This window comes from Hibiscus syriacus, unplaced genomic scaffold, assembly GCF_006381635.1.
Source record: "Hibiscus syriacus cultivar Baekdansim isolate YM2019G1 unplaced genomic scaffold, ASM638163v2 tig00116962_pilon, whole genome shotgun sequence".
In the NCBI taxonomy this organism is placed as follows: domain Eukaryota; kingdom Viridiplantae; phylum Streptophyta; class Magnoliopsida; order Malvales; family Malvaceae; genus Hibiscus; species Hibiscus syriacus.
The window spans coordinates 166,614-310,792 of record NW_024063488.1 but is presented as its reverse complement, the minus strand read 5'-3'; the positions used below and the strand labels follow the sequence as shown (position 1 = coordinate 310,792).

Below are 144,179 nucleotides of genomic sequence, written 5' to 3'. Positions count from 1 at the left end.
AATTGGTGAGGTTAAAATCAAGCGAGCTATGTGCGATCTAGGTGCCTCTATCAATGTAATGCCTCTCTCCGTCTATAATTTAATTTCCACAAAGCCTTTAAAGGAGACGAGAGTTACACTTCAGCTAGCCGACAAATCAATAATTTATCCTGAAGGACTCATAGAAAATGTTCTAGTGGAGGTAGAAAACTTAATTTTTCCTGCTGATTTTTATGTGATTGATATGGAAAATGATCATAGCAACATTGGTTCTGAAATCCTCCTCGGTCGTCCTTTTCTGAGCACAGCAAATGCAAAGATTGATGTTCGAAGCAGTATTCTTACTATGGAGTTCGACGGTGAGATCTTAAAATTTGATGTCTATAAAGCAATGAGATATCCGTATAACGTTCATAGTATTAATTTTGTTGGCATTTTTGAACTTGTTGATGATGAATCTAACTTTGTTGACGATTTATGCAAGGAATCAGATGATAAAAAAGACGACATAAGGGAGTTGAAAAATATTTCAGTTGTTGATTCAAATTTGATCTCAACTCCTTTAAAAACTAAAGATTTACCTTCCTTTTTGCAGGCACAAAAAATTAAGTCGAAATCATCAAGGAGCCGTTTGAAGAAATCATTTTTTTGGTAAAAAAGATGTTTTGACGGCCATTCTTCTGGACAAGTTTTTAAAATTGGGAAATATCCGAAGAAATCTTTGTGAGAATTTTTAAATTTCTCATAAGGAATTTCTTAGTTGGAGAAAGCGAATGAAGCGGAAGTGTTTGTCACAAAACCTGTAGTCTGAACCAGGTCGTCAAGCTAATGACGTTAAATAAAGCGCTTCATGGGAGGCAACCCATTGTTTTCAATTCCGTTATATTTTTATTTTTTCTTTTATTTTTTTTCCCGATTAAGCATATTTTATTTAATTTTGCAGGAATTTCAAACTTATACAACGAAGAATTGAGAGATTATCGTCCGAACAATGCCAAATTCTACCCCTAGGAACATGTAACGGTGCACGTTAGCACACTTCTAAGGAGACCGGTCGACAGTAAATCCGGGGAGTACTCTGTTCCTTCTCTTGCACTTTAATTTTTTTTTCGTTTTGAGGCAAAACGCTTTAAGTGAGGGGGAGTAGAGTGTAGGATTGAATTTCATTTCGCTTATCTTTATGCTTTGAATCTAGTATGTGTTGGTTGAATTGGTCAGAAATTTCATTAATTATCTTTGTCTTGTTGAAATTTTTTGGAATGCTATGCTTGCTTGGGAACACATAATTGTTTAGGTTAGGATATTCTTGATAGCGAATAGCATGAATTGTGATAAGTTGGTATTTTTGTGATATTCCATGACTTTGTTGGTTGAAATGTGATTAGCTCAATGCATGAAACAATTTGGTGAGATTTGAGCCTTTAAGAGCATATCATTTTCGCTCTCATTTTGTTTGATTGAGTGTGTCGAATTTTGCATTGGTATTCTAGAACCTGCATGTTAAATACTGTCGAGATTACACATGAACATGATACTTAAAAATGATTTGGGCACCTTAGGATTAACCATTCTGTTTCCCCACTAAATAGCCTACCCATGCATATTTTCCCTTAGTTAAACACTTTTGAGCCTATTCCCGCTTCTTTGTTTTCACCATATTCATAAACCCGAGCCTTTTTATTTTATCCCTCTTTTCTATCTTTTTTAGGGCAAGTGAATAATTTTTACCATTGTATTCTCCATCGAAAAAATGCTGAATGAAAAAAAAACAAAAAGCAGCTGTTCGAAAAAAGATAGACTGTTCGAAAGAAAAAAGAACACAAAAAAAGACATGAAAAAAATGCAAGACAAAACAACAAAATTGTGAAAAATGCATTTCGATAAGAAATTTGTTGTTTGATATTTTGTTTTTTTTATCTTGTTGTGCTTAATGTTTTGATGGAGTTGAGATTATTATTTGTTAGTTCATTGCCTTGAACATTTAGCCTTATGTTTAGCCTTTTCCCCACCTTTACCTAAGCCCCATTACAACCAATAAAAGACCCTTTAATTTATGCATCTTGTTCTTATTAGTAGTGGAGATTTGATTTACTTACAGGCTTATGGTAATAGTGTGTAAATTCTGACATTGAGCGTTTCTTTACCCCAAACACATGGAGTGATTTGAGTGAATCCCGGTAAGGTATTGAGTTATGAGCATTGAAATTAATGAATGAATGGATATTACAATTGCACTTGACTTGTTCTAATTGGTGATGTTCAATTGATTGATTTCTTGACTTGAATAGTTATTGTGGTCTCTACCTTGCTTCCCTAAATGTGAAACTTGAGAAAGAACGTTTAATGAAGTTTTTGACTGATTTGGTTAATCATACTTGAGGACAAGCATGAGATAAGTGAGGGGAAATCTGATGAGTGTTCAGAATAGTTAATATTTGCTCGTTATTTCTTCGGTTTTGTGGATTTATTGCTGTTGATTTGGCCGTGTTGTGCTTGTTTTCGTACAGGTCATTATTTTCCAGAATTTGTGACAAAACGGGCGAATTCTGTATTTTTTTTTATTTGGTCACGGCTGGAGACATGGGCACGACTCTAGGCACGACGCGGTATGACGTGGCAGTTTCTAGAAGGTCCAGTTAGCGGCGGTTTCTAGAAGACTTCTTCCGCACGCCTTCTGGAAGATTGACGAGTAGAGTTGCATTAGGAGACTAGTTTAAGTTTGAATTTAAATTTAAAAACAATTATCTTTTGTATTATTTTATTATTTTCTTTGCTTATCCTTTAGGCTTTGAGAGGCTATAAATACCCACTTGGGGTAAGCCTAAAATCATCATTCAGAATACATTCTTCTTTCTCTCTAGTTTTATAAAAGTTTTCTCTTTTCCTTTTCAAGTTCTTTTTATTTTTCTTTATTTTCAAGTTTTATTTTTATGCTAAGTATGACTTTTGTCATGCTTAGCTAAACTTTTCATAAGCCGAGAGCTGTCGCGATGATTCAATTCCAACAGGAGAATTGAAACGGTCCCTTAATATCTTCGGAATCTCTCTCTCAATCTCTGCACTTATTTTTCAAAATCAAAACAGTTTTCAAAATCGAAGATTGACTTTGGTCAAGAAGTTGTTGCGATTAAACGTGTGGGAGGAAGATTCGGCTTATAGAAAGCAATTCGACTTCCTGGGAACACACTTGGCGAGATAGCTTCGCCAAGAGGGAATTGAGATCGGAATTGACGTTTATAGAAACAACAATCCGAGTCGGTCGCCATGAACTTAAACGGTATTTGATCTACGACAATAGATGTTGTTAGAATCAACTACCGAAGCCGGAATCAAAGATTACCTTGGGTATTCGGTATACAAGATAGAGTCACAAGGATAGCCCTTGTAGACAAAGTAACCGACGTGAATCCCGAAGAGAAAATCTTATTCGATGATCTAAAGGAAATTGAATCAAAGCGAAGCTTGAGGCTACTTTTACCGTATTTATTCACAATCTTCATCTTCTTATTTTTTCTTTAATTACTTTTATTTAATCACTTTATTATCTTTTACTAAAATCCCCCCATTTTTACTGTTTCACGCCTGGCATAAATAATTCAGACATAAATTTATAATTTTCTAAGTCCCTGTGGATTCGACCCTACTTCTCTACGCTACGCATTTTCCTTTAATTATTATCCGAGAAGAAGGAATTTATTTTGACATCAAAACGACAGTTGTCAGAGAGACATGTTCCGCTTACTCTGAAGGGAATATCATATATGGGGGAGTTAATCCATTGAATCGAAGTAGACTTATTCCACTTACTCTGAAGGGAATATCAAATCTTAGAAAAAAGAGACATGTTCCGCTTACTCTGAAGGGAATATCATGTCTGGGGGAGTTGATCCATTGAATCAGGATAGACTTGTTCCACTTACTCTGAAGGGAATATCAAATCTTAGAAAAAAGAGACATGTTCCGCTTACTCTGAAGGGAATATCATATCTGGGGGAGTTAATCCATTGAATCAGGGTAGACTTGTTCCACTTACTCTGAAGGGAATATCAAATCTTGGATAAGAGAGACATGTTCCGCTTACTCTGAAAGGAATATCAAATCTTGGATAAGAGAGACATGTTCTTCTTACTCTGAAGGGAATATCAGATCAGGAGGAATTGATCCATTAAATCGGGATCGAACCTGAAAAGTAAACATTAACCTTTATTAGTATATGTTTGAGGATTCAAAAACATCATACCTAAAAGACATGGGATGATAATTTTTGAAAGAGATTTCTCTTGCGGAAGCTTGTCTTGCCACGACCAAACATGGAAATCCAGATTGGGTATTTCTATGTTAGGTCTTTATATCTCTGTCCTTTCTTTTAAGAGAACCTGCAAGCACTCATTATTATGCATTTTATGTCATGATCCTATTTATGCCTAAAATGTGTGCAATGATACATTTATTTTGAGGGTATTTTCTTTTTGAACCCATATGCTTCTCATGACTCGATATTTGATCGGTGATAAAACCTCTTGGGTTATCCCATATTGTTGAGCATTCGTATGTATCTAAAGGCTTTAACTTCTTGTGGCCTGACATTGTGTAAGCCTTATGCTAAAACCATTTTCAGCTTCATAATATCTGTATTTTCCAAAACGTTTTGTACAATAATGCACAATGATCTCATGTTTCCCGAGCTATTCTACATGTTTTTATTTTTAATCAGGATGTTTGCAACGTGGCTAAAAACATCTTTTTATTTATAAATAAAGAGTTTTTGGATGAATATATGAAAAACTTTTAACTGGAATAATCAAAAGAAAACACAGTAGGCGTCATCAGACATCAATAGTACGAATGCTTTTGAACTGGCACGCTGTAAGAGGACTCGAGTGTAGCTTCTGTCAAGGGGATATTGAGGACTATGGTAATGTGTAAGGGTGTGGAGTTCCCCCTGTACTGCCAAATTCCCGACTATCGAACTACATAGGCCAGTGTTTGAATCTCATTTACTTTCTGGTTACCCAACTAATTCAACTCCACCATGCACAAATTCTAAATTTACACAATTCTCAAGCCGCCCTTTACGGGTTTTCAACCTGAGACCTTTTTTGGTTTCAATACGCCTTTTACGGGTTTTTATCTTGAACCCTCCTTTTATTTTTTCTTTTATTTTTTCTCATTTTTTTTCTTTCCTTTTTCTTTCATTTTTCATTTTTGTCTTTTTCATTTTTTTCAGGCGAAATATTTCTTGACTACATCAGCATTCACAGGGTTAGGTAACTCTGGTCCATCCATCTCGGTGAGGATCAAAGCTCCTCCAGAAAAGGTCTTCTTTACCACATAAGGTCCTTCCCAATTTGGCATCCATTTTCCTCGAAAGTCTTTCTGAATTGACAAAATCTTTCTTAGCACCAAGTCTCCTTCTTGAAACACTCGTGGACGAACATTTTTATTATGTGCCCTTATCATACGTTTCTGGTACATTTGCCCATGACAGATAGCTTTTAATCTTTTTTCCTCAATCAGGTTCAATTGATCATACCTAGCTTGCACCCATTCTGCTTCATCTAACTTAACCTCTGACAGCACTCGTAGTGACGGAATCTCAACCTCGATGGGTAACACAGCCTCTATCCCTTAGACTAAAGAAAATGGAGTTGCCCCAGTAGACGTCATCACTGAAGTTCGATAGGCAAACAGAGCGAATGGTAGCTTCTCATGCCAGTCTCTATAAGTCTCAGTCATTTTCTGTATGAGCCTCTTGATGTTCTTATTGGCTGCCTCTACCGCTCCATTCATCTTTGGGTGATAAGTGGTGGAATTATGATGTTTAATCTGGAACTGTTTACATACTGACTCCATCATCTTGTTATTTAAATTCAAGGCATTGTCAGTGACAATCCTTTCTGGTAGCCCATACCGATAAATAATTTCTCTCTTCAAGAACTTGCAAACTGTTGACTGAGTGACATTTGTATAGGAGGCCGCTTCTACCCACTTAGTGAAATAGTCTATTGCTACAACTATAAAACGATGGCCATTAGAAGCTTTGGGTAAAATTTGCCCAATGACATCCGTGTCCCACATAGAGAATGGCCACGGAGTAGTCATTACATGTAATGGATGAGAAGGGGTGTGGAGTTTATCTCCATAAATATGGCATTTGTGACATTTTTTTGGAGAAATTGATACAATAAGTTTCTAGAGTTGACCAATAATATCCAAATCTCATTATTTGTTTAGGCATTGAGTGTCCATTAGCATGAGTACCACATACTCCTTCATGCACTTCTTCAATAATCGTTATGGCTTATTTGGCATCCACACATCGCAACAAGACTTGATCATGACTTTTCTTATACAAGACCTCACCATCAAGCACATATCCTGCCGTCATTCTTCGAATAATTCTTTTTTCATTCTCAATGACATGCTTAGGGTAGCTTTGATATTTAATATATTGCAATATGTCGTAATACCAGGGATTTCCATCCTCTTCCTCTTCTATGCTATAGCAATGGGGCGGATACCCGTAAGCTTCCATCGTAATAGGCATCATGCTTGAATATTCATTGACTTTGAAAGCTGCTGCCAAAGTGGCCAAAGCATCCGCCATTTGATTATCTTCTCTGGGGAGATAATGGAATGTCACCCTCTCAAATTCTTTAATGAGCTCTAGAACCAACTTACGGTATTCCACCAACTTTGTATCCTTTGTTTCCCATTCACCTCTAAGTTGATAAATTACCAGGGCTAAATCTCCGTATACTTCGAGTATTTTCACTTTATGCTCAATAGCAGCTTTAAGACCCATAATACATGTTTCATACTCTGCCATGTTATTTGTGCAATCAAAATTCAATCGGCTGGTGAAATGATAGTGTTTTCCACAAGGTGAGACGAGAATTGCCCCAATCCCGTACCCTAAAGCATTAGAGGCACCATCGAAATTCATCTTTCACTGTTTATTAGTAAAGGAAATTGCCTTCTCTGTTGAAATAACCATTAAATCTTCGTCTAGAAAATCGAAGTTCAGTGGTTCATACTCTTCAAAAACCCTACTTGCAATGAAATCGGCCACAACACTTCCTTTAACTGCTTTTTGGCTTACATATTGGATATCAAATTCCGACAATAAGATTTGCCAACGAGCCAATCTTCCAGATAAAGCAGGTACACTCAATAGATATTTCAGAGGATCAAGTTTAGATATGAGCGAAGTAGAGTGATACAACATATATTGTCTGAGCCTTCGAGTAGTCCAAACTAAAACACAACACAACTTTTCTATTGGTGAGCACCTTGTCTCGCAATCAGTAAACTTTTTGCTGAGGTAGTAGATTGCTCTTTCTCTTTTCACAGTTTGATCATGCTGCCCTAATACGCACCCCATTGAATTCTCAAAGATTGATAAGTAGAGGATTAATGGTTTGTCGGATATTGGTGGCATTAATACTGGAGCATTCGACAAATATCCTTTTATTGCTTCAAAAGCTCCCTGACAATCATCATTCCATACCCTTGGGTTATTTTTACGAAGAAGGCGAAAAATGGGATCGCACTTCTCAGTTAATTGCGAAATAAATCGGGCAATGTAGTTTAATCTTCCCAGAAATCCTTGAACTTCTTTTTGTGTTTGTGGGGGTGGTAAATCCTGAATAGCTTTGACCTTGTCAAGATCTACTTCAATCCCTTTTTTTCTTACTACAAACCCCAAGAGTTTTCCCGATGTTACCTCGAAGGTACACTTGCTTGAATTGAGTTTTAACTGGCAGCTCCTTAATCTTTGGAAGAGTTTCCTCAGATTCTCGATGTGTTCTTCCTCTGTTTTAGCTTTAACAATCATATTATTGACATAGGCCTCTATTTCCTTGTGCATCATGCCGTGAATAGTGTTACCATGACCCTTTGATAGGTTGCCCCTGCATTCTTTAGTTCGAACGGCATCACCTTGTAACAGAACGTACCCCACATAGTGACAAACGTAGTTTTTTCCATATCATCTGGATGCATCTTTATTTGATTGTAACCTAAAAACCCATCCATAAATGAAAATAGAAAGTTTCCAGCTGTATTGTCCACCAGGGTATCTATGTGTGGCAGAGGGAAATTATCTTTTGGACTGGCCCGATTAAGATCTCTGTAGTCGACGCACATGCGAACTTTCCCATCTTTCTTTGGTACTGGAACGACATTTGCTACCCATTCCGGATACTTGACTACTTTCAGGAACTCAGCATCAAAATATTTCTTTACTTCTTCTTTAATTTTAAGTAGCATTTCGGGCCGCATCCTTCTGAGCTTTTGTTGTACCGGTTTACATTCAGGCTTTATTGGCAATTTATGTACCACTAATTCAGTATCTAACCCTGGCATATCCTCATACGACCAAGCGAACACATCTCTGTACTCTTGACGCAGCTGAATCAGACTTTGTCGTCCCTCAGCAGATATGATGGTGCCAATCTTTATCTCCTTTTTATTGTCCTCTGATCCTAGATTCAAGATCTCAATGGGCTCTTCATGAGGTAGAATTTGTTTATCTTCTCTTTCTACCATTTTTAGCAGTTCAGAAGGTAAGTGGCTTCCCTCATCACTATCATAACCTTCAATTTCCCCTTGACATATGGGGAACTCGAAATCTATCTTCAGGTCAGACTCATCAACATTCATACTATTGATATCGGAGGTCCTGAAAGAATAACGAACGAGAGGATATATACATATACAAATACAGGAGAATCTATCCCATATCAAAATAGAATGAAATAATAATATATAAAAAAGAAAGAAAGAAATAAATAAATAAAAGAATGGAAGGGATGATGTTTTCCATTTCGTGAATTAACAGGAATTCATCATTTATTAAATTAAAAAACATATAGATTAACCCCTTACAAGAGATCACCTATTGCCTCAGGGTTTAGACAATAGGGAAAGTTTTTGTGCATTACTCTGAAATAGTTTTGTAAACTACAGGTAATTCTTCTGCAGTCTAATTGTTTAGCACAAAGCCTGGTGGTGCAGGATAGATGCCCATAGCCCTTCCGTCTTTGATTCCTTCCTCTGATATCACATTTATGCCCAAATCCTTCAGGGTATTTTCAATAACAGACTCTTTTGATGATTGACTCCCCTGAAACATATGGCCCCCAGATATGAAGGTGTCACGCAACAATGGGAAATTCATGGGTTCCCACTTAATATCTTCCCCGACTAACCTGGCTTTCCTCCTTTCCTGGCTCTTTTGAACATTTTTTAACTTTTCCCTTAAGGTCGGGCGATATCCCAGATCAAAACGATCTCGCTTAATACCAGGGAAAATTGGACTAATATTTCCCTATAGGCGGCTTCCCAGCCCTCTTCCAACCTTGGCTCCTCTTCCCATAGTCATTTTCAGCTCTATTTTGGTACAATTAGATAACCTAGGCTTTGGAATTTTCTTTCTTTCGGCAACAAAGGTGGAATTAATGAATTCCAAGGCTCTGAAAGAGCACTCGACCGCATCTTCATCTATTTTGACATATGGAGCGGTAGTAGATATGGAAACAATGATATCTTCCTCAGCATTAAGGCATACCAGTCTCCTCTCAATTACAAATTTGAGTTTCTGATGCAAAGTAGATGGTACAACTCCTGCCTGATGGATCCAAGGCCTTCCTAACAAGCAGTTATAGGAAGGCATTATATCCATTACAAGGAATTCGACTTCATAGGTTGATGGGCCTATGGTTAAAGGAATATCGATCTTCCCCAACACCTCCTTCTTTGTTCCGACAAAAGCTCGAACGATGCTTTGGCAATTTCTCATGTATGTACTATCAACCGACAATTTTTTCAATGTCACTAATGGCATCACATTCAGGGCAGAGCCATTATCGATTAGTACTCGCGATAACACATGTCCCTTGCACCTCATCCACCTCTTTCTCAGCATCTTCTGAACTCTCAACATTCTCTATTTGGCATCCATACCTCCAAGGGACCTGCTTGTTGTCTTTATAAGGAAAGGACAACGGAGGCGTGATCATCACTTTTGGGATTAGCCTTTCTATAGTCTGAGCTTTTGGTGTGATGACTAAAGGGTAGTTAGTATTGTAAACTCCCTTGGATGTGTCTTCAGAAGCGCAAATCTCAATCTCTTTCTCTTTCGTAGCCTCATGGTAAAATTCCATGTCTTTACTATCCATCAACCTTTGAACCAAGGCCTTGAACTCGTCACAGTTTTGAATGGCATGATCCTCGCAACGGTGATAGGGGCAAGCATACTTATTATCGTTAGCATTAAAGGTTAACCAGCCTACTTTGACCATTTGCCCCTATACCCAATACATGGGTGACTTCACTTCATTGACTTTGGTTATGACTTCATTCCCTTTTTCTTCAATAACAACATTAACCCCTGTTCCTGCATGGTTCGGTAGTGGGTTCTGAGCCACATTAGGCTGCTCACTATCACCGAAGTTGATAACATTTCTTTGTCTTAATCTCTGCAGTAACTTTTTAAAGGCCAGTCAGTTTTCAATTGAATGCCCCGATGCCCTCGCATGATACTCACATTGAGCATTGATGTCAAACCATTTTGGGTAAGGAGGTTATATTGGAGAAGTGTGGTAAGGTGACACCACATGTTTGTCATACAGGATCTGGAATAATTCTTTATAGGTTATGGGGATAGGGTCAAATTGAACTCTTTCCCTTTCCTTTCTTGGTTCTTTCACTCCTTGCTGGACAGGATTTAATGCTGACGACGCAGTGGCCGGTGGTCGAGATACTGTAATGTTATTAGAATCATATTTCTTCACATTACTGACCTCATTATCTTTTCTTCTCACTGGAGGCTTTCGACTAGATTCTCCCCCGTCTAGCTTCCCGCTTTTGATCGCCATCTCGATCATTTCTCCTGCATTAACTATGTCAGCAAAATTCTTGGACGAATTTCCAATGAGATGTCCAAAGAACGGGGCCCTCAGAGTATTTATAAAAAACATATTGGTTTCTTCCTCCTCTAATGGTGGATGAACTTGCACAGCCACATCTCTGCACATTTGGACATATTGCCTGAAGCTCTCGTTAGATCTTTTTTCCATACTCTGTAATAAAATTCGGTTCGGCCTCACATCTTTTACATGCTTATATTGCTCTAGAAAAGCCTTAGCCAAATCCTTCCAAGATTTAATTTGAGCCTGACTTAGCTGATTGTACCAACGGATTGCTGATCCTGCTAAACTTTCTTGAAAATAATGAATTAATAGCTGATCGTTTCCCACATAGCATGTCATTTTTCTGCAAAACATGGTAATGTGTGCAGAAGGACAACTGGTGCCATCAAATTTCTCAAAGTTTGGAACTTTAAACTTCGGTGACAGCACTAAATCGGGGACCAGACTTAGTTCTATGGCGTCAATTCTATATAGGCTAGCATCTTCTTTCATAGCTCGGAATTCATATTTCATTTGTTCCCATTCTTTCTTAATCTCCTTATCCTGTTCTTTTTTGTCTTCCTCATCCAAATCAGGGACATATTCAATTGGTTGTGGGTTTGTCGAAGAGCTAGGTAAGTTCACTTGTATTTTTTTCGGTTGGATGGTCGTGGCTTGTTGTGTGTGGATATACGGTGGTGTGAAGCCAGGGGGATATAAAGGTTCCTCAACAGCAGGACCGATAACTGGAGCCTCTCCTTGGACCGCACTATTTCCCTGTAGCAAACTAACCAACTTTGCCATCATGTCGTCTTGAGCCTTCATTATCTGTTCACGCGTTTCCTCTTGCGCTTTCTTTAAATTCTTGCATTTCAGCTTGAACCTTCTCTATATTGACAATTCTATCATCCATTGCCTTTTTTCGCGTGTTGTATGGATGCTTATAAGTGTCCAGTATTCTGCCACAATATTTTTTATTAATCATGGTGTTTTATTAATGAGGTGTGAAAAATTTGATTAGAATGTTATTCATAAAAGGAAATGCAATGTAGATGCAATATGAATGCAATACAAGGTGTTGATTCTGGGACGATTCCTTAGAACAACTTTTTATATAGGAAACGAAGCTCAATTACAAGGATTAAACAGATCACAGATAAAATAGAGCTATCTCTCCTAATTGTTGGATATGTCCCAGTAATTCCACTATCTTCTGGTTTTCTTCTGCCTCTGGATCCAGTTCTTCGATCACATTATCAGCTTCCTATGACAGATCAACTAAGTGCTGAGCCACTCCTTGAGCTTGCTGTAGGTATCTTGCAATGAGATCCTCCCTTTGCTTAACTCTCCACTGAGCCTGCTCCCAACGATAGCGCCATTGCATAACTCCTTCATAAGGGACCAATGTAAGTTCATTTTCTGACCCTATTCTTTAATTTCTCATTCTGGGTCTGATTCTCTTGCAATTGTTGTTCAAGGGCATATATGTCTCTCGAGAGTAATTTGGCCTGATGTCTACTCCGTTTGAGTTCTTCAGTGCTTTCCCCAACTTCTCTTTTCAGTCCTGCCACTTCTTGCCTCCATTCAGTAGAAGACTTACTAGAGCTAGCAGATGCATGATCTTTGATCATTCGCTGGTGTGATAAATGAAGGTCATTGAAATCCAATCTAAGTTGTTTCTCCACTTTTTCAATCCGATCAGCCCGACTCTTTTGGATGTCAATCTCCAGCCCTTTCTGATACACTTCATCTTCTAGCTTTTGCAAAGTTACTCTCCATTGTTTCCTTTCTGCCTCAAAATCAAGCCTGGCTTGCTCGAGCAGAGACGGGATCACCCTGAGGTGTTCTTCCATAGATTGGATATTCTCTTGATTGCCTATTGGAATATTATCATTGACTTGGTTGCTTCTCCACTCCTCGTATCCTCGAGATAGCCTTGACTCAAAAGTAAAGAGATTTACCCGATGGGTGTGTCTCCAAGCATCAGTGATCCCTTTAACTTTATTCTTATACAGTTCTCCCCTGAATGCGAACTCAGACTTAGATAACTCCTTTGTTCCCGGAATAAATTGTCTCGACCCAAATTATCGGGAAACCAGTAATGGGGCATACCCTACAGATCCCCAAATACCAGGTAATGGAACCCAATCTCTGTCTCCACATCGATACAATATGTCGGATGAGACATTCCATGAGGTACGCCATAGAATGTTACTGTCTCGGATACTTTTGAAAATGACCATCCACTTTTCCTCAGTAAAACCCCCAGGCCAATGTCGAGAAATGAAATCCTTCAACGGTAAAAACCATCTAAGAAGACCCGATCAGGTGCTCTCTCGAAGTGTTTGAAATGACTAAGGATCCATGCTAGCAATAATGGTGCACAACCTATGAATCATCATTCCCCTTCTCTTCGGCAAGAGCTCAGGGAACGAAATGTTTCTGCCAGAATAGCTGGAACAGGATCCACATGTCTATCAAGTCTTTCAAACATGTCAACCACTAATACATCAATATGTCCGAGAACTCTCGGGAAAATGACCAATCCATAGATACCTAGAGCAAAGAAGTCAATCTTTTTTCTTCGATCAGGATGACAGTCAATCAAATCTCTCAGAAGGGTCCAAGTAACGCATTCGCGGTCTTCTTTCTTTTTTATGCCTCTCATAACCCATTCTTCACTCATGCCAGTCATCAAAATAAGTTTCTTCTTAAAGGAAGGAGTATTCGGGGGTTTGGTGTACACTTTGTCTATCTGGAACCTCGAACAACGAATCAAGGCACGATACTCCTCTATAGTAGGCGTCATATCTACTCGGCCAAATGTAAAACAGCTATAAGCGGGATTCCAAAACTGAGCTAGAGCTCTAAACAAATTCCGATCAATCGGGATATCAAGGAGATATGAAATGTCACCATGGAGTTGATAAAACAACTGTTTATCAGATGGTTCCCATCTTCCCCAAATCTCTTTCAGTTCGTTCAGATCATTCTGACAAACGTTGATATGAGTATACCCTCTCAGCTCTGATATATACCCTGGTGATAGACTGTCTCCATTTGTTAGTTGAGACTGCTCGGACCATATCAAGACATCTGCATTGTCCTCTACTTTTTGAATCATTCGTTCCATAATACTAGTATTCTATATGGACATCAGTCATGGATCAACACCAATGAAATGAATAGTGCAATGTAAGATGAGGATAAAGTAAACAAAAAGAAAGAAAATCGGTCAGTAATCATAAATGAATTGACTAAACATAATTCAATTTATCGATAAAACCTACCCTACATGTTAGCTACCCAATCATGCTTTAGTAGATCCTACCCAGTCATGATTTCTACCCATATGCTTTTGTTATTCACAAAAATCCTAACCGCATGATATCTAATTCACATGTTTGTTCAAGAAAATAATCCTAACCGCATGATTTCTAGTTCGCATACATTTATTCAAAAAGCGAAAATAAATGACTCCGAAACTTTTCCTTGTGTACCCTTCTCACGAGACTCCTAAGTTTCGGGTCAGGCTCGACCTAAATTTGGGCTCTATGTTCACTATATATTGGGTTCGGTTCTAAAGTAAGGGGTCATCGAATTATCCTTTGTCGGTGCCCCTTGGGCTACCGAACCCTCAATCCTGGCCCATCACAGGCTTTCGAATCAGGTTCAATTTGAGGGGACACACTTCCTTATGTCATTGCGGAGGTGAAAACCTCACGAGGATCATAAGGCGTGAGCCCAAGGAGCATTTCACTATCCCGCACGGAGGTGAAAACCACACGAGGGAGTAGTTACTTACTCCTACTTAAATAGGACGGAGCGGGGTTTTAGCTCATGTTATGCAAATGCAGTTGTGCAGTGTGTGAGGAAAAGCGAAAACAAAGAAAACAACACTAAACATAAAACTCGAGACCCTAAACAATTATTTAATTTGAAAACATTAGCAAACAGATCAGTACAACTATTTAGTGGTTAAGCAAATTAAGAGTCAAAATGCAAACAAAACTTATTTAAAACATAACAAGGGATCAAAAACCAAATTAGAACGAACTTGTATTTTTTATTTGCAAAGACAATTAATTAATCAAATATTGGCCTGACTCTCTAAAATTTATGTCCCCAGCGGAGTCGCCAAGCTGTCGAAACGGTTTTTTTCTTAAGGAAGCGAGATTTTGAAAACCACACAAATTTTTAATTATTCTCTTAAGATTAAATTTAAATTAAAAATGAATGTGATTAAAAAAAACTCTCGTTTCAAAAATTTGGAAATTCCTTTATGATAAAAAAAAGGTTCGAGGAGTCGCCACCAATCTTTGATTAGGGTGTGATTGGGCACCCAAAAACGTTTTGTCATTTTAAATAAAAAATAATTTTAATTAAAACAAAAAATTTAGGTCCGCATTACCAGAAAATGAGTTCGGGAGTCTGTTACACGTGGGGAAGGATTAGCACCCCCACAACGCCCTAAATCGGTACCTAGTCGATTAATTAATTGTCTTTGCAATAAAATGTACAAGTTCGAAATTAATTTGATTTATGATCCCCTAAAATAACATTTTTCAAAATTTTAGATGAAAAATGATAATATTTAATTATTTCCTATCGAGAAGAAATGATATATCATATCTTGAAGCAATCGATTCTTACTCCAATCGAAATAAAAAATATTAAAATTTCATTATAAATTTCAAAATAGTAACACCCAAAATAATTTTTAGAGATAAAATAATAATATTTAATTATTTATGATCGAACATTATTATTTTGAAAACCCCTTAAAAACCACATGGAAAAGTAAAAAAAAAACTATCAAGCAATTGATTAATTATTTATTTACCAATTTTTAATGAGAATAAGGATATTCAATTAATTAAATATCAAGAGACGAGACAATAGATTCGATCTAACTGTCTTTTCTCACTGAATTTAATTAAAAGAATATGATATTTTCCTCAATCCCAAAATTTTATAAAATGGATTTGATTTAATTGGTGTCACTTGGCGGGATAAACTTTCATTTTAAAATTATCGAAAGTAACTTTCTTATCCGTTAAGACAATCACTTTACAACAATATTAAAATGCTCGAATATTACCCTTAATTTATTTATTTTGAATCGAGTCGAGTGATGCTGATGAGGGTATCATACAAATTGTACAAAAGGGATGTCATGCCAAAATTAATTAAACAAGTATTTATTAAAATTATCATATAATGTGACATTTTAATACAAAAATTATACACATATTTTAATTATACTATAAATTATAAACTATATATATTAATATGTAATGAATAAATGTGACTTAAACATACCAAATAAAAACATAACATCTCAAATTACAAATCTTAGAAAATAATTGTACTTATTAAAATAAGGACTAAATACCACTTTACTAACTTGAATGTAAACAAAATAATAATTTTTAAAAAAATAATATTATACTATAAATAATAATGGAACTTAAACAAAACAAAATACCATTCTAAGGGACTAACATCAAAATAAACCTTAAATATGTAGGACTAAAAAAAAACATGCAGAAAATTAAAAGTTAAACGTCTAAAACAACCATAATTAAATATAACGATACACGAGACTAAAATTGAATACGGGTAAAATATGGAGACATAATAGGAACACAAAAACAATGATTTAAGGAACAAAACGCGTGAAACTAAAAATTTGGATGGCCCCTAAAATAGATAACCCATAAGTGAATAATCAAACTCCCCTAGACTAAGCACTACTGTTTTGATGTACTAACTAAAGCCTAATATTTAACTTAAAAAACAAAACCACGTTAATCCTAAACTTTTCTCTCCTCTATGCGCCGCTTATCCTCTTCCAAACAGCATCTCATCTTATTTTCTTCTTTGGTGGTACACGAAACCAGATTCCAACAGAACCAAAGCCGGCTATCGAGCTATGGCACCTCTCGTCATCACTCACCAGCACATATCGAAGGCTCCCCTTTTCAAACTTCAATCGGTGTTAAACTCCCAACTAAAACACCCTATAAATTTCTAGTCAAGGAATCCAAACGACAACCCCGAATAAACCGAAACCTCCTCAACCGATTCCCCTAAAAGCTACCCAAAATCCTGGTTCAAAACCTTAAAGGAGGAAAATAATTACCCTCGGTGACCTATGACATCTGACTACCGAGAAACACCCCGACAACAACCCCGACGCCCGATCAAGGTAAGTTATCTTTCTCTCTCACTCTTACTAATTTTAATTCAAAAAAAATTTCATTTACTAATATTAACATCAGATTTTTTTTTGGTGACTAGACTGGAACAGTTATAACATGGAGTTACCAACTGGAATTTGAACGACTTAGATAAACCCATCCCAGATCATCTTTGTTTTATTATAATTTTTATATCGACCTAATTATTTTGCTTATGATGGAACATGCATTGATTTCTTTGGGTTAGTTACTGGAATATGAAAATGATTATAAACATAGAGAACATATTGTTCTACTGCTGATTTGGGTTTAAAAAAATAAATAAAGAACATGTATTGGAAATTAAAAACCAAACTAGGATTACCTCCAAAATGATTTTATTGCTTTTGAATTGAAAGATGGAATATTTTCCCTGTTTTCAGTTGTTTTCTTAAAGAAAAATAAACACCTCTCCTTTTTTTTCCGAATGGGATTCCCCTCTATTTTATCTCCATTTTCTTCACCAAATTCCTTTGTCGTTGCATGTTGATTTTCTTCATTTTGGTGAGACTTTGATTGGAGCAGGTAAAGTGAAATCCCGAAATTTTCGGGATTAAATTGCTTTCTTTTTCTTCTGACTTTGGTTGATGTTGATGATATTTTGATTTCTTGTTTGCTATTGGGTGCAGATTTGGTGGGGAGAATGGCGTGCGTTACTGGCTTCACGTGGGAGGCATGAGTGGTGGCAACCTTCTCTCATTTTCTTCTATTCCCCTTTTTTTTTAATCTCCTCATTTTCAATCTTGCGTGTAGTTGGAGTTGTGAATTGGGATAGATGAAATGTTGACAGGACATGGGTCTACTCAATTAGTAGTGCTTCACATGGGGTGCTGCAAAATATGTAATAATAATAAGTAATAATAATAATAATATTTATATTTAGGACGGAAAAAACGAGTGTCAACACCGACAAATCACTCGTGACTGCATAATTATATCTCTAAATATCAAAAGAGTAAAGAAAGCCGAATTAATCCTAAACCTTTTTTTATTATGCTTAATCTCAACGTATTAAGAATTTGAGGTAATCTCTTTTAAAGATAGTTAAGTAATCTATCAATCATACACCTTTAACCAAATAATAAGAATAAAAATGTTATTTTTATTATTATTAATTTGAAGTGATTTAAGATTATATATGTTCGAAAGAATTTTAGCTATTTGACAATGAATATTCAACCATCCTTCTATAGAACATACTCGAATTCAGAACTTCAAGAGATAATAATTTTCATTTTAATTATTGCATTGAAATCGTTTAATTCATATACAAGAATAAAAATATTATATATGCAACTGGCTGGTTAGAATTTTTTACGTGTATAGTTAATCAGCTTGAAATAAATCGAAATAGACGAAAAATGAATTGGACCGCAGTCGAGCCCGACGCATGGAATGTTATAGTGACAGTCAGAGGGAGATGCGAGTGAAGTAAACACTACCAGTTCTGTTTATTACCAAAAGTATATCGCTATACGAATTTTAGACATTAGAAGGCTTCAGAGGTAATGAAACTGAAATGAAAATGCTTAATATTAATGCATATTCCCATTTAATATTTATATGGTCCAGTCGGCCCTACTCATCGATATTCAATAAAGATGATGCTTAAAATTTTCATCTACCATTGTTAGAACAACCTAAGACCAAACATTCAATACTTTAGTTATCTACACTTGTACTCATGAATATTGTATAATCCTTAACATTTTTAAAAGATTAATATATATCCAATATCAAACACATTCAACATATATTTAAAATAATTCATTTAAAGTCTGATAAAGTAATTTTTTAATAGTCTGGAGTGATTATTAGGTAATATATATTAAGATTCTTAGTCATTGATAATGGACATACCTCATGTATCTATTTGAACTCGAATCCTTTAAAGAGAACAACATTCCCTTTTACTACTAAGATCACTCAACGAGTTTAAATCTGATAAAATAATTAATCATCAACAGTAGCATATCCATAAAATATTTGAGGGTTTCTAAAATAACCAGGCTTTCCGTTGCATAATGCAGTAATTACACCTCTCAAATAGAGTAACAAAGTGTCATAATTTCACTATAAAACGGGTCGGAATCGAAGAAGATTTCCCATGAGACGAGAGGTAATATGAAGAAGAAAATGGGTAAGGCAACAACATTGCTTGTGTTGTTTCTCATGGCCATTACCCTGAGTGAAGGAGCAAGGGATACCCCAGTGAAAGACGAAATTTACAGCCCCCAAGGTCTCCTTGGTCCTTGGGGCCTTCCTTTGTTTGGCTTGCCACTTCCCTTCCTTAAGCCACCATGGCTTGGACTGCTGCGGAGGTCTGTTTGCATTCCTTGGGACACCTAAAGCTGGGGCATCCCTTTATAAGGTCGCCAAAGCTGATGGAAATGCCATTGACCCTTCACCGTGACCCTCCGGTGAGAGTTTGTAGTCGCCATGGTGTTCACAGCCGCCGGTTTCGATGTAGCCATCAATAAAAAGTGCCGAAATCCTGGAATTGACACCTTATGGTTTAATGGAATGGTACCACCTAGTTTGAGTAGGAGCTATGTTTTGTGCTTATAGTACTTAATCAATGGAAAGTTCACAAGCTTCTAGCGTTCTTTCCCTTATGATATCATCTGTCAACAAATAATTCAGAGAGATCTCTAAATATGTGATAGATTCCAAACAAATGATCCCATCACACCTCATGTTCATCCAAAGAAAAAATTCATATTCATGTCTAAAATTATAGTTTGTCCTCTAAAAAATACTTTTTAACGGTAACATTAAACATTTAAATCTTAAACTAAATAATCCTGAGGTGCTATGCAAAAGCACATTTCAAAAATAATAGTAATAAGTAGGGTCGTAAACAAGCCAAGTCGAGTTCGAGTATTGCTGAGATCGACTTGAAAAGCTCGTAAGCTTAAATTGTCAAGTTCGATTCAAAATCGAAACTAAAAATTGAAGCTCGAGCTCAAAAAACTTGGATTTGAAACATTCTCAGACTTAACTCGATTGAAGCTCGAACTCTAGCTTGAATCTGAACCTTAAGTGCATGAAACCATTATCTTGCATTTTTCAAAAAATAACAACATATAAATATCAATATTATTAACAATTTAATTTTAAAAATTAAAAATTTAATATATTATTTTTCAAATTGCTCGCAAGCTTTTCAAGCAAAGTATAGAACTTGCATCATTCACAAACGTCAGGTTTTAAACTCTTGAACTTGCTTAAGAGATCTAGTGTCTCATCCCATTAGACCAACTGATTATTAGTATTTGTTTCGTCTCATTTACAACCTAAGAAGTATAGAAACAAAAGCAGCCTAAAATCATCGATTTAATTTCCTTTACTGTACATAAATATTTGACCGAAATTAATTTGATACCACTATTGATATATATGGATGTTTTACAATCTTGAATATAATCTCTGTTTGAAAAAAATGATTATAAAATATAGTTGATAATTTTATTCTTTTATAAAGGAAACGTTTTAAATACATTTAATTAAAATCCAATATTTTAAAGGGCTTATTGCCTAAAAAAGCCAAATATTATCCCTTATCAATTTGTGTATATTTTAATATTAAATCATATTTTTATGGTACAATTCTTGTATGTAAAAAAGTGATTTTTGTAACCATGTTTAAGTGTGACCCTGGAACTGAATCAAAGAAATATTTCACTAGCTTTAAGCTACCATTCTCTAACCTTTGGAGCTTTTGGGTGTGTTTTCCGATGGAGAAATCAGCAGATGTTGTAAGGGAACAAGGACAGACGTATGACTTTACTGAAAAATTATTAAACATATTTTAAAATAATAATAAATATTATTACGATGGTTTTTTACTTTTTTTTATCTAATATCTAAAATAATAAACTAAAAAGCTCATTAAAAGGTATGAACAAGAATATATATATATATATATATATATATATATATACTTTCACTCCAATTTCATTTGTTAATTATTTTTTCATAATCATTTCCTTTAATTATTTTCTTTCACTAACATATAAAATCTATAGGACAATATTGGATTTAGAGTACATGGTTGTCTTGAGATTAAAAAATACTATTCAGATTTGGAAATGTTGTTTGACGGGTGGGAATTTTGGTTAGCAACAAGACAACAGTTTGATGAACTGAGCTGAGGCAAATTTGTGACATTAAAGTAAGAGAGAAAGCTAATGAGAGTTGGGGATTACAACTTTATATCATAGACCACAAATTTATCTTGCTCCTATAGGGGGAAGCAAAAAACACTTGCATTCCTTCCTCCCTTGTCTCATCATAACCATTGCATAGGGCTTTGCCTCACTCAATCTCCCAACATGCATCCAAAAGCTTGCATTCCTTCCTCCCTTGTCTCATCATAACCATTGCATAGGGCTTTGCCTCACTCAATATCCCAACATGCATCCAAAAGCAATTACTTGATTAACAAAATGCACCACATAACATTAACCCCTTAAAGGGAAAAAGGGATCCTACTTACTTGCAACCTAACGTTTCTCCATCCTTTGATTTCAACAAGATCATGAAGCCATTTTTTTTCAATAAAGCTGAACCCCGGGGGGGGGGGTACCAAGAAGAACCGTTACATGCATGGCCTTATAAGCCCAATCACAGTCCAGCTAATCTAGTAGGAATGTCCAGACCAGCAACAACCATTTGCTAGAACTCTGAACGTCAGCCTCTTGATTCCAATGCCAGAATTATCTTCTTTATTGGGCCCTGGAAGTAAACCACAAAACCTTCCTGAAAACCAAGTACAGGGATAGAAGAGAAAACAAGTAGGAGAATGGGAAAATATAGTACTTCCTACACATGCATGTAACACAAAAAGGGAGAGAGAAAATATGGGTTGCAGAGTGAAGGAAGTAGCATATATTTTCAAATTAACTTTGACACAAATCAAAGATTTTCTAGGACTCTTATACATACCAAAAGTTCCAATTTACACATTTAAAAACAAATAATATATTAAATCCAACAATAGCGTCAAATCAGGAAGAAAGCAAGCAAAAATAGGGCTTTTCCTTGGTCATTAAAAATAATAATATTTTCATAGGTTAAGCACGGCATGCCTTTACTTTTGCAACAAAGCAAATTGGAAAACTGGAGAAAACAAGAGGTAAAGTCAAATCCCTCAGCAACCAAGACAAGCATTAAGTACGGCTTAGTTGTATAGCAAATTGAATATATAAGAATTGTGGATTCACATATTAAAGTTTCGCTTGAATTTACCATTGGTATGCCTAATGCTTTCAGATCATCATCAGTCATGTGTACAAGAGCTGTCATATCAACCTGCAGAAGGAGACTTGTGTCTTATAGATATAGCGGAGGCAGAAATTACTTTAATTTAGGCAGTGATTAAAAATATGAAAAGAAGCAAGTGAGAGAGAATACAAAAGAAAGCATAAAACTACATACTTCCTGAACTTGAAAAGTAATCGCATATTTTTCAAGACCCAAAGACTGGAGGAAGTCCTCCACTGATGCATCAGCCTGCTTAAGAAATTACACTGCTTAGACACTAAAATATAACCATCACGTGTTAGCAAGAAAACATGATTGTGTGTGTTTGTGTGTTGTGAGTGCGGGGGGTAGCTCTTAAGTTGCAGCTAAAACGGCTAACATATGAAGGTAAATCTAGTGCACTTCATCATGAGTTGCAAACCGATATACGAGTCCTAAAAATGTGCAAAACACCTCTGACAGGAGGAAAACAGGGGAGACAAAACAAAGTTTTGCTTCAAATTTATCATGCTCATCAGTTAACAAATAACAAACACAGAATGGATTTTCAAGGTATAACAATATCATGTCTCATATCATGCTATACTGAAACAAAAACCAGCCATTTCTTGCATTGTGGTTGTGGAGAACTTAGGGATGGGCGGGAAAGGGTGAAAGTATTTGGATGGACCCTATATTGACTGGTTTAAATTAGTACCTCTACTATTAAATGAGTCAATTTAACCCCTGTACTAGTAAAAAAAATCAAACAAGGCCAATTTTTTACAGAGTTACAATTTACTGTTTAAATTTTTTCAATCATTGTTTAAAAGAGTTAATATTTTGAAAGCTCTTATCGTTCTACAAATGAAATCCTTTTTTTTTCGGAGTTGAAATGCAAAGGGCGAAAAATAATTTTTCTGTCAGTTTTAAACAGAAATGTTAACTCTGTTAAAATTTAGCCTTATTTGATTCTTTTTACTAGTACATGGATTAAGTTGATCCATTTAATAATAGAGGGACTAACTTGAACCAGTCCCTATAATAAAGGGACCTGACATGTACTTTCACAGGATTAAAAGGAGGGGGAGGGGTGAGGTGGGTTGGGTTGGGTTGGTGATGTCCCTAAGAGGTAAAAGATGGTAAGAGAAGATAATAATAAGTGAGGAAGTTCTATACCTTTTGCTGAGCCTTCTTCTTTGTCGTTGTAGTTGCAGCCTTTTTGGGCTCTAGTTCAGAGGTTTCAACCGCTACAGTTCTCTTGGCTGGTTTGGCAGCATCTGATGTTAATTTTGGTGGATCAGCATTTACTGGCCTCGGATTCATTGTTCCAGATAATTTGTCACGAAGATCACGCACACCTGAGAGAGCACCCCTTCCACTTTGAGAAACCTGTTGGAGACTTTTCCTTTGGAGCTTCAATCGAAGATCTCGAACATCGACTTTGCTATCTTCACTAACCATTAACACAGAGTCAAAAAAAATACAACATAATTTAGTTGCATACGACTATAGCAGCCATATTTTAGTTGCATGTGATTGTGTCAGGCAATCCATACTTGAAACTTGAGGTACATAATCTGTTATGATTTAGGATAGAATGATAGAAGAAATTTTTAGGGATTTAAGAAAATAGAGAGAATAGGTTACAGAAAACGTGCATTCATTTCATAAGATAATTCCTAAGGAAATTGGTACAAATTATATATAAACAGGTATCAGCTGTCAGAACAGAAAATCTATCAAAATAACTGCCTATATGCTGACTCATCACCAATTCTCTACCCTGATATTATTCTAACAGATTATAGCCCAAATGTTTAGGTCCACCTGTATACTTAATTGAGCTAAGTCCATTAGGCCCAACTATTCCTCCACCCGTATATACCCCAGCCTTGCTCTCCTAACCCATCTCCTGTCTCATTTCACTCCCAATCCCCTCAGATAATATATCAATCCCTAGCCTCCTTTTAATCCCTAATTCCGTTCGATCCTCCCCCAAATTCTTCTGCTATAACCCTAATTCCTCTCTTCGATTTTCCCCCAAATCAATTCCTTCAAACCCTAACTCACCCTCCATCGTGACATAATCTTGGTAAAGATCATATTCCCACTTCTCATCCTGCCTCTGCCTGCATAAGATATAGAGGTGTAAATGAGCCAAGTCGAACTCGAGTATTGTTAAACTCGACACGACTCGAAAACTCTGAAATTGAGCTCGACTCGACTCGAAAATTTGCGAGCTTAAAATTTTTAAGCTCAACTCGAACTCAAAATCCTGAACTGAAGCTCGTGAGCAGCTCGAAATGAAAAAAAAATTCTTAAACTTAACTCGATTGAAGCCTCAAACTCAAACTCGAAATTGAACTTTAAATGCATGAAAATCTTAATGTATTCTCTTTAAAAAAATCAATACATAAATATTAATATATATATTTTTAAAAATATAATCTTATATATTATATTTTCGAGTTGCTCACGAGTTTTTAGAGTAGAGTATCAAGTAATTCGTTTCAGCTCGTTAATAATTCGAGTCGAGCTCGAGTCCATTCAATCCGAGTATTTATCGAGCCTTGATCGAGTCAATAGCAAATAACTTACGATCTGTCTCATCTCATTTACAGCCTAATAAGATATGACATGAAAGATGTTCACAGATTAGGAAATAAAGGTTAAAGGGTTAAATAAGTCAAATTCGACTTCTTTCTTTGGGTAAAAAAGTGACAACCAAATTCAACTAATGGCAGAGCAACAAACATTTTTTGAAAGCTAAAATTTGAAGAAGAACAAGAAGAAGGGTAAAAAAATGCCTTCCGGCTCCGAATTACCCACAACCCTCTGCCCCCAACCGCTTTCTCAATGCATCGTACTTAATTTTAAAGATCCAGAAAAGGAACAAGACAAATTAGCTCCTGAACTTAATGAATTCAAATAATAACCGTGGTTTTTTTTATTATTATAGCTAAAATGATCTTACATCCGATGCAATTGTGAAGACTATCTCAAATTCTTCAAAGAAAATTATGCTCAAACAAATCCAGCAGCAAAATTTATTCAACATCCAAAGTTTCAACGCAGAGGGGAACAGTTATCAAGGTAAAGCAAATAAATGAAAGGAAAATTCCCATAAGTCCTTCATTCCCAATCATCCCTGAAGAAACAAACAGAAAAAGAAGAGAAACCCCAACCTCTTGCCAGTGATTTGACGATGGGGAATATAGTTAACGAAGGAGTTGCCATTAAGTCTCTCCTTTACCGACCTTTTTCCAGCACCCTTCACTTGATCACCATACATCTCTATCCACTATATAAATAAAGAAGAGGGGGGAAACCAAACCCTAAACTTTATAAAAGAAAACAATGGACGAAAAGAGATGGTTTTCCAAAATTGAAATCCTAGCAATCGTGAGGAAGACAAAAGAGAAGAAGAAAACAAACCCTTATTTTTGTAGAAGTGAATCAACTAAAGGCATTTTTGAATCTATTTGTCACCAATTTCAAGGTTTTCTGCTTAATCTATTTTTGGGCTTCCGAATTTTGAAGCAACGCCGCCAAGGGACCATCCGGGAAATTTTAGTATGCTCCTTCACAATTACATCAGCCATTGCAGTAGCAGTAAAACGCCGCCGTTTTAGTCTCGGCCCATGAGCCCAAAATCCAAAGTTGGGTGGGTGTGAGGTAGGGCATTTTCTCCGATTTTATGTACTTTATATTTTTTATTCACCATTTAGATTTTCCCCACTTTCCCCACTCTCAAATCGAAAGATATTAAACGATTAAAATTTCTATTTCAGTTTGGTTCGATCCAATGACTAGCTTTAATGAATTGTGGCAAATCCGGTCCAAACTCTAGCTTAGTTCATCTAACTCTTCATTTTCCTTCTTGTATCCATTTTCAATGTATATTATTTTTTCTAAATAATCTAAGACGATTATAACTCGGTATTTGTTCATAATTTTCTTTAACCATTGACAATGCAAACATACTTTGCAGATTCAAACCCAATATCTTAAGGAATAACATCAATCCCTTTAATCACTGAGACCACCCGATAGGTTTCATTTCCAACGTATATTAACACATTGGTATAAGTGTACATGTGTATGGTTCTCCAAATAAACAACTTGTATATTACATATCCATATCCAGTACTTATCTCGAATCAATACAAACATCGGCTTATCATGTTTTAGCAGTATGAGTTACTGAATCAAGAAACAATCATGGCAAAACATGCCAGATTCGAAAACCTTATCAATTTTCTTTATCCAGCCCTATATATAATTGCTCAAGCCCTTACATTCAACTAGATGAAAATGCGCATAATTTTGCAGAACAAAGTTTAGTTCACATTTTCAGGAAAGATGTGTATGACTGAAAGTTTCAAAACTAAAACAAAATAATCAATAGCTCAAAATGATACAAAATCCTTCTCCACTAAATCTGCGGTACACTATTCTTTCATTTTGCTCATATTGTACACTGAAACTTCTATATCTTCATGAAATATAGTATTGCCAGCATACGGCGAGTCCAGCTACAAGTACGACCTTGAGTACTAATTTAGAGTTAACAAGGGATGATGAACCTGGGGGCGGATGAGGAGGTTCCGGACGCCTACCTCTAAGCTTGGCTGACAACTTTGATAGCAGCAGAGGTATCCGACCAGTTTTCTTGGCAGCTGCAAGCCAAAATATGAAAGGCAAACATCAGAAAGAGGAAGATGAGATAGCTGAACAAAAGCTGCAATCACGACATTAATACTGGTTTACCAAACCATAAAAAAATTGGTTTACAGCGGCTGCTTCTGATCTTCTTTTTAATTACCTTTCAAACCAAAATTCTTCAGATATGGATGCTTAGCAGGTATTGGACCATTCAAACCAAAGCAACAGCATGCAGTGTAGAGATTAACTCGGCTACGACAATAAAAGAAATTGTTGTTTTCTTTCTCTCTTTTTCCCCTTTCTTTTTCATTTTGAAGTTTATCATTTCATGTTTTTATTTAGTTTGATCCTTGGACACCACCATGCATGCAATCTTTCAGGCCTTTTACAACTATAGATCATACACGAGAGGTGCAATCTCCAAAGAAATTGAAGTTCTAAAAACATGTCAAAGAATAATCAGAGAGAAACAGCATTCCAATTTCCCAAAAAGAAACATAGATACACAAATCAGAATAAGAAAGAAGCCATTATTATTCTGTTGTCAAACGACTGGAAAGGACCATAAAATTTAAGAATGATTGCGACACCTTTCATCTCAGGTCCATCTCCAAATCTACTCATCTGACCATTTGACTAAGTATTTAAATAAATGGATATACATGACCTTTACAATTTACAAGATGCTACCAAAGTTTGCATAGACCTTTCCAAATTGGACTTTTGTGGTATTGACCAACTACACATAAGGGGCTATTGCCATGATATTGTAGGATATTAATGTTATGATTTAACAATAATTACGAAAACCACATTGTCAGAGCACGTATATGACCTATTCCATGAGGTAAACTTACCTTTTTCTTTAAGAAATCTCTCCTCCTCGGCAACACGCCTTCGTAGTGCATTGAGCAACGATCCAAAATACAATGCAAACACTGTGCATGTGATTGTGATAACGTTGTAAGGCATGCTAAAATCAGGAGTTGTCAAAGGTACCAGTAATACTTCTGTGTAAGACATGACAGGACTCTTTTCCTGCATGACAGATCAAGCAAATGCCAAATGAGAAGAATACAAATAGATTAGGTTTAAGACCAGAAATCTCGAGAGGTAATACCTGAAACTTTGACAGCAAGGGTGACTTGTTCAAATAGTCATTTTCAAGGAAAACCATGCTTGCATGGAAGTTGGGAAAGCTTACAATAGCTGATGGTATGTCAAATCCTTGATTAGCATCAGGGGGGTACTCATCAATATGTAAAAAACCCTATTCATACAAATCAATAAAGAGGATCAACTAATCAACAACAAAACAAGATGCAGAAATAAAATATAGTTTGTTCCATCATGCAAGAAGCAAACTATTCTTCTTTCAATTTGAAATTGTTAACTTCATAAAAATTAGATGGTCATCATCCAAAAACAGAGAATGTTTTAGGCTGATAGTGGTATATAAGGTCTGCAGCTACTGGTCAAATTTCTACTGAAGCATCAGCTTCTGCAATAAAAGGTTTTCTAACATTGCAATGAAATATATATTATAAGACAAAATATTATTTGAGGATGATGGGTGCAACCTACGGTAATTTATCCCTTTTTTGACATAAAGATGATCCAATTTTAAGGCATTGATAAGTTTCACCATACGCATCCAGCTCAAAGAATAGGCAGTGGGTTGAGAATATAGAGATGGGGCTAGGTCTGTGTTCAAAAATATCTATTGCTAATATTAGGTATACTCACAACATTCAAATTTCCAACTTATATGGATGCTCTATCAGAAATACGTTTTACAAAAACAGATTTTCCATCTTAAGCTAAAATATTGAACTCCAATACAGCATCAGAAATACTCACCATACTCGGTGCTGATATCACCTAGTTTAACATATTACCTTTATGTAGCACTACCACATTTGAAGTTTTAACAGTCCTTAACGAATGCACTTCTTAGGTAAAAACAATAACTTGTATTTGACTAGATCAACTACTAGCTAGATAAGGATAACGAAAAGCACACCTTATCAAACTCTATTGTTAACGCAGCTGAGCTCACGTTGCAAGGAAGTTTCAGAGCCAACTCCATCACACCAGGAGACACTTTGTCTTTGGAAGGCGAAACATGTATCGTCCCAATAATATCTGAAACGGCCTTAGGTTGTTGATCAACAAACACTTGCAGAGAATGGAAATATACCTTAACATACCAAGGCACAACTTGAAAAACATCAACTCGCAATTCACACCTTTCACCATCAAAATTAGCACCCATGGAGCCCTCACTCGGTTGTGTAGATATTAGGGAGATAGCAATGGCACCCCTCTCATTTCCACTTCCCATCAAGAACCTGCTAGCATGTAATGGTGCTTGTTGACACATCCAACCTACAGGAATCTTCCAAGTAAGGCCAAGATCAAATGGCTTGAATTCACTGTATTTCTCAATTTCAAACTTGTACAAAATGGAAGAATTCTTGCTAAGCAAACTGCTTTCTTCTATAAATATCCTGTCTGGTTTAGCAGACAACTCAAAGTTGGAATTGGTCCAAAAGTTCTCAGATGTCAAAACAATTTCTGCTGACTTCTCATTTTCTTTATGTAGTTGTTTTAGTTCAGCAACTAAGCTCCTGTCAAGTAGAAGGTACACATTACTAGTCTCTGCAAGAACACATTTTCCATTAACTTCTTTCCCAAAAATTGAACTAAGAGACCAGCTTGGTTGAATATGTTTTTCACTAGTACGAGCCAGACTTGCCCTTTGAATATTAGGCTGGAGGACAACTGTAAGTGTTTGTTCTAATATGATACCTAGGTCCATCCCCTCGGAACTAAATCCAGTTGAGGTAAGATGCAACCTCTGAGAATGGTAAAATCCTCTGTAAATTGATGGCCTATCAAGTAACATGGAAATCCCAGCTTTGTCCCGACAAGGAAGCAGTTTCATCCACGGAGTTAGATTCTCTGTGCAAACGGCTTCACGGGGCAATGTACCATATCTCAGATTGCCCAAAGCAGGTGGAAAACTCCACTCGGGGGCAGAATAAGATGTGCTAGACTCTAGGAAATTGATTGAGGCACAGAAAAGACCAGAAAGAGTGTGTGTTAAATTCTTCCACAAAGCATCAATCAGATGTTGTGGGACATCAAAGACAGCCCATAGCTCAACCCCAGGGGGCTTTGCATTGCTGCTTGGAATGGAATCAAATCCACCCCAGCTCTCATAATTCCAGCGCCCTTGTGTGAAAGACAGCTCCATTTCCTTAACTCGAAATTTCTGAACCTGTTCAAAGATGTTCATAATTATCCATTGTTTTCAAATACTGCAAAGACTTAACTTTTTGTTGTAAGGGAAGGACAGTGGGCCTATAAAAAAACTAGAGTAATACTTTAAATTAAATTATCTGCAACAAAGCTACTTATCTTAATTGCTAATTACTTAAATTTTCAACAAAAAAACTATTTATCAAAACTATTGGCTTTTACTAACACAGAGAAATAAGAATTACAGGAACATATATACAATCGGTGCATAATAATTTTCAGGTAAACTTGTAGCCAAGTTTATACTTCATGTTAGACATAACATTGCAGAAAACATCGTGTGTAAGAACATTTCATCCTCGTGATTTATGAATCCTGAGAACAATGAAATAACATCTTGCTTCGGAAAATAGCAGAGACAGGTTTAATGAAATTTTTAACAGTACAAGTAAATATGAAGGTCTTAAAGGAAACACAAAGAGCCCTTATGAATTTTCTAGACTACGCCAAGCTGAATGCCCCTGAGATAATGATTAGATTTAACCCCAAAATGCATTGCATCCATTTTTCATCATCGAACAAAAGCTAATAAATCCAACTTTTAAATCCTGGTTTGTCTTGCAACTTGATGTAGTCCAGTAACTATAAATTGTCTCAGCCTGAACTGACAACTCCATAGCACTTCCTTCACCTGATCTAGAACCTTAAATATAAATTCAAGATCCAGGTAAAAGCAGAGCAAAAGCAAGCAAACCCCAAAGCATACAGCACGCAGTGGTTCAATATTCAATTCTTAGGGTTTTCCCCTTTTTTTAACTAACAATAGATTCAGAAACTAAAGAAATCCACTTAACTAAGCTAAGCTAACTTCTCTAACACCATTCAAACAAAAGCAACAAGAAAAAAAAACAATAAACAAAAATTTATACTTCCTAAACAACAAGATTTCATAGTGACCCAAAAAAAACGAAATAATGAACAAAACGGAAAGTACCAACTGAGAAATGGCTTTTGGAAATAAGTGGTGATGACGGCCATTCGAAGTAGAAGGAGGGGCAGAGCTTTGAAAATGGAAATGGGTTAACACTTTTCGATCTGGCAATGGCTTCAAGAGCAGCTCCTCATAGAATTCTTCTTGTTTTTGGCCTTCTTCATTGACCGATCCGGAAGCAATCCATAATTGCAAGAATTGATGAGTTACTAAAAGGAGCAGGAGGAGTGGTCTTCGAAGAAAGGCCATTACTGGGTTTTACTTAACAAACTGGAACTACGCTAGGAGGTATAAACAATCCGCCATTGAAGCATCCAGTCCACGGAGCTTTAAAAAATTTACCTGACGAGCGAAGAGCTTTTTCATTTCTTTTTTTCCCTTTCCCTGGCCAATCGTAGAAGATGCTCTTGGATATTGAATTGGGCTCTCTAAGCCCATTTGAATTTATTAGTTGAAAAAAAAATAAGAAATCATTTTAGATAAAAAAAATTCAGAAAGGCCTTTTTTTTAATAGAATAATTACAATGTAATATATCAAAATATTTCTTAACTATTAACAACATACATATACCTACAGATACAGCTACTCGAATTCAAGATTTCTAAGAAAAATAATATCCCCTCGATCACTGAAGTTATTTGATAGGTTCAAAGAATAAAAAATTAGAATAAAACAAAATAAAAGACCCTTGTATATTTGCAAAATCATTTATCTATCTATATTAGTAATAAAGTCCGTGACTAATTTGATACTTATGGATCAACTTGATACACATTAACTTAGTTTAAAATTAATAAAATATTTTTTATATTATAATTGACATTAAAATGAAAATTCTTTTACTTTTTATAATGTTTAAAAATAATAATTAAAAATTACATAATCAAAGATTGAATGTGTACCATGTTTAGTAAGATTAAGTAAAATACCAAAATGTTAATCTACTTTTAGGATACTTTCATTTTGATCACCAAAAACAATCCTCTCATTCAATCGATCATCTCACTTTTTTTTTTTTTTGAAAGAATCGATCATCTCACTTGTAAAACCTTTTGATTGTAAAATTTTTTCTAATAGTTTATTTTAAAATTTAGGATAAATTATCTATTTGGTCACCCACCTATTGCTTAATTTCTGTTTTGTTCACTCAATTATTTTTATTTTCAAAATCATACATAATCCTGTCCATCATAATGCATACAAATATAAATTCAGATGCCTGATTCGGTGCAGCTTAACTGTAAAAAAAATGATGGGATATATTCAAACATCAAACTTACGAGATACCATCTCTTAAAGATAATTGAAATTGCATGAACCAAATGGATTAAACATTCAAAATCAATTGACATTTTTTGGTTTTATCTAAGAAGGTATACATCACTAAATGACATGTAAAATGGGATGAAAGTTTATCGAGAACAAAAGTTCGAGTTCCTTGTAATCCTTTGCACGAGGAATCAAGCCGGCAACTGGAGCTTTCTGTTATTCTTCCAGCTGCAACCATCATAATGCATACAAATATAAATGAGACACTTTCAGACTGATAAAAACAACTTACATTTGTGTATAAAGTATTTAAGACTTTTCACCTGTCAAAGTAGTAGTAGAAAAAGTCTGCATAAAGGAGTGTCTGGACAATCCCGGAAATCCAAGCTGGAAGAACCATGAAAGAATCGATTAAAAAGAAATGATCGTAAGCACAAGAGAAAGCCAAATAATGTAGGCAGATGACCACGAATGTCACACCATGTGCTCTAGGGGGAGTATGCAAGATGCTTCAATCTCTTGTCAGAAAAGAAGAAAAGGTTTGCAAACCCAACAAGCCAGTTTTGCAGGGAGAGCCAGAGAGAGTAATAGGCTTGTAACAAGTGGTATCCAACCCTTGACTGCCTGACCCCATGCCAAGTGCCCCAATAGCGGATAGGCAGGGCCTCAGGGTAGACCAGACAAACAGCCATGACAAGCCACATAGCTCCTTATGGGGGGTAGGAGGGGTGAGCAAGCTTCTTATGGGGGCTTCACAAGTCTTGGTGGGGGTAAATGTCAAACCAAGTGCTCCAAGGATAAGCCGGGCACTTCCATCTCACATTGGAAAAGGGAAAGGTCTTTGGGCATATACCCAATAAGCCAATTTTGTGGGTAAGAGGTCATTGTAATATGCTCAAAAGAGTTAAATTTTCTAGAATTAGCTTCATGCAGTATGATAAAATTGGTCATCAATTTGAACCATTCATAAAACCAATGAGTAACTTAAGAGCTGCAAACAAATCTACAAGCCAGAAGATTCTTTCTGGAAGTCATTACACCACCCTCTTAAGATTTTCAAAGCTACTGCCTACCAGTATTAATGAAATAAGCTCTGTTGCTTGTAACCAATCAAACATCACCATGAGGATGCTAAAGATTTTTACCAAGGTGACTCCACAATCACATCTGTCTAGTTGTGAAAGGCAGGGATAAAATACCAAGTCCAGAACCAACTGAAACAATTAATAACTATGCAACCTAATTGCCTTTTTAATTACTTTTACAGTTACTTTTGGAACTAGATACCAAGTGCAAATCTCAGTATTTTACAACAACAGGGCGACCATATCAACATATGTATGTTGCAGACATGAAATCATATTGTAGCAACTTAGTTTTAATTTTTTTAATGATTTAAAAACCACTACTGGCAGACAAATAGGTCCTAGATGTCACATTGATATGGTCGCCCTGTTTGTCTATGCTTCAACTGGATGTGAAGGTACATGGCTCTAAAACATCTACAAAGAGATGAAAAAGCTTAAAGGGAGAAAAAGGAAAGAGAATAAAGACACTCGTTGCAACCTTTACAACGCAAAAGCTTAAAAGTTGAATCATAAACTACTTTATAAGTTTGAGAAATATAGAACATTCAAAGAATACAAGCTCAGAAAGACACAAAGAAAGAGAGAAAGACTTACGTATCCAGTGGACATAGTGTGGTTCAGTGAAGTACCGATAAACCCAGTTAAGAATGTATAATCCTCGATATGCACTGAAATATAAGAAAAAGACAGATAAGCAGATCTGTCCATCACACACTAATCCTGATTTGCTTAACAGAGGGAAAACTTGGTCCTTTACTCATCTAGGAAGACATCATCAAATAATATTTTAAATAAATACCTCATTTTTTAATTCAAAACTACATAGTATGGTCACAGAGCATTTTTTTTCCGGCAACCATACTGCCTAGAATACTTCCAGGGCATTTTGAATCATATGCAGACAACAGTCTAAAATTTATATTTTTAGTGTGCCAAAAATACTTTTTTCTAGCTAGATAGCAGCCTAAAGTATAATGTTTATATTTTGGAATCATCCGCCTATTATTCTTTTCTCTTTTGGTCCTACCAAAAAACGGATATCTAAACATAAAGAAGAGCAACATTATCATATTGTCGCTTGAAACTTCAACATAAACCTTCACGGTTGGGAAATTTCGAACTCACAAAAATAACAAACTTCATCAAGTCCTAAACAATGGTCTCAAATGTAACACAAAGGAAAGCACAAAGTTTTGATAAGGAGACTGAACTGAAAAGTCTCTGGTTCAAACTACAGATTGTTAACTGATAAGTAATAAGGTTTAATAAATCATTAAAAGTTAAAACATAAGGCAGAACCAATTCAAACAACAACTATACCAACCTAAAATGAGGCAAACAAAGCAAAGTATCTAAGATATAGTCAACAAATTAAACATACATTAGTTTAGGAATATTGGATTAAAATGTTAAAAAAAACATTGGATTAAAGTATATACCCAAGGAGAAACACATATTGGCCAGTCAAATTGTCAATGTTTCTAGTCCTTTGAAGGAGTACAAGCTGAGGAAGTATGGCAACAGCTTCTAGATACAACGAAAAGGTCCACATAACCTGGAACCCCATTTTCCAAAAGTCAAATAATAAAAAAGAAGCATATTTTTTATAAAAAAATACAAATAAATAAAAAGTAGAGACCTCCTTGAAGGTGAATTTCTCATGAACGAGAAGGGCCAAGAGCAAGCACGGCAATAGCAGAAAATAATGGCGGAAAGTGTCTTGGGATTTATCGTAAGACTTTCTAACAACGCTGTGGCTACGGATGTACCAAACAATCGAAAAGGAGCTTCCCAAAAATACCAACTTCATCAAAGTGTTGTAAAGGGAGATAAAATGGGTAAAAATGTCCAGGTAACGGCTGGCGAAAACGATGGCGTAAAGTTCTTGCGTCTTCAAAGAGATGCCTGATCCAGTTCAGAAGAAACAAAAATTGAAACCCAAAACCTAAGAAATCCAATATGAGGAGAAAAGAGAAATGGTTACCGGCGCAAGATTTGATGGTGTGGATCTTGAGAAGCAGGACGAGAACGCTGGCCAGGTGAGTCATATCACCTGCTAATCTGAATAAATTCATTTTTCGCTAGTTCAGATCCAAAACCCTAAATTACTTTGAACTCGTAAATTAAAAGAATGCGGAAATGTTCTCAACGGCCTCTTTTTCAGAGTGGTTTGTGTTTTAGATCTTGTAGTTTCCAAGTTTTCCCCATTTATGTTTTTTTTTTTCAGTTTTATTTAATAAAAAAAGAAAAAGAAAAAAATGGAACATCTTAACGGTGGAACTGCCCATATAATAAAATGAGCATAGACTATTGACGCCAAGTCTTTCCAAAATTATGGAGAGTCAATTTCAGGTCGGTAATCAAATGTGGTTTATTGCTTCTTCTTTTTTTCTTTTTTTTTTCTTTGGGACAAAAATTATGGATACATTTAGAGATGGTAATTAGGCAGTTCAAATCGAATTTAATTCAAATTAATTTGAATTTAGATTGTATTCATTTAAATTTAATTTGAGTCAGATCGATATTATTCTTTTGATATCGATATCATGATATTTTAATTCAATTTTAAAACTAAAGTTGATATTGGTACTCAATGAGAATATCAATACTACTCGTGTAGAAGTTACTATAAGAATTTAATTGGATTCCGAACATAATTTTAACATTGATACTCAAAAAGAATATCAATACTCAAAATTTGATATTGATACTCATATATAGTTACTGATATCATTAGTAATACTTAGTTAATGGGCTTTAATGATCAAATATAACTTAAGAGTGAAGAATCTAATGATAACTTGAAATTGAATGATATATTTTAAAATGATAACTCAATAGAATGTGATTGATATGCATAAGAAAGATTATGATGTGAGATTCTATAAAATTTATACTTTTGTTTGATACTCGAGAAATGACGATGACACTTAAATTATTGTGTTCGATGATCAACTATCTTATTTGATAGATTATCCGGATTTTTCTAGAGTTGTACTCTAACACAATATGTATGTTAGACAGATGCATACAATGATATATGACCTATACTTATCTTAATACTCAAGAGGAGTAGGCTAACTTTGTGTACATTCATGTTACTACTTATCTTAATACTCAAGAGGAGTAGGCTAACTTGCTGTGCATTCATGTTACTATGTTGACCCCTATCTCGTTCAAGATATTTGGTATTATAGGTTATAGATGTATTTTTTTATTCTAGAATGATCCGAGTCTCATCCAAAGTATCAACATTAGTAGTCTAAAGGCATGATAGCTTCTGAGGCTATGTGAAACTGAATTACATCATGATGCTTGCACGTGAATTTTGAATCGTATTGTATTAATTATGTTACTTTTTTTACTAGACTTGTTGACATGTTTATGTTTATGAATACATGTAATAAAGTAGTAGAATTATTTGTGTTACATTGAGTTTCTTATCTCATCATTAGAAATTTGTTTTCAATTGTAGGTTGTAACACCCCTAACTCGTACCTGACCCGGATATGAGTCCGAGATGTCACATTGACTTTTTAAAATAATATTATTACAAAATAATAGAATATTTGGACTTATATTAAGAAAATACGATAATATATTGTTGAATTATGTTCGTTATAACAAATTTAAGACAAAAACTGTTTTTATAAATAGTACTTTACTGTATAAATAATATTGATACTATTTAAATAGTACCGTGAACAGTAATGAACAGTGTATCGATACACTGATATAGTGTACTGATGCACAAAAAACATCGAATTTAAAATGTGTATCGATATACTATTACAGTGTATCGATGCACTGCTACAGTAATTTCAACCAAACATATATAAAACTCATAAAAATTTAAACTTTCATCACTATAAAGATATCATTTACATAAATACGTTTAAAACATTACAAAACTCGATCAGAGCATTCATACTTAATTTAACGACTTTGTTTACTTGCCAACCTATTTATCACACAACAAGACATACCATGTAATTTACTTATGATCTTATCTTCAAGTGGAGATATATTATTCTGCTGAACTTATATTGGATCCTTCTGCTTTTCGGTACCTACGTGTAAAACGCTTACACGCTAAGTCATAGACTTAGTGAGATATAAACTTATAATAATGCATTTCTTATGATTATGAACATGCAACATAATATTCAGAATTCCATCTCATTTCATATGATTCATTGTAATCAATATTAATAATATAACATATAATGAAATATACACTTTTCACATTATTTATAGGCCCATGTATATATTGAGAACTTAAGGTATTTGAGTACATAGAGGTTGTGCACATCTGTTGTCACCACAGCTCGTATAATTCCCACTGAGTGACATATGAAATTTGTCCCGAAGGACTTGTGAATATGTCCCGAAGGACCTATGAAACCCTCGACTCTTGGCATATCAATTATACCTAGAGCTCTCATATTACATAACATGGGCATTAATATTATTTTTCATATAAACATGTACTTATGTCATTTCCTTTTTGATCATATATGTCTTTTCTGCAATTACATTCACATGTGAATATAACCCTCCATCTTACATCATATAACATGAGTCATATAACATGTATCAAATCATATGTAAACATATATGACTTATGCATATATAATAAAGACTATAATGTATGTATGTTCATAACTATTATACTATGAAATTGACCTAGGAAATAGACTCATCGCAAGTCTTATTTCCATTAGATTATCCCTATATTATGCACTCACCCGGGCCTTGCTTGCGTTGATTCAATCCTAATTCTTCGATTGTTCTGGAATGAGATTACTTTCTATATCTACATAATAATACATTGATACATATCAATATTCTAATTAGTATACGCTAACCTTTCATTCTTTAAACTAAACGAAAGGATATTTTTATTCTTATTTAAGGTAGGTATCGGTACACTCTGTAGTGTATCGATACATTTCTTAATGTGTGTATCGATACACTACCTATGTATCGGTACACAAATTACATTCGAAGTTTTCATTTTAAGGGGTGTATCGATACATTTCCTGTGTATCAGTACACTTTGAATATTTTATGGAAATTTACCCTTGATGTATCGGTATACGTTGAATATGTATCGATACACACCAGCCCATAATTCATATTTTATACATGAAAATTACTCAACTTAGCTCAAAAACTTCATATTTCATCCCCTTACATATTCCTAACTCACATCCATGTACTTATATCCATTACTACTCATTTATCACATCTTAAACCTCAAAATCCTATCATTCATATAAAATTCAAGAATTACACCAACTTTGCAACATGTTCTAATTCCAGTTCTAACACTTCATATCTCTTAATTAGGTTAATGACAAGTCAAATTTAGTTTCGAATTCAATTTATCAACTCTTTTCCAGAAATTCATTTAAACACCCATTCTCTTTAATCTCTTATAACTTTTTCATATTTTGATTATAAGACAACTTAAGCTTTCCTTAAGCTTAAATATCACCTAAGGATTAAAACCCACTTTTTAAATCAACAAATAATCAGCTAACAAAGAAACTCACCTTTGCCTTTGGCTTTTTTCCTTATCTTATACAAGGAAATAAAAATCTTTCATGTCAAATGACCATTTTGCCCTTTACTTCATATAATAATTACTATCAATAATTATAAAATATCTTCAAATAAATTCTTGAACTATTCAACTATTTTATTTTAATCACCAAATTCTGAAGTTTTACAATTTAGTCACTAACCCGTAGTTTGGGATGTTACAAATCTCCCCCTTAAGAAAAATTCGTCCTCAAATTTTCAGTGTACAAAGAGATGGGGGTATTGAATCCTCATGTACTCTTCCCGTTCCCACGTTGCTTCCTCTATCTTGTGATTTCTCCATAACACTTTGATCAATGGAACAGTCTTATTCCTTAATTGTTTCACTTCATGAGCTAGTATTTGTATTGGCTCTTCTTCATAAGTCAGGTCAGGTTGAACCTTAATCTTTTCTGGCGTTACGATATGAGAGGGATCGAATCTATATCTTCGAAGCATTGAAACGTGAAATACATCATGTATCTTTTTCATCTCAGATGGCAAAACTAGTTGATATGCCACTAGTTCTACTCTTTTAATAATCTCATATGGTCCAATAAACCGAGGACTCAACTTTCCTTTCCGTCTAAAACTTAACACCTTCTTCTATGGAGACACCTTTAAAAATACTTTATCCCTAACTTGGAATTCAATTTCCTTTCTCTTTAGATCTGCATACAATTTTTGTCTATCATTTGCCGCTTTCAAATTATTCTGGATCACATGAACTTTTTCTTCCACTTTCTGAATCAACCCGGGACCGATGACTTCTTTATCTTTGAGCTCATACCAGTTCAAAGGTGTACGACACTTCCTTTCGTATAAAGCCTCATAAGGAGCCATTTTGATACTTGACTGGTAACTATTATTGTAGGCAAATTCAGCAAGTGGCAAATATGTTTCCCACGATCCTTTGAACTCAATCGCACAAGCTCTTAACATGTCCTATAGGATTTGGATAGTCCGCTCAGATTTTCCATCAGTCTAAGGATAAAATGTTGTGCTAAAATTCAATCGAGTCTCCAATGCTCCCTGTAAATACTTCCAAAACCTCGAAGTAAATCTAGGATCTCTATCCAAAACAATTGAAATTGGTACCCCATGTAATCTGATAATTTCTCTGATATACAATTCGACAAATTTATCCATGGAGAAATCAGATTGTATCTGAATAAAATGGGCTAACTTAGTTAATCTATCTACGATCACCTAAATTGAATCTCTTTTGTTCGGAGTCAAAGGCAACCCCGATACAAAATCCATCGTTACATTCTCCCATTTTCAATGAGAAATCGACATTGGTTGCAATAATCCTAACGGAACCTGATGTTCATCTTTGACTTGCTGACAAATCAAACATTTGGACACAAATTCTGTAATATTTCTTTTTATTCCTGGCCACCAATAACGACTCTTGAGATCCATATACATTTTGTTTCCTCCCGGGTGCATCGTCAAAGGACTATAGTGAGCTTCCGTTAATAAATCATTCTTCAACTCATCATTATCTAGAATTACTAATCTCCATCGATAGTATAAATTCCCATAATCTTTTATCTCATAATCATTGAGCTCTCCGTTTTGTACTCGTCGTAACCTTTTTGTGCACTTTTCATCTCTAGCTTGAAATTCCTTTACTTTGTCTATCCATGATGGCCGAAGGGATAATTTCGTACATAAAGAACCATCATCATTCCATGATAACCTAGCATCCAGGCTCGTAAGGTTGCAAACATCTTCCAACTTAAAGCATCTGCTACTACATTTGCTTTTCCAGGATGGAAGTCAATTACTACATCATTGTCTTTTAGAAATTCCACCCATCTTCTTTGCCTTAAATTAAACTCATTCTGAGTCATCAAGTAATTTAAACTCTTGTGATCGGTATATAAGTAGCAACATTCACCATACAAGTTGTGACGCCAAATCTTAAGAGCGAACACTACTGCAGCCATCTCCAAATCGTGTGTCAGATAATTCTTCTCATGCGTTTTTAATTGACTTGAAGCATAAGCCACCACCTTATCTTCTTGCATCAATACAAATCCCAAGCCATTATGGGACGCATCGCTATAAACCATATAGTTCTTTCTAGATTCAGGTTGAACCAATACTGGAGCTTCTGTCTTCTTCAACATTTCAAAACTTTCTTGGCACTTCAGAGTCCTAGCAAATTTTACATCTTTCCTCAATAACTTAGTCAAAGGTAAAGCTATCATCGAAAAGTTCTTAACAAACCTTCGATAGTAACTCGCCAATCCCAGAAAACTTTGAACTTCAGATACATTCTTTGGAACCTCCCATTCTAGAATGACTTTTATTTTCTAAGGATTTACTCGAATTCTTTCTGCAGAAATCACATTTCCAAGGAATGCCACCTCATTTAACTAGAACTCACATTTTGATAGTTTGTCATATAGCTGCTTATCTTTTAAAATCTGTAAAACTATCCTCAAATGTGCACTATGTTCTTCATTTGATTTAGAATACACCAATATGTCATCGATGAAAACCACTATGAATTGGTCTAGATAAGGTTGAAATATTCTATTCATTAGATCCATTAAGGCAACCAGTGCATTTGTAACTCCAAAAGGCATCACAATAAATTCATAGTGGCCATACCTTGTTCTAAATATGGTCTTTAGATTATATTTCTCCTGAACTTTCAACTGATGATATCCAGATCGTAAATCAATCTTAGAGAAAACAAAAGCTCCTCTCAACTGGTCAAATAAATCATCAATTCTAGGGAGAGGATACTTATTCTTAATGGTTACTTTATTGAGTTGCCTGTAGTCGATACATAGATGCATTGACCCATCATTCTTTTTCACGAACAATACTGGAACTCCCCATGGTGAAACACTTTGTCTTATGAATCAATTTTCCAATAACTCCTGTAACTGTATCTTCAACTCTTGTAACTCTTTTGGAGTCATTCTGTATGGTGCCATGACAATAGGTGCAGTTCCAGGCATTATTTCAATCTGGAATTCCACTTCTCTATCCGAAGGTAACCTCGGTAATTATGTTGGAAAAACATCAGGAAACTCTTTGACTACTCATTGGTTCTAGTATCCAATACATTAGCCATGAAACCCTGATATCTTTATAACAATAGCTTATTTACTTACATCACCGAGATAACGTTTGTCAATGGATTCCATCTTTAGTTGAATATCACCACATCCAATCCATCTGAACTGATTAACGTTACCCTTTTCAATCTACAATCGATATTTGCATAATAACGGTATAACCAGTCCATTCCCAATATCACTTCAAATTCTTCAAAGGGTAATTCCATCAGATTAGCAGGGAATTCAATTCTCTGAATCTGTATGGGACATCCTCGACATATCAAATTCACACGAGCACTATACCCTAATAGATTTGTCACTATCACTTCATTGTTAGTAGCTTCTAGCGAAATGTTCAGTTCTCTCACTAACTTACTACTAATGTATGAATACGTAGACCCTGGATCAATCAATACCATAACACGTTTATCAAACAGTAAAAAGATACATGTTATTATCTCTGGATCATCTTGGTCTTCATTGGTTTTGAGATTATACACCCGAGTAGTGGAGCGAACTTCCTACTGAGTAGAGGATTTAGGTTGAGTTCTACCCCTTCCTCTACCTCGTCCCCTCTGGGACATTGAAGCAGATCTCTCCGGTAGAACATACTCTTCGGCCCTCAAGGGACAGTCTCTCATGAAATGTCATGTTTCCCCACATCAGAAACAAGCTTATGTTTTAACTCAACATATTCCACTATAGTTTCTTCCACAGATCTGACACTGCCCAACTTGACTCTGTTGTGCTCGCCCATCACCAGTCCCTACAGATTGAATTCGTCTAGTTCTTGCCTAATTTGATCCTCTAGCAAAGGATGCCACTAATTCAGATCTTGCTTGATATCGAAATCCAGAATCTCTACCTCTCTTAGGTAGTGCAGAGCTTGATGAAGCTCCAGTTCTTTTGGATGGTTGAACTCTCTGCTCCCGAAACCGTTCACTTTGAGCTCTCTCTAGAGCTTTGGCATGATTTACTACTTCTTGGAATGAGGACAGATTCAGTACAATCAATATTTCCTTCAACCTGGGGCGTAAACCTTCCACAAACCATTCACATGCATCATTCTCTGTAGGCACCAATTCAGTCACAAAATGACTCAATTTGTTAAACTCACACTCATACACCGTGCGATTAATTTGCTTCAAATTCAAAAATTCTGGCTTCATTTGTTTTATAAATTGGTCTCTTATATACTTATGCCTAAACTCTTCAAGGAACAGATACCATGTCACCTGATCACTGGTCATTCTCAAAGTCACATTTATCCACTAAATTCTCGTTTGCCCACGAAGCAAGGAAAACACTCCGTCTAGCTTCTCCACATCATAACAGTGGAGTCCCTCTAACATGATCTTCACATCATTTAGCCAAAGCTCTGAAGCAACATGACCTTCCTCAGCTTCACATTTGAACTCAGGAGCTCCTAATCCCTTAAGTTTCTTTGTAACATTCATCCTCTATGTTGAGGAGGCTGAAGATTGGAAACGTGTTAAGATTGCATCCAACGTCCTGAAAAAGACATCTTGGTTTTGTACAGGCACTCGAGAAGGTATTTGTTCTTCACCTTACCTGGCCAGGACAGGTGAATTACTACTTTCAGCTAGCCACTCATATCCCGCTTCACTTCGGGAGCTATCTTGTCTGGACATCTAATAAGAGTAAACATATCGTTCTATCAACATACTCCTTACTATACCATATCAAAAGTTATTACTACTATGTTGGCATGTACACTTTTTAAGACACTATGGACTTCGATTTATGCCGAGAATCGACTAAACCGTAGCTATGATACCATTAAATATAACACCCCCAACCCGTACCCGACCCGAATACGAGTCTGAGATGCCACATTGACTTTTTAAAATAATATTCTCACAAAATAAGAGAACATTTGGACTTATATTAAGAAAATACGATAATATATTGTTGAATTTTGTTCGTTATAACAAATTTAAGACAAGATAATTTATGAATAGTACTTTACTGTATAAATAGTATCGATATTGTTTAAATAGTACCATGAACAGTAATGAACAATGTATCGATACACTGCTACAATGTACCGATGCATAAAAACATCAAATTTAAAATGTGTATCGATACACTACTATAGTGTATTGATGCATTGCTACAGTAATTTCGGCCAAACATATATAAAACTCATAAAAATTTAAACTTTTGTCACTATAAAGTTACCATTTACGTAAATACATTTAAAACATTACAAAACTCGATCAGAGGATTCATACTTAATTTAATGACTTTATTTACATGTCAACCTATTTATCACACAACAAGGCATACTGTGTTGAAAACATTTTGATGTTTCGATATAACAAATTAAATGTTATTGGATTTCAAGATTTTTTAATCTTTTTCAAATATATATTAGATCAAACTATTTGAATATCAAAATATTACTCCAAGTTTTTCAATTGTCAAAGTCAATCCTTACTAAAGTGTAAAAGTATGTTTAAATCTTTTAAACAATTTTACAAAGTATTTCAAGCCTTAATCGAGCCAAAAGTATTTTCTTAATAAATCTTAAACCAAAATAACATACTGATCGGAGGGTACCGATACCCCCCCAAGAGGGTACCGATACCCCCATGTAAGATTTGTCTCAGAGAAATAACAGATTGCTCAGAGGGTACAAATACCCCCATGAGGTACCGATAGCCCCATCTTATAATGGTCGAAATATTTGAATTTTACACAGTAGTATACCGATACCCTATGCAGGGGTACCGATACCCCTCAACGCTCCAAGCTGTTTTATTAATTGTTTTCACACACTAACGCCTCTATTAACTCCACTAATGATCCTCAACATTTATAAATGATCCAAGGAGTATTTAAACAAGCTTAGAAGCCATTAATCAACAACAATTATCAAGAATCAAGAGAGAATCAAAGAGAAAGCATCAAACCTCAAGTTTGAGCATTTTCAAGCCTATTTCATTCAATATTCATTTTTGCTTTCAATGACACTTATTGTGATCAATTGTATTATTATTGAGTGTTCTTTATTTGTTCTAAAATTGTGCAAACATCTTTCCTTGTGAGGATTTCTTGTAAGTTTGCAAAATTTGTATTGTTCTCTTTGGGAGAGAGTATTCTCAAGAATTTGGGGTATAATTCTTGAGGGATTTGTAAGGTTACTATTTGTCCTCAAAAGAAAGACAAATTAGTGAATTTTTGGAAAATCCTTAGTGTGGATAGCTAAGGTAGTGGACGTAGACTTTGGTTGAGAAAGTCGAACTACTCTAAATCGCTGTGCAAATATTTTCAAATTTCTGCAAAAGCTTTCTCCGAAATTTTTATTGCCAATTCACCCCCTCTTGGCATATTCCGTCGATCGATTAACTCAACAATTGGTATCATAGCCTCACTCATTTGAAGGTTTAATCGCCTCTTGAGTTGATTCGGGAAGATTTACATCGATAATCAAGTCATCAATGACCTCCACTTCAAACCACGACTTCGATCTTGATTTGTTACCCGTCAACAAGCCTCATTTCTTCAATGGAGCTAATTATGCTTATTAGAAGAATAGAATAATGTATTTCATTCAAGCAAGTGACATGGGAGCATGAAATATCATAGAAGATGGATATATCAAACCTTCCACTCATCCAAGATTGTGGAGTGAATGAGAGACAAGAATGTTCCAGTTCAACTCCAAAGCTATCCATATTTTTTTTCTCTTGGACTAGATGAATACGGGAGAGTTTCATCTTGTACAATCGCCAAAGAGATATGGGATAAACTACAAGTCACTCATGAAGGCACAAATGAGGTAAAAGAATCTAAAATTAGTCTTCTAACTCATAACTATGAAAATTTCATGATGAAACCGGATGAAGATATCAAAGCTATGACTGATAGATTTTCCATGATTGTTAATGGTCTCAAATCATTTGGAGAGATCATTCTAAATGAGAAGCTTGTAAGAAAGTTAGTTTACTCTCTTCCAAAATCTTGGCAATCAAAGAAGACAGTGATCATCGAGGCTAAGAACTTAAAATCCTTAACTCTCGATGAGCTAATTGGTTTTCTCCTCGCTCTTGAAATGATGCTTCAAGATGAGGTAGATCTTGAAAAGACGGACGAGATAAAGAAAGAGACGAAGAAGAAGAAGAACGTGGGAGTTGTTCTCAAATCCATAAAAGATGAGAGTGATTCGGATGACGATGACGAGGAGATGACATTGTTTGCCAAACGGTTCAGAAAATTGATGAGGCCCAACTGATGAAGAAAATTCAAACGCAATGAAGGCTTCAAAAATGAACCGAATGAGAAAGACTCTATCATTTGCTATGAGTACAAAAAGACGGGGCATGTCAAATAGGATTGCCCTCTATTTAAGAAAAAGGGTTAATCAAAGAAGAAGCACAAGGCTAATGTGGCTACATGGAGCGACGAAGAAGGTTCCAATGAAGAGGAACTAGAAGTGGCAAACTTGTGCTTGATGACCATTGGGGAAAACTCTCAGGGAAATGGGCATTACTACAAGGCACGAGAAACAAATCCAAACTCATGGTACCTTGATAGTGGATGCTCAAGACACATGACCGGAGACAAGAGCCAGTTCATAGAGTTTAACGCTAAAAATGGATGAGATGTGACTTTTGGAGATAATTAAAATGGCCCCATTGAAGGTATAGGTACTATAGGTAATACCTCTTCCATACAATTCAAAAATGTTTTATATGTGAATGGATTAAAGCATAATCTATTGAGTATTAGTCAATTATGCGATAAAGAATTCAATGTCATGTTTAAAACTAATAGTTATAAATTCATTGACATTGCATCTAATCGGATTATGCTTGTTGGTCATAGAATAGGAAACATATACATGGTGCATTTAGATTCTATAGATATGACTAATTTATGCCTAGTTGCTAAGGATGAGCATGATAGTTGGTTATGGTATAGGAGACTAGGACATGCTAGTATGAGTGTTTTGCAACGGTTAATTCAAGGAGATTTAGTTCGAGGGTTGCCTAAACTAAAATTTGATAATGATAAAATATGTGATGCTTGTGCTAAAGGAAAATAAAAGTGAATTTCTTTTAAATCCATTAATGATGTATCCATTAGTAGAGTATTACAATTGATCCATATAGATCTTTTTGGGCCATATAGGACTACTAGATTGGGTGGAAAACTATATGCATTTGTATTGGTAGATGACTATTCTAGATATACTTGGGTTCTATTCTTAAGTACTAAAGATGAAGCATTAGAAAAATTCATCACGTTTTCAAAAGTAATCCAAAATGAAAAAGGTTACTCTATAACTAGTGTTAGGAGTGATCATAGAACTGAATTTGAAATCTTGGATTCCCTGAGTTTTGTAATTCTAATAGTATTTGCCATAATTTTTATGCACCTAGAACCCCTCAACAAAATGGAGTTGTTGAGAGGAAAAATCAAACTTTAGAAGAAATGGCTAGAACCATGCTTTGTGAAAACAATTTGCCAAAATATTTTTAGACGGAAGCCACAAATACCACTTGTTATGTTATTAATCGAGTAATGATTAGGTCTATTTTGAAGAAAACTCCGTATGAACTTTTCAAAAATAAAAAGTCTAATATTAGCTATTTTCATCCTTTTGGATGTAAGTGTTTTGTTTTAAACAAAGATAAAGAAAATCTTGGCAAATTTGATGCTAAAAGTGATGAAGGAAATTTTATGGGTTATTCCTTAAATTCTAAAGCTTATCTAGTATTTAATAAAAGAACTTTAGTTGTAGAAGAGTCTATACATATTGTTTTCGATGATAATCCCCTGTCGAGGAATGATTCTTGTGTAAAGGATGATGTAGGTATTATAAACACAAATAACGTTAGACGTGACGTTGAAGAACCATCATCAAAGGAAGAAACGAACGATGAGGAAACTTAAGATCCTCTCAAGAATCCAACCATTGAAGAAAGGGAAGTCTCTTACCCAAGAGACTACAATTATGTCAAGGATGGTGAGATAATAGGTGATCCATCCAAAGGGGTAACAACTCAATCTTCTCTTAGAAATATTTGTAATTATGTTGCATTTATCTCATGCATAGAGCCTAAGAATATTAAAGAAGCATTAAATGATGAACATTGGATTATGGCTATGCAAGAAGAGTTAAATTAATTTGAGAGGAGTAGAGTATGAACATTAGTTGAAAGGCCTAGTAATAAATCTATTATAGGTACTAGATGGGTATTTAGGAATAAGCTTGATGAAAGTGGTAATATAGTGAGAAACAAGGCTAGACTTGTTGCTTGTTCGCTCTTTGTGGGTACTATAAATGAGTGTGAATGTGTGTGCAAGTATACACAATCGAACAAGTAATAAAGTGATAAGTAGAGTATCGTCTCCACAGGGAATTGGGGAAATCAAATAGGTTTGTCAAGGCACTTTACTTTGTCACCTAAGTAAAGTTAGTGATGGTATGTACAAATGATCATGTTGTGGCAAAATGAGATGGATGTTGTGGAAATGGAATAGTGGCATGGTAATAAATGGATATGTTACGGCAATTGAAATTATAATATGTGCAAGCAAAATGGAAATGCCAATGCAAAATAAGAATGCAAATACTGGATTTAATTTATAGGACTTTAGCTTTCTCACACAACTAGCAGCAATGGGACTGAGCGATGGGAGTCACTAGGAAAACCTAAGTCTATTTCTCTGAATGGTATTTCCTCTATGCTTAACCTGCTCGACAGAGTCTACTAAAGTTCCCTAAGCTATCTCTAGTAAGGGACTCGATAGATTAAAGATGCCCTGGCAAATCCGATTGGCGTAAACCCCTGCAGTGATCCTATTGGTTCAGATAACAAAATATGTCTCGGTAATACCTTTTTGCGGCATCATTAACATCTAACCTATCGGTTATGCTCTACTCCTTTTAGTCGAATGAAATCCTATTCTTATCTCTAAGGTGGATTAGGTCTAGTTACTTTTTAGAACCCCTTTGTTTATGTAGTTCATCCCTAGCTTCTCTCGAAGACTAAAGATATTTTGCCTAGGCATTCTCTCGAACTCTAAACACTTTTTAAGAAAAGGCTACTCTCGTAGCTCTTACAACCTCAAAGCATTAAGTTTTATAAACAAAACAGATTAAAACATAATAAAACAACCATTCATTGAAAATAAAACTTAGACATCCAAGTAAACTCCCACCAAATAGGATTAGTTCATGGTGGGGTTCGAAATAAACAAGTTCAAGACAAATTTCATTCGTTCCTTACAACCCAACAGCAAAATATGAAAGCAAAGAACTAAGAGGATGAGAGAAAGTCTTCGACGTTCACTGCCCAATGCTCTTCTCGGTCACCAAGAACTGTTCCCAGCGGACTGGCTCCTCTCGAACGCTCAGAACGCCACTCTCTTATGCTAGTCAAGGAGAAATGCCACGACAAGACGGCTCGACTGAGAGAAGTAAGACCTTCTCTCTCTAACTTTTTAAGCTCAAAACCGGGTGGAACTAAAGTCCTCAACAATGTGGCTTTATTCTCTATTTATAGGGGAAAATTAACCCTTGAACTAAGAGTTGACTTCCCCAAACCATGGTTAACTTTGCTTGGGAGTAGGGCAGGACAGGTGATGATACAACCTAGGCAGCTGGCTGAGTGACCGGCATAATCCCGTGATAGAAGCCCAAGGACAGGTGATCAGTGAAAGTTTTATGCCAAGACATTTAAAGAATTCTCTTATAAAAAAATTTATAAGTTTCTCAAGCATGTAAAACATACAATCGTGTAATCAAGGGTTTCAAAGAAGCAAGTCCTAGAGTTGGTTCTATCATCCTCAACCAGTCATGTATATTATATCCTAGCCATCAAATTCATCATCATCGAGCATCCTTAACTAATTCTAGAAAATTATTCAGGTAATTACTAATGTCATGGCATATGTATTCTACTACTACTATCCTGCAATGATGCGAGAACCCTACTTCCCCCAAACTTGAGAGAAGTATTGTCCTCAATGCTTACTAAAACTAAGGAAAGTTGAACTATATGCTATGAATGCAATGAAAATGCAAGGTACCTTGGCTTTAGCCGGGTGGTGGTGCAGCGGTTGCGCAGCGAGTGCACTTTCTTAGCTTGGCGGGGCTAGAGTGCTCCGAGTCAGATGCAGGTGTGGCTGGAGGAGTGTTGGGTCCTTTTGGAAGCGGGGGCTCCTGATGCTGAGATGCCTTCCTAAGGCGACGTCGGCTCCTACGCAAAGGAGCTTGCCGTAGCATCTCGAATTGTGACTCCTCGGTTGACTCAGTGGGCTGTGGTACTTCAGGGTGTTCTGCCACCAAAGGTTCAACAAGTTGTGCTGGCTCCGAGATATTAGCGAGTTGGAGGTTGGCTTCTTGATCTATATCGGGTGCTATAACAAGGACGGGGTCAGGGTTATCAGTCTCTTCAGCGTCAGCAGGCTCTTCAGGTTCAGCAGGCTGGGGACTCTCTGCACCATGCGATTGAGGAGCATATGTGTGGGCAGAACGAGGTGCTTCTGCAGATGCCTCAGCATCCTCATTCGGTGGCATAGGTGAAGTTCGTGTATGGGAGAAATTCCATCAAGTCACTGGTTAGAAAATTATCTCGACGTTTGGCATAGGCGAAATATATCATCAGTTTGTCAGACAGCTGCCCGACATGATCTTGAGTGCGCTGGACTGCCTGCTCCAGGGCATCTGAATTTGCCTTGGCATGTGGATATGGTGAAACACGAGATGTGGATGCCTCTTTTTCCTTCCCCTTTGCTTCCTTCAATCCCAACAACAAAGGGATTTTCGATTTGGTGATCCCAGCAATACCCGGTAGAATCTCATCAAATATTTTTTCAAGAACCTTCTTCTTTCGGCATAAGGCGGTGATGAGGTTCGAAAATACTAAGGCACTGGCAGGTCGCTTCAGACACAGATGAACTTGTTCCACTATAATTTTCCCCACATCGATGGTTCGCCCGAAAATGATTGAATGCAGCTAGAGCATTCGCTCGCATGACACTGTAATGTTGTGGGACGTGGGTAAAAGTTTGTGCTTCATGAAATGATTCCACAACTTTACCTGTGGGAGCAGCCGCTCCCGGTCCACGGTCTTACGACTTATTTGCTGCTCATGCCATTGCGTATTCAGAAGACAAAGGTCTTCCAGGATGCCTTGGTAAGTTTCATTGTCAGCTTCTTGCGCAAAAGATGTATGATGATCTACAGTACCATTCAGTTTAAAGTAGCGGTTAATGGCAGTAGGAGTAAAACGAATAGAAATGTTGTGAACCATCACGACATGCTGGTTTGGCTTGGATATGTTGGAGTAAAACTCATTCACTAAAGTGGCGTTGACGTCAGCGGGATGCTTGGCAAATTTTTTCCATTTATGCTTGGTAACAACGTCGAGAACCTCACTCCCTAAGGTATCGTTCTCCTCCTTGGAGAAGACAAACCCTAACTTAAAAAAGACTCACTTGTTCTTGATTTTTTGGAACCGTTCGCGGGTGGAATCATCCACAAACCGTGGTGGCGAATGTGGCATAGGGGGCGGGAACAAACCATTATTACAAGAGAAAATGAGAAAAGAAAGAAAAAACTTGAGGTTTTGGATGGTTATGGTGGTTTCAGTCAAAGAGAGAAGAAGAAGATGAAATTGAAAAAGTTAAGGGAAAAGTGAAAAGGAAATAAAGATAAAAACAAGAAATGAGATTATGTGGTGGATAAAAGAAGAAACGGTGGGGTCTAAATGGGAAGAAAACAACAATTAAAAGTTAAAAAATTTTAATCCTAAGTAAAAGTGAAAAAGTTCCCTCCTTTTACTATTCACTTTTGCAACCCAACTTTCACAAGCTTCCTCCATACTCTTCACGTGATGATCATGTGTGAAGTCTCTTACTCAAAAATAAAATAAACATAATTAATTAAAAATGAAAAAGACTAAAATAATGATAGAGTAAAAATTATTTATGCACAGTAGTAAATTTAAAATGTCATGGCATCCTTAAGGTGATGGACCCGTGTCGACATCGTGCAAAAACAGCGCCGACTTATCACGCGCATGTGGGATTCCTTGGTAAGCCTTCAGGCGCTGGCCATTGACTTTAAAAATGGATCCATCGTCCATGTTCTTGATACAATAGTGCCATATGGATAAACATGGTGGACTTCAAACGGTCCCAACCAACGTGACTTTAGTTTTCCAGGAAAGAGTTTGAGCCTTGAGTTGAACAACAATACTTTCTGGCCTTCATGAAAATGCCATGGCAAAATATTTTTTTCATGCCACTTCTTAGTCTTTTCCTTGTAGAGCTTGGCATTTTCACATGCTTGTGCTCGAAACTCCTCCATTTCATTCAAATCGAGCAATCATTTCTCCCCAGCAAGTTGTGTGTCAAAGTTTAGCTTCTTGATTGCCCAGTATGCCTTGTGTTCTAACTCAACTGGGAGTTGGCAGACTTTTCCATAAACCATCTTAAAAGGTGACATTCCCAGAGGTGTTTTGAATGCCATACGATAGGCCCATAATGCTTCATCGAGCTTGGGAGACCAATCTTTCCTTCGAGGGTTCACCACCTTCTCAAGGATTTGCTTGACTTCACGATTGGACACTTCATCTTGCCCATTTGTCTGTGGGTGGTATGCCGTGGCAATCTTATGTCGCACTCCATATTTCTGCAATGCCTTGGCAATTAATCTATTATCGAAGTGGGTGCCCTCATTGCTAATGATGGCTCTCGGTACTCCAAATCGCGTGAATATGTTCTTGTGAAGGAACTTGAGCACCGTCTTCGAGTCGTTCCTCGGTGTAGCAATTGCTTCAACCCACTTCGAGATATAATCCACCGCAAGCAAAATGTATAAATCCCCAAAAGAAGATGGGAATGGTCTCATAAAATCAATGCCCCAAACATCAAAAAGTTCTATCTCCAGAATATTTTGCAGCAACATTTCATGTCGTCTGAAAAGGTTTCTAGTGCGATGGCATCTGTCGCACACTTTGCAAAATTCGTGGGCATCTTTAAATAACGATGGCCAATAGAAGCCCGATTGGAGGACCTTTTCTGCAGTCCTCGAACCACTAAAATGCCCTCCACAGGTTGTTGTGTGGCAATGGTATAAGATATTGTGTTGCTCCTCTTCGGAGACACACCGCCTAATCATTTGCTCAGCACATTGCTTGAACAAGTACGACTCATCCTAAAAGTAGAACTTGGCATCATGTATAAACTTCTTCTTGCCCTGGCTATTTAGTTCATAAGGAAAAACACCGCTAACAAGAAAATTAACGAGGTCAGCTTACCACTGAATTGTCGTGGAATATAAAATTTTCTCGTCAGGGAATTCTTCTTTAATATCAAAAATGTCATGGCATTCTGAAATGTTCTCTAGCATAGATAGGTGATCTACAACCTGATTTTCAGTACCTTTCCTATCAACTACCTATAAGTCGAATTCTTGCAATAGTAATATCCATCTAATCAGTCTAGGCTTGGCATCTTTCTTGTTCACTAAATATTTTATAGCGGAATGATCGGTGTGAACTATGACATTTGTGCCTATCAAGTACGACCTAAACTTGTCAAATACAAATACCACGACAAGTAATTCTTTTTCAGTAGTAGTGTAATTCAATTGTGCATCATTTAAGGTACGGCTAGCATAATAAATCACATGAAAAATTTTGCCTTCACGTTGTCCGAGCACAGCTCCCACGGCAAAATCACTTGCATCGTACATTAATTCGAACGGTGCCGTCCAATCTGGGGGAACTACGTTCGGCGCAAAGATAAGTCTTTGCTTCAGCTCTTTGAATGCGCCATGGCATTTCTGATCGAACACAAATGGTTAGTTCTGTTGTAGCAGGGTGCACAAGGGCTTGGATATTACGGAGAAGTCTTTGATAAATCTTCGATAAAATCCAGCATGTCCAAGGAAACTCTGAATACCCTTGACAGAGTTTGGTGGGGGGAGTTTCTCGATCACCTCGATCTTGGCCTTGTCTACCTCAATGCCCTTTCCAGAAATCTTGTAGCCTAGAATAATGCCTTCAGTCACCATGAAGTGGCATTTCTCCCAATTTAGTACGAGATCAGCCTCTTCGCACCACTTCAGTACCTTTGCCAAATTACCGAGGCATTTTTTAAAGTCGTCACCAGAAACAAAAAAATCATCCATAAAAAATTCAAGATAATCCTCAACCATGTCAGAGAATATGGCTTGCATGCAACGCTCAAAAGTTATATGGGCATTACAGAGTCCAAAAGGCATTATGCGAAAAGCATAAGTGCCATAGGGGCACGTGAACGTGGTCTTCTCTTGGTCCCCTGGTGCGATGGTGACAACTGTCGTTTCAGTGTCAAAATAAATTCCTTATTCTCAATCAATAAATAAAGGAAATACGTAGTAAAGAGAAGTAAGGGTCGATTCCACACGGACTTAGAAAATTATAAATTTCTGTCTGATTTATTTATGCCAGGCGTGAAATAGTAAAAATAGGGGGAGAATTTTGGTAAAAAGATATTAAAATAATAAAAGCGATTAAATAAATAAAAGTAATTAAAGTAAAAATAAGAATATGAAGATTGTGAATAAATTCGGTAAAAGTAGCCTCAAGTTTCGCTTTGATTCAATTTCCTTTAGATAATCGAATAAGATTTTCTCATCGGGATTCACGTCGGTTACTTTGTCTACAAGGGCTATTCCCGTGACTCTATCTTGTATATTGAACACCCAAGGTAATCTTTGATTCCGGCTTCGATAATTGATTCTAACGACATCAATTGTCGTAGATCAATTACCGTTTAAGTTCGTAGCGTTCGACTCGGATTGTTTCTTCTATAACCGTTAATTCCGATCTCAATTCCTTCTTGGCGAAACTATCTCGCCAAGTGTGTTCCCAGGAAGTCGAATTGCTTTCTATAAGCCGAATATTCCTCCCACACATTTAATCGCAACAACCTTTTGACCAAAGCCAATCTTTGATTTTGAAAATTGTTTTCATTTTGAAAACTAAGCGCAGAGATTGAGAGAGATATTCCGAAGATATTAAGGGACCGTTTCAATTCTCCCGTTGGAATTGAATCATCGTGACAGCTCTCGGCTTTTGAAAAGTTTAGCTAAGCATGACAAAAGTCATACTTAGCATTTTGAAAACAAAACTTGAAAATAAAAGAAAAAAGGGAAAAACTTGAAAAGTAAAAAGAGAAAACTTTAATAAAACTAGAGAGAAAAGAAGAATATAATTTGAGTGATGAGTTTAGGCTTACCCCAAGTGGGTATTTATAGCCTCTCAAAGCCTAAAGGATAAACAAAAAAAATAATAAAATAATACAAAAGATAATTTTTTTTTAAATTTAAATTCAAACTTAAACTAGTCTCCTAATGCAACTCTACTCGTCAATCTTCCATAAGACGTGTGAATGAAGTCTTCTAGAAACCGTTGCTGACTAGACCTTCTAGAAACTACCACGTCAGACCGCGTCATGCCCAGAGTCGTGCCCATGTCTCAAGCCGTGACCAAATAATAAAAAAAATGTAGAATTCGCCCGTTTTATCACTAATTCTGGAAAGTAAGGACCTGCACGAAAATAGGCATAACACAACCAAATCAATAGCAATAACTCCACAAAATCGAAGAAATAACGAGCAAAGATTAACTATTCTGAACACTCATCAAATTCCCCCTCACTTATCTCATGCTTTTCCTCAAGTATGATTAACTAAATCAGTCAAAAACTTCATTAAACGTTCTTTTGTCAAGTTTCACATTCAAGAAAGCAAGGTAGAGACCACAATAACTATTCAAGTCAAGAAATCAATCAATTGAACATCACCAATTGGAGCAAGTCAAGTGCAATTGTAATATCCATTCATTCATTAATCTCAATGCTCATAACTCAACACCTTACCGGGATTTACTCAAATCACTTGATATGTTTGGGGTAAAGAAACTCTCAATGTCAGAATTGACACGGTATTACCATAAGCCTGCAAGTAAATCAAATATCCACTACTAATAAGAACAAACTGCATAAATCAAAGGGTCTTTTATTGGTTGTAACGGGGTTTAGGTAAAGGTGGGGAAAAGACTAAAAATATGGCTAAAAATTCAAGGCAAGGAACTAACAAATAAAAATCTCAACTCCATCAAAACATTAAGCACAACAAGATAAAAAGACAACATATCAAACAACAAATTTCTTGTCGAAATGCATTTTTTTTCTTTTTCACACTTTTGTTGTTTTGTTTTCCATTTTCTTCTTTCATGTCTTTTTTTTCTCTCTTTTTCTTTCGAACAGCTTTTTTTTAGTTGCTGTTTTTTTTTCTTCTTTCTTTCATTCAACATTTTTCTTTCGATGGAGAATACAACAGTAAAATTATTCACTTGCCCTGAAAAAGGTAGAAAAGAGGGATAAAATAAAAAGGCCCGGGTTTATGAATATGGTGAAGACAAAGAAACGGAATAGGCTCAAAAGTGGTTAGCTAAAGGGAAATACATAGGTAGGCTTTTTAGTGGAGAAACGGAATGGTTAATCCTAAGGTGTCCAAATCATCTTTAAGCATTATGGTCATGTGTAATCTCGACAGTATTTAACATGCATGTTCTAGAATACCAATGCCAAATTCGACACACTCAATTAAACAAAATGAGAGCGAAAATGATATGCTCATTAAGGCTCAAATCTCACCAAATTGTTTCATGCATTGAGCTAATCACATTTCAACCAACGAAGTCATGGAATATCACAAAAAATCCAACTTATCACAATTCATTTTATTCGTTATCAAGAACATCCTAACTTAAATAATCATGTGTTCCCAAACAAGAATAGCATTCCAAAAATTTTCAACAAGACAAAGACAATCAATGAAATTTTTGACAAATCTAACCAATACATATTAGCATCGAAACATAAAGATAATCAAAGGGAAATTCAATCCTACACTCTACTCCCCCTCACTTAAAGCGTTTTGCATCAAAACGAAAATTAAAGTGCAAGAGAAAAAATTAGAGTACTCCCCGGATTTCATGTCGATTTTGCGTGCGCACCGTCGTGGAGTAGAGAGGAGCGGGTGGCGTGGAAACTCGTTAGCAAAGGCGTAGGGGTTCAATGATGTCGTCGGCGGTGAGAAGAAGAAGGGGAGATGGTTTTGCGTTTGTTTGGGGATGGCTATCGAGTTGATGGGTTTAAGTTTGGTTTCTGTCATGGGGTGTCTGAATTGGAAGTAAATGGGGTTTTTGTTTTTTTGTGTGGATAAAGGGGAGTTTAAAAATTAAAAGGTGATAGAGATAGGGATGGTGGGTCCATGGTAAAAGAAAATTGAAAGAGAAGAGAGAATTGAGAAATGGTGGGCGGCAGAAAGATAACAAAAATGGGAAAGAATTTTTCATATGGGTTTTGCTAACATGCGCTGACCTTCAAAGGGTTGTGCTAATGTGCGCCGTTTAATGAAACAGTGTGCATGAGTCTTTCCTTGTTCCACTATTCTGCGTTTTTTTACCACTGTTCCTGGGGTTTCGAAATTATCAATATTCGACTGAAAGTTCTGCAATTGTTCGTCGTTTAAGTTTGAATAAAATTATTCGATTCCTGCAAAAATAAAAATTAAATTAAATTAAACATGCTTGAATGAATAAAAATAAAATGAAACAAAAAGTAAAGATAAAAATAAAAATATTACGGAATTGAAAACAATGGGTTGCCTCTCATGAAGCGCTTTTATTTAACGTCGTTAGCTCGACGACCTGATTCAGACTACAGGTTTCGTGACAGACACTTCCACTTCATTCGCTTTTTCCAACTAAGTAGTTCTTTATGAGAAATTCGAAAATTCTCATAAAGATTTCTTCAGATTTTTCCCAAATTAAAATTCTTGTCGAAAAGAATGTCTGTCAAAACATCTTTTCTAGCAAAAATTGATTTCTTCAAACGATTCCTCGATGGTTTCGACATAATTTTTGGTGCATGCAAAAGGGAAAGTGAATCTTTAGTGTTTAAAGGAGTTAAGATCAAATTCGAATCAACAAATGAAATATTTTTCAACTCCCTTATGTCGTCTTTTTTATCATTCAATTCCTTGCATAAATAATAAACAAAGTTAGATTCATCATCAACAGGTTTAATTATGCCAACAAAATTAATATTATGCACGTTATCCAGATATCTCTTTGCTTTATAAACATCAAACTTTATGATCTCACCGTCGAATTCTATAGTAAGAATACCACTTCGAACGCCAATTTTTACATTTGTCGTGCTTAAAAAAGGACGACCGAGGAGGATTTCAGAATCAATGTTGCTACGATCATTTTTCATATCAATCACATAAAAATCAGCAGGAAAAATTAAGTTTTCTACCTCTACTAGAACATTTTCTATGAGTCCTTCAGGATAAATAATTGATTTGTCGGCTAGCTAAAGTGTAACTCTCGTCTCCTTCAAAGGCTTGGTGGAAATTAAATTATAGACGGAGAGATGCATTACATTGATAGAGGCACCTAGATAGCACATAGCTCGCTTGATTTTAATCTCACCAATTTTACAAGGTATTGAAAACATACCTTGGTCTTTATACTTCAGTGGAAGCGGTCGTTGGAAAACTGCTGAGACGTTCGCACCTAAATCCACTTTCTCGACCCGGTAAGTTTCCTTTTAGTCGTAAAAAGATCCTTCAAAAACCAAAAATACCTTGGAACTTTCCGAATAACCTCAAGGAGAGGTATGTTAACTTCCATCTTCCGAAGTACATCTAATATTTCATTTTCCTTGGCTTTTTTATCCTTTTTGACTAACCTCGATGGAAAAGGTGGTGGCACGTCATAGGGAGATGGCATCGGATCGTCCATTTGTTCTTCATCATTCTCTTTTTGGGATCATGTGTCGGGAGTCTTCTTCTCTTTTTGGACTGCTTGGTTTGATGGAATAGGTGATGTCACTATTGTACCACTCTGAAGAGTGGTGGCACTGATGTTATCCCTCGGGTTTACTTCAGTTTGAGACGAAAGCTTACCTTGTGATTCCATGCGACTTATGGTTTGAGCCAGTTGGCTCATCTGCTTGTCTAACTCTTGTAAGTGGGCTTTGGTGCGATTCTGAAACTTTTCCTGTGAAAGCGCTAACCTCTCGATAATATATTCTAGTGATGTCTTCTGTGGTTGTTGTTGTGGTGGAGGTGGTCTCGATTGATAGCTTTGATTTGGTCTTGGGTTCTGAGCATAGTTGAAATTCGGATGATCCCTCCATCCTGGGTTGTATGTATTGTCGTAGGGATTATAAGCTCTTTTGGGAGGTCCTGGGAAATTCCCGACTGTATTGACTTGAGCTGTTACGTCATCTTGAATCAGTGGATAACCGTCTGTCGGATGATCAGGCAATGCACATATTCCACATACTCGGTTTTGCCCTATCTTTCCTGAAACAAGAGAGTTTACAACTTCAGTTAGCTTATCGATTTTATTTTCTAAGGAAGATGAACTTATCTCATTAACCCTTCGAGAAGGTTCATTATTTGTGCGAAATTGTTGGGAATTAGTAGCCATTGTCGATATTAAGTCCCTAGCCTCAGTAGGAGTCATATTCACTAAGGCTCCACCGCTGGCAGCATCGATCATCTTCATTTCCAGGGGAGATAATCCTTCATAAAAGTATTGAAGGAGTGTTTGTTCAGTTAACCCATGTGTTGGGCAACTAGAACATAACTTCTTAAACCGCTCTCAGTAGTCGTATAGTAACTCTCCATTAAGCTGCTTGATTCCAAGTATTCTCCTCCGTAATTCATTTACTTTTGCCGCAGGGAAAAACCTGTCAAGAAAAAGACGAGTCATTTGAGCCCATGTAGTAACAAAATTAGGAGGAAGATAAAATAACCAATCTTTAGCCGAATCGGCTAAGGAAAAAGGAAAAGCTCTAAGTTTTATTTGGTCCTCAGTTACTCCATGTGGCGTCATGCTGGAGCAAACCATGTGGAATTCCTTGAGATGTTTATGTGGATCCTCGTTTGGCAATCCGCGGAATGTAGGGAAGAGATAAATAAGGCCAGTCTTCAACTGGTATGGAGTTTCGCCTTGGGGAAAATCAATGCTCAAAGGCACTTGTTCAGTAGGTGCCGCAGCTAACTCCCGAATAGTAAGTTCGGCCATTGGATTTGTATTACCTAAATTTGATTCTTCTTCTGGATTTGTTTGTTATCTTTTTCTTTCCCGAAGTATCTGTGCGTGGAGTCTCCTAGCTTTAGCTTCGATCTCTGGGTCGTACTCCACTAATGTGCCCGGATTAGTCCTGGTCATAAATCAAAAGCAAACAAAAATTAGTAACTTTGGCGAAGTCCCCGGCAACGGCGCCAATTTGACAACTTCCATTTCGGTGTCAAAATAAATTCCTTATTTTCAATCAATAAATAAAGGAAATACGTAGTAAAGAGAAGTAAGGGTCGATTCCACAAGGTCTTAGAAAATTATATATTTATGTCTGATTTATTAAAATAATAAAAGCGATTAAATAAATTAAAGTAATTAAAGTAAAAATAAGAATATGAAGATTGTGAATAAATTCGGCAAAAGTAGCCTCAAGCTTCGCTTTGATTCAATTTCCTTTAGATCATCGAATAAGATTTTCTCTTCGAGATTCACGTCGGTTACTTTGTCTACAAAGGCTATCCCCGTGACTCTATCTTGTATACCGAACACCCAAGGCAATCTTTGATTCCGGCTTCGATAATTGATTCTAACGACATCAATTGTCGTAGATCAATTACCGTTTAAGTTTGTAGCGTCTGACTCGAATTGTTACTTCTATAACCGTCAATTCTGATCTCAATTCCCTTTTGGCGAAACTATCTCACCAAGTGTATTCCCAGGAAGTCGAATTGCTTTCTATAAGCCGAATCTTCCTCTCACACATTTAATCGCAACAACCTCTTGACCAAAGTCAATCTTTGATTTTGAAAACTGTTTTGATTTTGAAAAATAAGCGCAGATATTTAGAGAGATATTAAGGGACCGTTTCAATTTTACCGTTGGAATTGAATCATCACGACATCTCTCAGCTTTTGAAAAGTTTAGCTAAGCATGACAAAAGTCATACTTAGCATTTTGAAAACAAAGCTTGAAAATAAAAGAAAAAAGAGAAAAACTTGAAAATTAAAAAGAGAAAACGTTAATAAAACTAGAGAGAAAAGAAGAATGTAATTTGAGTGATGAGTTTAGGCTTACCCCAAGTGGGTATTTATAGCCTTTCAAAGCCTAAAGGATAAGTAAAGAAAATAATAAAATAATACAAAAGATAATTATTTTTAAATTTAAATTTAAACTTAAACTAGTCTCCTAATGCAACTCTACTTGTCAATCTTCCAGAAGGCGTGTGGATGAAGTCTTCTAGAAACCGCCGCTGACTGGACCTTCTAGAAACTGCCACGTCAGACCGCGTTGCGCCCAAAGTCGTGCCCATGTCTCTAGTCGTGACCAAATAATAAAAAAATGCAGAATTCGCCCGTTTTATCACTAATTCTGGAAATTAAGGACATGCACGAAAATAGGCATAACACAACCAAATCAACAGCAATAACTCCACAAAATCGAAGAAATAACGAGCAAAGATTAACTATTCTGAACACTCATCAGATGGCAATTTGGTTATACCCCGAGTAACCATCCAAGAAACAGTAAAATGCCTTGCCAGCAAGTCGATTCAGCATTTGATCGATGAACAGCAAAGGGAATTGATCCTTTTTGGTGGCCTTGTTAAGCTTACGGTAGTCCATGCAGATTCGCCATCCGGTGACCGTACGAGTAGGTATCAATTCATTGTCTTCACTTGTCACCACGGTCATGCCTCCCTTCTTGGGCACAAATTGAACGGGACTTACCCACGAACTATCTGAAATGGGGTAAATTACTCCAACATCAAGCCCTTTTAGAATCTCCTTCATCACAACTTGCTTCATGATTGGGTTCAATCTTCGCTGTGGCTCTATTGATTTGCCATGGTATTCTTCCAGAAGGATTTTATGCATGCAGATTGTTGGATTTATTCCCTTGAGATCTGCCATCGTCCATCCTAACGCTTTCTTATGCTGTGACAAAACACTTAACAAACTTGATTCTAGGTTAGGAGTAAGGGCAGAGGAAATAATCACAGGCAAAGTTTCATTACTACCCAGATAAGCATATTTAAGATGCAGTGGAAAATTCTTAAGTTCTAGGTTAGGAGCATGCTGTAATGAGGGCTTGGGAGGAACAAACTCTTCGAAATTAAGCGGTTCAAAGCGCATACCTGGGCTAGCCTTGAGAAAGTTAGCCTGTTGTTCCTCGGATGAAAAATCATTAGGCTCTCTGACTTTTAAGTCTTCCAGCAACCTCTCATTATCATTCAGCTGAATGAAATTGTCATGGCAAAATTTATCTGCTTCTTTTGCAATTAATGTATCTACTTTAAAAATGATCTGGTATTCTTCAGAATCATCCATGTACTTAAGTGATCGGAAGACATTTACAGTGACATGTTGATCGGCTACTCGCATAGTCAACTCGCCCCTATCACAGTCGATGAGAATACGACCGGTGGCTAGGAAGGGTCTCACCAAGATGATGGGTACTGTGGCGTCGACCTCACAGTCCAGAATCAAAAAAATCAATAGGAAAAACGAACTTGTCGACCCGTACGATGACATCTTCAATTCGCCCCTCTGGACGAACATGTGAACGATAAGCTAATTTCAAGATGACCGAGGTGGGTCTCACATTTCCTATCCCAAGCTTGACGAATATTGACTTAGGCATCAAGTTCATACTTGAGCCAAGGTCACATAATGCCTTCTCAACAAATTTATCTCCTATTGAATGTGGGATGATGAAGCTACCTGGATCATGTCTCTTTGGTGGCAGCTTACTTAAGGAAGAGCAAAATTCTTTTGCCATGGCAATTGTATCGTACTGCTCAACCTTTCTCCTCTTGGTAACAATCTCATTGAGAAATTTAGCATAGGTGGTCATTTGTTCCATAGCCTCTAAAAAAGGAACATTGATTTGCAGTTGACTCAGAATGTCATCGAACTTTTTAAACTTAATATCTTTGTTATGCTTCTTCAGCCTTTGCAGAAAATGAGGTGGGGGTCTGGCTTCCTGTACGGACGGGGTATGAACAGAAGTTGCATGGCATTTTTGTTTGCCCCCTCAGTTTCTTTATTTGACGATTCCTCAGCCTTTTCCTCTTCCACTGGTGCTTCTTCTTGCACTTCTTGAGTAGCTTGCTTGGTTAAAGGGGGTGACTCATAATTCGGTCTTCCCCCAAACTTGTCTTCAACATTAATTTGTGTACCACTTCGGAGAGTTAGCACACTGTAGCTCTCATTTCCATGAGGTTTGGTGACCTCGGTGTCACTTGGTAACTGTCATGGTTTGCGTTCTTGTAATGCCACGGTAATTTGACCAACTTGACTCTCCAGCGCCCTCAACGATGAACTATGGCTCTGAAGCAGGGCCCCTTGGTTTTTGATGGAGGTTTCATGGTCTTGCAGCATTGTTTTTGTTGTAGAAATAAACTCTTGCATTGTGGCTTCCAAAGAACTTATGTTTGATGAAGATGGTCCTTCCTTATTAGAATTATGCCATGGCATATTTGATTGATAACCCTGGGAGTCGTTGAAATTCTGCTGCCGAGCTGGGTGATGGGCATTGTTGGATCCTTGATTTCCCCACGAAAAGTTTGGATGCTGGCGCCATCCAGGATTATACGTGTTAGAATAGGGGTTATTATTGCCTCGATTAAAATTGCCCACGAAGTTGATGGATTCTTGATTAGTCGGACAGTCACTTTCATTGTGATTTCCATGGCATAATAAACAAGCTGAATGGGTCGCCTTGACTTCTTTCACCTCACTTGGCCTTTGCAAATTTTTCAGCATGTTAGTGATAGCAGCAAGTTGGGCAGACACATTATATTTAGAATCTAGCTCGAAAGCTCCATGAGATTTTCGTCCAACACCAAGCCTAGTGGATGGAAACTGATAATCATTAGTGGCAATCTTATCCAGGATGTCAAATGCCTCTGCTGGTGATTTGTCAAGTAACGTCCCATTTGCCGAGGCATCTAGCATCATCCTCGTGGGTGCGTTTACTCTATTATAGAACATCACCACCTAGGTCCAATTTTGAAAACCATGATTTGAGCACTTGCGAAGCAATACCTTGTATTGATCCCAGCATTCATACATCGACTTGTCATCAGCTTGACGGAAAGAAGCAATGTTGTTCCTCAGTTGGGTGTTCATATTCGGAGGATTATACCACAACAAATTTTTTTTCACATATCAGTCCATGACTCTATTGAACCCGCTGGAACGCTACTCAACCACGCCCTTGCTTGGTCACATAGGAGTAAGGAAACAACCTTAATTTCAGAACATCTTCGTGCACCCCTTGTTGGCGGAAAGAATCACACACCTCCAAGAAGTTGTGAATATGCTGCCTGGCATCTTCATTTGGCATGCCCCCAAACTATCCTATAGAGCTCAACATATTGAACATGACGGGTTTAAGCTCGAAATGGGCTGCCTGAATATCTGGGCCCACAATTTCAGGATTTAAATCTTCTAATATTGGGTTTAAGTGATCACGAATAGCACGAGGTCTGGTTGTATTCCCGGCATTTAAATTTGCCCCGGCATTCTGATCCTTCTCATAGCCAATGCCTTGATTTCCGATTTGGTACATGTTTACACGTTGAGTGCGTCTTCTGTGTCTAAAAAGCCTCTCGATTTCAGGATCAATAGGTTCTAATGGCTCTTCAGGATTACTTCGGGTCATGTACCTAGAAAAATAAATGAAGAAAAATTAAGGAAAGTAAAAAAAAAAAGAAAAAAATATAAAGCTAACTAAAAAGAAAATATGAACAAGTGAAATACAAATGCTATGACAAATCAATTTAACTTCTAGTTGCCAAGTTCCCTGGTAACGGCGCCAAAAACTTGTCCGATCTTTGGGGGTACTATAAATGAGTGCGGATGTGTGTGCAAGTATACACAATCGAACAAGTAATAAAGTGATAAGTAGAGTATCGTCTCCACAGGGAATTAGGGAAATCAAATAGGTTTGTCAAGGCACTTTACTTTGTCACCTAAGTAAAGTTAGTGATGGTATGTACAAATGATCATGCTGTGGCAAAATGAGATGGATGTTGTGAAATGGAATAGTGGTATGGTAATAAATGGATATGTTACGGCAATTGAAATTGTAATATGTGCAAGCAAAATGGAAATGCCAAGGAAAAATAAGAATGTAAATACTGGATTTAATTTATAGGACTTTAGCTTTCTCACACAACTAGCAGCAATGGGACTGAGCGATGGGAGTCACTAGGAAAACCTAAGTCTATTTCTCTGAATGGTATTTTCTCTATGCTTAACCTACCTGACAGAGTCTACTAAAGTTCCCTAAGCTATCTCTAGTAAGGGACTCGACATATCAAAGATGCCCTGGCAAATCCGATTGGTGTAAACCCCTGCAGTGATCCTATTGGTTCAGATAACAGAATATGTCTCGGCAATACCTTTTTGCGGCAGCATTAACATCTAACCTATCGGTTATGCTCTACTCCTTTTAGTCGAATGAAATCCTATTCTTATCTCTAAGGTGGATTAGGTCTAGTTACTTTCTAGAACCCCTTTGTTTATGTAGTTCCTCCCTAACTTCTCTCGAAGACTAAAGATATTTTGCCTAGGTATTCTCTCAAACCATAAACACCTTCTAAGGAAAGGCTACTCTCGTAGCTCTTACAACCTCAAAGCATTAAGTTTCATAAACAAAACATATTAAAACATAATAAAGAAACCATTCATTGAAAATAAAACTTAGACATCCAAGCGAACTCCCACCAAATAGGATTAGTTCATGGTGGGGTTCAAAATAAACAAGTTCAAGACAAGTTCCATTCGTTCCTTACAACCCAATAATAAAATATGAAAGCAAAGAACTAAGGGGAGGAGAGAAATCCTTCGTCGTTCACTGTCCAATGCTCCTCTCGGTCACCAAGAACTGTTCCCAGCGGACTGGCTCCTCTCGATCGCTCAGAACGCCACTCTCTTCTGCTAGTCAAGGAGAAATGCCACGACAAGACGGCTCGAATGAGAGAGGTGAGGCCTTCTCTCTCTAACTTTTTAAGCTCAAAACCGGGTGGAACTAAAGTCCTCAACAATGTGGCTTTATCATCTATTTATAGGGAAAATTAATACTTGAACTAAGAGTTGACTTCTCCAAACCATGGTTAACATTGCTTGGGAGTCGGGTAGGACAAGTGATGATACAGCCTAGGCAGCTGGCTGAGTGTCCGGCATAATCCCGTGACAGAAGCCCAATGACAGGTAAGATCTGCAGGGTCAGGCGGCGTCATCAGCAGAACTGGTGGGCAGAGCGTCGATCCCTCCAGGCGGATCTTCGAGGTGGATTTCTCGGGCAGAGTTCTCGGATAGTTGGATACAACTGACTTCAAAAATATCTTCTCGCACTTACAGCACTTTCGAAATGTCGGTTTACCTCGACAAATTCATTTTGCTCAGCAATCTCCTTATGTCACGGCATTTTATTTCCTCTTCTCATTGCTCTCAATACCTGCACATCATCTGACAAGTACCTTTCCCATAAAGTAGCACCGCTGTAAAAATAAAATGCCACGGCAAACTGAAATCTACCACATGCAACCAAATGCTTCTAAATGCATCTATATGGTCATAAATGAGCATTTAGACATTCAATAACTTAAGTTAAAGGGCCCCAAAATGTAGCCTTTTACGGAGTTATCATTGCTCAATGGCATACTCAAGAAGAAGGCATAAATTACGATGAAACATATGCTCCTGTAGCTAGGATGGAAGCAATTAGAATGTTATTAGCATTTGCATGTTTTAATGAATTTAAACTGTATCAAATAGATGTTAAAAGTGAATTTTTAAATGGTTTTATAAAAGAAGAAGTGTATGTGGAACAACCTCCTGGTTTTGAAGATTCAAAATTTCCAAATCATGTTTTTAAATTGACAAAAACACTTTATGGTTTAAAACAAGCTCCTAGAGCTTGGTATGAAAGACTGACAAATTTTTTAATTGAAAAAGGTTTTTCAAAAGGGAAGGTTGACACTACATTGTTTTTAAAGCATAAAGATAAAGATTTATTAGTAGTTCAAATTTATGTTGATGATATAATATTTGGTTCTATTAATGATGTTCTTTGCCAAGAATTTTCTAAGCTAATGCAAAGTGAATTCTAGATAAGCATGATGGGAGAGCTCTCATTTTTCTTGGGACTCCAAATCAAGCAAAGAAAAGATGACATATTCATCAATCAAGTTAAATACATCAAGGATATGCTCAAAAAGTTTGGACTGGAAAATGGGAAACCTCATGCCACTCCAATGAGTTCTTCTACAAAGCTTGACAAAGATGAAGGAGGTAAATGTATGGATGTTAAATTATATAGGTCAATGATTGGATCTTTGCTCTATCTAACCGCAAGTAGACTGTACATTATGTTTAGTGTTTGCTTATGTGCTAGATTTCAATCATGCCCTAAGGAATAGACATCACTTCATTAGAGACCATGTCACTAAGGAAAATGTAGTTCTAGAATTTGTTGATACTTTGCACCAGTTAGCGGATATTTTTACAAAACCTTTTGATAAAAAAAGATTTTGGACACTTAGGAGAGAATTAGGTTTGACAAATCTACCTTGACTTAGTGTTTAAAATAAGTTTAGCACTTTTAATTAGTTTTGGAAAATGCTTATAAAAATAACACTTTTGATTGCATTTTTTGCTATTAGCTAGGGGGAGTTTATGATTCTTAGTGAAAATTAATTATATGTTCAAATAGAATTTAATGATATATTTGATTGATTGAACATAGTTAATTTTTCGTAATATGAGTTACCAATGCCACTAGAGCTTATTAATTTAGCATTCTAAGTGTTTAAAATCATATTTTTAACATTTTGGGTGCAGGAGGTATCGATACCACCCTTGAATGGGTACCAATCCTCCCTTTGAGTGGGTACCGATACCCCTACGGGGTCTGGTTATTAACACCCAAATAACACTTTCTCTCAAAACCCTTTCTCCTCTCTTCACGTCGTGCGTCTCCCTTCCTCCCTTCTAATCTCCATCTTTGCCAAAACCATCAAATATAAGTCAGAATTACTTCATATTTCAACTCATAAACCTGCTATCATCATTAATTTAGTGCAAACAACATCAAAATCAACTCAATCTTCACTTTTCAAGGTAATTTTTCTAAACACCCTATTTTATTGATTTTGAACATATGACTAGTTTTAATTAGTTCTAGGTTGAAATAAACATTGGGCATTACTTAGATTTTGATTTAGAACTATAATCTACAACTAATTTCATCAAAAACACAAGATTTTTCAAGTTTTTTTAAGATTTTCGAAATTTAAAAAAAATTGGTTTTGTTTTTTAAATTGTAGTTTTTGATTTAATTATGTTGTTTTCATAAAAAATTTATACATGTATTGATTTTCAAACCTTGTTTTCAAACTCAGTTTTCAAAAAGAAAATTGCCCATTAGGATTATTTTTAGAGAACCTTGAAATAATGAGGACTCATTTGAGTTTTGGGATTGATATTATTGCATACATGTGTTTTAATTGCAGGTTAATCTTTTATATTCCGATTTCCTTAGTCATGTCTCAAAAACACCCTAGAACATCCTCTAGTCGTTCAAACCAACCGCCAAACCCACCTCTAAATCCACCTCCTATCCAATAATTTTTTAATCCCAATTATCCTAATATGACTATTCGTGACTCGTGCTTCAATGAACCTGGTCATAGACAAAATCTCTTCTTCAGGTATTCTCAATATTTTGAGTCATACAAAATCTAGGAGGAACGAATCCCATCTCTTCAAGCTATGTTAGAAATAGATTTTAGATATATTTCTATCCTAAGAGAGAAGAAATTTGATAAACTTATTCCAATGCCATTTGTGTCCAAAATCGGGATAAAACCGAAACCTTAGGAATCAGATCCTACATTCTAGGAAAGTTCATCTATATTGACCTGAAATACATAGCTAGTGCATTTGGATTAGATAATGTTGGCTTAGACAATGAAAAACAAACGGTAGGTACTCCTTATAAAAGAAAGGAGAGTACGAGTGTATTAGATCTCCATGATCGTTTTCTTCATCTAATGATCTCTTGGTGGTTTTGACCATCCGGAGGGAAATACTCCACTCTTAGAGCCCTAGATTTTTGGTGGATACATTGTATCCAAAACAATAATAAAATAAACCTACCTCAGATTATCTTTGCTGAAATTGTTGAAACCGTAAACCTTGTTCCTAATAAGAAACTATGTTAATCTCTAGTTTATAGTTGTATTCTAAGTGATTTGTTTGCCAAAGCCGAGCTTAGGGTAAGCCTAAATGTCGTAATCCCTCTCAAAAATCAAATTAATCTCATTTCCTTAACAAAATCGAGATGGATAAAGGATAAGAAAACCAGGCAATGGGTTTGATCTGCTGAGCATACACCGGGAGCTAGTTCTTCAAGAGCTCTACCGGTACCGGGAGCGGACGATGATCCCAAACTTCAACAGCTGATGCAAGACATTGACGAAGTTTCTGACGATGAGCCGGAGCAACACGAGGAACAATCACAACACGAGGAACAATCACAACAAGAGGATCAAATGCCTCCATATTTTCGATCTTTTATGGAGACATTCGACTTCCGGTATTCATCAATGGATTTACGGTTTACATCCATGGAGTCCCATTTATCTGCTATGTGGACTCGACAATTGGAGAATCAACAAGAGATTCGAGCTAATCGTGAAACAATGAATACTCAATTCAATGCTATAGACGATAGACTCGATGCACTTACACGAGATGTGGCCAATATATGGACACATCTATCTCCTCCCGATCCTCCAATGGAGTAGACCTTGCCTAGTTTCGATTTTACTTTAGATTTAGAACTTTGACTTGATAAACATTTTGATATGTTTGGATTGAATATTTGAAATTGTTATGGATGTTGAATGTTTAACTTTTAATACTTATATTTATTTGGTTTGGTTTAAGTTTATGCATCATTAACATCATTTTAGATATATGACCAATTTTGTCATTTCACATTCGTTTATGAATATTGAATTATGGAACTAATGGCTAACATTTCTCTTGATTATGATCTTAGCAGCTTAAGTTATATCTAATTTCAATCAAATGGAAAAAACTTTTTTTTCTATTTGAGTCATCTTTTTTATTTAACAAAAAGGGGAGAAATGTTAAAGTAAGGGGGAGTAATTTATTTTCAAAGTATAAGGGGGAGTAATTTTTCAAAACTTGATTTCAAAATGATTTTAAAATTAGAAAATCTTAAAATTACTAAAATGTTTTGTTATATCAAAAAGGGGGAGATTGTTGAAAACATTTTGATGTTTCGATATAACAAATTAAATGTTATTGGATTTCAATATTTTCTAATCTTTTTCAAATATATATTCGTTCAAACTATTCGAATATCTTTTACCCATTCTCGTATGTTTTCTGGAAAATTTTCCATATTTTCCCTCTCCGATCAACCAACTTTCAACTCCGATCTACTCGCCGTCCGACCTCTGATCGACAAGCCGAAACCACCATCGTGTTCGTTGTCAACCGAGGAACAAAACCCCTCAAACCTTTCGTCATGAATCATCGCCGTTCATCGTGAATTTCAGTCGGAAGTATCGTCGGTAATAACTCAGTTTTAGTTGGTTTTTCATCGATTCACGACGATCGGGTCATCCGTTTACGACACCTCCCGCACCATCGTGTTCCTTGTGCCATTCCGAGTCCACCGGTGTCCTCTCTTTTCTCCGGTGGCGGCGGTACGTGTGGAGGTGAAGCGGTCAAAGTTTCCGATTCGTTGAAATCGAGCTCTCCGCCGTTCAAAAAATTGAACCGAGCTTTGTAAGTATCCCGAAATCGCTTAAAATAATTTTAAGGAATTTTTCCGGGAATTTTCCGATATCAGGGCACTGTTCACGCGCCCCTACGTGCGGCCACTGCGCGTGGGGAAGGAAAAATGACCGGTTTTAATGCATAGTTGACCGGTTTGACCGGTCATAACCCGACCCGACCCGACCCGTTTACCCGACCCGTTGACCGTTGATCGGCGTTGACCACTGTTGACCAAAACTTTGACTGGCTTTGACCGAGCATTAAACGACCTTTGACTTTGACCAAGTATACCTATCCTGACATTTTTCGACATTCCAAATCCAATTCCGCTGTCCGTTTTTTGAAATTCGAACCCGAAGGCCTCGAAATTTCCGGTCAAACCTGTTGACTTTGATTTTGACCGAAAATTCCAAATTTCCGAAAAGTCATATTTTATACTTTCGACGTCCTGAATCCGAATCCGAAGTCCGTTTCGCCAAATTCGAACTCGGTAAGCTGTTTTCACTGATTTATCACCCGATTCGATCCACTTATCGCAATTAAGCTCCGTTTCTGATATAATTTATGTTGATATGTATCTGAGGAATTATTGGAAGTTGAATTGAAGATCAAAGGCATTCGAATGGAATTTTTATGGTCGATCAGTATTGCACGAAAATCGAGGTAATACTTTACTACCTCTTTATGCTTTATGGAACATGTTTATATTGATAAATGCATGAACAATATAATGTTGGTCACTTTGGTAGAGTTGAATAATTTATACACTCGATATGATGTGATAGAAATTCTGTAACTAATTACGGATCGAATGACTAATATAAGAGATTGAGGAATTGTTAGATTAAATTACAAGTTTGTGATTAGTGATAAAGAAATCAGCCATGTATCTGTAACTTATAATTTATTTCATCAAAGGTTAAATGTTAAAGGTACTTGGATGAGAAATTATGAGAATACTCTGGTAGAGTAAAATTACAAAAATACCCTTATGTTATGAAAAGACAAGATTTGAATATGGAAGTTAGATAAGAGGATTTTACAAACATATTGATCTGATAAAAATATTGATGTGTATAAGAAATGTTAGTTTTATTTGGAAATTATGGATAATCGGTTTTAATCCTAGGAGAGTTTATGAAGGATACTAGAAGTCTGTTATGAGAACCGTTTCAAGATCAGAGAGTGTTCAAGAAAGCAATTAATCATAGGATCTCTAAATTATATTATTTTCGTTAAGAGCTAATATCGAAATTATTTGGTTAAGAAATTACGAAAATACCCTTAAGAGGTAGAATAGTCTGAGTTGACTCTGAATGAGAAAATACTTAGAGGATTCGTACTTAACTCGATTAAGTACGGATTTAATTGTTAAGATCCTGACTTAGTGCAGGAAAATTCTTGATATTCCGTTTGTAAAATTTGAGAAGGCACTTGACCCGGAAATATCCGAGTTATGAGTAAATACCTGAAGAACAATTTGTCGGGGGTGTTCTGTTGTCAGAATTGTTCGAAAGGACTGAAATAAATGATAAGATTGAATTTAATAGTAAGATCGGACGGAAGGAAAGGTTTGAAATACGTTGAATCTATAAAATGACCAAAATACCCCTGTAATGGAAATGACCCAAGAATACCATCAAGCTCAAGAATGATTGGATATCTTCGAGCTCTGAAATAAATGGAATAAAAATGAATACCAAAATTACCAAAATACCTTGTGTCCTATTCTAAGTAAATGTCTTGGATTAATTAAGGAATCCAAATAAGCATAGGTGTTGGACTACCTTTACAAGTTATGGAATACAACTTAAGTGAGCCGATCTACCTTAATGATATGCTAGTACCTGAACGGCATAAATATTACTTGAATGCGTGTTTGTCTTCTCAAGTTTGGCTCGATGATAATTTTGGAAGTATTCAGCTCAGCTCAACTCTAGATCGCGTTAAGCACTAATAATTGGATATTTGTTATACAAATCAACCACGAAGACCGAGCATAACAGAAGTATAATATGTATCTGAAATTTAGAGACGTCCAAATTAATCTGGAAAACTCTGAAGTAATTAGAATGGATTTGACTACTAAGTGAAATAAGTAACCTCAATGACTAAGATTTTAATAAGTGATATGGATGAGTCTGGAAACGTTAATGAACATACACGATGTACTGTTCTTCTGGATCATGAACTACAAATCAATCACGTCAGTATTTCATGATATAGTGGAAGAGTAAAAATGAAATAAAGACATTGGAATATCTATTCAGTGATGATTCCGAAGATGATCTATGGATAAGAATTTTTGGTATTAAAGTGTAAATACCCTAGAAGGACACGAAATGACTAGTCGATAAGTATTAGTTCTGGGAACTATCATCTAAGAGTTGTTCAATAATGCGATCAATCGACATAGATTGTTAAGGTTCTGAATCTTCGTTGTTAAGTTGTTCGATTATCCACTCAATTGATATGGATGTAGTGATCCTAAATACTGGCATTCTATCGACATACTGAAGAACTGTGTTTCTCTGCCTGATACAGTACCTCTAAATAATACCTGTAAACTCTAGTGTGTTCCCTACTCACATGAATATTTTATCTGATTTTCGATTTGAATTCTGATATATACTTGACATGGATTCTGATCTGATATCTGACATGGATTCTGATATGATACTTGACTTGGATTCTGATATGTTATTTGACCTGATTTCTAATATGATACTTGACCTGATTTATGTTTTGATTTTTGATATATCCGTTTACGGACGGAAAACGTTTTAATTGGGGGGTATTGTTGAAGGAAGAAGTTTCGCAGGTTCCTCGGCTTTGTGCTCAGGGCCTTATATGATGTGTTGGGTTGGGTGTATGGTTCTGGGGAACCTACACATTATAATGTGTTGGGATGGGGGTATATATATATGTTTTAAAAAGATTTGAAAAGTTACATGGTTTTTGGGAACCCACTAGATAACCTATTCTGATCTCCTGAACTCAGTCATCCGAAATATTTGTCTGAACTGAAAGATCATTGTCCGTTACCATCTGAAATATCAGTAGGATCTCGGCTCAACATAAAAATCTGTAAATGTTCGAAAATAATAAGGATATGTATGTTTATCTGTATCTGCACGTTCTTCAGCATCATCTAGTAGTTCTGTATTACTGAGCTTTTTGAAGCTCACTCTATTACTCATCTTTTCAGGTTAAAATAATTGTACCAGTGCATCTATCGACTTCAATAAGGGAGTTCTTCCGGCGTTGTTGCAGAGTATGGTACATGTGATTAGGGGGCATGTATTTGTATTTTGATTTATATAGGAGTCTGGAAATCTGTTTTATTTTTAAATAGTGACAACTGATTTTATTAATTTACATGTAATTTAAAAAGTTTTAAATTTTCCGCTATTTTTACAGTGGGTCGCTCCGGTGGCCCAAATGTGACACCCCGGATCGGATCTGGTTACCTTTATCGGTCTGTGGGGGTTACAATTCTGCTGAGCTTATATTGGATCATTATGCTTTTCGGTACCTACGTGTAAACGCTAAGTCATAAACTTAGTGAGGCATAAACTTATAATAATGCATTTCTTATGAATATGAACATGCAACATAATATTCAGAATTCCATTTCATTTCATATGATTCATTGTAATCAATATTAATACTATAACATATAATGAAATACACACTTTTCACATTATTTATAGGCCCATATATATACTAAGAACTTAAGGTATTTGAGTACATAGAGGTTGTGAACATCTGCTGTAACCACAGCTCATATAATTCCCACTGAGTGGCATATGAAATTTGTCTCGAAGGACCTGTGAATATGTCCATAAGGACTTGTGAATATGTCCCAAAGGACCTATGAAACCCTCGACTCTTGGCATGCCAACTATACTTAGAGCTCTCATATTACATAACATGGGCATTAATATTGTTTTTCATATAAACATGTACTCATGTCATTTCCTTTGTGATCACATGTCTTTTCTTCAATCACATTCACATGTGCATATAACCCTCCATCTTATATCATATAACATGAGTCATATAACATATGTCAAATCATATGTAAACATATATTACTTATGCATATTTAATAAAGACTATAATGTATGCATGTTCATAACTATTATACTATGAAATTGACCTAGGAAATAGACTCATCATAAGTCTTATTTCCATTAGATTATCCCTATATTATGCACTCACCTTGACCTTGCTTGCGTTGATTCAATCTTAATTCTTCGATTGTTCCGGAACGAGATTACGTTCTATATCTACATAAAAATACATTGATACATATCAGTATTCTAATTAGTATACTCTAACCTTTCATTCCTTAAACTAAACAAAAGGCTATTTTCATTCTTATTTAAGGTAGGTATCGGTACACTCTATAGTGTATCGGTATATTCCTTAACGCGTGTATCAATACACTACCTATGTATCAGTACACAAATTACATTCGAAGTTTTCATTTTAAGGGGTGTATCGATACATTTCCTGTGTATCGGTACACTTTAAATATTTTCTGGAAATTTACCATTGATGTATCGGTATAGGTTGAATATGTATCGATACACACTAGCCCAAAATTCACATTTTATACACGAAAATTACTCAACTTAGCTCAAAAACTTCATATTTCATCACAATACATATTCCTAACTCACATCCATATACATATATCCATTACTACTCATTTATCACCTCTTAAACCTCAAAATTCTATCATCCATATGAAATTCAAGAATTACACCAACTTTGCAACATGTTTTAATTCCAGTTCTAACACTTCATATCTTTTAATTAGGTTGATGACAAGTCAAATTTAGTTTCAAATTCAACTTATCAACTCTTTTTCCAGAAATTTATTTAAACACCCATTCTCTTTAATCTCTTATAACTTCTTCATCTTTTGATTATAAGACAACTTAAGCTTTCCTTAAGCTTAAGTATCACCTAAGGATCAAAACTCACTTTTTAAATCAACAAATAATCAACTAACAAAGAAACTCACATTTGCCTTTGGTAGCTCACGTCTGAGAAAGAAGAAGAAGAAATTTTTTTGGAGAAATTTATCCCTTCCTTATATTATACAGGGAAATAAAAATCTTTCATGTCAAATAACCATTTTACCTTTTACTTCATATAATAATTACTATCAATAATTCATAAAATATCTCCAAATAAATTCTTGAACTATTCAACTATTTTATTTTAATCATCAAATTCTGAAGTTTTACAATTTAGTCACTAACTTGTAGTTTGGGATGTTACATAGGTTCTTAGACGGAGACTCGAAGAGCCCAACATTAAATCAAAATTCCAATTGATATTTCTTCAAACTATGTCTTGATTTATAATAGTAGATATGTATATTCATTTGACTTTACATCATATTACATTCAGTAACTCAATTTTATAAAACTTATTAATATTACTCGATTTGTATTATCGTAGTTCTATGTTTTGTAAATTTAATTTATATTTATCTATATTAGATATGATGATTATGTCTTCATGATTTAGATAAAATGATTTTTTTTGAAAAATAATTAATCATTTTGATAATTCAACGTAACACTTAAATTCTATAAATTCGAATCAATTAAAATGTTACATTTTTTTTTTGTTCCGTTTACTTTAATTAATTTTTCGATTTATTATTGAGTGATCATTTCCAGTAAAATGACAGCCTTCCATGTCCTTATTTCTCGTGGGCTATGTTTTCTTTATAAGGCTATGATCAATTGTAGAGCTAAGACTTTCGGGTTTTGAACAATAATTGGGCTTTGTTTTGTCTGATATTTCGTGTTCTCTATATATATAATTTTTGTATCCTTTCTTTAATGAAAATGATATTATTTGTGCTGAATAGACTACAATTTATTTTAATATTTTGGGTTAATTATAAAGTAATATTTATTTAATTTTTTAATTAATTAACAATATACATATATCTTTCAGACACAATTACTCGAATTCAAAATATTTAAAAAAATAATATTTATTTTTATCACTAATATCACTTAATGAGTTACATTGAATGTAATTTAACTGCACGAAGTTATTGCAAAAGAATTATTAAAGAATCTTTAAAATATGGCTATAGACTCATATTAATTAGATAAAATTATAGTACAACAATAACTTCATCCAATATTTTAGGTTCTATAAGATATGACGAAACACATAAATAAAGTAAACTGTAAAAGTTTTATTTTAATTAATTATCAAAAACAGATTTTAGGTTCTTACCTTTGTCTAAATTGAACTAATATTTAAGTTAAATTAATATCGATTACTTTATTAGAAAAATCGGTGACTGAAGTTGAAAATATCGTTACTTACCTTAAAAAATGGTTAAATTTATTGCATAAACTAAAAAAAAAGAGTGAAATAATAAAATAATAAGAAGAGAAAAGCAAGCAAGAGACGACATTTATTTTTGTTTTAAGCAGAGATATTATTATAGCACATATATGAAATAAAGGAAAAAAGAGCAAAGGCAGCGAAGGTGCTGCTGCTTCTACTGCTTTATAATATTATCTGTAATTGCATCCGTGTTGTGCTAGTGGATTTCTGTGCAACGGCTGCTTTTGATTGTGTTATTGAAGAAGTGAGGACTGAGAAACTAAGATTAAGAAAAGGGGAGATTTGGTTCAGTTCGAAGGGGAAGAAGAAGAAATGGATTGCAATAACGAGGAGTAAATTTCTCTTTGATGTCATTTGCTTTTAAAATGCATGTTTTTTTTTATTGTTTTTTGGCATTTTTATTTAATTTTTGCGACCAACTTATTTGGGTGATGAATGCTGGTTTTTCTCTCAGAAGGGTTTCTGCTGGATTTGTGCGTGTGTTTATTTTTTCATTTATTTTATGGATTGAATGCTGCATTTAGGAATTGGGAATGCTGCATTTAGGAATTGGGTTTGCTTTGTTTTAATTTACTTAAATTAGTGGGGATATACTGGGTTTGTTTTTTTTTTGTACTGTAAATGAAGTGGTGGCTCACCGTGTTTTAGTTCTTTTTCATAACCATAAAAATCAATGCCGATAAACACATACATCCCTGTTGCTAGATCCAAATGCTACACATATTATTCTATATGTGGTGTTTGTTGGGGTCACCGTTATTGGAATTTACATCCAATGCTGTAATTTTAGTTTTCCTTTCCTTGTTTTAATTATGAGGGGCAGTGTTTACTGTTTGCTGTTGTTTATCTGGATAGCATTCCATTACTTTCCCCCCTCTTCATGTCTATGTGGTTTTATGGATTCTGTTGGTGATTTAATTCTTATTTGTTGAAGCCCTGTTTGGGATTTTTCATAATGTGGTTTAATGTAGCTTGGATTTCACCTTTCGGAAATCATCGGCTGATTCATTGTCTAGTCCATTTGCATTGGCTCTTTGTTTGGCCTGAATACTATATTTGCTATGTCTATTGTTTGATTCGTTGCAGAGAGCCTTGGAATTGGCGTGGGGAGAATTATGGTACTCAAAAGAACTACATTTTTGGTTAGTTATTAACTCGGATGATGAAGTATTTTAAGTTAATATGTTTGAAGTTGCCTATTGAATAAAATGATTTAAGAAATGTGATTAGTGATGTCTGAACAACATATGAGCAGATGCCTCCCAAGGTGCATGCGCTCAAGTGACCTTGAATGAGGAAGACCTTTCCTATATGTTTGATGAAGCAACCCCTGTTAAGGAATGTGGGAATCTGCCACATTATGTTAATGGTAAACCTTGATGCTTGATAATGTATTCTTTGAAACTTTCTTGTTTTTATAATAGTTGCTCTTTTCTTTCCTTTATAAGTAATTAGACTGTCGATTTCAGATAATATGAGCAAGGAACCAGAGGAGAAGAGAGAGGCCTCTTCACAAGCTAAAAGGCGTAGAATGCTTCAGTTTGACACTCATGTAATAGATTCTTCCCTTGTCTGTGAAGAGATGCCATCTGCATTCCTAAAATCGAGGGTGAGTGCTAGATAACATTTTTGTTGCCGAGAAGTAAAAGCATGTCATTACATCATATGTTTCAACCTGCTATCTTTCATTTATGTTCTAAAAAATTGACTTGAACTGTATGCTAGATGTGGAATGTGATGGTAGAAAACATCAGTTTATCGTCAGTTGTTTTATATTCAGGGAAGGAAAATCTTCCACGTATATCATTTTGTATAGCTATTAATTTATTGGTTGGAGCACGCTTTCCTTTTTCTTAATACAATTCATTCTTTATATATAAAAAGTTCTGGCGTTCTGCATCTTTTGGTGACCTTTTAAAAATATACATCTTTTGTGTATCCCTGTTTTTTTTTTTTTTACTTATTTGTTTGTTTCTTTCTGTGCTTAGGAGAGGGATGATTCAACTGAAGAGGCTTTACTTGGTCCGTGCACATCTCAGTGGATTGCTGGATTTTCAGGTTTCCCTTACAAGTCCATTTCATACAAAAAGTAATCAACTTGAATCAAATGCATGTTTGGGTTTTAACCATAACAAAATATTTCAGAGGATGCATCAGCTTCCAGTTATGAGGGCCTAGATCAGTCGTGTGAAGGGTGGCTTGCCGAATATTTTAATGATGCAGAGATGCTTCTTTGCTCTGATGATATGTATGCTTGGTTGGACTTTCAACGTCCTTTTTTTTTGTTTGATCATGATAGTATATTCTGATTTCTTTATAATGTGAGATTCAGGAATCCAAGTGGCGCTTCTGATGTTCAAATTGATATTTCAGGTACACAAATCCTTTCCTTCTGAGTAAAGTCTTCTGTCATTGTCATTTAGCTTAACTTCATGATTAAACTTGATTCTGTGTTCATAGAGTTGTGCAATGCCCAGCCCGAGTCTCAGGTTGATGCTGCTCAAAAGCAAGCGATTCAAACTCCTCGAAATGTTGTTTACAAAGGTAACATATTTATTCTCATTTTCCTTCTTTTGTTATGTTTTGTCCTGTTCTATCTCCAATATCATTCCATAAGAATGTCTCCTTCCCCTAACACATCAGATTGGATTTTGCTCATTTAGGTAGGAAATCTTTCATACATGCTGCCCCTAAGATAGCGTCTTGCGTTGCCTACCCATTTGATTTCATTAAACCCTGTGGCTTCCATGGAGATGTTACCCTGAAGGATATAAACCAGCGAATCGGAACTCCACCGCCATCAAAATCAGAACAAAGTAATGAAGATCTTGCTGCTGCTTTCCCCACTTCTGCTTTTTCTGGGAAGCCTGTTGTCGGCAAAACTAAAATTCGTACTGAAGGAGGAAAAGGCAGTATTACCATTATGAGAACCAAAGGCTGACTAGATAAGTGTTCTCGTGAACTCTCTTTTTATGGCCCTTTGATCTCCCCGTTAATTAAACCCGGTGGTTGAGTTCCTCTGTATTTTCCCCCGTATGACTGGAATAGAATCCGATGCTATATCTTTTTGTCGGAGGTCTTGGAATTCATAATACACATCAAACTGTTTACTCTTCCAGTAGTATTGTAGTTTTCAATAGTTGTTTTTATATGTGACCGTATTTTTAGCCTAAAAACTAACACCACGATGCCCGAGAACCACCTATATTTCGTTGTTTCGGGGAAGACGTAAGGAAAGCTTTTGCTAAGCAGCAGTTGTATATTCACATGGTATGTTTAATGAAAGCATAAGCTCGTCTCTCATGTTTTGCTAACGCTCTTCTTTGCTTTGAATGATCAGATAGGTTCTCACCCGTTGCACGTATTATTTTATTCTCATGAGGAAATATTCAATGAAACAACGTGTATAGGTAGCTTAATCATATTCGCAATGGCAGTTCAATCTGCTGCGGGGGAGGTGTTGGCCATAATCCCCAATGGTTCATACTCTTTTTATTAGTTGTTCGGAACAAATTTTCTTAGCCAATTGATAATGAACACACTCTGGAGACACAATTATTCAAATCCGAAACTTCTGAAGAGAATAATATTTTCTTCTATCACTAAAGTCGTAATGGTTCATTCTTGTCATAGCTGTTGGGTCCTAAAAGTTAAGTGTGTTGGTAACTTGCTCCAGCCTCTGAGAAAGGAGATAAATGCTTAGTGGTTGAAGGGTAAAATCAAGGACTAAGGAAAGTTAACCTCCGGGTTCCAAAGCAAATAAAAGCAATGGTTAAATCATGCTCAACTTGGGGCAAAACCCATCAAAGGCCGAAATAACATCCTTCAACAAACAATGAATATGTAAATATTTTCTTTTAATTTTAATTATTTTTTAAATCACTCTAATAAAAATAATTTTAAAAAAGAGGAAGATATTATTTTTGAAAAAAATATATAAAAAAAAGTTTATTCAAAACAAACTTTCTCTAAAAGATTTTATTATATTAGAAAAAAAAATTGTTAAATTATTATTTGACTGTGATATAACATAAATTATTAACCAGCTAAATTGTAAAAATTCACTCTTAATCAAATATTAAAATTTATCGCAATAAATTTTTAAAATGATTTTATTATTTTTGTGAATCCATTGAATATCTTTAAGAATAATGAAATATTATTTTTTTTATAAAAATACTCAAATACGAACAATTATGTAAGATTGTATACATATAATATCAGTAGCATCAACCAGTTCCCTAATCTCAGCTAATAGATCCAACCACTTTGCCATTGCAATCTCAACAACTCATTCAATGTTTTTTTTTTTTGCTTATTTATCGTCAAAAACAAAACCCAATGAAAAAAAGAGAGTGGGAAAGTATTAGGAAGTGCAATTGTTTTACACACTATTTCATTCCTCAACAAGCATGCAATCAACATGGGATTTTTAAAAAGAAAAAGGAAATCAAAATATATCAAGAATTTCCAAGATGTAGCCATGGCAGAGCGGGCAGTTCCCTCGCTGAACCATGAGCTCCCTTGAACAAAGCCGGCAGAAGGTATGCGCGCATGGAATGAACGCCGAGCCTTTATGCCTAACCATGCAAACGCAGCACGTATATTCCATCCCACCCCTCGATGACTCCACTGCATTGTCTTCCTCTTCATCTTCTTCTTCATCGTTTTCCTCGTCTTCTCCCATACCGTACCCCGTCTCCCCCAACAAGTCCATCAACGACATCTTCACCGGCTCCTCTGTTCCAGCTGCTGCTGCAGCCGCCGCTTCTGCTGCTTCCTGTGCAACCACCGCTTCCCTAGCGGATAATGACCTCTTCTCCTCCACCATTGCCTCCACGGGTGATTCTTCTGATCCGTCCTCCTCTCCCGAAGACCCGTAGTCATCGTCATCGTTGTCGTCGACATCATCGTCTTCGTCGGCGTTCTTGGAGGAAATTCGACCCGATGGATGACGTACCATCGTCAGTGGCTTCAAGCTTTTCGAGCGTGGACCGTCTTTCGGGTTAGAAGCCGAGACATGTTCACCCCTGTCCTCTGCATGGTTCGTGTCAGCCGTCTTGGAACAACGCGGACCACGGGGTGAGGACCGGGGTCTGCTAGTATGGACATTAACATCGGAAGCCGGGACACGGACGGAGGAGGTCCAGGCAGAACCGGCTCGCTTGAGCCGTAGCTTATCACGAAACGTTTTCCAACTCTTCTTGTCCTTGATGGACCTGTCGTCTTTTATAATATCCAGAAGCATCCGGGGCTGAACCGGATTATTCCGGCCATTGTCAGCTGCTGACATCTGCTCAAAAAGCGTTAGCCTCCTGTTACCACTTTCTATTACATTACAATTAAAAGTGAATCATTGTTACTTAATGATCGAAGGATACCTTAATAAGATTGGCGTGGCAAAAGTTTGTGGGGATTTACATTCGCAGAAACACAAGAAGTCCCATTTAACAGACAGCCTTCAATGATTCACCTGTAAAACACAACTACATATGATTATTATTGTGTTCACAATATGAGACAGATGACCAAATCAATCATATTTTCTCAGCTTTTCTTATTAAAAATGTAATGAAATACTAAAGAAGAAAAGGTGGGGCACGCACATCAGAAGGACGTCCTTTGTCTCAACCAATGGTTTAGTTTTCCGTTTTGCGTCTTTCTGTGTAGGGTTTCTTTCTGGTTTTTTGGTTCTCAATTGTAGAGGTTTGGATAAAGGGGAAAATTGGAGATTGGGAGAGATAAAAGAGAGGTTATGAAAATGGAGCGCGAGTCTTATGGGGAAATTAGGGGAGGGGCCTTTTCTTTTCTTTTCTAACTTCCTTGGTTCCCGGAAATTAAAAGGAAGTTGTTAGTTTAAACTGTTCTTTCATCCTATTTCACTAACTAGTCATGTTTAATTTTACAAAATGTTTATTGTATTTACTTTGGTAAATTGTACTACAAGTCTTTCTATTATTAGTAAGTTTACAATTGAGTCATCATATTTTGAAAAGTCATAATCGAGACGCGCAATTGATTGATTGTAGCAATCGGGTTATTTTGATGTTAAATCTCGAAATTGCATTAATTGTTTTTAGGAAATTTATATTTTGATCATTCAACTTTCAGTTGTAAGTTAACTATTTTAGATTTTTTCCCTAGTTTCTTAAATGTCGGTACAAGATCAATTCATCGTTGGCTGGAGTGTTCTTATTGGAAAAAAGTTCTTTTTATGCTGGGAACCTTTTTGTAACTTCATGATCAATAGATAGATGATAATATAATAATTCACGCAAAAAAAAATTATTGATTCATGAAGTATAAAAACATAAAAAAATTTGTTCAAAAAATTACCAAGACAATAGGGAATTTATCTTACACCGACCTATAAAAATTTTTAAAAAACCAAAAAAATATTTACTCACGACCGAAGGTTGAGTGACCAAAAGTAAACTTACTTATAATTGAGATACCAAAATGTGAATTTATCTCAAAATGTGTTCGTTTGAGATTTAATATCGTAATGCAGGGGTAGATCTAAGAACTTAAACTTTGTAGTTCACTAATCGACAATAAATACAATTTGGAGGAACACAACAAAGAATATGAAATCAAAACAAGGATATCATTTTAGGAAGCATCTTGGTTCTTTTTGCCCTTATAATTCCATTAGTCGTCCTAGTAAAAGAGTTAGAGATAAGGCTTCTTCATCTAAGTTTAGACCTACAACTACGACTGTCCTTATTGTTAGTGTTGATAATTTTATCGGTATCAGTGAGTTGCCTACTTGTACATACTATAAGAGACAACACGGATAGAAGTATGGGAAGAAACTTGTTTTCAATGTTGTTCTTCATATCACTTCTTTAGATATTACCCACATCCACCCAATGTATCTTATGCTTCCAAGTTCCACCCAATCATAAGGTTCAGTACATGTGTCTTCGAGAGGCTAAAGGCAAAGTAGACTCGCTCCAAGATCATATGCGAGTAAACACATTTTGATCTTGTGTAAAAAAGTATTATTTTAATAAATAATCATATATATATATACTATTTTCATAAATAAATTTATAAAAGAGTATATACTAGTAAATTAGCCTGCCCGAAATGCTCAAAATCCAGAATGAAAAACCAACAAACGAATAGAGATTGAAAGAGAAAAGGGTAAATTACACATAGTAACTCAACTATCACTTTAGTTCTGTTTTGGTCATTTAACTATTTTTTAAAATTATATCTAACATTACGTTTTGATTTCATTTTGATCATCCGTCGATAAAAAATTAACAGAACTACTGATGTAGCATTTTTTTTAAACTTTTCCAATGATGACATGACATTACCTTATGGTGACATGTCAGCATCATCGTTAACTTCTTAATGTTAGGTGATCAAAATGAAACTAAAAGTAAATGTTAGGCAAGATTTTAAAGAAAAAATAGTTAGGTGACTAAAACGTAACCAAAGTGATAGTTGAAGTGGTAAACTCAGAGTTTATCCAAGGAAAATTATCTTTTTGATAGCGATCAGTCATGAAGAGATTTCCCTAAAAAAAATCTTTTATTAATTACGATTGGTACACGTGTACAACTGGGATGCATTGGCTTGCAACAACTCTCTTTCTTTCAGTCTTTTTAAATCTTTTGACATCATGATTCCAACCTGAGGAAAAAAGGTTAATTTTCTTTTCATCCTTTCCATCACTTTCATTTTTTTTTCACATTTGTTTTGCTTCTTAATTGTGGAATTGGGTTATCAATCGTTTGAAATTTGCAGGGCTTGATCTTTACCGACCTTTGTTTGGTTCCCCAGAATATCAACAATGACTCGTATCCTTTTAATTTGCTTTATTCCTGTACCATTGAAAAAAAAATCATAATTCGTGATTTCAGAAGATTGATTTATAAAATAAACATATCTTTGTTGTTGATTCGTTAACTTAAGCTAATGCGGCAATCAGAGAGAAAAAGATAGGGAAAGGGCTCAATCCAGGACAGGCGGCAAAGGGAAGAATGGTTCTAAGGACGATGGATTGACCCCTGAACAACGTCGTCAAAGGTTTCCTTTTAATTTTATTTTGTATCATTTAACCTAATTTGGCTTGTTCCCCGCTTAACCTTGTATTTTTTTATGAATGGTGAATTTGCAGAGATGCAAAGGCCTTGCAAGAAAAGACAGCGAAGAAGGCAGCACAGGCGGCGAGTGGAGGTAACAATGGCAGCAGTGCTGGTGGAAGTAAAAACAATAAATGATTGAGGATGGACGTTAAAGATAGATTGGTATTGTGTTTGTTCTTTCTCATTTTAAGGTTGCCAAAACACTTGGCTTGTTCATTTACTTGGCATTGATGTTGATTCTTAAATGATCTTATCTTGTTTGCAATGTGATAAAACCCCTATACAATTTCGATCATCTTGTTCCTATCTAACATTATACGATTGATGCGTTTCTCTTCTTTTATCCGTAGCTATCAATTTCATCGAAAATGGTTTTAACTTTTTATCTGTAGCCACGATTCAGCATCATTGACTGTTATTCATCTGGTAGTTATCAATTTCATGTGGCCGCATTTAGTTCTAAACTGGTTTCATGCAATAAATGAGGGTTCAAAACCATAACAACTGGTGTTTTCTCAAGCATGTACTGCTCTTCCATCCCCAGGTTCTGTTTTAATTTACATCTCTATATTTACTATTTCCTATTTGGAGTTGTGTTCATTGTGCCATTACTATGTTCAAGGATGGACCAAGGAGCAGGTGGGCTAGCCTAAAATTTTCATATATTTTAGATATTTTCTTTGTATTTTCTATTGATAATCCGTCTTCGTCTCTAGAATTTTATAACTTCGTCCCATAACATAAAATCATGAGTGTCCTGAGTATAGGGGCCAGGATCATATCTTTGCTTTCTTGACTTGATTTTCCTTAATAAAATGTTAAAAAAAATCTAAAGTAATTTCAAAGAGAAAAGGTAATCGGCCTCTCCTATTCCCTGCACCGACAAGAAATATTTGAATTGTTTGTGGAAAGGAAAACAAAATGCACAAAATCGACCCTCAAGAACTACAGAAGAATCCTCAACATCAACCACTAAGGGATCAATCCATCGTTTGTTCTTTGTCATGCGGTGGAGCTTCTTCAAGCTGGTAGAGACCTTCCATTCCTATAGTAGAACAAGTTGCCGAGATATGTGCAACCTGGTTTCTCGAGCGAGGAGTGAACTGGAACTTATATGCAGGGAGTGCCTCCATTCGTCGTCGTGCTTCCCAAATCAGTGCACTGGTCTCCAATATGTTTCGACCGTTCGTGGACAGCTTTTGTATTATAGTGCGAGAATCGCCTTCAGTGACCACATGCCCAAATCCCAGATCCACTGCAAACTGGACCGCACGAATCGCTGTAAAGCATAGGTAACTCTATAAATCTTTCTTCTACTTGCGCCTATTATACGACCTTCACTATTCTAGATAACCACGCCTGACCACGATCTTTGATTTGTATTTGAGAAACGTGCATCAAAATTGACTTTGATAAATGAAGGGTCTAGAGGACGCCATCAAACACTAACAATAGTGGGGGTGTGAAGAAGATAGAGTGAGACCGATTCGAGTTCAATGCAGTGTGCTCAGATGAAAATAATTAATTCCTCATTTTGAGTAATTACTCTTTCATGATAAAATTTGTTTCGTGTGTACCACAACATCTAAGTGCTAACCATAATTCTTGCATGTTTGTACACGTCCGAGTATTCTCAACTTTGCTTCACCATCATGCAGCTTCGTCCCGTGGGGGATAAATATCAACTTAAACCTCTTAATTTTAGTTTATTCTGATTTTACTTCCTATTTTTTATTCTTAATTATATTAAATAAGTATACTTTACATTATTATAAACTATTATTAGTACTTATTATTTTATGAATAGTATTTGGTATTTGTTATCATTACTTTACTAAAATAAAACACTCAGATCCACATATTTTAAGTTATTCCTATAAACACTAAGTTGAGTCTTAAATAGTCAAATATATTTCTATTTTAGTCGGGTTAATATATTCACTAAAACGATAAAAAAACAAAATAAATATAATTAAATTGTGTTACACCCTCTATATAAATTAAAATCATTTTACGTAATGATATATTTTTTTTGTAAAGAATGGATGCTACCAAAGGCCTCATTTAAAAACCCCTAATCTTAGTTAGAAGAAAAAAATACCTTTGATAGCATTACAAAAGTAAAATATGAATATTACAAGATTTGCAATCTATCAACTAAACATTGGGCTATTTATTCTCCATGTTAATAGGCTAGTTTTTTTTTTTTTGTTAATACATGCATATTAAATAAGCTTTTTCCTTGCGTTATTACACTACTAACCAAATGAGGCACTGATACTTGAAACCAGTCACAGATTCTCTTTGTTTATCTAACCTTGATTCTTCTAAACTTTCCTAACTTGGTCTTTCCATCTTTTTGTGCATTGTAAAACATGATAACCAGGATCCCAAACAGATAGTGCCAATCCACAATTCTCATGTTATTTTTCTTTCAAAAGTCTGCCCAAATAACCTAAATGGAGGGGTTCTAATGTAAGTTTTTCTGTCCTGTTTTTATTATTATTTTTTTGTTTGGTAATTCATTCATCTTTAATTTGTTTTCATTTTCATGTTCATTGTTCTTGACGTTATGATGTTGCTTTATTGTTTTCTTTTTGACATCATTTGGATAAAGGCCTCTTGATCTTTGTGATGCCATTGCATCAAGCCAAGATGATCCACCCCTTGGATATCAGGCTTCTCATGCTGGTGGTTTAGCAATATCGAATCAAGGAGCTGTGGGACCATTGCCTTCTTCCTCCGGAGCAATGTCATCACTGCAAGGATCTTCTGGTGTGGTTCATGGCAGTAATTTAGTATCACCATCCGCGCCACTCAATGGATCTGTGAGGTATATATACAAGTGTAGAGACCCTATAATAAGGTAACAAATTACAATAAATTAGTCCTTTAATACCTAAGATTTGGCCAACATATCAGTAAACACTTTGCATCTACTGGCACAAATTTTGGGTCATATTTGCTCTTGGGGATGGTACATATGGTGTTCCTAGAGAATCTTTTCCAGGATGAGAAACTTATAATGCAACAATATAATCAAATTTTATCTGGCAGGAATATTCAGCAGTCCAAATTATCTCTCCCCGGAGCTGTTTCTGGATCAGATCGTGGGGTTCTCATGTTACCGAATAGAAATGGTGTGGGCATGATGTGTGGGATAAATAGAAGCATGCCAATGTCAAGGCCAGCCTTCCGAGGACTGGCATCACCAACAATGCGGAATTCTGGCAGCATGCTCTCCTCCAATATGGTGGGAATTTCCAACCCTGTAAATGTGCACGCTGGACCGGGTTCTGGTCAGCATATGATGCAAGTAAGATATTTATTTTTCAATGAGTGGTATAATGAAGTCTATGCTTCAGCATATTATTGCAGTTTGGGCTTCGTCTATTAAAATAGTCAATTGTTACATGCCGATAATAAGAATTTATATTTCCCCAAATGATTGTTGTATATTATTAGTAATTCCAGTTTCAGAATGTGGTGATCTCAATCTCCATGTTTTAATCATATTGATTTTTTATCTTAATTGCGGAGAATTCTATTGGAAATACAAAGAAATAGATATTTGCCAAATGCTTTGTGATAGTTTATTAATCTTTTTTAGAAAATGGAACTTTGAATGACAGAGGATTGCTTGCTGCTTTTAATCACATCATAATGAATTTCTTTGTTACTATAAACCTAAAATTTTCCTTTATCCAAAGTTCTCTGGCTAGCAAGCGGAAAGAAAAATGAACTCTAGGTATTTAAATAATAATTTTCTTTAAATGAAATGACTTTCAGTTCAAGAATTTAAAATAGGCTGGATGGTATTATGGCTGATCCATAAGAAAAATTCAGTTTGCAATCATTTGTTGATATTGACAAACCTTTCTTAAGTATTTAATTTAAAGTATCGGGTTCAGAAATGAATTTGATTTGCCTTTTTTATACTTAATGTTACATTGAACTTCTAATAAATAATCAATGACATCGTATCCAGGCACAAGGGAACAGCCAGGGAAGTCCCGTGTTCAATGGGTTGAGTTCAGCTTACGCTAATCAATCAACTGCACCACCTGTTCCATCGTATACGGTTCATCCTCTGCAACAGCAGCAAGTGCCACCAAAGCAGTCCTATGCACTGAACAACTCTCATCATGCTCATCATCAGGGTTACGATCATATTACTGGGTCACAGCAGCAACCATATGCCACGTGCCTCACTAAAATGCAGCAGCAGCAGCAGCAGCAGCGTCTTATGCATCAGCACCAGCAACAGCCACAGCAACAGTTTGCTACATCTAGTGTTTTGATGCCAAATGTCCAACCCCAGACCCAGCTTCCCGAAACTTATCTGCAGAATGGTCCACAGATTCAATATCAAGCTTCTACTCAGCCAGGTTCACTATTCCCTCTAACACCATCTTCACCAATGACGCCTATGTCATTGCAACAACTGAAACACCAATTGGCACCTCAGGGGTTTGGTAGGAACCCCCAATGTGCCGCTAGTGGGTTGAACAAACAGATAGGCAAGTAACGGCAGCGGCTGCCCCAGCAGCAGCAGCAAGTTCAGCAATCTGGTAGGCCCCACCCTCAGCAACACCAACAAGCAGTCTCAACAGCAAGCCAAACTTTTGAAGGGAGTAGGAAAAGGGAACATTCTGGTGCATCAGAACCTCTTTGTTGATGAGGATCACAGGAATAGCCTTAGCATGGTCTCTGGCAACCAAGTTGGTGAGAACGGCGAGCAGATGATGCACTTGATTCAAGGTAAAGGCTTGTGTTCTGGGTCTGGTTTGAGCTCTGTCCAACAATCTGAACCTCTAGTTTCTTCTCAATCTTTGAACCGTTTTGAGTCGCACCAAAAGGTATTTGGGGCGGCATCCCCTTCTACAAAGCAACCACAGAAAATGACTCCCCATTCTGGTAATATATCTCAAATGATGCTTTCTGTTCATACGCTATCAGCTGTGAATCAGTCCATCCTGCCAGCAGCTATGGGTCCAAACCACCAGCATTCGCTACAACAATCACAGAAGCACCAAAAACAGGTTAATCAAAACAGACCTCCCGTGCAAAAGATGCTTCAACAGAGTCGACAAGTGAATTCTGAGCTTCCCAGCAAATCTCAAGCCGAGCTAGCCCATGCTGACAATGCCTAAGGTTGCCATTGATTCAACGAACAATGCAGTGTCAGTTGTTTATCCTGTTGGAATTCAGTGGAAATCATCTGAACCAGAATATGATCCTGGTATGTCAAATGTGGCCGCTCAAGTTGGATCCATGGGGAGCGATCCTCTTACAAATTCAGCTGGTTGTGATCTTGTACCTTCTGTCAGCCAGTGTGTAGGGTAGAGACAATGATCAGGTGGCTTACCCCCTGAAGGAAATACTGTAGGGACACAGTGGACACAACAATCTCACCCACCACCTCCTCAATAAAACTACCAAACAGATCAACATAATTCTTCCCAACAGCTGCCATTGAAACAGTTGTCACAACAACGAACTCTGCATCTGCTAGCAGTACAGGGCAGCTTGTATGTCAAGCCATTTAATCCTAAAGATGGAGCGAAGCAATCTAGCGATGGTGCAGTTCCAACAGTGATGAGTTCTGCTATAACTGGGTTTGGAAGCTCTTGTAACCAGTGTACAGGTAATAACTGTTTGCATATTTAAGCAGATGCCATATGGTGTTATTATTCTTAGGTTTGCATACTAGGCAAAGATTACAAAAATGTAGAATTATCATATTTTTTTAAGTTATCATGATGATAAATGGTATCCCAATCCCCTCTTTGCTTTTAATTGGTTTGTGAAAAGCTTTTCTCTGACCCTTTTCCTCCCAAACGCTCTTTCTCTCAATTGAAGACCTAAATTTCAAACTTATTTTATGGATGACTACTTTACTGCAAGTGGTTTCTGTTGGTGCCTGGCTTTCTCTATCTTTCCCTATATGTTTTTTTTTCAATGCAGATGAAGCTGGTTATTCCATTCATTTGGGTGTTGCAATGTCTGAAAGCGGAGGTTGCTATTCGCAGGTTTGTTCCTACTTTCATTTGGATTGTGTATATTACAACTGATCAAGAACAGAATATTAGCAAGGTGGAGATAGATGCAGAGGCATTTTGTACATAGGTCTTATCTCCAACTTGTAAAGTTGTAATTTCTTTCCCCCCCCCCTTTTTTTCCCCGATTGTCTCTCAGCTGATGTGGCAGGAGAGGGCCTATTTCTTTCTTATTTTTTTTCTGGTTGCAAGTAGATAAAAGTGGATGTATTCTTATAGGGGCTTACAGATGAAAGTGGGTAGCAATGGTTGTTATGGGCAAAAGCCTCAGGAAATTTAATTTTGTGAATATTATCGGAATGAGAAATCTCTGACTGCAGAGAAAGCATGTAATTGTAGTAATTTTATACAAGGCCTCATACCAGATCTTTCATAAAAGCAAGCTGATTATTTTCCATTTCCTGCTGCCTTTGTTATGTTTCCAAATCTTGATGAGCATTGTGATAATTACAGGGTATTTGATATATTTTTTGCAAGGCAATACATTTTAATTTATTTATTTTCATGCGATAATAATCAATTAGTCTTTGATTATCTTATATATCCTCAAACTCGATCAAAAAATTCAATTAAATCCTTTGTCATCATTCACATGTGGATTATCAAGTTAGTATTGTGGATTGTTGAGTCAGTACCATAACAATGAACGATGTTTTTTAATGATCAAAGGACAATATTGACGAAATTCAAAAAGTTCGAGGGCAAATTGATAACATTGTTCCAAACAATGGAGAAAGAAAAACACCTGAGATAATCTCTTGTCGAATGTATCTTAACTGTGTGAACTCAAACATTTTTCTTCTATATAACAGCCTGAGAAAACAAAGGAATAAAAGAATGTGGGGGAGTATGTACAGAAGCTTCAAAAACTATATGCACAACGGTCTCCCTAACTAGTATTGTGGTTGTCAGAAAGATTTTATTTCCATGGACTATTATTCTCCATTAACCTCAAACCTCCGTGCATCACCTTGACTGCCAAATTCAATACAATAACAAACATGAGATAGAGTGCTTCAGAATTAGGATAACAACCGAGACTAATGAGTAAAGAGAAATAGTTCGACAACCTGCAGCTGCTCACAGATTTGCATATCTTGCCATTATAGCATTGTTGATTTGACAATAGAAATTGCACAATTGGATACCCAAACAAGCAAATTCATCTTCCTGGATTCAAAGGTTTGTAGTTTCTTCGCCAACATGAGTTTGTCCTCTGCAAATGCCATACCATCAGAATATGCACTTTATTCTAAGATATCCAAGGCACTCAATCTCATCCTAATTTCTCTACTTTTTTTGTAAAGGAAAAAATACAAAAGAATCTGAACTAAAAATACATTGAGTAATTTGAAACAACATATTTCCATGATAATTGTAAACTCGGAAGAAAAAATATTGAATCTCGAGAAAGTTTTGTTAGGGGAGTTGAATTAGTTTTCTATATCAAAGCAGGCGTATACATTAATTCCAACCCATGGTTTACAACTACGTGATAATTTCTAAAAGCCTTTTTGTTGAGGAACAAATATGCTTATATCCCATATTCTTTCAGATATAAGAAATGGATAACTCAAGTTCAGTTAGGCTGTGCCAAACCTATTAATAAAACATAGATTGATCTTAATCTGGGATACTTTTGGTTAAACCTTATTTCCCACCCCATCTTTTTTGTAAATTATTATTACAAGTCCAAATGTCCATCATATCAGCTTACACTGGCGTCTTGCCATCTAAATGGACTGGCAGCACTTAGGGAAGCAATCAGAACAAACTACTGTCACCAATTTAGTTTCCTTGAATTAACTGTTCAAATCGATCCGAGAAACTTACAGGCAAGCTGTTGTCTTTTAAATGTTCCAATGACTCAGCAAGCTCCACTTGCTTTGATGCAGTTGCAAGCAATGCCTACAAAATTAAGTCTGTGTTTAGTGACCAGAACATACAAAGATGCAAAAACTGGTTGAAATAAAGACCTATTGTAGAAGGAAGTCTTACTTTCTTCGTTCTCTGTAAATCTTGTTCGATTGATTTAATACGAGTTAATGAATCACGAAGCATGTCTTCCTTTTCAGCAGGAATTTTTGTGGGTTTGTTACAAAGCTCAGTTACCAAGGTTTCTAAATTTTGTAGCCTCTGCCAACATGGATAGAGTGAATCCTCTTTGGATTCAATCGAAGTACTGTTTTCTAGAGACCCTGAATCTACCAGCTGGTTAGATTGGTTTCCTACTTGTGGGTTTAAATCTAGTGCTTCCGAAAATCTTCCCGGTCCAGGGGCAAAGAAAAATATACATGCCAAAAATTTGAGTATAAAGTAAACCACAAAATCTATGACATGGAGGACAAACTTCTTTCTTGGAGTAACACCACTGGTTGCGTCATCTGCCAACAGCAACAAATAATGTAAAAGCTTTCTAGTGGAAAAGAAACTTAGCGTAGCCAATATGAAGTTCTAGTGCTGAGAAAACGGAGATAATGTTCTAATGCAAAAATGACAAGTCAGCTTCTTAAACAGTGCAAGTTAAAAGCTGAAATTTTGATCGTGAGTAGTTCAAACCCAGAATGGCATTGAGAACAGATAGAGAACTACAGGATTCAATATCTTATTCAAGCATTGCTGATTGAACATAGTGTATATCCTACACATGGCAATAAACATAAGGGCTACTAGTTTTGTTTTGATGCTGCCCTTGTTGGACTATAGGGTAGTTATTTACTACTATGATGTAGGACCAACTATATCTGTTAAAGGAGTCAGAGCCGCATTTCAAAATTTGATTGGCCATATAAGTTCAAGCTCGGCATGGCCAAAGAACAACACACAGTACTACCAACCTCCATATCATAATAGACTGGATGATAGCCATAATTTTTCCTTTACCTTTGAAAGGCTAATTATTGCTACTAATTATGCTTTACTTCTCCACTTATCGATCTTTATGATGGTTTACTATGATAATAGTATGATCTAATTCAAAGCGAGAACATAAACACAAATACTATTTTCATTAAGAATCACTGAGTGATCACTCACTAGTTGAATTGGCTTCTTCAGTTCTTGCAGTATTTTCTGGTTCAATAATGTCATGCATTGAATTAAGAGCACTCATCCTTCCCTGACACAAGGATTATAAAGATTAAGTAATACTTTTGCAGAGTATCACAAGAGAAACATGTGTTAAAAATTCTAAAGATTAAATTCTTCTAGTTAAAAGAAAAGCCAGAATAGTGGTGAGGCAGAGCCAATTACTTTGAAAAACTTACTTTTTCAGAAAGTGACACTAACTGCATGAAATCAGAAGTATCTGGCCTCTCATCGGAAGCATAAGATATTTCAGTACTTATAACCTGCCAAAGAGCCATTTAAAATTGAACAAGATGCACAGCTAAAAAGAGATAAATTGACAGTAGACAAGGGAACTTAATCAACAAAAAGGCAGTTGGAGAAACCTTAGTAGATAAAAGTTTGGCTTCCAAATTATCATTATCAGAAGAACTTTCTGATTTCCTCAAATATAAGGCATCTCCCAACCGTACCAACTGCAAACAAAATACAAGTAATGGCTTTTAGCTTTGGGCATGAAATAATAATCAGGGGTTTCCTTACACATCAATGTGTGTGAAAAGGGAGGAGTGCTGCCAAAGGCTAAAATTATTTAGTCATTTTCCTTTTCAATACAGCCAAGGATCATACCTTCATTATTTCTGGGTTATTCCAGGGTCCCTTGTCAGATCTAAGACATCCTCCATCATTACGGCATGAGCATGTTCCACCAAGAAACTCCGGCAATTGGCTACTTGGGAGATTTTCACAAAAGAGTTTAGTAAGAATGCTCAGAACAAGCAGGCAGTAAGACATTTCAGCAAAGGTACAGAAGAAATCACAACCTTGGATCAATAATCTCCAATAATTTATTATGAAATTTGTTCCCAAGAACCTGTATGATCAAATAATACTAGTTGATTAATTGAAACCCAACCCTCAAAAGCTGAAAAAGGATAATATATATAATATATATTTGGCAGATTATTGTGGTTTCTGATTGATGAAATCTTTTGGTTGTGTATGGTTGTAATGAACTATTGATGTACTTGGTATTTCAGGAATAAAATTTTGAGGCACTCTTTTCCTTTTTCCAATGTCCATCAAGTTATCCTCGTAGCTTGATGGTTATGAAGGGTTTTTTTTAATGAGGCCTCCCATTTCTATCAAATATATATATATATATATATATATATATATATATATATATATATATATTCTTCATGATCACATGTTCCAAAATCTTGTACATGAATCTTTGCTGTAGTCCTAGGATCAAGAAAGCCTTTCACTGTGTTCCATAGTAGTTTGAATCCATTTCCAGCATTAACTATGTACATTTGATGTAAAGTCTGCAGAGAGAATGCTGATATTAGTAACAGTTTAGGACATCATGCATGAATAATTCAGATATATATGTTAGTGTGGCTTAATGAAACAACGAACCCACCTCAGGGTAGTTCTCTCCATCAATTTTCTGCATTCGCATTACAAGATCATGTGCAACCTTGCCAAAACTCATCCAATTCTGCATAAAGAGCATAAAGGTGAGAAACATGAAATTGCATGAATTGTATGTATTCAGTAATTTATGAACACTGACCAACCCCTGCACAACTAATATTGTGGTTGTACAATCTATATGCCTCTTGGCAGCAATAGAACAGGCTGGAAACTTCTCCAAAAAAGTTCTCAAAGCCCTGCACATGATATTTCAAAAATCTGTCCACTGTAGTAACCTTCATCAGCTTGGTAGGGTCAACTTTACCAAGTCTTTCAATATAAACAGGGCGACCCTGTTTGTCTACACCATGGTAACCATGGGGGTAACAGCACTGAACTTCTTCGTATTCATCGTACACAAAATCCTGCATATACATCAGAGCATCTGTTAAAACCATGAAAACTAGAATCATCCAACAAAAAAGACAGACAACAGAACACATCTTCCATAAACAACAATATAAACACAGTTGCTTATGTACGTTGTATAATCATTAGTACGGTAGATATCTGACTAAGAAAGTTTAAATATGATAAGAAGAGTGCATCTTACCTTTATAATAGTATCTGCTCCATACTCTTTCCTCCAGTTCAACATATCTTCCCACATCTGGACAGTTTTATCGCGGTCAAATTTCCTTGCTTTCAAAAATCTGCAATGACAGTTACCAGCTTTTTTTAAATGAAAGAATATAGTGGAATGCAAGGAATCATTTTCCTATTTTGGGAGGGAGGGGAAATTGGGACGATTATTATCTTCTTTTTATTTAGATAAGGTGGAATAAGTATTTTTTTTAAAATACAACTTGATATGAAGCACAGCTTCCACTTCCAAGTCTAATGGTTCTGAAAGTCTAGCCTAGTGTGAAATTAAAAGATTAAGTAGGTGACTCTTCCGCTCAATAACTTCTATTCAAAAGCAATATCAGAATCTCATGCTTCACTACAGTTCCAGCAAAGAAGTTTGCATTATGTTTATAAAGCTGCACAAATTTCAAGTCAAAACCTTATTTTTATTAAAAGAGGCTATTATTAAGACATTTGAGTTAGACAGTAGAGTTTGAATAGTTCAGTTTAGAGATATACTTGTCAATTCTTGCCGCTAAAAATGCTATGATGAAAAGTAAAAGCTAGTACAAAGACCAAATTTGAATAAAAGGGCAGTCACAGTCCATGAAATAGATAAACTGTAGATGATGTGATATAGTGCGCCATGCCACTACTCTTAACAAGAAACCATCGACTAAGAAATCAAAAAACAATTCTTATATTTTATTCTATATTTCTAATGAATTTGTTCCTGGAAACCTACATATCCATGAAATAGCTAAAATGTAGATGATGTGATATATTGCACCATGCCACTACTCTTAATAAGAAACCATCGAGCAAGAAATCAAAAAGCAGTTCTTATATTTTATTATCAAATTCTAATGAATTTGTTCCTGGAAATCTACACATCCTATACATGTACTAAAATAAATATTCTAAAAGTTGTCTTCTAGTTTAGAGATTATTTACAAATTTCTAAGACAAGACAAGAAAATTTAGAAAATTATAGCACAAGTAGAAAATAATTTCAAGCACAACATAATTCTTCCTCAAAGTCATACTCAATTGTAAACAATTCGAAACTTGGGATTTATGGAAAGCTAAAACAGAGCAGATTTGTGTCCATGGAATGATCTCCTTATCGACATAGTTCAATATGAACTAGCCACGCAAATAGATACCATATCTTTCAACAAAAACATGTAGTATAAAATCATCTGGTTGGTTAAATTACCTAAACAAAGTGTGGTAATCATCATGACTTGAGGGGAGCTGATCTTTGGCAAGCAATGCCTGGCGAAATGCTCTGACCACTTTTTCCTCCTCTGCATCCCTCACATCCTCATTAGAAATTGCCGCGAATTTGCAGTCAGCCACGCGCTTTCCACGCTTCCTTATACTGCGTGTTAGCTTCGTCGAAGCAGTCATCGCTTTCTTCTTCAGAGATCTCCCTCGCGTTGATCTTCTTATCTCGTCCTCATACATCTCGGAATCCAAATTCCCTTCTTTTCTAAACCTCTAATTTTCTTTAAATTCTATTAACTCCCCTGATATTATTAAAAAAACAGATCAACAAAAAAATCCATGAAGTACAATTTCGATCACGACATGGTTCAAAATTCAGTAAAATTAGTCATAATTTACCAGGCATTGTAATCTGTATCCGAAATCGTGATCAAACTTGACTCTGCAACCAAACGGACACAGAGAATCTCAGAAATAACGAGATGCTGTCACTCTTATATATTACCAAATCTTACATATATGCGCGATTCTCTATTATAGCTGGTTGTGTTGCGAAGACGGCTATCGGATAGAGTAAAATCGTAACTGATAATTTGAGAAAATAAAAATGAAGATAAAAGAGACACAAAATTTACGTGGAAAACCCCTAAAAATTTAGGGTAAAAACCACGGGCAACGGTAGAAGAATTTCACTATGAGAAAATAGGAATTACAACCTCTCTCGATCTACCAAGAAGAAAACAATGATAATTCTCTCTAGATAAAAATGAGAAAACAACTCTCAAGAAACTCTCTAAAATCTATCTAGTATTGGAAGAAAGCTAGAATGTTTTGGGATGATTTTGAAGCTATATGAGCTAGGGTATTTATAGTTGAAACTTAAGGACTAATCTTATAAATACCCTAAATTACAATGACTAAAATTAATTATCCCATTACCCAATTTCAACAAAAATTAGGTGCCTAATTTTTGACTTTGACAAAGCACCATTTGGTGCCTAAATTATTTGACTTTTAACAATCTCTCACTTGAAGATTTGATTGGAATAATCATATCTTCACACCATTCTTTCTACCTTGTACTTTCATGTGTTGCTTACGTTTCTGACAGGCCACAGGAGGATCGACACCAGGTAAATTTATCAGCGTTGATCGCCTTCGTCATGAAATCTGCTATGTTGTCTTTGGTATGGATCTTCTGCATATCTATTGTGCCTTCTTCCACCTTTTCACGAATGAAATGGTACTGAACTCGTATGTGTTTTGTCCTTGAATGAAATGTTGGATTCCTTGCTAGATGCAAGGCGCTTTGACTGTCACAAAACAAAGAGACATACTCTTGATTGTGCCCAAGCTCCTCCAATAGCATCTTCAACCAAATTGCTTCTTTACTGGCCTGTGTAGCTGCTACATATTCTGCCTCTATTGTGGATGTAGCCACAATTGATTGTAATTTTGAAACCCAGCTTACAGCTCTACCAGCAACTTTGAACACATATCATGTAGTAGATTTGCTTTTATCCAAATCTCCTGCATAGTCAGAATCTACATACCCATTGATTAGTAAGTTTGATCCTCCATAACATAATGCAACATTTGAGGTCCCTTTGATGTATCTCAGGATCCTCTTTACTGTATTCCAATGCTCTTTGCCTGGATTCGCCATGTATCGACTAACCACTCCCACTACTTGTGCAATGTCTGGTCTTGTGCATATCATATCGAACATTAAACTTCCCACTGCTGATGCATACGGTACTCGAGACATCTCCATCCTCTCTTCTTCACTGCTAGGACTCATACTGGAGGATAATTTGAAGTTAATAGGAAGAGGGGTAGAAATTGGCTTACAATCTTGCATGCTAAATCGTGACAAGATTTTCTTCAAGTAATTCTTTTGTGAAAGTCAAATCTTCCTATTACTTCTGTCTCGGTGAATTTGCATCCCTAGAATCTTGTTTGCTGATCCCAAGTCCTTCATTTCAAATTCCCTAGCCAGTTGTGCCTTCAATTCTTCAATATGATCTTTGTTGGGTCCTGCAACCAACATGTCATCCACATACAACAGCAATATAACAAAATCGTTATCACCAGATCTCTTGAAATAAGCACAAGGGTATGCATTAAGTCTGTTGTATCCAATGCACATAATGAAGGAATCAAATCTCTTATACCAACACATCGGCGCCTGCTTTAGACCGTACAGAGATTTGTTCAACCTGCAAACCATGTTCTTCTTTTCGTCTTCTTCAAAACCTTCAGGTTGGAGCATAAATCTCTTCTTCAAGATTTCCATGAAGAAAAGTTTTTTTAACATCTATTGCTCTAGATGTAAGTTCAATGTAGCACACATTGCCAAAACTACTCGAACTGTTGTTAGTCGAACCAGGAGAAAATATTTCATTGAAATCAATACCTTCTTTTTGAGCATATCCTTTGACCACCAGTCTTGCACGATACCTCTCAACTTGATCGTCACAATTTTGCTTGATTTTGAAGACCCATTTGTTACCAATTGGCTTCCTTCCTTGTGGTAGTGGCACAAGGTCCCATGTATTATTTTTATGAAGGGCTTCGATTTCTTCTTGCATCGCCATCATCCACAGTGAAGCATCTGAGTTGTTTATTGCCTCTTGGTATGTTGATGGCTCACCGTCCTCTGTTAAAAGGCAGTATGCAATATTACCTTCTATAACATAATATGAATGCCAATTGGGACGTCTTCTCACACGATCTGATTGACGAGTTGTTGGAGCTTCAGAACTCTCTGGTTCTTGTTCATCATGTGCTGGTTCTGCTTCAAAAGAATCTCCTTCTTCAAACTCTTTTTCCATATGTATCTGAGTAGTCTCTGACTTTTCAGCGCTATCATCGTCTTCTTTTCTTTGTAGTTTATCTTCTACAAAGATAACATCTCTACTAATGATCACTTTGCGGGCAGTGGGATCCCACAAGCGATACCCCTTTACTCCATCAGCATACCCCAAGAATAGCATTTCCGTCCATTTCGATCCATTTGTTGTCGTCTGTGAAATCTACTGGCCTTTCGCTGATAGCTGCTAGACAACCGTCTTTCCTCAGGATGTCCTTCATCTTCAATTTCCACAATGAGAAATTTCTCCCATTGAACTTTTCAATATCAAATTTCGTTGCCATTGCTTCGTTTACAGATAGCTCCCACTATTTCACTATCGTGAATATTTCTCTGGAACCTTCGAATAATGAGTAATAACTTCTTACTTTCTTATGTTGGAGGATCCACCTTTTGGTGGCAACCACAAAGACAATAAGCAGATATTACACACTCTAATCTAGCTCGGATACCAATTGTTGCGGAAGACGGCTATCGGATAGAGCAAAATCGCAACTGATAATTTGAGAAAATAAAAATGAAGATAAAAGAGACACAAAATTTACGTGGAAAACCCCTAAAAATTTAGGGTAAAAACCACGGGCAACGGTAGAAGAAATTCACTATGAGAAAATAGGAATTACAACCTCTCTCGATCTACCAAGGAGAAAACAATGATAATTCTCTCTAGATAAAAAGGAGAAAACAACTCTCAAGAAACTCTCTAAAATCTCTTTAGTATTGGAAGAAAGCTAGAATGCTTTGGGATGATTTTGAAGCTATATGAGCTATGGTATTTATAGTTAAAACTTAAGGACTAATCTTATAAATACCCTAAATTACAATGACTAAAATTAATTATCCCATTACCCAATTTCAACAAAAATTAGGTGTCTAATTTTTGACATTGACAAAGCACCATTTGATACCTAATTTAGTACCTAAATTATTTGACTTTTAACAGGTTGCTGTAGAAAACAAATTCGAATTGACCAGAAATGGACAAAAAAGAAATGAATCGGCATCAGCAGAACAATACAGTATTACTGGTCAGAAGAAGGTAAAGCAAAAAAAACCGAAATGAAATCACGTCAGATACAAAATGAAGATCAAACAAATACAACTAAAAGATAATATATATATATATATATATATATATATTAAAACTTCAATGACATAATTAATGCATCAATAAAAAAACTGAAAATAGGAAACGTATGAAAATATACCTTGAAAAAAATACCGCATTCATTCCACACAGATGGAGCGAGGTTACCGGGTGATTGAATTTTCGATTTCCTTATATATAAAAATAAATAAATATAATAATAATCGAAGCCAGAGCTAGCTTTACGTTGCGAGGCGGGCTTTTCTTCTTTTATCTCTATATTGTTTCTAGAATAATAAAATAAAATAATTATTTTCTTTTCATTAATCTTTTTTGAGGCCAGGCCAGTTAGCTGAAGGGTGTCGTTGTCAAAAAGCCTTTTTTTTATTTAATTTATAATTTATAAAAAGGAAAAATCCGCTTTCGGAACGTAGCGTGAAACCGCCGCTTCACCTACTAATCAAGTGTCGGTGGTTCCCTTCAACGATTACCGATTTTTTGTCCGTTGCTTTGGGTTCTTTTTTCCTTTTCTTCCAAGGCGGGAGCGCCGGAGCGAGGTTTCGACGTTTATGGCCGTTACAGAGATTATTAGGTACGGTGGACTCCAGGGTACCCGACTACCCGTAAAGCTACACGGTGCGAGCCAATAGCTATGTTCAAATGTTTCTCCCACTTGACAAGCAGGTTTGGAGAAGAACTAATAGCAACTGCAAATGCAGTGGCTTTATTTCGTTGTAACAAAAAAAATGTAATATTGCGTTGGATATTTAAATTTAAATAATTTAATTTTTTAATTAAAATTTAATTCATAATGATTTGAACTTTATAATAATTTTACATGAAAATCAAAACTTCAAACTTAGATGAACTAAACTTAAAATAATTTGAATATTAAATAATTCAAATTGATGTAAATTCAAAATAAATTTGAATTAAAAATGTAATTTTTTTAAAATCGATAAAGTAATTGAGATTGATATGAATTTTTAGATTAACAATTTTTTTTAAGAGTATGAGATGATTATAAGATAACATGTTTTCAATTTATATATATAATTCAAATACAACTGCTCGAATCCAGAATCTCTAACATTCTCTTTTATCATTTAGCTAACATGATAGGTTCTCGACGAACAACTAAATAAGAATATCAAATAAATTTGATATGCTACAATGTAAAATATGATTTTAATTTTTTTGAGTGAACGTTGGATGCATTGATGGTGCATAATTCTATGTATCCATGGTGATATAACATAATAAAATTTAAAATTAAATTTATTATTATTATTTGAATAATTATTTAAATTTATTATTAATAATATGTCGGCATCTAATTCATTGATTAAATATGGAGTAACTTTTATATAGAAAATATTCTTTAGCCATGTTTAGGGATGGGTTCGGGCCGGGTATTGGTTCCGTTCCCGTCCCCGTTTAAAAAACTCATACCCGTCCTCGCTTAAAAAATCGCGTGGATTTAAACGGGTATCAAGCCGGGTATATATATATATTTAAATTAAATATATAATTATTATATATATTTTTTAATTTAATTTAAATTTATTAATATTATATATATAATAATTATTTTTAATATTTATCAGGTTGAGTATCGGGACAGGTATCGGGCCGAGTAATCGGGTAATCGGGACAGAGATTACCAAACCCGTCCTCGTCCCCGTTTAGCATAAACGATTTTTTCCCGTCCCCATTTAGCATAAACGATTTTTCCCCGTCCCCGTTTAATTCGATTTTCAATTTTTCCCGTCGGATTCGGGTTTTTTTGCCATCCCTAGACATGTTTTATATAAAAAAACTTTAGTAGTGCAAATATAAATATGAGTGTAAATCAACTGACATTTAAATTGGGATGACATTGATATTGAAAATAAATGGCCTATAATAAGGGAAATTATAATTGACATATGTTTTCAAAAAAACTATACTAACAAATTATCCATCACAAATTATTGAGATATAAATAGAAATTAGTGTAAATGAAAAAGAAATCAATTTAAGAGTACGTATTAATTTTTCAAAATTTATTGCTAAAATTTCAAAGGAAAAAAAACTACTTATGAATCGAGTTTTTAAATGTGCACCGCAAATATTATCGTTAGATTCACTCATATTTGATTAATCATAAAAAAAATTTATCTGTATATATGTAAATTTTTGTTTATATAATTTTGTTTATTTTATGTAATGTGTCTTATTTAGGTTTAAGATTTTAAGTTTTAAGATGTAAGATTTATAGTTTAAAATTCATAATATTATTTTTAAAAGAATAACAAACATAATTTTTGATCCGATCTATTGTTGACATGGTTAATAAAGTTTGTTTGTTTTATTGTCATAGTTCCGCAAGAAGCAAATATGACAGTTGATTCCATGGTTAAACTCTCATCGAGGTCGTGTTATTCGATTCAAGTGTTTGAATCTCCTTCGACTAATCTTCTACCAATTTTATCTAGAGATATCTCTAATCATTCTTCTACCATTATAATGAGTTAATTTTCGAGTATCGAACCTCATTTTTATTAAAAAAACAAACAAACAAACACAATCTATATTATATCAAATACTAATCTTTTTTAAAAAGAATATTTTTTATGAAATATGCTTTTTCTTGCATATAAAAGAAAAGGGACATAAAACCAGACACGTTTTTGAGGTGCAGTTAGATACAAAATGTCCCACGCTAACATTAAATTATGAAAATGCTTTTGATGTTTAATAATACTTTTAGAAGCAATGTTTTAATAAAAAAATAATAAGAAAAAGAAATGAGGGACTAGGAAACCACTAGAATAATCTGCATACGATGCTACTGAATTTTTGTATTGTGTTTTCTCTTAATCTGTATATTTCAATCACTTCAACTGTTTATGTTTTTAATTTTCCAAGCACTAGTTTTATTTTGTTATCCGTAAACTTCTATTAATAAATTGAATAAAAATATTTTTATTAATTAATTATAATCCATTTTTAAAATTAAAAAAAGTCGTACAATACTTGGTGCAGAATATTCTGTTTATTATAGTGAGAATAATTTATTGCAGCTAAGGTCCCAGTGAGATGTAGAGGGGAAAGAAAGGTGGGTTGTTAAATACCGAAAGCTAAGAACTTTAGGCATCATGGTGCGTGGTTGGGTGCGGTACAAGCAATGGATAATAGAGATTCATGTGTTAGTTTCAGGCACATGATCAAACCACCACAATAACTACCTCAAACATGGCCATCTCATATTCCTTTGCATCCAATTTTACTTGCTTTATATTTTCGTTAAAAACAAATTATATTTTAACATTTATCGTTGTATTTTTTTAAATAATATTGAACAAGAGGATCAAGGTAAGCAAACGATCACTTAAAGCCTCATATCCCTTCCATGCTTCAATGCATCGTGGATCGTCCACAACTCTGCTATCGTCGTTATCTTTTAACATACTACTCCATCAACGTTGACCTTCACCGAGCTTGCCTTCTCTCGCGCGCGCCTAACCTGGCTTATATCACCCCCTTCTCGAGATGTTTTCTCCTTGGCTATCTCTATTGATAATTTGCCGTTACTCATCACTATGTATGTTAAGAGATTATGACGAGCATAATGCTCGAACAGTAAGATGGAATAACTTTCCAGTACATTCTTCTATTCATCGAGAAGATGGTGACCAAATAGTGTCAACTTTTTCTTTTTCGTATATTTTCACTTTCAAACAATAATTACATCCATAGGCAGCCCCTCGGCCTAACTCGAGGAAAGATGACAAGTAAGTGGTCAAGGTTGGCCTTTGATTATTTATTTATTGAGGGGTCAACTAGACACAACTTTGAAGCTACTCTAATTCAATTGAAAGTAAAAATATTAAAAGGTTTTTACAAACAGACACCAACAACATCAACTAACTTCCACAGCTAATTTCTATGGACATTTACGGATTTTATCCACAAATTACCAATTACTACTCAAATAATAAGCACCTATGAAGAAATGCATGATCTTATATTATAGGGACGAACTTTTAAAATTTTAGAAAAATGAACTTATTAAATTATAGGGGAGAAAACATATTATCAATAGAAAATATAAAAAAATATTTAAAATATATGATAATTTGAAAATTTTAGGGGCGATTGCCCCCGTCCTCTAGGTAAAATATAATTAATCATGGAAAATGAGAGGGGGCAAAGTATAATTAATCATGGAAAATGAGGGGTAAAATATAATTAACCATAGAAAATAAAGGGACAAAATTAAAATAAACTAAAATTTGGATTCTTAATTTAATATTTACCCATATATTTTTTTAGAAATAAAAAATAGGGGGGCAGTGGCGCAGGGACGGCCGCCCGCCCACCCCCTTGATCCATCCCCGTCCCTATGGAGAAGGACCCTTCACTTGTTGATATTAGCATCAGACCTTAAAAAATATCCATAGTACCTAAAAAGCAGTATCTGAAGTAAGTTCTAAGGAATGATGTATGGACATCTGAATCGTTAATAAGTTTGGTGAGAAAATAGTAGTGGGAAATCGTCAATTTCCTTACAAGATATATTTTCCGGTCATTCTCACGTAACTAACCAACAGAATTGGACTTGAAGGAAGATGGGACTCTTTGGGATCATGTTATGTTTCCAGATAGTAACTTGGAGAAACACTTTTGAAATGCTTTCACAGTTGGGTTTCTATATATGGAAATTTTAATACATAGAGCAATATCATTCAATTGATGCTACGGAATAGTTGCAGCAGTCGTTCCTTACTACGATGCTTAATAAGCATGGTGAAAACTATGGTCAGTTTGTCTTACGCGTACACTACGTGTATGTACTCAACAGACGTTCACTAACTTGAGTTGTCGACTTTCCATGCAGACATGACACTCTGAATGAACAAAGATTCTGCAGACACAAATGATCATGTCTTTGTTGTTTTAATGGTCAATTTGTTGCAAGCATAACGGCATAAAGATATCATGATTCGATGGTAATTAACATAATAAGCATGCAACAGAACGGTCAAGTTGAAATGTCACATACCTTAGAAGATGGAGACAAAGGAGGTAAAGAAGTCTGTCAAACGGGGTCCTATAGCTACTGAAATTTTTCGAAGCTGGTTCACCTGCTCCTCATTGAGTTTCAATATGATCTCTATCCTCTCCCTCTGATCTGCAGAAGAAGTCGGCTTCTCTTTTTCTCCTTGAACTATTTGTAGCCTTTCTGTAAGGTGTACTCGTTTCTGACTGCAAAAGAACCCCTCCCTAAGTCATATAGCCGTGTCTCATGATCTAAAGCAGAACAAGTTAGCAGTTAACATTTTTTGCTATTCTCCTCCTTAAATGTGCCTTTGTTATCATTGACAACATGGAAATCATAAATAGTTAGTTTTAGTTCTATATCAAATGTGGAATTTTGTATATTGCAGCTTAGTGGCTCACCAAATTCGGCATTTCTCTTGAGATCTAATACACTTAAAGAATTGCCACAGAAACTTAGGGCTGTTTCTGTTGTTACTGTTTGGCATGCTATGGCATCATCAATTAATTTCTCAGCTGCTGGTGTCTCAATTTTTGAAGGCCAACTAGAACCTTTTCCCACATCATTCTTCCCAGGGGATCCCTATTCCCATTAGCAATGGATCTTCTTCTAAACCAAATGAAAGTGAAGGCATTTGTCCACCTTTATTCATAGTGTAACAAAAACCACACCCCTCCGGCGCATCTCCACGTCTATTCATCCGCCTGTAAGCTTTAACTTCTTTCTCCAAAAGCGATTCTCCTTCTCCCTCCCGACAAGGATCTGTTTCAGAATGTTCATCTCTTTTTCATCATAAGCAGATTTTTTTTCTATCATCCTTTGATATTGTGTTGATTCCATTTCTATCGATGCCTTATCCTCCTGTAGATGCAAAATCATTTCCATAGATTCATCAGCAGCAGCAGCCCTTTCTTTCTCCAACTCCAGGTATAGAGCAGCACCCCAAGCCTTTCCTTCTTAAAGAGCTTGTTCCAATATTCCGATCCGGCTTGCTCAATTAAAAACCATGCCAGGTTTGCCTCACTCGAATCATCTAAAATGGCAGATTCATATCGGTCAATAGAAACCTAATGATAATAAGAGACAATCATGTAATAGTTCAATATTGAATGAAAACTTCAAATCAATGAGAACAATGCAAAGATCTCAATTTAGATACGCTGTACTTACCCGGAAAACTATCTTCTACTTCAGTAACTGGACCAAAGTTTTCCATCATTGTTTCACCTCCATTAATAGATGAAGCATCTGCAACTGCAACAGCTGATGAGAAGAAATGGCCATAGAACGATGCCAGAGACGATTTCTGATAGCCAAAAGCAGCTATCCTACCTCGTTGAACTTTAGACTTCCCCTTGACTAAGTGGAAAGCCATCCCCCCATTTCACTTCTACTCTGGACAAAGATTACTGCTGTCAACTGCTATGTTTTTTTATGAATCAAATGACCAACTGTGTTTGATTAAGCTGTCTTAACATTTTTATTCAGTCTCAGACGAAATTCTATGAATTAAGAAGCCTGTTTCTTTTGTTATGATACATATTTTAAGCATGGCCTCCCTTGAATCATACAGGGAATTTGGAGAATGTTTCCCCTACGTTGTGGCTGCTTCAACTGCATTATTTTAGTACCCTTTCCATGTTGGAAGGTTTGGCAAATTACTCAAATATAAGACACTGTCATTGCTTGCCATTGACAATAGATACATATGCAGTCTTATAAATACACTCTACCATAACCTACTCTCTGTTCTCACATATGAGGCTTTTTTTGCCGAAAGAATTATACGCCTCCCCTCGCAAAAAAAAATACCCAACTCTATCTTTAAATACTCAGCTCGAAAAGTTTTCAATATTCGGATATTAAATATGAACAATCTTTTGATCTTGCATTTTGCTAGCTTAACCTGGGTGTCCCAAAGATGCAAGATATGATAGCTGAAGAACGTAGGCTTCTTTCAGCTTCGCCAACACTTCCGCAATAGTCGGTCTCCGTGATGCATCTCTTTCCACGGACCTTACAGTGACTAAGGCTGCCTTTCTCATGCTTTCGACATCGAAGGTTCCCTTCAAGCTGTCATCCACTATCTGGAGTGCACCCACCTGCAAGTACGGCTTCGCCTGCGTTTAAATCATATATAAATCGGTTGTTTACAGCTAAGCATTGAAATAGAAATTTGAAAAAGCATTGCATGGATCAAACAACTGTTTTAGGAGCTTATATTAACAGCTTCTAATTTGCCTTCTTAAATCCATGATCCTCCAGCAAATAAACTAGGAAATTTGCAGGAACTTCTGCAACAACTTGAACTACTAGTTGACAAATGCCGAGCCGGTATGTTTCGTGCGAGTTGTATGCATCATCGAAGGTAAACAAGTTGACATTGTGGGCACTTACGAAAGATCAAAAACAGATATGTGATGCACCATCATGGTCCTCATGCAGTACGATATGGAGCAAACTGAAGAAAATTAAAAGAAAAAGAAAATTTTGGTTACCCATAGCACTAAATTGAAGGAATCTGGTGTTCCAGAATGAGTCAGCGGTTCTCTTCTACATATGAGCTCTAAAAGAACAACCCCGAAACTGTAGATATCACTTTTCTCAGTCAGCTGTTGGGTGGAATAGTACCTGCACTTCAAACTGGTCATTAATGAAAGACATTGATGGTCGTGTGTGTCGGTGCGGTAACGGCACAACTTAGTAAACTCAACGAAAACTTACTCAGGATCTATATAGCCTGCAGTGCCCTTGACAAAGGTGGTCACATGAGTTGCATCTTCCTGAGTTACTTGCTTAGAGAGGCCGAAATCACAGACCTTGGCGTTCATCTGACAATCCAATAGGATGTTACTACACTTGATATCGCGGTGTATAATTTTCGGATCACTCCCATTATGCAAATAGTCCAGCCCTTTGAAACAAACGAGGCTAAATCCTTTGTATTTTTATACGAGGGTAGAAACAGAATACTAGACATTTAGGCGTACCTTTTGCAGCATCAATAGTTATCTTCAGTCTCCGAATCCAGCTTAAAGAAATCTTTTGACTCTCTGGACCTGAAACAAACATCGAGAACAAGCTATAACGGTTTCATAGATGAGAGGTAAAGATTTAAAGGATTTGTCTTGAAAACCGTAAAATGAAAAGGTTAAATCTTGAGTTCCGGAAAACATACCATAGAGGTGATCAGATAGTGATCCACCCTGTAGATATTCATAGACTAGTATCTGTTGCTTCGATTCATGACAAAATCCTTCCAAGCTCACAAGATTTTGATGATGAATTTGTGACAAGAGATGAACCTGCATGCCATCCCTAGAACATGAGGTAACTTTTACAGCACCAATGCGAGGATTAGAATTAGAAAGAAGCCAAATATCATAGCGAACTGCATACTTTAGGTATAATAGACATAAGTACATAACAGAACAGAATGGAAGCTCATCCTAGATCAAGAAAAAATGAGTCAAGAAAACCTCGTTAATAAAAGAATCGGCACCCAATTGAGTTTTATCAGACCGCACTTTTACAGCGACCAGTTTACCATCTGATAGCTTTCCAAGGTATACGGATCCAAAACTACCACGGCCTATCACTTCCTTAAAGTTCTTTGTAGCTGCCTTTATTTCTTTGTGGGAAAATATTCTTGCTGCATTCCAGTTCCGCATATCAATTGCTGCACCTGAGTACAAGAACAATGTGACATAAGAACCTTGTTGTCAATTTTCATGGTAACAACGTTGAGAATAACTGTTACATACTTGCAGTATATGTAGCTTCACCTTTCCTCTTATTTATGTATAATAATACCAAAAGAGAAACGAGGAGTAGAGCAAATAAGGTTAACCCAGCTGCACCAAGTGTAATTGCTAACAGCCTATGCCGTTTGTGCTTCCTATCGGTAACAATTGTAACTTGTGGTGTCTCGATTGAAGGATTTGACAAGACATCATTGCACACCATTGTTGAGAAGGAAAGGCACAAGTTTCCCGATGTTCTGCATGAAAAATTATATAACAGGATACCGAATAAATAGCTAGAGGGGGGAAAAAACGAGAATACAAATGCCATACCTAACTTCCAAACTTTCTCGATTCAAAGATAGAGGAAGGGTACCTTGAAGTTTGTTGTTCTCCAGATTCCTGAAGAATGGAGAACACAGTTTTATCCGGTGATACTCAGGGTGGTGTAGGACAAAGAAACTGCATAATTATCGAAGTGACTTACAATAGATGTAGGTTCTTTAACTCTCCCAAGTTGTCTGGAACAATCCCTTTTAAACTGTTATTATGCAAGTCCCTCCATGAAGAAAAAACAATAATATAATGCAGTATTAGTTCAATTATCATGTATCAGATTCCCTTCATTAAATACTGTGATACTGCTAACTATAAACTGATGGAAGAAATTATTGTGTGGCAACATAAGAAAACACTTCGAGAGTAAATCTCAATTGATTATCGGAGAAGATTACAACTCACAGAACTTGAAGGTTAACCAAGCTTCCTAAATCGGAACCGAAGGATGTAAGTTGATTGAAACTCAGATTCCTGAGAATTCAGTCAAGATCATATTATTAGTCCTGCTACTTGAAGATACTAAAAAGGGTAAATACATCGGCAGACGTTACAGTTTCTCAAGATGCTGCAGGCTGCCTAGATTTTGTATTGCTCCAGAAAGTGATGTGTTATGCAAATTCCTGAAAACCGAATCACAGAGATTAGCACAAGTTCTGTTTTGAGGATACAGGGATATAAATAGTCACAGATAGGAATTACAGTGTTTTAAGATCCAACAAGTCACCAAATGTTGGACTAATCGACCTCAAGTTGATGTTCGAAAGGTCCCTAAGAGGAAACAATAACTCCGTATGAGTAGTTCTCTAAAGTAAGACCGAAAATTACAGAGTAAACAGTTACTAAGCGCATACAATGATATTACTGTACTTCCTTCACATTCAATATGATCCCATGGAGTTGGGAAGCATGGATCATCTTGCCACCTGAGATCAAAACCGTTAGACTGCTCAATAACTTGAAGTGCCGAAACTGGAAGTTCAAGAAGAATGGAGTCGGCATTAGTCAGCATTAAAAACTCATCAGATTCACACAAAACAATGCCTTGTCACCTGTGGTTGAGGAAGTCTCGGGTGGAATATCAACAATTTCATAAACCTCAAGTGCATTGATTTGAGGATAGAATATGATGCTTCTAAGTGCAATATCCAGACTTGTGATTCCCTTCTGCTTAAAATATAGAGTACTGGCTTCTGAGGTTATTACTGTGAATTCTGATAGTAGAACATCTCCGTTGATTAGTATATCAAAAGAAGCGGAAACGGGAAGGATGCCCGCAAAGTAGAGGACAATGTAGTAGTCCCCCAACTTATCTAGAGGTAAGTTATAATATAACACATCCTCTCGTGCGAGAACTCGAGCAGTCTGCAACACATCCAATGGAGGGCTCTCCTTTTGACTTGACAAATTGAACCTAAGAAGAATGTTGAATGCAGGCGAGGCATGTAAGGGTGTGTAACTTTGATCAGCATCCCAAATGCGATCAAATGGATCTATAGGATACCTGTTTAACTGAAGTTAGTCACAGACATCTTGATATGCGACAGAAGCCATATACAGATAAGCAATGTTCAATACTTTTACCTCAGCGATCCATTGGTGTAACCACTATTAATACAATAACATTTACGAAGTGACTTATTCCGGAAATCTTCCAACCTACTTTGATAAGCGCCTCGAGGAAGTGGTCGAACTTCAAGTGATGAAATAACAGGAGATCCCCTGTCTGGGATAGCTTGCAAGCAATATGAGAGTGTATCCTTACTCACTGGCCAATATGAACTCATCAATCCATGGATCTTTATCGGTTAGGTTCACCATACTAAAGATAGCTCTGCCAAGAGAAACTGAGAAAGCTGGAGGTTTCTTATGTTTGTCATAGTTCTTATACACAAATTGGGCCCTCACAAGAACAATGTATGATATATTCTCTACTGGTAACCTATAGCAATTGCGGCCTCGAGAATCAGGGAAATATCGAATCGGAATGCTGGATGAGAAGGTACCTTCAACATACTCAACAGTAGTTCTATTGCATGTGGTAATGAAAGCGTCATCCGAGACCCATTTAATCTTGTATGAATCAACAAAACTCTTTGCTCCTCCACAAGATAAGCTCAAGAAACCTGTCTCAGGGAAATTAAAATGGATGAATTAAACATCATTTCAACAAATTCAAAGCTTCAATATCCTGTATTTTGACATTGCGTTAGATCATCCTGTTCCATAGTGATTTGAAGATCAGAGCTTTGCTAACAACAAGAACTTGAATTGTAAATTTTAAACGTTGTAATTGAAACAGATTATACATACCATCTTGATCACAGAAAGCGATAACCCAAAAGCCAAAGAACAAAGTGAAGCTGACCCAGAAGAAGTTCAGGGCCATAGAATAGACTAGCAACCTAAAATGAAAAGAAACTGTTAGTGAAAATAGAGTAGAGTCCCTTAAAACCCTTAATGGGATGTTAATGGAATTACATTAAAGGTTAATTATTGAATTTGTCTCATTGCTGTGGTTGTAAGTAATGAAGAGGGAGGCATGCAAGTAAACGGTGTGGATTAAAGAGACATGTGATGATGGTTAAGGGGCGGCAACAATGGCATTCATTATTATGGTTCTGTTTTGGTGATAGCTATTATGTATATACTCGGTCTTGTGGTCGTCTTTATAAAAATTTGAAATTCTTATATATTTTAGATATTTCTTTTATATTTTATATTAATAATCTGTTAATGTAAAACTATAAGTCTGTGGCTATCCAACACTACTAACTAGTAACTACAAGTCACCATCAAATCCACTGTAGTAGTAGTTGAAATGCAGTTAAAAAAAGAGGCAGCCTCCACCTTCCATGTGGACCAAAGTCGATCGTTAAAAGTTCAACTTAAAAATGATGTTAGTTAAAGGAAATGAAACTCAGTCACGTTGAATCTTCTTACAGCTATATTTCTGTCTGCCATTGGCTTTCGTTTTAGGCATCACGTGGTCTGGTCCGAAGGGCTATAGTTTTTGGCTTGGAATTTTTGACATCCTTTTAGGATGTATAGATTGAAATATAAATTTGAATGGGAGTAATCATAATGGTGAATGGGATAGCTTCGAAGGTAGAGCTGGAGCATAAGAAATCTCATCGGAGATTGATCATGATTGGGTCGAATGAAAATGGAACTCCACAGGTTGTTTGGGTTAAGTATGAAGGGCTTCCTTGATTTTGTCATAAATGTGGAATAATGGGGCATGTGGTGGGTGATTGTGTGAAGGAGGAGGAAGGATTGATGATGCCTTATGGGAATTGGTTGCCGGTTCAGCTTAATTAATAGGGTTCTTTCACCCTTCAAACAGTTCAATGATGAATATAAGCGGCTGTAAAGTAAAAAGAGAAAAATATATATGATATTGAGATTCATATGAAAATTCTTAACCACAAACAGGAGATGAGAAAGTTTTTACTATGTCACACAAAAAATACGAGAATTACAATTGGGGATTTATGTGTCATTTTCTTAGAGGATTATGTTGGCTTAACCTTCGACGTGTCCAGTTTGGCTGGCTACTGCAAACGATAATTTGTCACATCCACCAAAACCTTCTGAATTGCATTAAAAAGTAGATACTAAAAAGGGAAAATTAATCACGTCGACAGCAGGGTTCGAACCTGCGCGGGCGTAGCCCAACAGATTTCAAGTCTGTCTCCTTAACCACTCGGACATATCGACTGTTTCAGCGTTGGGAAATAAAGTTTTATATAATATATTATTATAATTTGAATTGTTTTGCAGCCTTATAATGTACTACCGATTACCATCCTGATCTGAATGATAATAATTAAAAAAGTTTGCTCCTCAAAGCTGAAACAGTCGATATGTCCGAGTGGTTAAAGTGACAGACTTGAAATCCGTTGGGCTACGCCCACGCAGGTTCTAACCCCGCTGTCGACGTGATTGTTTTTCCTCCTTTAGAAACTTTTTTTAAATACATAATAAAATTTCAACTGAACAGGCTTTTTATGTTATCTTAGAGTTGGTCCAGAATAAATTTTGGAGGTGACTCAAATCTCATGTCCCCAATCATTTTACCACGGTTGGCTCTTGCTAAGCTATCGACTACTTTATTTTTATTTTTTCCCACCTCCCGATCCTGCTGTAGTAGTCTTCGAACAGTTCCCATTATCGAATTCCCTTGCAATGTTCTTACGTTATCGTTAATCAATCTCACTAGTCTAAGCAGTCCGTTTCCAGTATTAGCTTCCTCATTACCAACCTCCATGTATGCTTGAGTGCATCATGGATCACCCGTACCTTTGCCATAAGCGCCGAACATCTTCCGAGACTACGTGAAAAAACATAAATCTATTATCCTAGATTATTTCTAATCACTCCACCACATGTTGCTGCCTCGTCTGCAATTCTTACGGCACCATTCTGCATTAGCTTTGGTCCATCCAAGTGAAGGTCGCTGCCAAATCTCCTTTTTCATGCTTTGTTATTTCCTGGTATTGTTGCCTTCTTCACGCTGCATTTCTTTGTCAATATAACTTTTTTAATGGTACAATTTGGTACTTAACTTTAACTTTTTGGTACAATTAAATATTTAATATTTTTAAAATTAAATTTGCATACTGAAAATTTCAACAAAATTTTGCACTCTGTAACTCTGTAATACATATGAGTCCTACATTTAAATAACGTTAAAGTTAAAAGTATGAAACAATCATAAATAAATGTGTAAAATAGAAAAAAAAGATTAGATACCTAATTACACAAAAATTGAGTATCAAATTGTATGTTAATCCCAACTAGAGGTACCAAAAGTTATATTAATGCCTAACATTTCAACTAATATTATTTCACATGCCCTGTTACATTGAATCTGGGTTGTCTTTTTCTTACCTGGCAAATCCAATTCCCTACTAACATTTCTATGTTAAATGCTCCTATAAATTTTAAACAAGATATATCGTCTTACATTGCATGTAAAAAATGATTCAGTTAATTTTGGTATTTTCTTTCTAATGTAAACAACTTTTAGACTATGCTTGATATAATTGAAAATCGTATTTAATGGTAAATTTATGTGAGGATTGAATATGATATGTTTGGTTCCTTCATTCTTTCATGGCATGAATTTCTTTTATTTGATAATATATAATTTTCATCTTCCTATAGGAATTGGCCATTTGAAAGCATAATATTCCGCTTTCCAGTGAAAATAAGAGCTCTAATGCTGATTTTATCCTACTACTAAGATGACATACACAGCAATCACAATAAATGGTCCCCCGCAGCCTTTAAATGAAAAAACAGGATAACTCAAATTTAATTTTTCGGGTACAAAATAAAACAGTAAACCAAATCCACAGAGAGAACCTTAACAAAATTGTAAGAAACTAACTAACTTCAAGAAATTCAGTACTTAACAGGGACAAGCATGTCTAATTGAGGACCAAGTTTTTCCTCAGCAGTCTTGTCAGCCTTTACCCTAAGCTTATTCAGCTGCTTCTTCCTCTCATATGCAACCTGAGCCCTCTCCTTCCTCTTCTTCACCTGCTCCTGAAGTCAAAACATTATATATAGAAACAAAACTATTAATCTTTGATGGTTATATGGGTATCCAAAGTACAAACAAGATGGATGCTTGTTGTCGCAACACTCCAAACCGTTTCTCTTTAGTTCTGATCCGGATAAAGAAACGGAATTCATTATATTCATACACGACTGTCATCCATCACATGTAGAATTTCAAAAAATAACCCTAGAGTAATACTAAGGGCACTTCACATGGGGCATATATTGACATTTCAATATGCACAAGATTGCCTTTGTTGTTTGTGCATTGATACCAAGCACTCTCAAGACTTGCATTTCTTACAATTAAGAAAATAAATTCAAAAGGATGATTAAATCAAAACCCGATCACACCCCTAAAATGGAAAAATTGTAATGCATAATCATATGCATACAGGGTAGGATTCCAGATATCTTTCCTCAATACAGGAGAAAGTTTAATTAGAGACAGCTAAATACAATTCATACAGCTTTTGGTTGAAAACCTCCTATCCTTGTTTAGTACCAATTCCTCTCTGCAGTTGTATTATATAATCATAGTTTCTAAAAGCATTAAGAAAAAAGAGTATTTGTGTCCGAGTCAATGGAAAAAGAATTTGATGAATGTATGCCTAAAACTAAACAAGCAAATAACAGATGCGGATAAGCAAATACAAAGTTAAGCAATAAAACCAATAAAACCTTAAGGGTGGTGCGATTGGTTCACGGAATGTAAGATTATCAGTAGGAATAAAAGATTATCAGAGAATAGGATTACAATGTTGTATTTTGTGTTTGGTAGGTTTAGCAGGAATGTAAGATTACCGTGTTTGGTTAAAGGAATAAAGATTATTGGAATGTATATTGACCAAATTGTCCTTATTATATATTTGTATAATATTACAAATTGTAAAATATTTATATATTTTCTTTAAAAAATTAAATTCATAATATTTATATAATTTTTTTACAAAATAAAAAATATAAAAAAAATTTAATAAAAGGGTAAAAAAAAATTTAACCCATGAACTTCATATAAAATTTTAATTATAGATTTTTTTTTTGTAAATCTAAAATAATTTAAGGATAAATTTATAATTTAACTTTCTTATAATTTTTATTATTCAATGACAAAATAAAGATATTTAAAAAAAAATAAAAATTTAAGGATATTTTAGGTCAAAACACCGATAATGTTACAATAACTAAGGAAAGGGAGATAATGACATTTCCGGTAATATACCCAAAAAATCTACTATTGGTAATAAAATATTACCGGAAATCCCATAAAAATTTCACAATCCTTGAACCAAACACCACCTAAATCGTACTTTAAACACCCCAAAGTTAAAAAAAAAACGGTTATCACAAAAGGGCATAGATTGATTAAAAGGACAAGCAATGGCAAAGCAGTGAGTGAGAAGATAAACTCACCCTTATGGTGTCGTAATGATTCCATCCAACCTCTGATGACAAGAGGCCCAATAAGCAGTACTTGTGCCCTTTTTGAAGCCTCAAGACCCTATTACACATTTTATAAAAGATAATAGCAGAAAATATTAGATCAAAATCTCAGGATTACAATGGCAATAAAAAAAAGGTATAATCTACAAACTTACTTAAGTGCGTCAGGGATGACCATCCTCTTAATCTTATCATATGGGGCAGGAACACCCTCATAAGCCTTCAAACGAGCAAGGGCAGCTGCACCGCGCTTAGTCTTATGCGGTATCATTCTGCAAATGGAAGCATTTCGCTATTTGGGTTTAGTTTCATTTCTCAGCATAATCGAACGACATGCAGATTTACTCGCATCGGACGACGACGACTTTCTGGCCGTTGAGCAGCTCCTTGGCCACGATCGAAGCCAAACGACCGAGCATGTGGTGGCGGGCATCGACCACCACTTTCTTCGCGCATAGTCCTGACCCGGACACCATTGTCTTCACCTTAAAGGTGCTTCCCCTCTAACTCTCTCTCTCTCGCTCTCTCTGAATGAGCTGCCAAGTGAAGAAGAAAGATATTTATATATGAATGACAATAAATTTGCTAGGGTTTATTTGTCGGAAGACTGTTCTCTGTTTAGTAGCGTGATTGAGTGCGGTCGGATATATTAGCGTGTGGGAGAATGGCCAATAAACTTATGCCATGTCAGTCACCCCATTTTTATGGATAAAATACATTAGAAGTTATTAAACTATGTTCAATATCACTAAACTTTTAAAGGTTATAATATAATCATTAATTTTATCGAATTGTTCCAAAAAGATCATTGTGACATAATAAGTGAAAAGGTTTCATATATTTAATGATAATTTTGTAATTGTTTTATAAAATTCAATGAAATGACCATCCAACTCAGTTGGTAGAGCACAAGGTTCTTAACCTAGAGGTCTTGGGATTGAGTCCCATGGAGGGTATTTCATAATTTGGAGGAGGTCTCCTACGGAAGTTGCTCTCAACCTAGTGTTGAAGGCAACCTACTATCTTACCTCCCCTTACCCCATTACATATGGGAACAAGGGACAACCATTTTATAAAATTCAATGATCATTTTATAACAATTCGATCAAATTTAATAATTGTTTTCTAATAGTTTAATAAATTTAATGACTATCTTAAAACTTTTAAAAGTTTAATAACTAAAATAATGTTGGAGAATAATCCAATAATTTCATTTTTTACTAAAATAATTTCTAATATACATATCTTTTCTATTTGTATATTAAATTGGTAATGGGAACATTCATTAATATGTGTTAAAATTTTCTTTAACATTTTCGATTACGTCTTTTCTTAACTTTAAATTAGTTCGCCGTACAATAGAACTATCCAAATTATAAAAACAAACAACCCGATCCAAAATTCAATTGAACAACAATAAAAAGTAAAAAATAATAATATGATTTTGTGAATTACTAGTAACTTTTATTACAAACTGATTTCAAAGGTCCTTTGTTTACACATGTTTAATAGGTGGTTACCAAGTATTGTTTTCTATTACAAATTAATGTACATTATGATATTTAAAAATACAATTAAGGGATACAAAGGTAACACAAATAACAAACATGCAAAGATATTGATTTTCTCCCTCTTCTTTCACTCCACTAAATACCTCAAAATATTTAAAAAATTAATTAAATCTCCAATTTTTTTTAAAAAAAGTTTAATTAGACCCCAAAACCTAACGTCAAGATGGTGGCAAGGAGAAGGCATTATCATGCTATGAGTCTCTAATTAACTGAATCCCATTGGCATTCAGTTAGCAATATTCATTATAACTTTCAGGTTCTAAGGAAGGATCCGATGAGGAGGCCTCGGTGCCTGCAACCGGCGGACTAGTTCCGAGGAAACTCAGGGCAGTGACCACATCGCTCATTTGTGGCCGTACGTTTGCTTCCTCTTGCAAGCACATGGCCGCAACTGCAATTGCTTGCTGCAATCCTTTGCAAGGGTAATCTCCTTTCAGAAGTGGATCAGCCAGTTGTGGGAACCTACGTTGCTTGAACATTGGTACAGCCTGGCATAAATAGTAGTCGTAAATATTAGAAAATTAAACTAATTGAAAATTTCAAATTTCAATGCATTAATTTTTCAGTGATTTATTAGAAAAGTTAGTATGTTTAGGATTTATGGTTATGATTTTGTATGTTTGTTTTTTTAATTAATCACTAGTATCCGATTCATTGACCGACTAATCCAGATCGAGTACTACAGAGACGAGGGCGACCATCCCAACCTAGTTTTCTCCATTCGCAAACGCGAACCCCTGACCTTGTTTAAGGGACTTAGTGTCTCATCCCACTAGACTAATTGGTTGACCAATTGGTTGTTTGTTTGTATGTTTGTTAATTAGAGTAAAAAAACTGTAATGAGCGGCCTTAGTTGATGTTTATTATCCATGACACTGTAAATAAATAAAGGATAAAGTGCACAAATAGTATATTGACGGTAGAGCATTACTTTGTTGAATTCTCTTACTATTAAATGTTACAAAATAGTCTCTCAATTATAGATTGATGCTCTATTGAGTTCCTCAACTATTAAAAGTTACAAGATGATCACCCGACTATTCAAATGTTCCAAACTCGTTCTTTTCAGTTAAAAAATTGGTGGTCGTATGAACTAGATGTTTAACATACTAATTGAGATATGATAAAATATTATCTTAGAACCATTTAAGTTGTATTTTATGGATAAGTCTCCATTTATTAGTCAAGCTCGTGCTTAAAACATTATATCGTCAAGTCAGTGCTTAAAAGCAATGACGGTGTCAGTAAACATCATTAAAAATGTGATTTTATCATATATGAATCAACAATGTAATGTCCAACTCAAACGTTCGTAATTTTTTTAACGGATATGAATATTTTGGTGACCATTTTATAACTTTTAATAATCGAGGAACTTAATAAAATAACTTTCTATAGTCAAAGGACTAACTTGTAACTTTTAATATTAAGAGAATTCAACAAAGCAGTCGGAGATTATTTATGTACTTTACCCAAAAATAAAAAGGTGAATGATATAATTTTTTGGGGGCGTCTAAAAGTATTCTTAGCAGATAACGAAAGAAACGGTAGGAAGGGGAGAAAGAAGTGGGAAATGGCGTACCCATGCAACTAGATTTTGCTCTTTGCCTGGTCTCGTGGTGTCGATGACTCTCCTTCCAGTGATCAATTCCAGCAAAACAACTCCGAAACTGTAAACATCGGATTTCACCGTCAAACGTCCAGTTCTTTGATATTCCGGGGCACAATAACCGTATGTTCCCATGATCCTGGAAGATACATGTGTATTGTCCCCCACCGGTCCTAGCTTGGCTAACCCGAAATCAGACAGTCTAGCATTGAACTCTTCATCCAGCAAGATATTGGACGATTTCAAATCTCGGTAGATGACGGGCGGTTTAGGCTTGTCATGCAAATATTCTAAACCTTTTGAAGCACCTAATGCTATCTTCATTCTTGTATACCAATCTAATGGCTTCCGATGTGATCTAATATCTGAAATTTTACAGATCAGTGTAATTCAGGTTGAATCCGATTAGTAAGTAAATGAAATGAATACGAAAAATTACCGAGTAAATGTTCCTCTAAAGATCCCAATGGCATGTATTCATAAACCAGAAGTCTTTGATCTCCATCGGTACAATAGCCGATAAGATTGACAAGGTTTGGGTGGTGCAAAAAAGCTTAGCATTAACACCTCAATAAGAAACTCTCTATTTCCTTGCAATCCATTTCGATCAAGTTGCTTTACTGCTACAACCTAAAAATGGAGGTATACCCATAGTGACTAAAATGATTCTCATGTACAATCTCTCTATTGTTAACATTAAAAGTATTGAAAGTAAATAATATAAAAATACCCTAATGTTTGATTAAATAATCATATCGACCTTTATTCTTTTTTCTAGCATTTTGGCCTATAATATTTTAATTTAGGGTAAAAAATACAACTAACATTTTACTAAATAGTCATTTTGGTCCTTAATTGTTTTTGGAGCATTTTAGCCCAACATTTCATTTTAAGGCAAAAAAAAAAAAAAACTCTTATTTTGGTGCACTGATTGTTTTGTTAACTATTGGTTTCCCTTCCCACATGAGTGTTTTTGCCTCAAATGAAATGTTAATGATCAAAATGTTAAAAAAATATAAATCAAAATAATTATTTGATCAAAATTTAGAGTATTTTTTTGACGTTATAGCTATTGAAAATGAAAGATTTGAAACTTTGAAATTAAGCAATGAAGGCAAATGTTATGTTTTACCTGGCCAGTTTTTTCAAGTTTTCCCTTGTAAACCCGCCCAAACCCACCTTCCCCTAACAAACATTCCCGTCTGAAGTTCTTGGTTGCCATGGCTAATTCACGGAAGCTGAAAGTTTGTGCCTTAATGTTGTTCTTGTTGTCTTTAGTGTCATCAGAAATCTCTAGAGTTTCAGGTTCTGAGGCCTTTGGCTGAGGAACATCATCATCTGTAGATATCCAAACAAAAGCATCATGCTTTGTGAGCCAAAAACGCATACAATAAGAGATCAATGATGGAACGATGGAGGCGGTCGACCATTGAAATTTAGAATTCTTAAAATTATGAGTTCATTTATCTAATATAAAATCATGCATCCATCCCTATAAAAATAGGTTATTTTAGACAAAACGTGACATTACCGGGAGACGGTTGCCGGAGAAGAACAGATTTGGTTGGGGAGTTGGGATTTGATTTAGAAGTCTGGTGGGAAGTAAAACATGAAAAACACTTCATTTCTTGTTTAGGGTTTGAACCCTATCTTATTTCCTGCTCAAACTTCAATGATCAAATCAAACAAGTGCCCCCTCTTTAATAAAAAACGTAACTCCGGTTCGGCCTGGTTTGGGCAATGGCGTAAAGCTATAATTCAACGTAAGAAAAAAGTGAAGGTTGAGGAGGTTTCGAGGGAGAAAACCCAAATCCCAGACCCATGGAAACACTAAGCTGAAAAAGGGAAGATTTGGCCTTATAATTGGAACCAACGTGCCACTGTTAATATCGTTGGCTTAGAATTGAAACGAAAAAAACGAAAAATCAGTTCGAAAATGTGGGATCCTATCTTGGTGGAGATGAAGGTTTAATGGAAGCAACAAGAGTGGCCAGCATTTCATCTCATTCGTATTGGAGGCTGTAATTGCTTGTAATGTGCCTTGGACTAATGACGAATTATTTCACTCAAAAACAAAACCAAATGCATTCCCCCATCTTTCATTGCTATTCCTAGTTACTTTCAAAACTTGGATTTTGGATTTTAATTGTCGCGTGAACTGATAAAAATAAAGGAAAAAGTACACAAATGTCCCCCAACTATAGGGTGCTACTTTATTAAGTCCACCGACTATTAAAAGTTACAAAATAGTCCATCAACTATAGTGCATTGCTTTGTTGAGTCTATTGACCATTAAAAGTTACAAAATGATCCATCAACTATTCATATGTTCAAAACTCACCATTTTCTGTTAAAACATTAATGACAGTTTGAGTTAGACATTAACTTACTAACTGTGATATGATAAAATCTGATACAAAAGTCTCAAACAACTATCATATTTCAGTTAACAGGCTAACGTCCAACTCAGACTGGCCGTCAATTTTTTAACAGAAAAGGACGCGTTTGGAACATATGAATAGTCGGAGACCATTTTGTAACTTTTAATAGTTAATGGATTCAACAAAGCAATGCAATATAATCGATGGATCATTTTATAACTTTTAATAGTTGAAGAACTCAAAAAAATTTTATCTTATAGTCGGAGAACCATTTGTATACTTTCCCCAAAAATAAATATATACAATATTAAGATTTAAAATAATATATAGTTGAAAAATATGAACCTATCGAATCAAATTCATTATTAAACAAACATTTGATAAATTTATGAGTTTGGAAAATTTCACGAATGCTATATTTTTTAATAATATAGGATGAGTAAGAGATATTATTTGTTAATGATTTTTCTTAGCTGTTGACAATGTGTATACATTATAGACATAGTTACTCGAATATGGATGTTCTAACAAAAATAATATTCGCTTCTACCACTGAGACCACTCAATAAGTTCATGAATGCTATATTTTTAATCACCTTATTACTTAATTTACATTATATTTAAACTTTAATTAAATACAATTCTTCATGGTCTAAGTTATGTTATTTTTTGTTTAATTACTCTTCTCCTTTTTGATATGAAAATAATGGATGATTTTGTTTATAATTGTAGCATGCTCTTTTTCTGTTTTTGTAATATGTTTGTTCTTTTTTTGTCCTCTTAAGGTTAGATTTAACGTCGTTTCTCTAGATGATGTTTATTTAGGCATCTTGTTAATCTATTTTTGTTTTGAACTCTTAGACAAGATATGAACAAACACTCACAATCACTAAAGATAAATCACAAATTAAATTTTGATAATGTTGGATTGTAAATGAGTCATAATTGTTATATGCATTTTTATATTAGTGTTATTGATGTTTATCCTTAACCCCGAAAATGATGGTTTATTAAATTGTTTAGTTGAATTTTTTAACCTTTTTCTTACATGATTTTTTAATTGACTAATTTGTATATTTTAATGGTCGTAGTAAACATGTTCAGATTATGGGATTAATTTACCCTTCCTGTAATTTTGAGTATTAATTTATTATCTACGTATAATAAAACTAGATGTTATTATTAATATAAAATATAAGCTAGAAATTGATAAATTTAATCTTTCAAAAAAATTCATATTATATATACATTATATCTTAATTTTTTTAACAATAACAACTAGATTTAATTAATAAAAATAATAAAAAGGAATCAGAATTACAATGCACCCAAATATAGAGAGAAAAATGTGGACAATAGTCATCGAAAAATCCATACAAAAACAAAAATATTAAACTCAAAGATACAAAGAAAAACAAAACATTCCCTTGAGAATGACGTCCAACATCAAAAGAACACAGTAACCTTCATAAAAACTCATAGTCTTTGTTGAACGAGACGCTTTATGAAGTGATAAAGGAGTTGTGAGCAAATCAAACTATCTGGCAAGTTGCTTCGCTACACAATTCTGATTATATTGGCAAGCAACTATACGCGACTACCGACAAACCAATCAGAAAAAAATATCGTGAGGGTCTTTATGCGAGCACTAAAACATTCACAAAGATATATGAAAAATGTACCGAAAGCCATAAGAAACTTGCCACAAGAATTGAGAAAAAGCGTGCCACAAAAATAGAGAAATATGTGTCACAAAGACAAAAATTCTTATTCAAAATATAAAAAAAATATAAGAAAAAAGAAAAACAAAAGATATAGTATGAAAAAACAAGATAACTAATAATCACCGTGGTTAACAACCAACGTTAAGATTAGTATCGTCGCCGGCAAAACAAAAATTAGAAGCAGTGAGGAAGGTGACATAAAAATACTAAGAGAAAACCTTACAAATGTGATTTATTTGTTGTACATAATAGTTTTCTTAGACATAAATATTATATACATACATATTGTCACACCCCAAAATAGGGCCTAAAATTTTCTTAAAATTTATTTCGATGACTAAATTTGGGATCCAAAGTGAAATTTTGATTAAAATTGGATTGAAATTCATAAAGTGTCAAAACCTAAAGAACCTATGGCATAATTTTACCATTTTTCTTTTAAGACATATATAGCCACAAATCTAGAAAGTTTCCTTATTGGGAAACCTCATTCTCTCTCTCATCAAGCTTTTCTATTTTAGCAAGAAACTTCAGATAATTGTTCGATTTTTGGCATCTCCCGTACCATCGTGTTCCTCGCGTCGTCTTGAGTCCACCGGTGGCCATCTTGTCTCTGTTGTCTTTGGTGTGCGAGGGGTGAGGAAGATCAAGTTTTCAACGTTGCGAAACCGAGCTCTCCGTCGTTCACCGTTGTGAACCGAGCTTGATAAGTGTCTCAAAACCCCTTAAAATACATATAGGAACTTTTCCACAATTTTTCGACCCCGAAGGCCTCGCACATGCCCCCACGCACCGTCGCGCGTGGGGAAGTCCCATCGTCTGGTAGGCTTCTAGAAGTTGCTCGATCCGACCCGCCTACTCGACCCGACCCACCTAAATCAAACGGGTTAGTCGTTGACAGTTGACTGTTGATCTACGTTGACTTTTTTCAAAAACCTCCATTTTGACATTTTTCGATATCCTGAGTTTGATTTACGATATGTTTTGCCAAATTCTAACCCCAAAAGCCCTGAATCGAGCCCATTAATAAAAAAAATGCTTATTATTTTTAGCATTTTTGCTTATTTATTTGAGATTTGGTTATGGAATTGATTCGGAAATATATTTTTATGATGATATTTGTGTTTCCCCCGACTGATGATTAGTTAGATTTGGTGCTTCTCATCCGTCAGATCTGCTTGATTCGCGTTCTTCGAGAGTTACTCGTAGGTTTCTATAAATGGTTTAAATAGAGGTTATTATTATTCATATTAGGATTCCACTATAGTTTTCCGATTCGTAGATCTGGTGTTGCCGCTGATCGTGATCGACAGACTCAGTAGTAGGTTTCCCTATCATACTACTCAGATCGATACACATGTGTTTCCTGATGGTGTTACATTACTATTTTAAACTATTTATCTGAATTGTTTTAGATTTATGAGGATATTGAATATTTTTATGACACGATACCTAATTTTTTGAATATTGTTTATCTGATATCTGATTTATTATACTTTCTGATATGATCTCTAAATTATGTATTTATGTATTTGATTTATGAGTATGGAATATTTTCTTGTTTTAATGGATTAAACTATCGTTTTCACTAGAATACATACATGTTTATTACTGTCATTGGGGGTATTATTGGAGGAAGTATATCAGACCTAGTCTATGACTTGTAACACCTTACCACAAACTCCTCTGCTTTTGCTCAGGATAAGTCCTTACCACAGGTCCTTATAATAGATGTATAAGGCCCTTACCGGGTGTACAGATGGGTGTAAAGTTATGGGGAACTTACACATTCTGGTGATTCGATTGGGGCATTGTTCATATTTTTAAAGCATGTTCGATTAATTGATTTTTACTGAAGTATTTTATCTGTATGGTTTTATACACCGTAAGAAACACACTGGGGTTTTTAGCTCATTTTGTAAATTTTAACATTTTTAGATAGTAGCAGACCGTAGGCTAGCAGACTTGGCATCAAGAGGTTCGACTAATCCTATTTTTGTACCACTGTGTATCTCTATATGTCTTTTTGTTATACTTTGGTGCCACTTGTGTTTGTTACCATCTCGATCTATTTTTATTTCTGGTATTTTGTTTTGTATATATTTTATATTGTTTTATATATATATATGTTTATCGTATGAACCTTTCTTATGACTAATTTCATAGTATATTGTTATATGAATTTTAACGTTGTTTTAAATATGAAAAGAATTTCTGAATATGATACGTAACCGTCTATATTTAGGCATAACGTCCAGGTCGGGTCTAGGGGGTTACACTTGGTGGTATCAGAGCTTTCGGTTTTAAACACTCGGACTGCAGATAAGTCCTAAAATCTAGATTTTAAAGATATTTTTGATATTTTCAAAAAAAAATTGTATCACCTTATTTTATGAGTTTTAAATATATTCGAGATTCCTAGTGTTAGTCTAACTTAGGTTCAAATTCTTTCTATATAGCCTTGTTGATTTATCTGATGAGTATTGCTAGATGTCGTAGGCCAGGCTATGGCCGTGGTTGAGGGTGAGTGACTCGACCTTCTGTTCAATAGACGATTCGATGTAACCTCGAGATCCTCTTATTTCGTATGTAGATCCGTCATTTTCTCATGATGATCTGGTTACACTTATGAAAACCCTCCTGTCACTGAGGATGAGGACACTAATTTGGATAAGGATGCCATTAATAGAGTTGTTTTTCGTATGTTTCGTATAGCTGCTAGAGTCTCTGATAATATGTCTGTGGTCGATATTTCGAAGTTTTTGCTAGCTGCTGGAGTAGTTTCGTTCGAGGGCATTACTAGTGGACCTCCAACTGACACTGAGTATTGATTCGAGAATATAGAGAGGATTATGGATGAGATGGATCTGAGGCTTGAGCAGATATTAAAGAAGGCCCTAGTCATGCTTAAGAAAGAGAGTATTCCAGGTAATCAATTGACTTGGGATCTTTTTAAGGCACATTTTCAGGGTCGTTACATCAGAGAGAGATACTTGCAGGAGCGACACCTGGAGTTTTAGAATTTGGAGCAGGGTGATATGTCCATTATGGATTATGAGATTAAATTTATCAGATTACGCCACTATGCTATTGTACTGGTTGACAATGAGTTGGATCGGTGCTTCAGATTCAAGAATGAACTCATGTATAAGATCAATAGTCGAGTTGCTACCCACCGGGAGAGGAACTTTGATGCCTTGGTTGAGATAGCTAAGACCACTGAGGAGATGGAGCGAGTGAGTATGGAGCGTATGAGAGATAGAGACTGAGATCGAGACCAATTCAAGAGGCCTTCTGGTTCTGTTGACTCTTCTATATGCCCTAACAAGAGAAAAATGGGTGAGTCTTTTCAAAGAGGTGGTACAAGTGCCAGGCCTGTGGCGTCAGATTCATTAGTTGTAACGCCTTCTATTCAGGGTGATTCTTTTGGATCGCAACCTTTGCCGTCATGTGAGCAGTGTGAGAGACGTCATTTTGGTGAATGTAAGAAGAAGTTGGGTACCTATTTTAGATGTGGTTCTGTTAACCATCTCCTGAGGGATTGTCTAAAGCTAGCTCCTACAGTTCAAACACCAAATCGTACTTTCGCTAGTACTTAGAGTACAGTTCAGACTCCAGCAGGGGGTTGTAGTCAGGAGAGAACATCAGGGTCAACTAGTAGAGGCCAAGCATCACAGAGTAGGGTTCCAGTCAGCCTGCATTGGTTTACACTGCTAGACGTCGATAGAACCGCGATGAGCATGATTTGATTTGAGGTACTATTATTATTCATTCAGTTCCCTACTTTGCATTGTTTGATAGTAATTCTACCCATTCATATGCGTCGTATTCCATTTATGAGGATCTTAATATTTTGGTTAAGAATACTGAGAGTTCGGTGACAGTTCAGAGTCTCGTAGGTCAATCCATAGAGTTAGATCGTATTTTTAGAGGGTGTCTTATAGAAATCCATGGGGAGATCTTTATAACCGACCTGACAGAGTCGATAGAGGCTCAATTTACAAATCTATTTACATCAAGTAAATTTCAAAGAGGAAATTTCTTTTAACGGGGAGAGTTGTCACACCCCAAAATAGTGCCTAAAATTTTCTTAAAATTTATTTTGATGACTAAATTGAAATTTTAACTAAATTTAGGGAGCAAAGTGAAATTTTGATTAAATTTAGATCAAAATTTAGAAAGTATAAAAAACTAGAGGACTTATGGCATAATTTTACTATTTTCCTTTTAAGGAATATATAACCCCCAAATCTGGAAAGTTTCCTCATTGGAAAACATCGTTCTCTCTCTCTTCAAGCGTTCCTCTTTTAGCAAGAAACTTCAATTGACGCTTCTGTATGTCGTGTTCCGCACGTCGTCTTGAGTCCACCAGTGTCCATTTTCTCTCCATTGCCGCCGGCATGTGAGGGGTGAGGAAGAACAAGTTTTTGATGTTGTAAAATCGAGCTCTCCGTTGTTCACCGCTGTAAGTCGAGCTTGGTAAGTGTCTCAAAACCCCTTAAAATGCATATAAGATTTTTTTTGCAATTTTTCGACCCCCAAAGGCCCCGCAAGCACCCCCATGCGCCGCCATTGCACGTGGGGAAGCCCCAGCGCCTGGTGGGCTTCTATAAACTGCCCGATCTGACCCGCCTACTCGACCCGACCCGTTTGTCCGACCCAAACCAAACAGGTCAGTCGTTAACAGTTGACCGTTGATCGGCGTTGACTTTTTTCGAAAACCTCCATCTTGACATTTTTTGACGTCCTGAGTCTGATTTTGCGATATCTTTTGCCAAATTCTTACCCAAAAGCCCTGAATTGAACCTGTTAATAAAAAATGCTTAGTATTTTTAGTATTTTTGCTTATTTATTTGAGATTTGGTTATGGAACTAATTCGAAAATATATTTTTATGAAGGTACTCATGTTTTCCCTAATTGATCATATTTTAGGATTCCAATATTGATTTTCCGATTCATAAGATCTAGCGATGCCGTTGATTGTGATCGGTAGACTCAATAGTAGACTTCTCTATCAAACTACTCAGACCGATACATGTGTTTCCTGATGGTGTTACATTACTGTTTTAAACTGTTCATCTGAACTGTTTTATATTTATGATAATATTGCATATTTTATGACGCGATTTCTGATTTTCTGAATAATGTTTATCTGATATATGATTTACTGTACATTCTGATATGATATCTGAATTTAGTATTTTTGTATCTGATTTCTGAGTATGAAATGTTTTCATGTTTTAATGGATTAAACTATCATTTTCACTCGAATACATACATGTTTATTACTGTCATCGGGTGAATTATTGGAGGAAGTATATTAGGCCAAGTCTATGACTTGTAAGACCTTATCGCATACTCCTCTGCTTTTTGCTCGGGGTAAGTCCTTACCGCATGTCCTTATGCTATATGTATAAGGCCCTTACCAGGTGTACAGGTGGGTGTATGGTTCTGGGGAACCTACACACTCTGGTGATCGGATGGGAGTAGTGTTCATATTTTTAAAATATGTTTGATGAATTGATTTTTACTGAAGTATTTTATCTGTATGATTTTATACACCGTAAGGAGCACACTGAGCTTTTTAGCTCATTCTATAAATTTTAACATTTTCAGATATAGCAGACCGTAGGCTAACAGACTTGGCATCAGGAGGACCGACTACTCCTATTTTTGTACCACTGTATATCTCTATATGCCTTTTTGTTATACTTTGGTGCCACGTGTTTTTGCTACCTTCTCGATATATATGTATTACCGGTATTTTATTTTGTATATGTTTTATAAGATTTTCTGATATATGTATATGTGTATGTGTCGTATGAACCTTTCTTATGACTAATTTCATATTATACTGTTATATGGATTTTAACGTTGTTTCAAATATAAAAAGAATTTCTGAATACGATATGTAACTGTCTAGATTTGTGCATAACGTCTAGGTCGGGTTTAAGGGTTATATATATACACTTGTGAAAAGAGTAGTATATTATATGGCTGGAAGAGAATAGAGAAAATCAAAGACAACCTCTTATTTATTAAGAGCACAACATCCACCTTTCAAGATTAAAGTAGATTAAGATTACAATAATGATTGATTATTGGGCATGGATGAATCCACATTGTTTCCACTTTCAAGCAGCATCGACAGCAATCTTCAACCCCCCATCACAATGGCCGGGAATGCTACAAATGAAATAATTTCTTCCTTTCGATAGTTTAATTGCATCATTTCCACTGCTGTAAACTGCAGAGCTTGGAGAAGCTGAGCAACTGTTGTAGCCATTGATATCAACTACTGCAACATTATGCACTGATGGATCATAATTGAACACTGCATCAAAGCATTAAATCAGCTACTTAATTTGCTTATATATATATATATATATACATTCATTCGATTGTTACCAAGAGCATCTCCGGCCTTGAACTTTTTCCCCCTTGTCCAACTTTGAACGTTGAAACTCCAGCCTGAAGCTTCACCGACTGTGAAAGTTTTTGCCTGAGTGATCTCCGATTGAGCTAAGAACAAAGCGAGAGTGCAAGCAACAGCTATAACTGGGCTTGAACTGCATCTTCCCTGGTTGTTACTCATTTTTCTTACTTAAAGAAGAGAAGGGTATTGAATACTAAGTTATTGTAAGATGTTGGTTTTTGACAAAATGGAAATGCATGGTTGGTTGCTTTTTATAGATAATATTCCCCCACCAAAGGACAGGCATGTAGTGCTGGTAATGGCAACCAAACTTTATTTGATTTTATTTGTCACGGATTTAAATAATAGGAAGAAACAGACGAATGATTTGATGTTAAGAGGGTGAATTCCTTAAAAAAAGTTATTAATAGAAAATATAAAGAAAATTATTAAATCATGAGAATTTAAATTTTTTTAAGAAACAACCGTTTACGTCAACTCCCCTTAATCTATCCCCGATTACAGCTACAAGACGATTAACTATAAATCTCGTGAGCTCTTACTTAATCAATGAAAACTTGTTTGTTACATTGACAAGCATTTCTTACCTAAAATGTTCCTTTTTGGAGCTCTCCTTTCTCGTGAGTATTTGGTTAGCCAATGATCTTTTTAGACCAAACTCCAAATTATCAGGCTCTTTGGTTGGTGTTTTTTTGTTTTTGTTCGCTAAGAAGATGATTTTAAGATTCCAATTTCCCATTGTTTGCCACGATCTAATCTTTTCCATAACAAGAACTAAGGATGTCTGCAATAAATTAATAATGTCTGTAAGAACTGAAACTCGAAGGAGTTCTTGACCACTTGCATTTTTCTTTCATATTAACATAAATATTCATTAGTTTATATTAAATTGAAGTTTTTAAATTTTATTTTGATAAAAATATTATTTTTTAATTAATTAAGTTTCAATTTTTTTTTATCAAAAATAATATTTCAAGTAAGCACATTTTGAATTATTGCTATGTGGGTGTTATCGTAGTTGGTAGACTTTCTTTTAAGAGGTTTTCTTAATTTTGTTTCACTTAATTAATGAAAGTGGCCGTTGTTCCTAAAGTTAACAAATTCTAAATTTCTTAGAATCAAAATGAAAACCTAGAACTCAATTGATGTTGCTCATTTGAAAAAAAAAAATTGTCGAAAAAGCAAATAGAAAGGAAAAGACAATAAAAATATGGTGTGACAAATATAGAGAGGGGCGACTATCATTTTATATGATTAATAGAATTGCAAAACTATCAAATAATAGTTATCTACTTCAACCACTCTATAAATATGAATGACTCGTTTCCTAAAAAAGAACTCCCGCTATTCATATTACTCACAATGTATCATCTTTACATGGTTCAGTTTTCAGAAACCATTTCCTTAAACATCCCTAATTTGATTGCTTTAAGAATGGGGACAACTTACTACTGTTGAAAGAAAGAATCACCCGACACTTCATGAGTATAAAAATGTCTTAAATCTGAATTTATCAAGGAATTTTAATGGTTAAAAGGAGCGTTGTTTTTACTAAAGTCTTAGATTCAAGTAATTATGTCTGCAAGGTATGGATTATCAATAGTTAATTTTTTTTAAACATATACTATGTTATAATCACCTTATATTATTAAAAAAAATTGTTTTCAATCCACCCCACAACGCACTGGCCCAACCACTCTAATTTTGCAGGATCAATTGCTCCATGGATCACTATGCGTTCCTTCTAATTATTTCCTTCATCCCGCTCATAGATTAACATACCGCTAACACCTCTATTCACCTATGGGAAACCTTTTTGCATCATCTGATTTGATGAACCAAATTCTTCCAACCTTAGAGAGGATTTAATGTTCTTAATTTCCATTATCTTTCCTATTCAACCTGTCAATGACTATTTTCATATTAATTTTTATTACGCGTAATCAAATTTCTATTCTAACTTTTGTTTTTATTACTCTAATTTATAAGTGCATACATTTTAAAAGGATTTTAAAAATCTTTTTTATGAAAGCTAAATATAAAAATAACCAGCCACACTTAAATGATCGATGTCGATTCTATTTTCAAAATATATGCACATCTTCAATGTATGCACACTCTAATAAATATCAATGGAAAGCCGGAAGGAATAATATTAATTTTTTTGTTAGTATGAGATGAATACAATATATTATTTGTTCTAAATCTTTTTTAGTCTTTGACAACGTACACACACTCCCAAACGCAATTGTTTTAACCTATGACCTCTAAGGAAACTAACATTCCATATAACCACTGAGATCATTTGATGGATTCGAAAATCGTATTATTTTATCCAACATCCATGAAGATAATCATATTATCTCATATCTTTTATCATTTATGATAGAGTGGCTGAAACAAAAGATAACATAGAATGAAGAACGATGATGAATTTAATAATATCCCACAATCTCTAACCTTAACCGAATTTGACAGGCATGACTTAATTTGCTTAGCCCATAACAAACTCACCAGCTAAGTAGCCTTCTTATCATTATTAGCCCATAAACTTTAAGGCTAAGCATTTAAACCATTAACTTTTTGGGTAAAGTACACAAATGATCTCCAACTATAGGGTGCTACTTTGTTGAGTCATCCAACTATTAAAAGTTATAAAATGATACTTCGACTATAAGTTGCTTTGTTGAGTCCAAACTATTAAAAGTTATAAAATGATCACTTGACTATTTATATGTTTCAAACTCATCCTTTTTTTCATTAAAAATTTGACGGTCGTCTGAGTTTGACGTTAACATATTGACTGTGATATGATAAAATTATATTTTAATAATGTCTACTGGCACTATCGTTGCTTTCAAGGCCTAGCTTGATTACATAATATAAACAAAGATTTGATACATAAAATACTACTCAAATGGTCGTCTGAACTTAAACAACCATCAATTTTTTTAACAAAAAATGATAAGTTTGCGATATATTAATAGTCGAGTGATCATTTTATAACTTTTAATAGTCGAATGAATCAACAGAGTAGTGTCCTATAGTCGGAAGCATTTGTTTACTTTACCTTATTCTTTTGGAAAAATAGGCAAAGTAATTAAAATTTTGGGGAGTCTTATTTTATTCAAGGAGATTGCACTATGATATTCTTGTTCCACAATTATAAATTGTAATCGATGCAAATATTAATATATTTATCTGAAATATGGATGAACTTGCAAAGTGATAACTTCACTCAATCCCTTAAGAAAAATGCGAGAATTGGAAGAACAAAATATTGATCCACCATTTGCGACTACAAAAGCTGGAGTAATTAGTAATTATATCATTTAATCATTGTTATGGTATACTAATAAAGTTTAGTAGATGAATATAGGAAACTACGTAACAAATATGATCGTTAAATAGATGCCCTGGTATGGAAACAAAAATGTAAAAATCTAAAATAGAAATAAACAAATGTTGAAAATGGCATGATGTGATCGATAAATAACTTGAATATATCCAAAATAAATTCTTATCGACTCAATTTGAAATTGATTCAAATCCAAAACGACTTGAACAACAAATAATCCAAACTTAGAATGATTACAGTAATATATCCCATAAAATTGTTGAAATATATAAAAGAAAGATGTTTTGGACCACCCAAAAAAACATAATAATTAGTTGAATGAGAAAAAGCATATGATTGGGTAACATTTTTTAATGAACAAGAGGAGAAATAAATGATACAGTAATGATGATCAAATCATGACTTTGGCATCTCGACTTTCTCGAATTACGTGAAGACAAAAGCAATGTCCCAAATAAATGACCTAATAATTTTCAGACAAAACAAAAGAAAAGGTTCTTCTGATCATCTCTTCTTCACTGTGTCACACAGTAGTTCTGACAAGTGCTGCTCTCATTTTGGCCCAGCAGACCAGATTCCTTTCTTTCCTCCCCCTATGGCTTCAACACCATGGGAAAAAATGAAAGGAAATTCATGCACACATGAACTCCTAAAATTTTAAAAATAAATTATTATATAATAATTTAAAATTTTCGAGAAATAGTTGGTTCCCTCAATCCATCCGGCTCATGCTAATCTTTCTTCCCTCTCCTTCCTTTTATAATCCACTTTTGTTAAATTCGATCCACTGGATTTGAAGGGATTTTTTTTATAGTTTCAAGATTTTCCCAAATATATAAACAAAAAGAGGTTGCAGAGATTTGAATCTCTACTGCATGAACTTACAGGACTCTTGTTTTACATGTAATCAAAAGGAAAATATATAAACCATACCATAATCTTCTATATATGAAACAAATAGTACAAGTAGAAAAATATAGAGTATCTCTCTTCCTATACATTTCTAGTTCAAAAAAGGAAAAAAAAAAGAAGAAGTAATATGGTAGAGACGATGACGATGACAACAAAGGTAACAACAAACTCCTCTCAGAGAGGACAAGCAGTATTCATGGCGGAACTAAACACAGTACTCATATTAAAAGATATGTAAAAAAAAAAAAAGAAAAACAAATTAACAATAACTTTTCCGTCACGACACATTATCATCTTCAACCCCCACTAATCAAAGTTTTACCTGTTGGAAATAGGGTTGGGACCGCTCGGAACCTCGTGAGCTTCCGCTCCAAACTCCCTACGTGAGGATTTCGACGACGACGAGCGGTGCTCGGGGTACGAGTTTGTGGTCGATGATTTCGATGAGTTGTTTAAGAGGAGCCTCTTGAAAGGGATTGAAGGGGTGACATTAGAGGAGTCGATGGGGTTTGCAGAAGGGGTAAGGAGAAGAATGAAAAGGAAGAAAAGGGTTAGGATCAGAAGAAAGAAATGGGGTTTTTCAAAGGTGTGAGAGAGTGATGATGATGCAGGTGCCATACAATCAAAGAAAGTAAGAAAAAACCACCCCCCAAGAGTCCACAAAGGTTCAATATCCATGAACCAGCACCAAGGCTAATTAGGTTAGAAGAAGGGGGAAAATCTTCAAACAAAGGAAAGAGAAGAACGTTCAGCAAAGTTATGAAAATTCGATACACATTTGTAGCGGAACCGAGTTAAAGTAACATGGAAGCTTATATGAAAGGTGTATTGGAATTTGGTTTGATGAATTCACCAAATAGCCCTTTCTTAATTATTACAAGTTTATGAATCTATATTGTGAGGATAATATTAAGGGTAAATTGAAAATTTAATCACCTTTTTATTTTCACAATTCTATTTTAGTCACCCAATTATTATTTTAAATCATAACTAATATTACGTTTTGATTATATTTTGGTCATCCACAATTGAAAATCAAATAAAACTGTTGATTTGACAATTTTTTTCAATTGATGTGATATTATCTTATGGTGACACGTCAACATCATCATTATTTTTTTAACGACGGGTGTCCAAAACGAAACAAAACATGATGTTAGGTTTGATTTTGAAAAATAATAATTAGGTAACCAATATAGAATCATGGGAATAGATGGATGACTAAATATGTAGTTTACCCTAGTATTAATATAGGGTTTAATTTGGAATATTATGTGGAGATTTTTTTATGGTTTATTGAGAATGACTACAATACCCTTAGATCTTGGTTTAGAGTTCCATTTGGTTTTTTGATGAATCATGCATGGACTAATGATTACGTACAACCAAAACCCAAATCATAAATCACTTTTTGCATTGGAAGCACGAATTATTGTTATCATATCAACTCAAACTATTTATAGGTCAATTCAAGCTTACATGCATGCAGTCCTACTTAATTTCTTTCATTTGTTGTTGGCAAGATTCGTTTTAACCTAAAACTTGAGAAGCTCGGTCATTTAATTTCCTAACTTTGCCACACACAAAAAAAAACAAAGTTTTTGAAGACCAATAATGAATTAAATTAAATAAGTTCTAAAAGCTTTAATATAAATGTAGGCCTTCCATGTATATAAGTTTTAGAGGTAAACCTTTCATGTCTAGGGCTTTTAACCAGCGAAGAGTTGGTAGTTACGGTAATTTTTTGAAATCATTTTTCGAAAATTTAACGAAATTTGAACATATTAAAGTAACTTTAAGATTAAATAATTTAATTTTGGTTCCATTCCTATTCAACTACTCATGATCCTGATTTTACAACAAAAGATACACCTAGAGATGGATTGAGAGGTTGATGGGACAATACAACAACAACAACAACGAAATCATATTCCTATATACAATGGGGTAAGGGGAGGTAGGGTAGTAGGTTGCCCCCAACGCCAGGTTGAGAGCAGCTTCCGTAGAAGACCTCCGGCAGTCATAAAAATTACAAATAAGAATAAAATACAATGCATGTATAAATAAATAAATACATAGTTGACCGTTTTTTTACCTTAAATTTTATAAATTCACTTGTAACCTACATGTAACACCCCCAACCCGTACCCGACCCGGATACGGGTCTGAGGTGTCACATTGACTTTTCAAACTTTGACTCTTGACAAAATTCAAAGAAAATTTAAATCATTCATTAAAGTAAAAGCGGTTTAGTTACATAAATTGACCATAATACCCAAAATCAATCAGAGCATAACTAATTCAACCAATTAGTACATGCCAACTATACTCAAAATAACCAAAATCATTTAAATCCTCTATTTTCTGATCTACAATTTTGTAAGGGAGGTGCTGACATGTCTTACTCTTCTTCTCTTCTCTTCTCGCTTCTGTAACCTACGTGTGAAACAATCACACGCTAAGTCGATGACTTAGTGAGGCATAAAAAAACACATATAATGAAATTCAAAACCACTAATCATGCATGATTGTTTTATGCTATCAAATCATATAGCTCATTTACATATACATCAACATATATATGCACTTGTACCATGTTACGAGAAACACACATATCATTATATCAAAACATACATATTTATGTACAATCGTTTTTATTATTATCAATTTGTACATTAGTCCTTATAATTTTATACTATTATCCATAATATCCTTAATTATCACATCATAGCACATATATCAGTTCACAACGAAATAAACATATAATCATACCAAGTTTATTTATCTTATTATTTTTATAAGCCCATGAACACATGTGAGAACTATAGATATGTGAGTCTATAGAGGTTGTGCACTAATGCTGTCACCACAGCTCGTATAAATGCACCGAAGTGCCACGTAGAATTGCACCATAGTGCCACATAGAATTGCACCGTAGTGCCACGTAGAAATGCACCGAAGTGTCATATAATAATGTCCATAAGGACCACATATCATTCCTTAAGAATCATATACATATACTAGGAGTGGAGAAGGGTGTTATGGTCTTGATGTCAAATTAATGCTAATGTGGCACTTGTTTATTCGCAAAACTTAAAGAAGCTTGACCAAAGACAAAAGGCAATGAACTGGAAAGAAAAGGAGGTGCTTGGGAATGGAAAAGTGGGTGGTGGTGGTGGTGGTGGCGGCGGAGGAGGTTGTGGCGGTGGCTTTTGTTGCTTGATCGGTTCCCTCAGGAAATGTTTCTTTGACATGGTGAACCCTAAAGTGGGGAAAACATACCAATCATCTTTGTTCCTGCCTTTGCTTTTGTCTGCAAAAGATGCGGGGTTTCCTCTTCTTTTCGGCGCGTGAACACACCTATATATTCATGAGTTTGGTTTTTGTTTCTAGTTTCTACGAAGAAATTAAATACAAACCGGAAAGGTTCGATCCAAAAGTTGATGTCCTTGTACACAATTTCTATTTTTATATTTATAACATTATCATATCCCTCATCTAAATTCAAAGGAAAAAGTATTTCTGAAACATTATCCATTTACTTCATAAATAAGTTTTGATATTCAAGTGATTTGTGAAGTTTTCACGTAAATATCGTCAAATTTATTTATTTTTTGTTGTCATTTAAATTATTTCAATAGATCAATAGCCATAAAACCATTTTAATTTAAGTTAGTACATATGAGTTTTTAAAATATAAAAATTTAAATATTTGATATGAGAAGAATTCATCGAGTGACTTCAGTGGTTAAAGAGAATAATCTTTATTTTGAGGTCATGGGTTGATCAATTATGTCTGTAGGGTGTATGCATTATTTTTAGCTAAGAAAGATTATGAACAGATACTATTTTGTAATCACATATTTAAAAAATATTGGATATGAAAATTTTATTGTCTTTATATTTTTACATAACTTGATTAAATTAATTTGTATTTAGAAGTGAAATAGATAGAAACAAAACACCTATAGTTTTTAAAAAATAGTTAAGAGTGATATTGATATGTAATTTATGCTTAAATTCAAATAAAATTTTATTGATTAAATAAGAATTTAAATGATTGACCCGCTCAAAAATTAATTTTATCAGCTCTTGGATAGGATTCATATAAACAGATCCATGAGGTAACCACTCTGTTTTTTTTCATAGATAAATGCTAAGTATAACTTATAAAAACCATATCTGAATTAATATAAACATAATCAATTATTATAAATTACAGTTGAACATCTCGATCACAATAAATTAATATAATTTTTACATGTAATAAAATTTAAAATAAATATGATAATCAACAATCAATTGATCTATTAATATAAGATATGATATTTTTTTAAATAAAATCAAAGATTTAAACCCTGCCATTTTGAACCTTTACCGTACATAATCTAAATTAGTCAATTAATATATTGTTTTTTATCCATATAGATAATGATAAATGTATGCCATATATACATTACTCTTAAATTAATTTGACTGCAAGACAAAGGGAAAGTGGTATTTTGATATACCAAAAAGGAAGCTAAAGTGATGAATGAAATGATGATACATCTTTTTATTTGCCCTTTGAAAACATAACCTAATGGTAAATAAGTTGACGTGGTTAAAATCCGACGGCTATGAATCAATGGAGCACATAAAAGAAGATTTAAAAATGAGAACAGAGAGTAGAGAGTGATGGTGGCCTTGAAAGGAGGAGGAGGTGTGGGACAAGGCTTGAGGTGGGAAAGCAAAGGGATCGCATTCTGTTGATTTTTGCGGTGTAAGGAAGTGAGAGGGGAAGGGGCAATTCTCTGAGCATTGTGTGTGTCTCCCATGATGGGTGATGCATGGGACCTTACTCCTCGGTAACATCGCCATTTGCCCAACCACATTAACATATAAATATTGTACGTTAAGGTTTAAAGTGGTAAAATTGTTAGGTAGTGAGTCATGTTTTTTTTTTGCCTTGCTTAAATAATGCCTCTTGTTTTTTTCCTCTTTCAACGACATACATTGTTTATTTTTTTTCGTCATATTGAAAGGTTAATATTTATATCCAGGCATAATGCTAAAATTAGTCCTCAACGTTTATCAAAATAGTCATTTTGTCATCTATTCTATTTTTTTTGGAGCATTTCGGCTCCCAATGTTTCATTTTAGAGAAAAAAAACCCATAACATTTGACAAAATAATCACTTTGTCCCTTTTTTTTGGCATTTTAGCCCTCAACGTTTCATTTTAGGTTAAAAAAGGCTCTTATTTTGAAGCGTTAATTGTGTTTTATCTAATAATTTTCATCTAAAGAGGAAAGTTTTAACCCCAAAACAAAATGTCGAGGCCAAATGTTAAAAAAAGAATATAGGGAAAAAATTATTTTGGTAAACATTGGAGGTTATTTTTGGCATTATACTTTATATCTACATATATTATTTGAACCAATACAAAGTAATTGAATTTTTACAATATTTGAATTGGTAATATCTGTATAGTCATCAACATATAATATCAGTGATGGGTGCAGTAAGCCTCGTAGGGGCTAAGTGCATCCCATTATTTTGGAAAAATTGTTAAATTTAGCTTAATGTGTTAAGGAAAAAACAAAAAAATTACAATTTTTGCATACCCATTATTTTTAAGAAAAGAAAATTAAAATTTTGGACATCTATTCTTAAATTTCTAGATCCGCCACAGTATAATATTGCATGTTAAGGTTCAACGAGGTAAAAGCATAGGTAGAGGAGAAAAAAAATTACTAATGAAAAAAATATGTATAAGAGTATTTGAGGAAACAACTTAACTTTTAACCCTAAATACTAATATATATTTATTTGGATAAATACTTTATTACAAAAAAAAGTGCATAGAAAAAATTTACTCAAACTAGATTTTTCTACTTTTAATCAACATCTAGTAGTAGAAATATAGTCTTATCCAGATTCAAATGGAATTCAAGTCATAAAATTCTAAGAAAACTCTAATAATCTCCGCTTTGATACAAATTTTGAATGTGCAAGCAGTTCAAGGGAAAAATTCAAAATTAACAAAAAAATTGAACTCTACAAAAAATAAATTCTTTATATCGATAAACAAGTTCACCTCTTTCATGAAATTCCATTAGAGGGTAGTAAATAAAAATGAATGCCAACCATATACAAGTAGTGCTTATGCTTGAATGGATGAAGTAAATTAATTTTTACATTGCTAAGGTTATCATGAGTTCCAATTTTGTTCATAGGAATATTATCAAAGGTAATATAATGCACAACACGTCTTGATCACCAATGATAATTTTATCTTTAACCACTAATAATATATTAGTCTTATTGAATCTTTGTGGAGGTCTGGTTTCTTTTCTATTCATGTCCTTGGTAACAGAACACTGTGAAGAAACAATTTTATCATTAGCGTTATTAATTCTTGTGGTCAATTGAACTATCTTTTGCTTCTCAAATTCATTATGCCCGCAAAACTGAATTATTTTCTGCATCATAAAATCGTTATGTCCACAATTGTCTTGTTCAACATAAAATCTTCTTTCCTTTGATACGGTCAAGGCATTTTCATCAATAACATCTTCATCTTATGCGAAAAATGAAACAACAATTGCATCACCTAAAAATATTGAAACATATCTTAATCTTCCTTTTCTTCACAACAAGAGGTACTCTTGTAAATTTTCATAGCTCACCTAGCAAATAAAATTTCTCTTAAATTTTGAAACATATCTCATATAACCAAATGTTCGAACAATCCCATCAACTATCTTAATCTTGATTATATCAATACTTGTGACTTTGCAAAAGATATTGTTTCCTACAAAATATCACACGTAGACAAAATTTTATACGTAACTAGTGCAACTTGAAACTCATATGAAAATTGTTACCAAAATCAAGAATCAAATCTTCTCTTGATGTATAGTTTTCACCGAAAGCAACTAAAAGTCCACCATCATCGTAGTGAAATCGTAGTTTTTCACTACGTTAACTTCCTTAGATTTCTCTAGTTGTTTTATCTTGTGATCTACAACATCCTTTGGTTTCTAGTATGCAATCTATATCACTCAGCCTTAAATTGTCCCATTTTCTTGCCATAATAAAAAAAAATTCCTACGTTCTTCGATTTTGATCTAGTCTTATTATCACTACGATAACTCTTTTCCTGAGTCTTCCCATGCATGAATAATTGGTCATTCTTTCCGAGGCTTGAATCTATTCATTAGATGCTTCATCTTATCATACAAAACTAAGGAATAATAAACTTCACTAATTGTGAGAGATTCACAATTATAAAAAAATTGTATCTCTAAAAGTTGAATAAGAATGAGGCAACGAACAAAGTAAAATCAACCTTAAATCATCTTCATCATACTTAATCTTTATGGTCCCCAACTCTTCAAAAATTTCTTTAAAGAGAGTTACGTGTTCTACCAAAGACGTATATCTTCTACCAAATAATGAGAATAAAGACGTCTCTTCATATGCAACTTACTAGTTAGAGTTTTTGACCTACATAGTTGCTTCAACTTCAACCATAACGTAGTAGTATAATTATAGAGTACGACTAGATTCGTTACACAAAGTTTAAGTCTATTCGGATGAGTATTAGACCTAATTAATCATAAAAGGGATATTTTTAAATTGAGAATGAATGATTTTTAGTAAGGTAGTGCAATTTATACTTTGAAATGCTTTATGTATTTAATAAGTTTAATGCTTTGTATGTTAATATGATGTGTTTTGATTGTGAAGCACGCTTTATTGATTTTTATAAAAAAAAAATTAAATTTAAAATATTATAAAAATGATACTAAATGATGTCTTAATGTCCCTTAAGCTTTTGAAATCATTTAGGGTCTTAAATTAAATGTTTAAGTTAATTTGGAATAATTTTTTAAGTTAATTATGAATTTTTTTTATATTTCA

At 35.2% G+C, this 144,179-nt stretch overlaps 7 protein-coding genes, 1 non-coding gene and 5 pseudogenes across 10 annotated transcripts; 3 read left to right on the top strand and 10 right to left on the bottom strand.

The window, feature by feature from the left end:
- Window positions 1-21,403: 21,403 nt before the first annotated feature.
- LOC120190135 (ankyrin repeat and SAM domain-containing protein 6-like) lies at window positions 21,404-25,834 on the bottom strand. Its single transcript, XM_039193263.1, has 8 exons — window positions 25,817-25,834; window positions 25,567-25,682; window positions 24,470-24,510; window positions 23,938-23,955; window positions 23,558-23,829; window positions 22,574-22,648; window positions 22,385-22,447; window positions 21,404-21,871 (listed from the first exon to the last, which is right to left on the bottom strand). The coding sequence occupies exons 2-8, from the start codon at window positions 25,671-25,673 to the stop codon at window positions 21,827-21,829; spliced, it is 621 nt and encodes a 206-aa protein (XP_039049194.1). The 5' UTR covers window positions 25,674-25,682; window positions 25,817-25,834; the 3' UTR covers window positions 21,404-21,826.
- A 925-nt stretch (window positions 25,835-26,759) lies between these two features.
- LOC120190132 (GPI transamidase component PIG-T-like) lies at window positions 26,760-31,721 on the bottom strand. The gene is made up of 5 exons (XM_039193261.1): window positions 31,305-31,721; window positions 29,070-30,329; window positions 28,167-28,316; window positions 27,904-28,084; window positions 26,760-27,060 (listed from the first exon to the last, which is right to left on the bottom strand). The coding sequence occupies exons 1-5, from the start codon at window positions 31,548-31,550 to the stop codon at window positions 26,879-26,881; spliced, it is 2,019 nt and encodes a 672-aa protein (XP_039049192.1). The 5' UTR covers window positions 31,551-31,721; the 3' UTR covers window positions 26,760-26,878.
- Window positions 31,722-32,611: 890 nt separating this feature from the next.
- On the bottom strand, window positions 32,612-35,857 carry LOC120190134 (ER lumen protein-retaining receptor-like). The gene is made up of 6 exons (XM_039193262.1): window positions 35,644-35,857; window positions 35,299-35,564; window positions 35,099-35,214; window positions 34,254-34,327; window positions 32,895-32,958; window positions 32,612-32,799 (listed from the first exon to the last, which is right to left on the bottom strand). Exons 1-6 carry the CDS (start codon window positions 35,732-35,734, stop codon window positions 32,763-32,765), a joined length of 648 nt encoding a protein of 215 aa, XP_039049193.1. The 5' UTR covers window positions 35,735-35,857; the 3' UTR covers window positions 32,612-32,762.
- A 41,886-nt stretch (window positions 35,858-77,743) lies between these two features.
- LOC120190727 (protein XRI1-like) lies at window positions 77,744-80,799 on the top strand. Of its 2 annotated transcripts, none has more exons than XM_039193768.1 (9): window positions 77,744-78,013; window positions 78,768-78,823; window positions 78,937-79,050; window positions 79,151-79,290; window positions 79,670-79,739; window positions 79,830-79,929; window positions 80,014-80,054; window positions 80,142-80,225; window positions 80,345-80,799. In XM_039193768.1, the coding sequence occupies exons 1-9, from the start codon at window positions 77,994-77,996 to the stop codon at window positions 80,620-80,622; spliced, it is 903 nt and encodes a 300-aa protein (XP_039049699.1). In that variant the 5' UTR covers window positions 77,744-77,993; the 3' UTR covers window positions 80,623-80,799. The 2 variants fall into 2 exon arrangements, with proteins under 2 accessions (XP_039049699.1, XP_039049698.1); XM_039193767.1 differs by having other exon boundaries at window positions 79,827-79,929.
- A 1,332-nt stretch (window positions 80,800-82,131) lies between these two features.
- LOC120190120 (nucleolin-like) lies at window positions 82,132-82,974 on the bottom strand. Its single transcript, XM_039193248.1, has one exon. It carries the CDS (start codon window positions 82,972-82,974, stop codon window positions 82,132-82,134), a length of 843 nt encoding a protein of 280 aa, XP_039049179.1.
- LOC120190726 lies at window positions 82,831-98,730 on the bottom strand (annotated as a pseudogene).
- Window positions 85,489-85,919, top strand: LOC120190118. Its single transcript, XM_039193246.1, has 3 exons — window positions 85,489-85,521; window positions 85,627-85,724; window positions 85,816-85,919. Exons 1-3 carry the CDS (start codon window positions 85,489-85,491, stop codon window positions 85,916-85,918), a joined length of 234 nt encoding a protein of 77 aa, XP_039049177.1. The 3' UTR covers window position 85,919.
- LOC120190117 lies at window positions 88,158-92,085 on the top strand (annotated as a pseudogene).
- A 10,183-nt stretch (window positions 98,731-108,913) lies between the features above and the next one.
- LOC120190469 lies at window positions 108,914-113,659 on the bottom strand (annotated as a pseudogene).
- Window positions 113,660-114,907: 1,248 nt separating this feature from the next.
- Window positions 114,908-114,989, bottom strand: TRNAS-UGA. The gene has a single exon. It is a non-coding gene; the product is annotated as a tRNA-Ser (tRNA).
- A 1,611-nt stretch (window positions 114,990-116,600) lies between these two features.
- Window positions 116,601-121,983, bottom strand: LOC120190310 (annotated as a pseudogene).
- Window positions 120,072-123,085, bottom strand: LOC120190116 (annotated as a pseudogene).
- Window positions 123,086-131,571: 8,486 nt separating this feature from the next.
- LOC120190446 (basic blue protein-like) lies at window positions 131,572-132,211 on the bottom strand. Of its 2 annotated transcripts, none has more exons than XM_039193524.1 (2): window positions 131,975-132,211; window positions 131,572-131,900 (listed from the first exon to the last, which is right to left on the bottom strand). In XM_039193524.1, exons 1-2 carry the CDS (start codon window positions 132,159-132,161, stop codon window positions 131,701-131,703), a joined length of 387 nt encoding a protein of 128 aa, XP_039049455.1. In that variant the 5' UTR covers window positions 132,162-132,211; the 3' UTR covers window positions 131,572-131,700. The 2 variants fall into 2 exon arrangements, with proteins under 2 accessions (XP_039049455.1, XP_039049456.1); XM_039193525.1 differs by having other exon boundaries at window positions 131,572-131,864.
- Between the last annotated feature and the right edge of the window lie 11,968 nt (window positions 132,212-144,179).

Bases quoted from the DNA above. Each gene is read 5' to 3' on its own strand.
- LOC120190118 (XM_039193246.1), top strand. From the start codon at position 85,489: ATGACTCGTATCCTTTTAATTTGCTTTATTCCT. The intron at 85,522-85,626 runs GTACCATTGAAA...TGCGGCAATCAG, and splicing joins TTTTAATTTGCTTTATTCCT to AGAGAAAAAGATAGGGAAAG. The intron at 85,725-85,815 runs GTTTCCTTTTAA...GTGAATTTGCAG, and splicing joins CCTGAACAACGTCGTCAAAG to AGATGCAAAGGCCTTGCAAG.
- LOC120190135 (XM_039193263.1), bottom strand. From the start codon at position 25,673: ATGTATGGTGATCAAGTGAAGGGTGCTGGAAAAAGGTCGGTAAAGGAG. The intron at 22,649-23,557 runs GTATAGAACTTC...TTTCTTAAGCAG, and splicing joins AGAAGAAGGCTCAGCAAAAG to GCTGATGCATCAGTGGAGGA. The intron at 22,448-22,573 runs GTATGTAGTTTT...CTCCTTCTGCAG, and splicing joins TTACTTTTCAAGTTCAGGAA to GTTGATATGACAGCTCTTGT.
- LOC120190132 (XM_039193261.1), bottom strand. From the start codon at position 31,550: ATGGCCTTTCTTCGAAGACCACTCCTCCTGCTCCTTTTAGTAACTCAT. The intron at 28,317-29,069 runs GTGTGCTTTTCG...TTGTATGAATAG, and splicing joins TAACAATAGAGTTTGATAAG to GGTTTTTTACATATTGATGA. The intron at 27,061-27,903 runs GTAAGTTTACCT...TTTGGCTTGCAG, and splicing joins GAGATTTCTTAAAGAAAAAG to CTGCCAAGAAAACTGGTCGG.
- LOC120190727 (XM_039193767.1), top strand. From the start codon at position 77,994: ATGGATTGCAATAACGAGGA. The intron at 79,930-80,013 runs GTATGCTTGGTT...TGTGAGATTCAG, and splicing joins CTTCTTTGCTCTGATGATAT to GAATCCAAGTGGCGCTTCTG. The intron at 80,226-80,344 runs GTAACATATTTA...TTGCTCATTTAG, and splicing joins TCGAAATGTTGTTTACAAAG to GTAGGAAATCTTTCATACAT.
- LOC120190120 (XM_039193248.1), bottom strand. From the start codon at position 82,974: ATGTCAGCAGCTGACAATGGCCGGAATAATCCGGTTCAGCCCCGGATG.
- LOC120190446 (XM_039193524.1), bottom strand. From the start codon at position 132,161: ATGAGTAACAACCAGGGAAGATGCAGTTCAAGCCCAGTTATAGCTGTT. The intron at 131,901-131,974 runs GTAACAATCGAA...GCTTTGATGCAG, and splicing joins CAAGGCCGGAGATGCTCTTG to TGTTCAATTATGATCCATCA.
- LOC120190134 (XM_039193262.1), bottom strand. From the start codon at position 35,734: ATGAATTTATTCAGATTAGCAGGTGATATGACTCACCTGGCCAGCGTT. The intron at 35,565-35,643 runs GTAACCATTTCT...GAACTGGATCAG, and splicing joins CACCATCAAATCTTGCGCCG to GCATCTCTTTGAAGACGCAA. The intron at 32,959-34,253 runs GTAAGTCTTTCT...TGGTTCTTCCAG, and splicing joins ACACTATGTCCACTGGATAC to CTTGGATTTCCGGGATTGTC.